At 39.8% G+C, this 142,874-nt stretch overlaps 5 protein-coding genes across 12 annotated transcripts; 4 read left to right on the forward strand and 1 right to left on the reverse strand.

Annotated features, from left to right (window-relative positions):
* The first annotated feature begins 5,646 nt into the window (after positions 1 to 5,646).
* Positions 5,647 to 37,115, forward strand: RAP1B (RAP1B, member of RAS oncogene family). Its single transcript, XM_068998745.1, has 8 exons — positions 5,647 to 5,803; positions 24,773 to 24,857; positions 26,193 to 26,261; positions 28,998 to 29,054; positions 30,330 to 30,470; positions 32,443 to 32,586; positions 34,330 to 34,445; positions 35,880 to 37,115. Exons 2-7 carry the CDS (start codon positions 24,801 to 24,803, stop codon positions 34,414 to 34,416), a joined length of 555 nt encoding a protein of 184 aa, XP_068854846.1. The 5' UTR covers positions 5,647 to 5,803; positions 24,773 to 24,800; the 3' UTR covers positions 34,417 to 34,445; positions 35,880 to 37,115.
* A 6,214-nt stretch (positions 37,116 to 43,329) lies between these two features.
* Positions 43,330 to 68,160, forward strand: NUP107 (nucleoporin 107). The gene is given in 29 exon segments (XM_068998737.1): positions 43,330 to 43,426; positions 43,429 to 43,447; positions 44,180 to 44,265; positions 45,268 to 45,357; positions 46,097 to 46,212; positions 48,126 to 48,261; positions 48,792 to 48,895; positions 50,739 to 50,866; positions 51,193 to 51,241; positions 52,442 to 52,513; positions 52,992 to 53,080; positions 53,833 to 53,911; positions 54,850 to 54,963; positions 55,882 to 55,972; positions 57,100 to 57,176; positions 57,699 to 57,758; positions 58,107 to 58,252; positions 58,354 to 58,402; positions 60,122 to 60,191; positions 60,625 to 60,743; positions 62,355 to 62,393; positions 62,829 to 62,979; positions 64,002 to 64,108; positions 65,046 to 65,148; positions 65,329 to 65,489; positions 65,677 to 65,802; positions 66,466 to 66,579; positions 66,865 to 67,032; positions 67,724 to 68,160. Coding segments are annotated over 29 exon segments (2,853 nt in total). The 5' UTR covers positions 43,330 to 43,344; the 3' UTR covers positions 67,832 to 68,160.
* A 695-nt stretch (positions 68,161 to 68,855) lies between these two features.
* On the forward strand, positions 68,856 to 75,167 carry SLC35E3 (solute carrier family 35 member E3). 2 transcript variants are annotated; one of them, XM_068998820.1, is made up of 5 exons: positions 68,856 to 69,305; positions 69,393 to 69,503; positions 71,032 to 71,190; positions 72,123 to 72,205; positions 72,666 to 75,167. In XM_068998820.1, exons 1-5 carry the CDS (start codon positions 68,916 to 68,918, stop codon positions 72,850 to 72,852), a joined length of 930 nt encoding a protein of 309 aa, XP_068854921.1. In that variant the 5' UTR covers positions 68,856 to 68,915; the 3' UTR covers positions 72,853 to 75,167. The 2 variants fall into 2 exon arrangements, with proteins under 2 accessions (XP_068854921.1, XP_068854927.1); XM_068998826.1 differs by lacking the exons at positions 72,123 to 72,205; positions 72,666 to 75,167 and adding an exon at positions 72,384 to 72,642.
* Positions 75,168 to 90,891: 15,724 nt separating this feature from the next.
* Positions 90,892 to 108,955, forward strand: MDM2 (MDM2 proto-oncogene). 5 transcript variants are annotated; one of them, XM_068998754.1, is made up of 11 exons: positions 90,892 to 90,993; positions 91,520 to 91,592; positions 94,195 to 94,269; positions 94,642 to 94,775; positions 94,935 to 94,984; positions 96,247 to 96,314; positions 96,460 to 96,556; positions 99,067 to 99,227; positions 100,222 to 100,377; positions 101,743 to 101,820; positions 103,347 to 108,955. In XM_068998754.1, exons 2-11 carry the CDS (start codon positions 91,524 to 91,526, stop codon positions 103,914 to 103,916), a joined length of 1,458 nt encoding a protein of 485 aa, XP_068854855.1. In that variant the 5' UTR covers positions 90,892 to 90,993; positions 91,520 to 91,523; the 3' UTR covers positions 103,917 to 108,955. The 5 variants fall into 5 exon arrangements, with proteins under 5 accessions (XP_068854855.1, XP_068854878.1, XP_068854871.1 ...); XM_068998777.1 differs by having other exon boundaries at positions 99,070 to 99,227; XM_068998770.1 differs by having other exon boundaries at positions 96,463 to 96,556.
* A 97-nt stretch (positions 108,956 to 109,052) lies between these two features.
* On the reverse strand, positions 109,053 to 140,121 carry CPM (carboxypeptidase M). Of its 3 annotated transcripts, none has more exons than XM_068998806.1 (9): positions 140,061 to 140,121; positions 138,534 to 138,640; positions 138,017 to 138,173; positions 115,675 to 115,847; positions 113,729 to 113,913; positions 113,313 to 113,483; positions 112,661 to 112,813; positions 111,523 to 111,671; positions 109,053 to 110,875 (listed from the first exon to the last, which is right to left on the reverse strand). In XM_068998806.1, the coding sequence occupies exons 3-9, from the start codon at positions 138,068 to 138,070 to the stop codon at positions 110,636 to 110,638; spliced, it is 1,125 nt and encodes a 374-aa protein (XP_068854907.1). In that variant the 5' UTR covers positions 138,071 to 138,173; positions 138,534 to 138,640; positions 140,061 to 140,121; the 3' UTR covers positions 109,053 to 110,635. The 3 variants fall into 3 exon arrangements, with proteins under 3 accessions (XP_068854907.1, XP_068854900.1, XP_068854893.1); XM_068998799.1 differs by lacking the exon at positions 140,061 to 140,121 and adding an exon at positions 139,849 to 139,930; XM_068998792.1 differs by lacking the exons at positions 138,534 to 138,640; positions 140,061 to 140,121 and adding exons at positions 123,066 to 123,163; positions 138,322 to 138,409.
* Between the last annotated feature and the right edge of the window lie 2,753 nt (positions 140,122 to 142,874).

The raw sequence follows: 142,874 nt of genomic DNA on the forward strand, positions 1-142,874 counted from the left end.
CCGGTTATTTAGAGGATACAAAATTTCACTAAAATATTTTCTTCTAAGTATAGTAAATACAGTTGGATTAGTGGTAAACACTTTAACGAAATGACTATTTCAAGTGTTTGCAATTTATGGACTTCTTAAGAAAGAAGTAAGAGAAAGAAATTTTTGTCAGCTAAAAAACCCGCAATGCACTCATTTTCCAAAAAAAGAAAAAGAAAAAAAGAAGGAAAAAATTAACCTGCTTTTTGGCTAGCTTTAAAAGGCAAGGAATATGTTGAATATGTTTATTTCTTGGTGTAGACTTTAACTATACTCATTAAGACCTTTCTCATGATTGTAGTTTCAGCAACAGCTTCCATGGCCAGAGGAAAGATATGGCAGAACAAGGCCACATCTACAGAGAAAGCTAAGAAGAAAATGATCTAGCAAAGTTATGAAAGAAATTTTCCTTTCTGTGCTGTATATTTTGTTGTTCTAACCAAACTGAATACCAAAACTAATGAACTGCTAATGTAAATAATTATTTTCCTGTGAATGCTTTTGGCCCATTGTGTTAATTAAGGCTTGATTCTGAAGTGGACAGAAACAAAAAAGAAGCAAGGAAAAGTCACTTCCACATCTATATGTCAGTGTAAATTGCTGTATTAACTGGGATATAATTCTGCTGCTAGGCAAAGCAGGAGAAAAATACTGAGTATTTTTAGGCCCGTTGTTCCAGTCTTAATATTGTCATGAACCAGAAGTGAATATATATATTTAAACGCACGTATAGCTAAATGTTGCACATCCCTCAAAGGCTGAATTTAGGTCCTAATATAAAGCTCATTAAAATCAACAGGAACCTTTCTTCTGCCTCCAGCAGAGCATAATGGGCATAAATGAGTATGCTAAAAACTAGTAACAATGAAAAAAAAAATCAAAGAACAAAAGAAGGGTACAATAGTTAAAATGTTGTTACTGACATTCAGTTATAATTGTAAATACGCTTTTACCAAGTAAAAATTCTGTACTCTTATGTTTCCATAAAGCAGAGTGAAAAGTACCCACTTTCTCTGTACTTGATAGCACTACCACTATGGACCTAGTGCTGTCTTTGATCAGGCTGTTCTATTTTGCTCAATGCATTATTCCAAAACAACTGGCAATGGAGTGAAGAAGGACATTCTCGAGAATAGTGAGGAATCATAAATGAGGAAATTGTTCGTTTACAACTTCATACTGACACATTGTGATCAGTCATCATCATCAGTTAACTGCCACTGCACCCAGCCCTTTTATGGAAAACTTTGAAGAACTATCCAGGTATCACAGCAGCTGGTGATTCAGAAAGTAGTAACCTCCTTTCTGCATCACGTGCTGCTGAAAGTGTCCGGGAAAAGCAGGGAAGGAAAACTTTTGAAGCTTTGAAACTGTAAAAATATGTGTGGCTTTCCAGTTTTTTTGAGAGAAACAGTCACCCATATCCTGGACAGATTTTCCTCCAGGTAATTACACTCCTTCTCTAGTTTCAAGCAGATACATTATTCTTCATTTACACTTTTAAAGCACTTACGTTGTTGTGACAATCCTTTTCCTTATCTGATGAGCTGGTTGTCCAAAGCAATTTGAAAGATCTTTTCCACAGAGGATAAAATAAAGTAGGCTTTTCCTTTTACCAAATGAATCCTAATTTTTAAGAGTTTAAATTCCAGAGCTCAGGACATTTTCTTGAACCCATCTGCAATTCAGAGTACTCTGCTTTCACAACAGGTATGTTGTGAAACAGCTATTCCTTGCTTTATCTGAAGTAATCACAGTGATATAAAAGTAGTCTCTCAAAGACAGAAGAAAATAGATTAAAACATTAGACCCCTGTAAATAAATGGTGACATTTACAATTTAAATAGTAGTAGTGTCCATTGCTGTTCTACCCCAGCTTAAAAAAAAAACAAAGGGAAATTTTGCTCCTCAAAGCAGTTATCACAGGGTAGGGAAGGAGACAAATCACAAGATAAAGGGAGGACTATATTGTATGAACAAATAGGATTTTGGCCAAAGATAAGGAAAAGGGTTAGTTCAGTAAGAGATTTTGGCAGATAAATTGAAGAGTCATGGAGCATCCCCTAGAGATAAGAAAAAGCATTAATTCAAGATAGTTTGGAGGAGGAAGAGGAGCAAAGTGACAGAATTCTCCTCAACAATGAGGTAAACATGGAAAGTGAAAAAAAAGTTGAGAAAAAAAATCTTCATGTTAAGTTTCAGTCAAGCTTGTGATTAAACCAATGTTTAAACATCTTTGATTAGCAAATAGCAATACATCAAGAAGATGCAGTGAAGAGACATTAAGAAGCAGAACTGCATAATGGAAGCTATGCCTGAAGATGACAAACGAGAAGAACTGATAATTATCAGGTGAAAAACCTCAGGCTGAAGCTGTATCAACAGATACGAAGACACAGAGAAATTGCACTGAATCTTGAGGGGAAGAGACATCCATGAAACATCTCAAGGTTCTGTCCAGACAGACAGGTATTCCCACTCTAAATCTGAGTATGGAGAAATAACAAATGAAAATCATGTTGAAGGATAAAGAATGATAAAAATACCTCACATACCTATGTCTCAAAAATAACAGACATTTTTCCTTAGTGTTGCAGAAGTTTTCTCTTTACTGCTCTCATGATCCAAAGCACATTCTCATCTAGTAACCATTCTCTTGCTGGAATAGCCGAGTTGTCGAGCTAAGAATTGATCCCTATCAGTCCATTCACCTAAAAAGATGAGAACTTCGCTTCCCCTCTGAAAGCGAAGCATCCTCTTAGGATTTACCACATGGCATTTCTTTTCCCTTCAAGACAAGTTTCTAGAACAGCTCACAGCTAGTTGGCATGCAGCCAGCACTGTATTCCCTGGCACCACATACCCATTTAACTTTAGAGTTTGCTGGCACAAGCCAGCTCTGCATTCTGTCCCAGAGATGGCTGTGTTTCAGCAGTAATGAAACTGCAATATACATAGTGCCACATTCTTCACCCCAACACCCATGCAGTCCCAGTGAAAACAATGCAGGCAAAGTTAGAAAAATTACATGGAGGTGACCAAAGGCTGCCCTGCCAAGCTTTTATTAAAGAATCATTTTTAAAATATTACTTTGTTTTCTCCAAATAATCTGTCAGCCCCCACCTTACTCCCCCACTAATTCCACAGAACTTTTCAACAAGATTCGTCAGTATTTTCCTCCTCATCTTCCATCAGAGGGGATCTTCTGTGTTCTCTGGTTCCTCACAAGAGCCATGAAATTATCAGATGGCTCACTGTGTTAGTGATGAGCAGACTGAACTACCTCCAGCTAAGCGCTGGTCATTGAAATAAAAGGGTTTTGAAGTACATGCAGGCAACTGGCAAATTGGGAGACAGAAATTACAGCTCAAAGGACATGTGCTACAGTGCTTTGGAAAGGTCTACTTGACATTAAGATTTATGTGCATAAGCAGGTCTCTTCTGCTTTTTGTTCAGTAAGCAGGCGGCTGAGTATTTGACCACCTTCTTTTAAAAATTCCAGAGCAATGCTGGGCACAGGCAGGCCCACTAAAGCAAGCTGATGTATCTGTGTTCCTATTCAACACAACAGCACTGTGGCCATATCCCCCTCATTTCACCCATATTCCTGGTTCTCTGGGGAGTTGCTCTATCATAGGGAAACCTCAGCACTTGTTCAGCTGCTTGAGTGACCGTCAGCGATTAGGCACCTATGAAACTCTGAGCAAGCTGGGTAGAACAAGCCCTGTGAAGTACCAGGTGAGTATGCTTAACAAGCACACCAATTGCTATTTGCCAGTCACACTGATATGAATAAAGCTGGTTTAAGAATTGTGCTGAGGATTAGCTAGATGATTCATAGGAAAATCCACAATTAAGGGCCCAATTTACATTCAACCTATGTGGCTGAGAGAGTTGGGAAAAGAGAACACTTGGTCTCTTGCTTAGGATGAATCCTAATTGCCTATTTCTTCTGGTTACAGTGATCAATCTCCAAACATGTCTATATTAAGCAAACCATATGTGTATATATGTGTATATACACGTCTTTTAAAATACTAAGTTCCAGATACCCCTGTATGAAACTCAAAACACCAGGATCTGCTCACAGAATTTTACTCAAGATTCCCAAAAGCCACCTCCCTTTTTTCTTATTGTATAGCAAAGAGGAGGATTTGCCCCATTGCCTATAAAACACAGAACAATTAAAGGCACACTGTAAAATACTCTTACATTAATGACACATATCTGTTCCTGGAACACTGCAAGGTACTTGTGATTAGCCTAGTTCACTGAAGAAAGTTGTGAGGGTTGAGGATATATATCTTTGTTTGTTCTTTTCCTCTGAATATTTCTGGGTGCTGATAATAATATCTAATGACATAAAAAATAAGAACACAAGTTATTTTTCTGTCTGGTGAGCAAACATGCTACACAGCTAATAATTGCATGAAATGCTCTTCTGATTTTCACTTGAAAGGCTGTATTTCACCTATTTTGACACCTCTCATTAATGATTTTTGTCCTGGATAGGATGCCTTGCTGAGAAAGGACTGGTTTCTATGGACTTGACTTCTCAAAACCAGAGCTCTCTTGCATTACCCATCATTTACAGGGACTCATTATCAAAGGACTGCACAAGGGTTTAAGCTGTAAAACACCAGGAGATTTGTCTGGACTTTGGAAGAGATTTTATGACGTTCAGGATTTGGGAGCAACAATGTAAAAGAAAAATATTTTTAAGTGCGGCGCTTTCTAGATGCCCTGTATCTCGATGAAGTTCATTTCACTGGTCATCCTTTGACCCTGCTCTGAGCTCTAGCATCTCTCACAGTGCTCGAAGTCATATGGTCTCTCTTTTCTATCTCTGCCCTACAAACAGACAGCCTCTGCTTCCTCCACACCCACTCGCCTCGCCAGAAGCCTCACTGCAACTTCCTGTCAGTTTTATACACTCTTGTGTAAGTGTGGAAGTGCCGTGGACTTCCTCAGAGCACAAGTTTTATCTGAAAGCACCACGTTAACCATTTGCTTACCAAGTGTTTCCTAGAAACATAAATGCTCATTTATTTTTAACTTTCATCAGCTAAACCCTTTGTAACTGGAAAGTATGAGTGACACTTGGGGGGAAAAAAAGGAGATTAACATATTTTAGGACTAAAATAACAGAAAAGCTAGAAAATATCGTAATTATTTGCAGGCTTTGGGAATCCTGCTTTGTATCAGCAAGACTAATGACAGACTGTTCACATCCAGAGGCATAATGATCCACATAAAACCAGTAGTATGTAGCATCTCTGAAACACCCTTCACCAGTGGATCTCAACACCCCATTAGAAACGCAAGAAATACTGCCCTGGCATTTACATTTCCAGCTCTTTATGGTCTTCATTAACTTTAAGCAACCATAGCGTGCCTTTGGCGCACCTCTGAGCAGTAACCAGGCCACGGCTCCCACGCGGAGCGTACAAGCACTCGGGGACAGGGCCGGCGCTACCGCAGGGCGCTCTCGGCCCCCCGGCGTCCCCGCGCCGCCGCCACACGCCCAGGGGCGGGGCGGCCGCGCGCGTGCGCAGGGGGCGGTGCGGAGGGGTCACCCCTCCCTGCGCCCGCCCCTCCCTCCGCCCCCGCCGCGCCAGAGCGAGGCTGGGCGTGCGGCGTCACGGCGACGGCCCCGAGCCGCGCCCCGGCACAGGCGGCGAGCGGAGCCGAGCGGAGCGTAGCGGGCGCAGCGCAGCGGGATCGGCCGGCGAGGCGGCGGCGGCGCGCGGTCGGCGGGGAGCGGAGGCGCTGTCCGGTGGGTAGCGGCCGGCAGCGCGGGCCGGGCCGGGCCGGGCCGCCGTGGCGGGGAGCGGCGCGGCGTCTCTGGTACAGGTGGCGGGGCGGGGTGGGGGCGGCGGCGAGAGGGGGGGCGGCGGCGGCGGAGAGCGGCGGAGAGCGGCGCGCTCTGAGGGAAGGGGCACCAGCCTGGAACATGGCGGAAGAGGAACGGGGAGCCGCCGCCTCGTCCGGCCTCAGGCGTGGTGGGACCCCGAGGGGGTGGGGGGAGCGGGGCGCTGAGGGGCAGCCGTCGCGGTCGGGCCCAGGGCCCGGCCCTGCCCTTCGCCGCCGCCCCCCGCCCGCCGGTCCCCGGCGCAGAAGTTGGAGCGGAAGCGGAAAGTTGTAACCTCGCCGGTCGGGGCCGCGACGTGGGGCCCGGACGGCCGCGGGGAGGGGCGGGTGACGCCCGGCTCGGCCCCGCCGCGGGCGGGGAAGGCGATGGTGCCCGGCGGCCGCCGGCGTTGTCAGCGGGAAGTCCGAGCCGAGCCCCACCTAGTCCGGCCGCGGGAGAGGAGCCGCTCGCTCTTTCCGGCCGGTGTGTGGGGGCGAGGCGGGCGGGTCAGGCCGGGCGCGGCCGGCCGGGGCAGCCCGTCGGGGCTTGTGCCTGGGGTGGCCACGGAGTGGGACAAATAGACAGCTCCGTGGCCTGCGAGTTCCCGTCCTGCTTACCACAGAATGAAATGGAAATGACAGGGCTGTTCGTCTCGTCTAAACACCCCACCATCACCCGTGTCAAAGCAAATGGAAGAATTTGACTGACACTTCCTGCGCCAAACCCGTCTAATGAGTCTGAGATCCTTGTACCCTTCTGCGTGTGTTGATGAAGAAGCGGTTTAAGGAAAACAAAATTTGCAGAGGAGAAAATAAACCCAAATCTGACTGTTCTCGCATTGGCCCTAGATTACAAAAGAGAATGAGAAACCAAGGTTTTCTGCGAAAAAAGAATAACGTGCTTTTACTCCAATTTCCACCTTAAAAGCATGGGTTGTGTTGCTCAGGGTAAACGAAACAAAAAAGGAAAGTCTTTTTCTATACTGTTTTGGGGTATGAGAGTAAGGTAGTACAGTTCCAAGGGAGAGGGTACGTCAGAGATGCCCAGCTTGAAAATAATACAGGTTGTGTGTTCTTGCATTTACATGTTTTGATTAGTGTAATTGTAATTTTCCGCATACAACAGCTACATCTTACCCCAGGATGAGATGTGTAGACAGTGTATGACAAAGACTTTTCAGTACTCCTTCACAGTGAAGTATATATTGAAATTACTGTTATAAGAAAAGGAGACAAGAAACACTCTTCCATGAATTATAATTAAAAGGCAATGGAGCAATTACATTGCCTTAAAGAATAACCATTCAAAAACAAGTGTATTTCCCTCTGGAAAGAATCTCTTATCTCTATGAAAAACTTTGAACATTAACAAGTTACTACCTTTTGGATGACTTGCCTCTATATTAAAATCACAAGCTGTTGGGAGGAAAAAAAACCCAACCAAACTTGGTACAGTTGAGTATTTTCATGTTTTTAATTCATTGCATCTTTTTTTACTCTTGCTCAAAATCTATCCTGTAGACTTCATTCTAGGTAAAAATGAACTGAGTGAATAGTGGGGGATGCTTGGACTATTCACATTAAAGGCTTTGCAAAAATAAACTTTTAACTAAGTAGATGTGGTGTTTTATTCCTTTGGTACCTGTATGTTTTCAGGGATGCTTGTTGTAGTGATATGAACTACTTCAGGTTTGTCTTAGAGCTGTAGTCTAAAACTGTATTGTTATCTGTACCCAAGTAACTGAGTTTGGAATTACACTGTGCAATATAAGTGCTGTGTGTCTTTTTTGCAGCAGATATCTTACTTGGAGCACCCATCTGCCTGGGGGTGAAATAATCTGCAAAACAGAGCTGAAAGACAAAAAAAAAAAAAGTAAAATCAGAACTTTTATATGGGGGGGAAAAACCCAGTAGTCTTTTTACTGTCTGTACCTGTGCTTTTATTACTATATATGTGCACCAGATAAGTTTTCTGAGTGGAATTAAAATTGTGCTTTTTTGTTCCAAAGCTCTGCTGTAGGACAGTTCATCAGAAATAAATCTGAAGTGAGCCATGACAGTTCTTTTTGTGCTGTGCCAGTTTTTGCAGAGTAAAACTGACTGTCTTTTTAATTGAGAGTCTTTCTGGAACAGAGGCAAACAGATGGGAATCTAGGTGAGGGCCTACAAAAGGAGAGAGAAATTGCTTGTATAGCTGAGGAAGGAAGTGTGTTGAAGGCTACACTGTAGCTTGTGATCTCACAGTTAGTAAATGTGACAGGGAACTAAAATAAACAGTTGTCCACCTATCATCTGGGATGTGGGAAGTGCAAGAGTCACAGAAGTACTTGAGTACTTGATGCTTACTGCTGCAGTGCCAATCCTGTCATCCACAGAGCTCTGCTAGCTGCTCAGGGTTAGGTACAGAGAGGTGCTCTTAAGGACAAGAATATCTTGCCGATAAAAACAGGCACTCTTGTCCTTGGGTGTATGCTGAGAGGGTGGGCGGATCCTTTATGAATTGGCCTTTCTAAGTAATGCTTAGATGACTTTCGGATACTCAAGTGACATTTGAGAGTGTTCGTAAGGTTAGGTTCAAGTTGGGAGTTTTAATCAAAATTGCTCTCTTAGTAAAACAGATCGCTCAGCATACGCTGTGCGACAGAAGTTCGTGTTTAGCTTGTGGTTGCAAATGCTGCCACTCCTTTACCTCAGAACAAATCCAAAAGCAGACCAAAGTGCACTGTGTGGTGTCAGTGTGCTGAATCCCAGCTGAGTTGGGGCAGGCTTCTGCTGTGTTCTGTTGCATCTAGGTCAGGTAGAGGGATATTTTAGACAGCCTCCTTGTTCAGAGAGATGAAAGAAGTATCTACAGTAACTACACCTTCATATTTCAAGACAAACTTTGTTTTCCTGCTCAGACATGGTTAAGATGGTCTGTTTCTATTCTTCTTGCATAAAGCAGGGGAAGAAAGAAGTGGTTTTGTACTTGAATGCCATTAATAGACCTGTTTTCAAGTTGACTGAATTTTCAAAGTTGTTTAACAGTTGAGGGTAGTAGATCTTTAGTACCTTAGAGCACCTAATGTATGCCTTTTTCCTTAAGGGCTGTCATCCATGAGGCAACTGGGTGAGACAGACATAGTAGAAGTAATATTTTGATGAAGTTATGGCAGTTTGCTTGTAGTAGGCAAATGCTATTTGGAGAAAGTCAAACACCTTGTCTGCTGATACAAACTGTTTCTTCATGAAGCAGTTGAATGAGGTTACCTTCAAAAGCAGCAGTAGGTTTTGGCTTGAAACTCTCATCTCTCAAGCTTTAGAATGTGTAAAGAAACACTGGACAACTAAAAGTGAAAAAGTTTTTTATTTTTGTGTGTGCCTGTTCATGCATGCTGTTGTGAGCTCCTGACATACTGCATGTTCCTCTCTTCTAGCAGCAAGGAAAGGGTGGAAGGCTGTAAACAGCAGGTTGGAAATCTGCCTATTAGGCAACTTTTGAAATATAAAATGATTTGGGGGCCCTCTAGCTAGTCAGGATGCTTTTTTTTCAAGAACAGTGATTTTAATGGTGATTTTTACTACTAAAGCAGTAAAGGCACTATAAGACCGTAGGGGAATATGTGTTGTGGAATTACCAAAACTTTTTAGAAGTGAACCAGGAAGAAGAGGAGGCATTTGACAATATCTTGTACACTGTCCCAGTCAGCTCTCTATAGTTATTAATCAAAGGACTTGATGTAATTTGAAGTAAATCCCTGCTATGCAGCTATGAAAAGAGACTGCCAAGTAAGTCCACATGGTTAGTTCATTCCTGACCAAGGGAGGAAGGTTAGACCATAGTGCAGGAGTAGGACAGCCTAGCCCTTCTGATGGATTGGTGTTTGCATCCTGTGGCAGACAAGCAACATCTCATGTTTCTCCCCAGCTTGAAATTCTCTTCAGGAAATCTGTACTTTCTTAGATCACTTGGTATCATTCCTGCAGCTGTTGCAACACAGGAAGCTGGCCTAGATCTGAATGACTTGACCAGGTCTTCTGCAAAAAGGATATTGTGTGCCACTGTTACTCATCGATGAAATAATTTGCAATGTAACCCTAATTGTAGAGCTGTGAGAGACCTTACATCATTAATTTTTTGGGCACTATTGAAGACCTGAAACAGTTTATTTTCATAACTGAAGACAAAGCAAGGCTCTATCGTTAAAATTCTTTTTCACAGAAACTCAGGAAAATGTGTTCTTTGCATCAAGATTTGACATTGAAGTGACTCTTACTTGCATTAATTATAGTGGTTATTACTACCTAATTTCAGTAGGTAATCTGGATTAAAGGAAAATATGTACTTCAGCATGTCCATTAGTATGGCTTACTCATAACTTTGTGACATTAGATGATGAAAGTTTTTTCTTAAATTAACTTATCTATTGCCCAGATAACGTATGCCTGTCTAACCTCGTCTTCAGTTAATCTGAAATGATTTGTGAACACAGATAGTCCCTGCAACTTTCTTTTTCTCTGCATTAGTTAGCTTTTGAAGTCTTGTCCTATTTTTCCCACTCATAGTCTGAACACTCTGTTTCTGAAAGCTAACCAGTTGTGCCCTCGCTGTGTTTTATGTCTGCAGTGAAGAAAAGTTTCTTAAAAGCATGCTTCATATATCAGGAAGAAGCAAAAAACCAGTACCACTACGTCTCTGTCAAGGATGAGCTGCAGACATTTGTGTTATCTATGTGGAGTTCCAGAGAGGAGGTACAGGAGGACCTGCTACTAGGAGTGGCACTTCAGCACTACAGAAGTGAAAGTGGTTTTGGTAGTTGCAGAGTCAGACCAGCTACTCGATTTTTTTTTTTTTTTTTAATTTTCATGTATGGTCAGTATTTTTTTATTTGAGATTAAGCTATCATGCTGAGCAGTAGTTGGACTGCATCAGAACCCAGATAACGGTGATAGTTAAGTTGTGAAACTGTACAGTCCTTGCTTGCAGTTAATCAAACTTCTATAACATCTGGTCTAATACTTCCCCTAGATTTGTTAGAAGACTAGTGGAAAGTTGCTAAGTGTTTGAGAATGGTAAACTGGAATGTGAAGTGGAAGTAATCTCCATTGAAGTGGAAGTTACCTAAAAATCTTACTCTCTGCAGTACAGTGTTTAGGACTGGATTGATTTATTTATCAGGTGAGATTTACTGTTGATACTGAGTTGTGGATGTCTGATCACTGGAAATGTTCAAAGCCAGGCTGGATGGGGCCCTGAGCAATCTGATGTAGGGGATGGTATCCCTGTCTGTGTCTGGTGGAACTACATCATCTTCTAGGTCCCTTCCTACCCAAGCTGTTCTCTGTGTGTGACTGTGTGTCCAGGTGTTGGGGGGCAGCCCAACGACATACTGTGCAGGAACCTGTTTTATTAATCTTTTAAATGTGAAGCAGTTATGGGAGATTGTTAGAGGTTGTAAGATGTTGTCAATAACCCTCCTGTGATCTTTCATTCTGAAGGTACCTGCAAGGTAACATTTTGAAAGCTTGATGTACCAGTTGACCCATAAATGTAGCCTACTTGGCTTCCTGTGATTGCTTTTTGCATAAAATATTACTGAAAGGTTTTCTTTGGGTTGGGTAAGTGTATAAATTAACACAGCTTGCAAAATCTTGACTGTTGCACTTCTGGAGTTATATCATTAGTAAGAATAAGGATATATCATACTGTCTTTTTGTGGCTTCTGACTTGTTTAAAAATGGAGTTTTGATGGGCAGTAGATAGTCTGTGAGTGTGGTGGTTTTATTCCCATTCAGGGAATGGTCCTTTTGTTTATTATCTGTATTGGTAGAAGCATACAGAAGATGGAATGTGTTTTCATGGGTTTTATGATGAGGAGCATCAAAAATAAGTTTGTGGCAAGTGTGAACTCACCTTCAGAATTCTTAAAAATAAAATACCAATCCATAGATGAATTTCCAAGGTAGTTTTATATCAACAAGTATACAGTTCAAGATGCCTTGGACTTTAGTTCTTTGTGAGGTGTGAAATGTTACGTTCAAAAATCCAACCTCTACCAAGATAAGTTCTTGAATGTGCCATGCTTCTAGAAACTGATGCCAAATTGTCATCAAATTGTCACTTGGTGGAATCAAAGAGACTGTAGTAGTCCTGTGGCATCGAGGAGCACTGAAGAGGCAAGAATAGCTGACTGTCATGCTGGAGAGTATCAATCTTCTATTTTTCTGATACTTTTTTTTTTTTACTTAGTAGCAGGTTAGGCAGGATTTCACCAAAGAAGAGACACCCTGGCACTTAATCTCTGAGTAAGTTTGGAGACCAGTAGAGAGAAGTTGTAATACTATAATAAGCAGACACTCATAACTAGTTTATCTGGATGCTTGGTCTTCAAATGTTCTTACTTTTGGTGTACAATTTTCTACTTCCTTTTTATATCTGAATACTAGAGAAGAAAGCAAGCATTTCTGAATTATAGCTATGTATACCTCTACTTATTGTATGTTCTTATTTTATTGTTACCTTTTCACCTTTCTTTATATTTGAACTTAAATTTTTATATTTGCTTATATTTTTAATGATCCTCTGGGTTTTTTTCTGATCTCCCTAAATCTTTTATTTCAGGAATTGCCCAAAGCCAATTTGAGGTTCAGCCAGAGATCTTGCATAGAAAACTTAAATGTGGTAGCTGAAATTCTGCAAAGACTGAGGAGTTGAAAATGAGGTTTTACAATTAAGTGCTTTAGGCCACTGTGTGAGCTTGTGTTTGGCATCCTTTTGATCTGTGTAGTATTCTGAAGAAGAGTGCTGTATTACTGTGAGTATGAATTAGAGTGAGAAAATAAGAATATTTCATGTGAAGCTTGGAACAGAAAGATCTAGTAGGTTGTACAGTTTTATGCTTGAAGAAAAAAGAAGTCCTGAAGTCCAAAGAAGTCCTGAAGTCCTCCTTTTCTGCTAGAAATCTGGGTGCTGTTTAGCCAGGAAACCAGTGAAGAAGCAACATTAAGTGCGCATTAGTTTGAACATAGTTTAACTGCAGTGACCAATATTTTGAACAATGTGTGCAGTCTTGGTAACTAGTTCTGCTTCTAGACAGAGGCAAGATCTTAAGATGCAGTTTGCAAAAACTTTTCTTGAAGACAAATATATCAATTTGAAAATATTTGTATTTACAGGTAATGCAATTCTTTCATTACTTAATCTTATTGTGAGACTACTTTTTAAATGGAGTTTGGTGCTATAAGTTTCACAGAGGAAAGCTGAAGCCTCTTTTCTGAGCTGAATGCTGAATCTGCTGTGGTAGTAGAAGTGAAAATAAGGAACCGTTCACAGACTTGCCTACAAAAGGTTGAAGTCACAGATCACAAGAACCTAAACAAAGTAAGCATTTGGTAAACTGCAGGCACCCCAAGCAATGTAGAAATAAAAGACTGGTTTCCTGAAGGATAAACTTGCTTCACTGGGTCAGTCAGGGTAGACTGAAAAGTCATTATTTTGCTTGGGCTGTGCCTAAAATACAGATTGTTTTGAGATGCTTATATTTAATTTGCTGAAAGTAAAACTCTTCAGTGAAAGATTAAGGATGTAATGATAATGCTCATTTAAATGCTGTGGTGATTGTGATTGTCATAGCCTAAATAATAGATGACTCTTAGATTGTGGATTTTATTTAGAGAGGTCTTTCCAAGCAAACCCTTAGAGTCGATTTTAAATTTCAGTAACCTTTGGACATTTTCTGTTTCCTTATCAATGTGTTTGATCTGTTGTGGGTTGACCCTGGGTGGACATCAGGTGCCCACCAAAGCTGCTCTATCACTCCCCTCCTCGACTGTACGGGGTAGTGTATTGGGTTTGCATGGCCAAGCTTTGGTAGTGTGTAGGCTATAGGGGTGGCTTCTGTGAGAAACTGTTAGAAGCTTCTTCCATGTCTGGCAGAGCTAATCCTTGGTAGTTCCAAAGATGAACATGACACAGATCAGAGCTGGGCCGATTAGAAATGGTAGTAATGCCTCTGTGATAACAGATTTAGGAAGAAGAAGAAGGAAAAAAGAAGTTATTGCGCAGTCATAATTGCAGCCAGAGAAGAGCACGGTGAGAACGTGAGAGGAACAACCCTGCAGACACCAAGGTCAGTGGAGAAGAAGGGGCAGGAGGTGTTCCAGGTGCTGGAGCAGATTCCCCTGCAGCCCGTGGTGCAGACCATGGTGATGCAGCTGTGCCCCAGCAGCCCGTGGAGGACCATGAGGATGCAGAGATCCACCTGTAGCCTGTGGAGGAGACCCACACCAGAGCAGGTGGATGCCTGAGAGGAGGCTGTGACCCCGTGGGAGGCCTTCACAGGAGCAGGCTCCTGGCAGGGACTTGCAGATTGATGGAGAGAGGAGACCATGCTGGAGCGGTGTCCTTGTAGGACCTTTGACCCTGAGGGGGACCAATGCTGGAGCAGCTTGTCCTCGCAGGATTGAGGGGTTCTGTTGCCTGTGGGATGGACTCATATTGCAGCCATTCATGGAGAACTGTTGTTTGTGAAACGGACTGGGGAAGGACTCCTCTCCCCGAGCAATGGGAGAAACAGCATGTGATGAACTGACCATAACCCCCATTCCCTTCTCCCTGTGCTGCTGGAGAAGGAGGTAGAACTTGGGAAGGAGGGATAGGTGGGGGGAAGGTGTTTTTAAGGTCTTACTTTATTTCTCATTATCCTGCTCTGATTTTGTTAGTAATAAATTCAGTTAATATCTCTCATTCCAGCCTGTTTTGCCTCTGTTTGGATTTGGTGAGTGATCTCCCCCAGTCCTTACCTCAACTCATGAACCTTCCATTATATTTTCTTTCCCTTATCCTGCTGTGGAGGGGAGTGATAAAGAGTGTTTGATGGGTGCCTGGCATCCAGCCAGGGTTACTCACTACAGGTAGAAAATACACAGCACAAGGCTTATGGGTCAAGATAAGGATGGGGAAGAGCACTTGCCAGTTGTTGTCATGGGAATAAAATAGACTCCGTTTGGGGAAATCAGTTTAATTTATTGCAAGTCATATCCGAGTAAGATAATGAGAAATAAACCCAAATCTTAATAACATCTTCTTCCCAGGCTTAACTTTGCTCCTACATTCTCTACCACCTCTCCCTTAGCGGCACAGTGGGGTGGGGAATGGGGGCTACAGTCAGTAGCATGTACATGTTGTCTTGCTGCTCCTTCTTCCTCTGTAGTAGGACTCCACACACTCTTCCCCTGCTCCAGTGTGGGGTCTCTTCCATAGAGATAGTCCTTCACAAACTTCTCCAGTGTGAGTCCCTTCTGGGGGTGCAGTCCTTCAGGAACAAACTGCTCCAGCATGTCATTACTATAATGTTACAGCCTCCTTTGGGCATTTATCTACTCTGGCCTGGGGTCCTGCAAGGGCTACCAGTGGATCTCTGCTCCGCTGTGTGCCTCCATGGGCTGCAGTGGGACAGCCTGTCTCACCGTGGGCTGCAGGGGAATCTCTGCACTGGCACCTGCAGCACCTCCTCCCCCTCCTTCTTCACTCAAGTCAGTGTCTGCAGAGTTGTTGCTGTTGCATATTCTCACTCCTCTCTCTGCTGCTGTTGTTCCCCCAGCAGTTGACCCCTCTAACCCCCTTCTTAAATAACATTGTCCCAGAGGTGCTACTGTTGCTGATGGACTCAGCCTTGGCCTGCAGTGGGTCTGTCCTGGAGCCCATCTGGCAGGGGTTCTGTTGGACATGGGGGAAGCTTCTGCCAGCTTCTCACAGAAGCCACCTAGCTACCAAAATGTTGCCATGCAAACCCAATAAAATTTAACTTCTAGCAGAGTGAGTCTTGAGGTATGACAGGTTTCTCCAGAAAATGGCAAGCTTTGAAGATGCAGAGGAACCAAGAATTATGGTCTAAACATGAACTAGAGTGATCTTAAGAAGATTCAAATAGTATCTTGTGAAGACTTGATTAAACAAGTTTAACCCTCATTAATTTGATAAGTCTGTACTAAAGATCTAGTCCATATAATAGAAAGTGGTGTGGGGATGAGTGTAATTCAAATTCATTTGGTTAAAATTATTCAACTTTTTGTGTAGGTGTCCTCATGTCTATGAGCTCAGGCTTGCAAGTGTGAATTGCTTATCTTTGGAGTTATGTTCCTAACTCGTAGCTTTTTCACCTCTTGGAAATTTGTGACCCATTAAATGAGAGTTCTGTAGGGGCTAAGGTGCGACACCTGCTCACAGAATAGATGCAGAGCTATGGCAGTTCACAGCTTTGCATGCAAATACTAGCTAGAATTTGTTTTTATGGGGATTGTTGGTTTGGGTTTTGGGTTGGGGTTTTTTTGTTGGTTGTTTTTTTGGGGGGTGGGGACGTGGAGATGGAGAGCCATTTTAGTGGGTGGGATTTTTCTGTGAGGTTGAGTTTGTTTTGTGTTTGGGGTTTTCTTAAATACCATCTTCTGAAGCTTGTGGCAACTTAACAGTTTCCTAAGGAACAGCGAAGCTGTCTGTGCATCTCCATATGGGCAGAGCTGTGAAGGTCAACTCCTGCAGTTGTCATCTTCTGGTTGAGGTTTGCTTGTGGGTTGGATATTGTCTGTGGAGCAGCCATCCCTAGGTTCAAAGTGCTGCTGCCTTGCTGCCAGAAACAGAACAGGATGTTTTGCCCAAGTTTCACGCACTTCAGTTAAGCATGTCAGACCTTATAGAAACTCGTGTTTATCAGTGGATTCAGCTAATGAAGTTAACTGTGAAAAGAAGCAGTTAAGGTTGCACCTCCATTATTGCACAAGTAGCAAAACCAAGTGGCAGAAAATAGTAGTTGTTCCTGGGTGTTAGTGTATGCCTTTTTCAGCTGGCTCTCAGGACAGATGTCTGAAGCTGTAACAAAAGAACTGTTGGTGAAGTTAGGTAAAATTTGGGTGACTTTTAGTGAGGTTTATTGCTCATGTTCAAATACCATGTTTCTATTAGGGAAGTATCGATTGAGAGGTCAAAACAGACGTGAGTTACAATTACTTGGGACTTTGCTGGAGTGGTTCAGTTATCATGAAAGAGCTAATTTTATTCCTGTTAATAAATGCTAGTAGTGAGTATTCTATTGCATAGAATCAGTGTCTTTTCAACAGATAAAACTTCTAATCTTAATTAAAATGAGGTATGGGAATTTGTAAGACTTCTCTCTGGCTACCAACCTGATTTGTAATAGAATTACTGTAAATTGTACTGTGGAAGGATACTTTGTACATAAAGGGCCTACACTAGCTAGGTTTAAATGGCCAATAACAAAAAATCATATAATTATGAAGGAAGTCTTTCTATCTATGCCTTGGTGATGTGTTAATAATCTAAACTGTAATCTAAAGTAATCTAAAAGTAATCTAACCTGAATAAAACCCAAACTTCTTACAGTGAAGACAGTACAAGTAATGATACCTTGGCATGCAAGCTCTGGTGTTGCCAGGGGTGTATATGATGTGTAGGTTATGGAGAAAAATGGAGACACAAAAGGTGATCCTGGAATTGCAGTTGAACCCAGCATTGGCTTCTGTCTGTAGAAGGAAACCCAATACAAGGCTTTACCAGTTCAGCAGCCAGTGTCACAATCAAAGTAGAGCTAGGTTTGCCAGATATTAAGCAAATACCAGATGGAATTTGAGGCTAGGTCTTTCTTCTGAAAGAGAAATTAAGATGCCTTTTTCCAAAGAAGAGTGTCTTAAGCCAACTGGCAAGCTTGTTCTTAAACTTTCAAACTGCATGAGTGCATTTTACAGAAGGAGTATCTTAACTCAGAAAACTTCCATGCCTTACTTGTAGTCCTGGTGGGTTTTACCTTGTTTCATAGCTTGAAAGAGAAAATGTAGTGTAACAATTATGGGGACAAACAAATGCTTGCATCTGCTTTTAATCAGAAGGATGTGTATCAGGTAAAGCATGTTGTGTATACTATGATGTGGCAATCCATTAACTTTTAGAAGCTGTAGAGCTAAGTAGTGATCCTTCACTGCAATGACAATAGAGACAAATTCACAGCATCAAATTGCTGGCACAGTTCTCAAAAGTGGCTTTATGGTTGAATATCTAGCTTATGCATAGCAAGATATTGTAACACGGTAATTATGCATTCTCTGAATTTGATATACTAGTAATATTTTTTAAAATCTGTGTGTTTCTGTTTATTGCCTGCCTGGATTTTCTTTGCAAGCATAAAAACTATTTGTAATTCAGTTTCTTCAGGAATTCTGAGGTCATAATTTTAACTGTAAGTCTGACTCGTAGACATTCACAAACAACTTTCCTGGGCGATGGTGACTATTTAACAGAAATAATGCCAAATCATGGCAAACAGTCACCAAAAATAAGAATATATGTGATAAAGGTTACAAATTCCATTTGGAGCTAAAATAGATTCTATAGCATAGGCTTTATAAGGTACTCCACATTTGAATTGACACTTTAGACTTTTTGCACAAAGTTGAAACTTGAACTCAGTAAGTGTTGAAGCATAGCACATTCTTAGTAGCATAAGAATGTTCATTACATCACTTGCTTTGAAAATGCTTTTTATATTTTGTGTGAATCTACTGCACATGATAGTCTCTCACATCAGGAAGCTTTCATCTTGAGATATCAGTGACTTGAAGCAGGCAGTTTTTACCCTTACAACATCCACTAAATTTGTGTTCAAATATAAGATCTAGCTGGGAGTTAACTTTGACTTAAGAAAAAAAAAATCATATTTTATTCAGCTATACTAATTATAGACAGTAGAACTAGTCTCACAAGGTCAGATGCTGTTAGCTGCTTTGCAGAAATGGTCCCTGTGTGCAGTATTAATCAAGGAAGCTCCCTTCAATGGAAGGAAGAAAACTTGGTTACACTTTCTCTGTGTAAGTGTCCCGGTGGGCTGTTCAAGGAGCAGTTTAAACCTTGGTGCCATGTTTGTGCTGCAGTAGCTTGTTCTCAGGTTTCTGGCTGTTTCTCAGGTGGTTAGTATGATTTCATGTCACTGAATAAGCTTAACCACCCAGACAGCTTTTTGAAAATCCTCTGAAGATTGTCTGACATCAGTTAAAATATTTGAACATAATTGAAGAGCTATGTTTGTCCAAGAAAAATGACAGTATTAGTGCCCAGAAGAACTAGCTGTTCAACTGACAAAATACATGTTTGTCAAGACCAGAAACTATTAAAAGCAGGTAAAAACTAGAAATAAAAATAGCTTCTAGCTTTGTTTACTGAACAGTTGATTTGCTTTCAGAGAGTCTGCATTAGTAATGAAATAGCTGTACTTCCAGGAGTCCTGAGTATGAAAGTCTTTAATTAGACCCCAATCAGCTTTTCAGAATTTATTTCTGAATAATGTTTTTTATAAATTTTTATAAATGTGTGAAAGTCAGCTCTGGAGTATTTTAATTTCTCTTTTATAAGAGGTACACTTACCCTGTTGAGTAAGGGTTATTGGAATTGCTTTAGTTCCTAAAGCCTCTAAAAGTTGGTGAAAATGGATGGGCTTTCACTTTGGGCTGTGTTGTCAAAGTTCTGCTTATGCGCTGAAATTATTTGGAGGGGGGACCCTCCTTGGAGTTGAGAGATAAGAATTTAGGACTTTTCACATGTAAGGATTTGGGGAATATTAAGAACACATCATCTCCTAATTAGTTGTTTATCTAAAGAGGAGGTTCTAAACCAGGAGATTCCAAACTTAGTGGAGTCTGATGGTTTGGCCATCTGAGGCTGCTCCAGTATCAGAAATGGGAAACATCTCTGGAAAGACATAATCCTCTGAGCTTGGCTGGTCCCGTGACTGAACTAGTGCTAGTCTTCCAAATGTCTGACCATTGTCATCTTGTTTCGTCTCAGGGCTAGTATCCCCCTTCTGGGAAAAAAATTGGATTTTTTCCCTTGGCCTTTTTTCCCCTCCGCTGCTAATTGTAACCACGTAAACCAGTCAGTTCATTTGTTTTATCTGTCAATCTAGTGTTTGAATCTTTTTTTTCTCATGCAAATAGTTGAGATTAATTTAGGAGTGCTATTCTCAAGGTTGTTCTAACAAAGTCTCTCTTCCAGAGAGGTCAATGTTCTGAGGCAGAAGTGTTAGGAAAATTTTAGTGAATACAATGCAACCAAAATGCTAGGGTCTGGATAAGAATCATGGTGTCTATGAAGTACTAAATAATTATGATCCCTTCTGAAAATGATAAGGCTTCTGGGAGGGCCAGTTTATTTAATTCCATACCTGAACAACTAGTTCATATAAGCAAGCCTTGCATATACCTTCAAGTAAGTGACTTTACTTAGTTCATGTCTTTGGCCTGGGGCTGAGCTCCAGTTACAGCTTCATATGGCTTAATATCACTTGAAAAAATTGCATTATTACCTTTCCCATCCCTTACATAACAAAGTTCAATCAGAACCCAAAATTTGAAGCTGAAGGAATTGTAAGAAAACTAAATAAAAAAACCCCATCCCACTTTCACAACTATGACATCAAGCCAAATTACCAACGGTATATGAACTTCCTTGAATTCTGCATTGTATGGTTGCTTTTTAGAAAAGCTTTACAAGCAGTAAATGTGCAGTTTTTTCATTTACTTTCAAAGTAAGGTTACTTATTTCTCAACTTCCTTAGCATCATCTTTGGTTTGCATTTTTCTGGAGACATGCATTAAGAAACTATTGAAGAAAATGTCCAGGAAGCACGTTTTCTTGATTCATCTGAGGACAGAAGCAGAAAGCAAGTTCCATGTTCACAGTCCTTGTCAGATATGAAGCTTTTGAAATGCTGCGTTTTCAGTGACTTGTCCTGGTTAACCTTTCTTTTTTCTGGTCAAGTGGGTTTATTCAAAGATGTGCTGCTCATCCTTCAGAGAGAATCTTTATTGGGAAAAGTGTCTGTGTGCATATAAAGTGTGTACATGTGCTCTTCTAGTTTATCAAGTACTTAAATTTTAAAATTTAAGTGTGCCATGAAGTAGAATTAGCAGTTAGATTAATACACGACACTAATGCACTAAGTACAAAAAGTAATATGAACACATGAGAGAGAGAGGCTGCACAGACACGGTGGTTTTATGGACAGTTGCATCTCGGGAAGCATGCAAGGCAGTTCCTGGGGCGTTGCTGGCAGTTGATGGAAGCAATCTGGAATTGAGCTCTGTACTTTTGAGAGACTTGAGACTGCATTAGAATCAAGTGATAGTGCTGTTTCTTGAAGAGTAGCTTCCCTCATTTTTTCTAGCAAAATAATCTTACATTAGGCATCTTCACAGTTCAGTTATGTCAGATATATCTGTGCATATAAATACTCAACTCAGCTGTTCAAAGGCAGTACCTGCTCCAATTAAATGGAAAAAAAAAATTTGCATGCTTCCTATCTTCCTGCTCTTTAGCTCCTGCATAGGGGCCATAGTTGACCCCATAGTATTTTCCTGCCTAAAGTTAGGGGAATGGAAAAATGAGAAACCAAAGGAAAGTTGGCATTGCCCTCATTTCTTGCAAGTCAGTCACCTTATAGATAGCCAGCCCTTAAAGCAAAATTTCTCCCTTAAAATTAACTCCATTAAATGAAGAGGGGGATTCAAACAATTTACTTGGTATATTTGCTAGGAATAAGTTTAAACTTGTATCTAATCGTTGTGTGGTTAGGTAGATATTTCTGAAGTGTTTAGGGAGGTCTTGTTTATCTTTTGCTCACATATCTTAGTATCTTTATTTCTGTTGTGCCTCTCTGAGTATATTCATTTTGCATCCCAGAGGTGATCTGGGGTCTACCGACAGATGTTGTTGTTGGACTTGACCCTAACTTATTCTAGAAATGCCAGCCAGATATGGTGTTTTGTGGCTTAAACCTTCTCTTTTAGACTTTGTCTTCTTCCTTTTCCCCCACTCATTTGTCACTAATGAGTCAAAAGGAAATCCTGTTGGCACTAGATGAATCTGAATACATTTAGTTCCAGAGTCAAGCATTGTGTCAACTGAAAAATAAAGTAAGAGCATGATTGAGATTTAGGATGCCAGCAGTTTGTACAAGATCTCATCCAGAAAAATGGGTTTGATCAAGAGCAGAGCCAGGTCAGGTTAGCTGGGAATCACTGGAAAGTCAAGTTCAGGAAGGATTTGAGCTCAAGCTTAGTCTTGGGCATGCTTGCAGCCATCAGGCATAGTGGTCAGTGAAAAAGTTTGTGCTAGGCTTTAACAACATCAAATAGTGTGGCAGACTGCAGTGTCCTACATGAGTCAGTGGTTTCTTGGATGAGGAGGCAAAGACCTTCAAGCAGGAAAGTTTTCTTAGGAAAGCTCTTTTAGCCAGGAGTTGAGGTTTTATTTTCTGTTAGAAAACATAAGGAGAAAGGTGAAGTGACATCAGTACTGTTGCTCAAAGGCAGTGGGGTGGTAGATGTAAGTGGCAGCGGCCTATAGATGGTGCTTCTGCTTTATGCTGTGTTAGGGATGTCCAGGGTAGCTTTCTTAAAGTGTTTTAGAGGATACATTTGTTTGTGTTCCATTCCAAGGTATATGGCCAGATGATAACACCAGTGCAGAGATACCAGGCTGCATCTGTGCTTATGTGGGTGTGTGCATATATAAAGCGTTACTATGTACTCTCAATGAGTTAAAGAGTAACTGTACAAATTTCAAAAAAGTTGTCATGGTGAAAGAAGTGAGAACTTGTATTGTCGATTGCCTGAGTTTGGAGGGAAGGTCAGAGAAATGTTTAACCTCTACTGCAGTCTGGCTTTGTCCTCAAAGATCTTAAAAAGCTTCTTGCTTAGGTGTTCATTGATTAAGAAGATTGCCTAACCAAGCTGTAATACTGTATATATATGCTTTAATTATGTGCCACCACTTAAAGTAGGGAAATCAGCTCCAGAATGTTGTACAGTGATTGGATATTTAGAGTTGAACTTTCAAATCTGGATGCTGAAAGAAGCTTCAGCTTGCATTTAATTCCTGAATTGCTGTTTTGGAGCCAAAAATGAAATTGGCAGTCTCTCACTAAAACCAAGCTAGTTTATTTCAGCATTTGGAATTTTCTTTGGAATTATAGATCATTGAGTAAGAAAAAGTCAGAAATAACTTAAAACAGATACGTGATACCTGTTGCTTAAGTTCTGTTACTCTAAAACTACTGTCAGCCTTCATTACTGATATCTCCATATTTAGTTGCTAACTTCAGGCTGAAGACTGAAAAATTCAGCTTAAACTTTTCTTTTAAAGACAGTGAAATTGCTTGCAGTTCACCCAGATTACTGTTCTGGGATTTCCACTACACCCACTGTGTTTGTCATTCTAGTGACACCCTTGTAAAAAGAAAGGGATAACTGAATGTTTGTTTTAAAGAAATGACAGGTATTGTAGTTGTAAGCTTAACTTGTCATGAATTTGAGAGGTGCCTTTCGGTACAGTTAGAAACAATCCTGTTTATAGAAAGGCTGGACAATTGATAGACTTGTAGATCTAACAGCCTTTACCGTGGTGCCAAAGAGATGAAACTTGTGGTGTGAATGGTTCTCATGGTCTGTGTTTGCAAAAAATTACGTAGGGAGGGAAACAGTTTTTTAAATCAGGAGTGAAAAGATGTCCTGTTAGGTATGAAAATCACCAAAGAGTCACAAAATGTATTGGTAATGGAAGCCTATGGAGACACCTCCTTTGTTGGACATCAGGTCAATTATTTCCTCAAGGCTTTCTCCTTGTGTTCCTTTTGCGAATGACAGCTTAGATAAATTGAAAGATTATGCATTTGCAAGAAGAAATAGGACCTGGTCTCTTGATTTCTCAGTCTTCTGACAATCAGTAGATTTAATCAGTGATGGTAGAGGCAGGACTCTACCATGGTGGTTTAATTTCCGTGTAAATCATCTTAGCATTTTGTGCTAAACACCTAACAGATGGTGTGATTTCAGTGATACTGTCAAATTACTGCTGATGAGAAGGGTCTTTTTTACCTTACTTTCCTCCCTGCTTACCTTTTGCACACACCTGTGTTGGATCCCTGCACTTTCCCTTTTCCCCAGCCCACAGATTATTCATTGCTTGGGGAGGGTTTCATCTTTCTTCGGCGGCGGAGAGGGGAGAAAATGGGTAACTCAATCTGATAAGTGCTAGAGTCCCTGCAGGAAAGGAACTGAGACCTTCCTCTCGGGGAAGCAGTAACAGTCCTGCTAGCTCAGTTGCCAGCAGGACTGTAAGAGGTGGTCTGGGTTTTTGAGCAGTATGACCCAAAGACATGTCCCAAAATCTGTGGCCTTGTTTTGGTTTGATGGGTTAGTTTCCAACAAAGATGAGCAAGCAGATCTCATAGTTTGCTGTAGATAGCCACACCAGCTAGTGTGGAACATGGTAGCAGATCTAGCTTGTAGAAGAGGTAGAGTCTCAAAATACTATTTTAGTTGCTTCCACTTACTCATGAAATGAGTCATTATAATTGCAGTTAGAGATCTAGTGGAACATTAAATGGTTTTCAGACTAGGGAAGGGATTTTTTTTTTTAAAAATGATTTCTGGGATCCTGCTGTTCTTTTTAAGAAGTGTTCGTTTGCTGGGAAGGGGAGGTTTTAATTTTCTTGTACAAGTCTTTGTGATTCTTTGTTTAGTGCTTAAGTGTTTCAGAATGATAAAATTAATGCTATCTCCTCTTCGATAATTATTTCTTACAAATAGTAACTGTTAGCTTTAGTATCATAGGGTTTATTTGATATTCATGGGAGAACCAGCAATGAGGTAGAGGAAATACTATATCTGATGGTTTGCAGCATTTTATTGTAGCTGCATTGAGTGTTGATAGTTTGAAAATATCTGCTGTATTAAAGAAGTTAACTAAGGAATTTTTATCAAACCTTGCTTAGTGAACTGGATTGTGGTGTCATGATTGTACTTCCTGCATATAGATTAAGTTTTAATCAGACTGGTGATTTGTGTGTTCTAGGTACTGAAGGTGATTTATCTCTTGCATCATGCGTGAATACAAGCTAGTGGTTCTTGGTTCTGGAGGCGTTGGAAAGTCTGCTCTGGTAAGTGCGAGGTAGTTCAAGTATGGTTTTTTAGGCTTATTATATTTTTTCTCTGATACGCTCTCTACTAAAGTATATTTCTTTATGTAAGTTTGCACAAATAAATATAAGTGTTAGTAATGATGCATCATGGATAGAATAGGTAGATCCTTTACTGGGTGCATCTGCATCCATTGGTGCATTCTCACATGCTGCTGTTTCTGAATGGGTTTGGTTGATGGTGCTTGATCAGTCTCGTGCAGTGAGGTGCTGAGCCACAGCATTATGAGGGTGTCTGGCTTCAACAGATAAACCAGCCATCAGTCTGTGGGAAATCAAGCTCCTTTGTGAATCTCTCAAGGGATATGAACTAGCTTGCCCCTGTAAGTCCTGTCTCTAGAAAGGTCTTCAGGGTGCTGTTTGCTTAATGTTCAATAGCAGTCTCTTCAGCACTAATATTTTTAATGCAGATAGAAATATAGATTTGCATGTTGGTAGGAAGTTTAATGTGTTTCTTGCATCCTTTCTGTGCAAGTAGGTATATAGCTGTGGCAGGTAGATGATTAAAATTCATGAGCTCCTCTCTGACTTAGACCAGAATTGAAAAAGTTCACAAAATATGATACTCTCAGCCTACCTAAGAACTTTGCATCTTTCCATTTAATTGTGCACCTTATCATAAAGTAGGTTCCAGAGCTTACTCACTTTCCTTGGATAAGAAGTATTCTCTTATGCAGCAGTTCATAAAAAAAGCTTCAATGACAGTGTTAATTGTGAAAGAACATTTTCGTTCACCTCTGAATTCTTTATCTCACTGCAGCATTTCTGGATTTGAATGTGCCTGCTCTGACTTGGCCACTGAGTCTTAAGTTCCATTTGACTTGTCCTAAAAACATCCTTTGGTACACAGAAACAGCCTACTGATTCTAGTTAAGACTAGTAAAAGCTGGCAGTTGTTTTTTGACTAAGTCTTGTGCTGGCAGACAAGTAGCAGAAGATGAAGTAGTTCTAAATGCAAACGTAAAAGCTGCGCAGCTGTATAGTATCCTGGTCAGCTAGAAACTAGTACTGATTCTAAGAGTCAGGCAAACCTTAAATCAATGCATGCTTTAATTCTTACCTTCCAAGTGACGGTGGATAAAGGAAAGTGCAGCATTGCTTCATCTAACGGTTAAATAGTTAAATAGGCATACACATCTAACTTTCTGTTGTTTCTTAAAATTGTAGTTATGACAATAATTTAATTTGCTTTAAAAATGTTATGGATACGAGTATACACCTAGAACAGTGATTTGTGTACAATGTTTACAAACTGTCACTAAGCAAGAGAATCTTACAAGAACTTTTGTGTTGCAGACTGTACAGTTTGTTCAAGGAATATTTGTCGAAAAATACGATCCTACGATAGAAGACTCCTACAGAAAGGTATGTGCAAAAGACCTCTCTAGTGTTACAGAAAATTAAAGCTGTAGTACATATTGTCAAATATTTTAGTCACTGCTTGAAAATGGGTATGCCTCATAATGCAGTATTAAACCAGATAACAAGTTTGAAATATCAGTGTTCTCCTAAAGTTTGTTTAAAAGGAATAATTGAAGACTAGCTTTTTAATGTTTAAGCAAATACCCTGCTGGCTAGTCAGTAAGAATGGTTATTTCATTGTCCGAGTTGGGAACATGGATTGAAAAAAAAATGTAAAAACACTACCACTTTTCAGTTTTATAATATTTATTACTAGTTTGTTTTTGCATTAGTATTTGCAGGTAGATTAGGACTTGGAGTTACTAAGCTCCTTTGCTACTAGAAAAATAGTTAAAAACATTCATACCCTTAGAACACTGGAGGCATCTATCATACTGTACTCATAACAATTTAAATGATAGCTAGATATGCTTCCATTAGATGGGTTGTTGTTTTATTAATAAGTTAACACAAACCTATCATAAATGAACAAGCATTTACAACAAGTGGCCTGTTAGTTTCTCTCTTCCTATCTTCAGCATGACAGGCTGAAAGGTCTAATTCTGCTTGCATCATCTTGAATCTCCATATTGCTCACTCTTCAGTTTCACCTAAGACCACAATTAAGATTCCAGACCACGATAATTTATATTCGACCTGCTACCATTAACCATTTGGTGCAAGAGAGAAGTTTTTGGCTGTGTCAGTTTATCTATCTGTCTTTTTTAGCTGAATTACTTTTCATATGCATTGATACCCTTATCACATGGCCACAAAAATGTTGGTATCTGTACAAGCAAGGCAAGATGCAAAAACCCTATCTGGGAATGGGCAAACTGCAAGACCTTCTTTTTCAGCACTGAACTACATTTATATTGGAACAAAGGTGATGCATTAAGAACTGTTACAGCCTACAGTCACCAGAATCTCTTCTGACTAGAAGAGGAATTAGTGAGAGCAAAATAATAACTTCATACCTCTTTTCTTTGACCTCATATAAACTGTATGTTGGAAAAACTCGAGTCTGTCTTAAGTACATGGGCTTCCAGCCAAAGTTAGAACTCTTACTAAAGAGGCAATAGCAGAACCAAATTCTGTGTTGACACTTTTCCTGTATTAGAGAAGCAGGAATTTTTAACCATATACCAGTGTTTGGTGCAGGACTTTGCTGGGTCGGGCCCAGTAGATGATTCCAAAAAACATTCACAGGCTGATCTTAAGTGAAATGTTTCCTTTGTTACATATTTACGTTCTTTAGGTCATACTAGAATCATGATGTTTGCTGGGTCAGTTTTTTCCAAAGACTGTTTCCATGGAGCCTAAAAAAGTCAAGCCATCTTAAGGAATTTTGCCTTTTGCTAACTACATTTTTTTGTTGTTGCTGCTAATAGAGATCTTACAATATTCCTTTCAGGTTTGTTCCTGAAATAACTAGTAATAACTCCGGGTATTCTTCTTTTCAAATCAGCCAGATTGTTGAGTCTTGCTGAAGTCACTTTATGTAGTCGTTTTCACCTTCTCACTGTTAGTTGCAATTCTAACTTGCTTCTTGACTTCAAAATGTATTGGTTTGGCAGTTGAAATTCTATGTTATTTATTTTAAATGTAATTTTATAATATTTAAAGTTGAAAGGATGTGACTTGTTTGTCTAAATAATTGAGCTTGAAGTCTTGAAACTTTATGGTCTTGGTTTACTCCCCAAATATTTCTTCATAAAGTGAATAAATCCTGCTTAGTTAGCTGAATAACTTCGACAAGAATACCTGTTAAAACAGTGATTATTTTTAAGGAATCGCAATCCATAGGAGACATGGGGGAGGTGTAAGAGGAGGGGAAATACTCCCCTGTCCGAAGCTCAAATCTAGTTACAGAAGAAAAGCTGCAAATTAAACAAGTGACAGTGCATAAATGGGGAAGAGGTGACACAAAGTTCTTTGAGTGCTGATTTGTTAACTAGGAACTTTACATGCAAAAGGAAACAAGGGAAGTTTACCAGTAGCTTGAACGGAAAAAAATTTTTTTTTAAATGTGGGTAGTCTGCTTGAACCAGCTTGAGGGTACTTCCATGTCCTTTGCTTCCCTCAGGGCCATTTCTTTGAGGTATTTGCACTAGATAAAGGAACTCTGGAATAGATACAGAAATTGTTCTGTCTTCTTAAACCTGCTATTTTTTGCAAACTTTTCTAAGCTGGATAAATTTTCTAATTAGTGTTCCTAAAGGTTTTTTTTTGGGGACACCACTTCTAATGGTGGTTGTTTAATTGTTTGCTGTGTATCACTTACTCTCTTGTTGATGTACATTACAATTAAATGAGCCTTAGTATGCCAATCCAGTTTTCTGGCTTTACTTGCACTTTTCTTTCAGTCTCTGATGATCCCTGAAACAAGGGAAAATTAGTTGTGCTAGTTGCTGATAACCATCATTACAAATTTAGCAGCCTCCTTTTAAATAATCAAAAATCCCTAATCACTTTGCAAAGTGGTACTTGGCTGCTGACACTGCATTTGAAAATGTCACTCGGGCTCTTTGAAAGGCTTCTTCCTGCTGTTTTCAAAGTGTATATCCATACAAACTTCTTAAGCCATTATGTTGCTTTATGCATTATGAATTTGCTTATAAAAATCACACAATTTGTGATGCCTTTGGAGGAGAGAGTTGCAAGGGGAAAAGTTATAACCACATCTTTCTCTCTTGACAGCAAGTCGAAGTAGATGCACAACAGTGTATGCTTGAAATCTTAGATACTGCAGGAACGGTACGTAAAAAACAACTTTCCTAAATACTGATGTACAATGTATTTAAAAAAAACTTGAGTATTGCAGCAGTAAATTAATTGCAGGTTTCCCATGAGCTCGTATTCTGTAACAGGGGAAAGAAACAGAACATTTGAAAAGAGATTGTGCTCTTGTTTTAAGTTTGTTGCCCAGAAAGAAATTAAGGCCCACTGGCTACTGAGATTTGATTTCTGTTGCTGTAGAGAATGGGCTTTCTTCTGATGTCCTTTTTCTTTTGTGTGTGAGGTGTACTGTGACATTGCGGTAAAAATAGTATTGCTTCAGTCAGCTTATAGGAGCTCAAAGCACAAGGGTTATGCTGACCCTTTGCGTATTGGTCAGGTTTTTCTCTGACTAGTTCCAAAATTATTGAAACCAGTAATTTCCTTTATTGATTCCAGTGAGTTTAAGCTCAAGACTCTTGGAGTTTAACATGTGTTCTCTGAACTGTGGTAGTAATCTGGTCCAATAATAACTTATTTAAATTCCCTATTAGATTAAAACTCTATAAATATGCAGTAAGATGGAGTAGCTGTTCTCTAGAAATAAATTGCACTTTTCATCTGACATACAGCAAGGGACAGGGAGTGATTGATCAGGCACCAGATAGCCAAGTCACCAATGTGAAAGAGGCAAATGCCGTTCTACAGTCATACTGGTAAGAGTGCACCAGCAAGTCTTTATATGCAATATCATAGTTGTCACTGAAGTCAAGGAAATGTGACAAGTCTATTGAGTGTCTTCATCCTCTAGTCCATCTCCTTGAAAATTAATGTAGAATTTAACATAGGAAATTGCCTAGACTACAAAATTGAATCTGAAAAGGGATGCATTTACTTCATGATCCATTTAAAGGAACTATCAAGATATGGAGAAAATGATGGTATGTTAGGAGAGATTCAGGAGGAGTTTTAACTTCTGTAATCTACAGATTACAGTGTACCTTCTGCTGTACTTCTCTCCAGTGAAATTACTCTAGTTTCTCTCACTCTTTTTCCCCAGGATTTGTGGCTGTTGGCAATATCTAGATGTTGCTCAGCCACCCCAGATAATGTTCCAAACTTGAGATTTCTTTATTAGCAGGTCTGTTTGCTGTAGTGCTTATAGTCAAACAATAAAATACTAGTCAGTTTAACAGGAAAGGGAGGCAATACAAATGCATTGTACTTGTGATCCATTTGTGACCTGAAGTTTACAGCAGTTTGTGCAAGGAAAATGCAAATTGAATGCAAATCTGTTTCATTTTTTAATTACAGGAACAGTTTACAGCGATGAGAGATCTATACATGAAAAATGGACAAGGTTTTGCATTAGTATATTCCATCACAGCTCAGTCCACATTTAATGATTTACAGGATCTAAGAGAACAGATTCTTCGAGTCAAAGACACTGATGATGTAAGATCTCTAAAAATTCTTAATACTTAGAGTTTTCATTAGCATGTTGCAGTGTACACACTGTGGTCACGTGGTCTCCAAGTTTTAAGTTGAAACGTATAAACCAGAAGATGCATAGTACAGAAATGCAACTCTTAAGGTAAACTGGAGAAATTGTAACTTGTCATGTGTTACATAGAGAATTCTCTTTCTTGAAAATACTTTAATTGATACTGGAAATAACTTTATTCATTAGACTGCAGCAAACGTTTCTAAAGCAACTATTGTTGCCTTAATCACTATCAGTGAAGTTTTAAAATCACTTAGAGTTTAATTTTCTCCTCAATATCCCTACTGTTTATGGCATTTTAAAAGCATAAAATTCTAAGTTGTAACCTTTAAACTTTGTGTTACGTAGCTTTTATATTTTGTCTTGTCTGCTTGCAGTTAAGTTCGGTCATCCTATTTCCACACAATTTCTATTATTATGCGTCTCTTAGCATTATTAAAGCCATAAAGTAAGGCTAAAACATTGTATTTTATAAATGATGAAAAAACCTTACAAGAGTTGGAGGAAGTGAATGCTTGGTCCCCTAATAAAGGAAAGAGGTATTTCAACTGTGAAAATAGCAGTAAGAGTGAGTTTTTAACAGAAACACCTTGTAGCCTTCAGGCAGGAAAAGCTCCCTTCTTGAAGAACAAAATAAGTTATGAACAGTTTTTAAGCGTGATCATCTCATTTAAACTGCTTGTGCAAACTTTGATACCTTCCTTACTGCTTGTATATATATATGTGCTTCTGCTGTCAGCGGACACAGAGTATATTAACCATTTCAGTTTCAGGGAAGTGCATTAAGATTTTTTTAAAACAAACCACCTTGACCATAAGCATTTGCAAGTCTTGCCTATGTTCAGCAGATTTCTTCTTGAAACAATTTATTGCCCATTATCACAAAGGTATCTCAAAAGGTTAGTATTTAAGTTGCGTGGACCTTTCCCATCCACAACCTACCAAGTTATAGCCTTGTTTACTATGAAATTAGTTTTGTACAATAAAATCAAGGTAAATTTGATGATATTTAAAATCTTACTTTATGTGGTCTATTTATGCTGATTAGTATCACTTTGGTAGTATTTCCTTATAATGTTATTTTTTTAGAAGACACCCCTCAGCCTTGAAAGGCATTTCATAGTATCAGGAAAAAGATAAGCTTCCAGTTGAAACTTTAGTTTCCATCAGAATTCACAGAAAAAGTTTCTCTTATGCCAAAGCTTAGGCATGACTTGCTTTCTTGGTGGGGGAAAATTAAATGGTCTAAATATTGTAAGCCTTTTTTCAACACTTGAATACATGAAGAGTTTAGCTATGTCCTTATATTAATAAAAGAAAAGAAGGGGAAAAAAGAATCGATGATGGCATTTTCTTGCTGCAAAGGTCAATTCAGTGTTTTCTGTAGTTGGGAATGCTGGTAAGGTAGCATGTTTCTTTTCTCTGTGTGCTGTAGCTTGCTAATAAGAAGTGTGTGCACTGAATGCTCTTGAAAGGTGTACTGATACGCTGAGAGTAGAGGAATGGTGAGAGGAGCTTTAGCATCCTTCATCATGCTACCCAGTACAGGACACTGTTTCCAGGATTTCGGAATTTGTAAGAATCATTTGGTAGACTCTTCAGTAGACTTCTTGATGCCTTAAGCATATAAAAATGAAATCTCATTAAGTCATCTAAAAAAACATGAAATTTGCTCAATTGGCAGCATACTGAATCCTCAAACCATTCCCCCCTATTGCCCTGCCAAAAGCTGGCCAAAATGCAGTCACTTTCATTTGAAGATTGAAATATCACAGAGCTGTAAACTTAAATTAGTTATACTAGAGCTTGATTATTCTGAAAATCAGGATCCTCTAAGGATTCAGATGGCTTTTAGGTGTGCATTTACATTGTGCCATTCTAAAATGTTAATTGTTTCTTTGCTGTCATTGAATTGTTTTTTAGGTGCCTATGATTCTGGTTGGCAATAAGTGTGACTTGGAAGATGAAAGAGTTGTGGGAAAGGAACAAGGTCAGAACCTAGCAAGGCAATGGAATAACTGTGCATTCTTAGAGTCTTCTGCAAAATCAAAGATAAATGTTAACGAGGTAAGGCATCTTACCTGTGGTGGGGAGAGGTGTCAGGGGGAGAAAAAAGAGACACTGTTCTGATAACCAAACATTTACTGTTTGTCAAGGAAAAAACTAACCATGAATAATATTCACTATAATGGGCAAAACTGTACCCTGCTGTTGTGAGATGGTTATGTTAAGGGATGTATTTAGCTTTGATGTGGGATTTTTTCCAAGTTATACTGATTTTATTGCAATTAATGTAATTTTCAAATTATCTTCGTATGAATTTGGGATAAATATTTCTCTTATGGTCCATTCCCTAGTTGATACAATCTCTATCAATTGAGACTGTACTGCTAGACTTACTTTTTTAAAGACCTTTAAGAAAGTTAAGTCATTAAAACTATTTGATTTATTTGGTGTTAACACTATTTGAGATGGTAAGTTAAAAAACTATTGCTAAAATTACTGTAAAGTAAAAGGGATGCAAAAGCCTCTCTACTATGTATCTACTTGTTTATTTAACAGGAGCTAGACAATTGATCAAATGCATGCATTTTGGGGACTTGCCATAATGCATGCCTTTTTATCCAGTGGGGGGTGCCAGCATAAAGAAAGGGATACAAAAATTTTAGAAAAAGAAGCTGTGTTAGTATTTACATTTCTGGAACAGCTTGAATTTTATGATAAATCCTACAGTTCATTAGGTCATCTGGAAAACATTGTTGGCAACACAGTCAAGTTGAAAGGGCCTCTGTGCAAGACTTGCAAGTAATGAAAACCGTATGGGGGTTTTAGCACAGCTGATTTTTAAAATAAGTAATATGTGTTTAATTAGTTGGGAATTTCTGGAAGCCATTGACTTTTTTTAAAATTCAAATTAATCACCATAACTGTATAAAAGTCATATGTTCAATAAACTAGAACTTCCAGCAAATACTATAAGCCCTTGTTGGAACATTTGCTGCTTTGCAGCCAGTGCTTAGGAAGCTGCCAGGGTGGCTCTGGTATGAGGGCTTCCTTAGTTTAGGAGATGCAGAAGTAATTGGAGCAATGTCAATTATGAATGAAACAGATGCTGTTGAACTGTAGTATGTTGATTTGTTTTAAATTAGCCTTTCAAAAAAATCATGTTCTCTTTAGAATTCTACGAGACTTAAAGTGTGAGAGTGTCATAAATGAGTTACTTTCTGGGAAATTTTAAGCTTCTGTCAGGCTGTAGGTTGAGAGGCAGAATTAATTCTTTATACTTCAGTATTTTGAAAGTATCTGGAAAAGCATGATCTCACTCAAATACAAGAGACTATTACTGAGTATGTAGTGTATGTGAGTTACCATGAAAAATGTGTAGTAAAAACTTACTAGAACTTTCTTTAAAAGAACATCCTAAGAGTGATTTGAGTTAGAAGAAAGCTGTGACCTGTTTCTTGACCTCAGTGCTAAACTGCAAAGTAATACCATAGAGTAGTTGATCACTGTGGCATTTTTCATGTGAGTTCAGATGAGTTTGACCCAGAGATTAAATAGCTGTGGGTTATAGATGCCTTTCCAGTTTGCTTCACTGAAAGTGTAGAACTCTTGGCAGACAATTATCTTAAGTAAGAAAAAAAACCCCAGTTATTAACTAAGTATACAATTTAACTTAATAGCTTTGTGGTAACTAAATATTTTCAGGGGTTCTTGAGTATGTGAGTGCATTATGTGTGAAGATTCAAGGCTTAAGGTTATAAGAGAAGCCTCCTAAAATCCATAATCAACTGATTTTTATCTTTTCAGATCTTTTATGACCTTGTGCGACAAATTAACAGAAAAACTCCGGTGCCTGGAAAAGCACGCAAAAAGTCATCATGTCAGCTACTTTAATGCATAGCTGTACTGTAGCTCTGAGCCAGGTAAACATTTTAAATTTTTCTGTGCATTATGGCTTTGAAAAACAAACAAAACAACAACTAAAAAAACCCTAAACAGCTGTGGTAGCTGTTGATGCAGAACAGCATTGAAAGTTATTGATTTACATTATCATATAAATGTTTTTGGTCTTTATTTTGCTGTTTCAAAGTCAGAACTACAAACATGTGCAAGATACACTGTTAACACTAATCTGGAGGTTTTTTTCAAGCTTTAAGGTGTTGATAGAGCTCAAATTAACAGTGTTTCCTCCTATACTTCAAAGCTTTTGGAAACACGGTTTTGTCTTTTAAAGCCTGATAGAATATACTGCAAGAGCTCAGTTATCTGGAATGCACACAGTACAATATTGTAGTTCGCATGCTGGTGTCTCTGCTTTGAACTCCTGCATATGCTTTTGTGATGTCATAGGAATTTAGCTTCTGTCCTTGAGACTGTGTGGATATTTTGAATTGAATTGTGATTAGTATATTTGGATGAGAAAGGCAAAGTGATCATTGTAACACTCCAAATATTTGACCTGGAGCTATTGGTCACTAGATCAATTTCTTACTCGTTTGCAGTTGGCTAAATTTCTACATGACTTAATCTGTGCTCAAAGAATGCAGCTGAAAGATCAAGCAAGCTCCAGCCTGCTCTTAAAGCAAGCCTTTCCAGAAGTTAGTCAGGAGGCATGGATTTTTTTCTGCCTTTTTTTTTTTTTCTGAGTAGGTTGTTTCCCTCTTTCCATCTCCAAGCCTTAGTATGGGCAGAGGTCTGTCATGATTGACCTGACGTCATCAAAGTTGCCTGTTACCTCCCTTTCCTTCAGTTTTACTGAACATACAGTGGTGCAGTTACTTCAGTACTATGATCCATTATTTTGCTATCCAGTAGACCTATCTGATGTACTGAAGGGTCCTAGTAGGACATCTCACTGTCAGAAATCATAAGCTTTTATTAATAATCAGGTAGCACCGTATGTAACTCTTTTTTTGGTATATTCAAACTTTCTCAAATTGAACAACTTAGATCAGTTAAAAGTAAAACTAAGATGGTTCCAAAAGCATTAGCTGAGGGTGGCAGAAATGGTTGCTCCGTTTCCTTAACAGGACTTTTGATTCAGGAGCTTTGATCCTTCAACTGTGTTTGTTTTTAAAGCCATGGGAACTGTCATGCTGTAAGCAAAACTAGTCCCACCAATCAAATACTACTTCCACAGTGCAGCCTGGATTCCTCTATGTATCCTAATCCAGTTAGGATAATAATTGAGATAGACTGTTATTTGTATGTACACGGTAAAAAGTGTATTATTAGAGAAATGTTAAGGTTGTTTTCTGTTTGTCAAGAACTTTGCTAGTTCCTGCTGTAGCTGTTTTAAGTAAAGAGCAAGCACAAATAGTTGTTACTAATACTAGCCCCTTGTTTTGTTGTTACAGGTCTGAAGAACTGTTGCCCAATTCAACAGTGCCAGCATTCCAACTTTATTAAACCTACCAACATCTTAAATGGACTTTCCTGTGGTGGTACCCTTTAAGAAATGGATGAAAGCTACATCAGTTTGCACATTCTATCACTTTCCAGTGTCATGAGAGATTTTTACTTCTAAATATTCTGTGTATGCAACTGGTAAAACCAGAGCCTACATCCAGTATTACTGATAAGAGACATTGTTCATCCACCAATGTTGTACATGTATGAAAACTGTGTACTGTATACTTCAACAATCCCCACTTTCTATTGGAGAGTACAATAATGTAAATCCTAAAAGCACCACTATTTTAGCATAATAAAAGAAAGTCCAAAGAGCTCCTATATAGACTACTCCAGATAACTTTGCTTCATCGGTATTTGTAGCTTATTGTAACTTTTTTAAAGAAATACAGGATCATCATCATCATCGTATTGTACAAAAGCGCTTTGATTAACACGACGGCTATATAGTTTTTTAATTTTAGGAAAAACCTGTGGAGACAGTGAACTAGTCTTTAAGAGTCCTTTCAGTATAACGTCTGACTAAAGACATGGCCTTTAATATCTGTTGGGAAGGAAATGTCCAGACTTTTCAACCTTTTATTGTATGTTTCCTTTTCCTTGTTTACATAGGGAACAATGTTTATAGTTGTGTGTACAGTGGGGGTCTACAACAAGAAGTGTATATTTTAAAACAATTTTTTAATGATTTAACAATTTTTTGTAAATCATTTTCGGGCTTCTGCAGCTGTAGATTCTCACTGTGAATTCCCTTGCTTGCTCATGCATAAGTGTATTTGCAATACCAAATATACAGGTTTAGTACTTTTGCCTGTTAGTGATTGTTTTACATGTGTAACGTTTTGGTTGAGATGTTAAATGGTGGAAGAGTACTGTGGATGTGAATGTGGGAAGTAATTTTAATCATGTGTAATTGGTCACAGGGCCTAAGTTGCAGTAATTAACTTTCGCTGATTTATTTAACAATGCCTTGTTGCTTTGTATGCATTAACGTTTGGGTGTAAAGATTGTGTGTATATCCAACAGGGAGCCACAGTATTTAAATTGACCAACCTAATGTTACAACTGCTTTGAGGTGGCCAAATGTAAACTAAAAGCCTTAATTAAAGTGGTGCAATTTTGTATGACTTAGCATCAGTAGTTCAATAAATTTGGATTGCCATGCAAGGGCTTGCATTACAGTTATACTACTTGAATGTTTTGTGTTTTAGTAGTGCTAGTAAATATTGATTTTTAAATCTCTTGCACAGTGCAGATTCATACATCTTAGGATGAAGAGGAACACTTATGACTTTGTTTTCTGACAAATACATGCCACAGATATTTTTTCTAATAGTATACCATGTGTTAGTGTGAATGAATTTCTGACTGAATGAAATTCCACTTATTTCTGGACTTGAAATATTCCAAGATCTAACAAAACGAAAAGTCTAACAGAAAAATACCTGTCTTCAAAGGTTAGACTATCAGTGGCTGTTTTGGAAACTTGAAAATATGTTGCCTGCTATTTTCTTTCTTTCCAGGGAGAATTAATTGTTAAAATTTACTTAGTCTAGCAAAAAAAAATTATCTTGGGAGACAATATGATTTTTCTGCATGATTTCTGCATGACCAAACCTTATTTGGTTGGTTTAAAGGAAATCTGCAGAAAAGCATTCTTGCAGTATTGAGTGTAGAGTTTTGCAGACTTGAAATACCTGTTAATAGTGGACTGAGAAGTGGAATGCATGGACTGTAGATGATTTTCTGATCGTGGCTGTGCTGCTGAAAATTAATGTCACACCCAAATACTTGGTACCTCCCGTTTCTCTGGCACAGAGTTATCAGAGAGCTTGTTCTAATTCATTCTCACAAGTTCAATCAGGCTAGGTTAGCTAATACTGGTAAGCTTTGAAATAGTTTATGTTGCACAGTGAAGTAAGATCCTTCCTGCTGGTAGTTTCATCAGTCAACACAGTTGTTTAATGGAGGTAGTATACTTCTACTGTGCAGAGCTAGATTTAAGACTGAAATTCCTTTTCATTTATCATTAGAAACCATAAGATACGATGATCCCCATCCTGCTTGGTCCCCAGAGTAGAGGAGACTGGAGCACTAGATGTCCTAGTTCTTTTTTCACTAGGTACCTGCCTTCTTTGGTGAGCTAATCAGAATTTTTCTTCCCTTCATTTCCAGCCTCTCCTTATTCAGGTCTTGTAACACATTTATGTCCTGGTTGTCCTTTTACTGTTTTTTTTTAATATGTTTCTTTTCCAGGCAGCTGTACAGATGGCATTGGGTGGGAGTGAGAGAAAATTCTTGGAGAACATCAGAGAAGGGGCCTTGGTCTGGGGTCTTGGTGTCCAGCCAAAGAGTACTATTGACAGGGAAGGTCAGGCTTTGTCCTGAAAAGCTCTGTACTGAAGCATTCTTGACTGTTCTGTTCCTCAGCATTAGAGGTACTCAGTTGGATCAAACCCTGAGGAAGTAAAATTTTCAGAATCTCTAGGCTTTAGCATATGAAGATTATTCTAAAGAAGGGAAGTATGTTTCCCCCTCCCCCATATTTAGAACTAATGTCAGAATTGTAAAGCCAGCACATTGTAACCCAGGTAACACTTAAACCCCAGTATTCTTGAAAATTTAGGCAAGCTTCAAGGGAGCAGTGTCCCAGTTGTAAAGGGAAGATGCTTGACAAAATGTTGCTAATTAAATGATGAAGTGCAAAGAAAAACACATAAGAATTCGTGTCTAAATAATTGTGGCGTAAAAAGCTGTTATCACTGAGGAACTGAACATCCAGTTCCCCATGGGAATTGGAATTATGTAAGCAGTTACCAATTCTAGAAAAGATTCCTGTCTGCTGAGATTTTTGAACAAACTTTTACGTATCTTCAAGACAATTTCGTTATGTACCAATGCTTAAGAAGTTCACGCTTGAACTACTTGTACAGAAACAGAACACTTCTCCTAAAGCTTTGGATGAAAACATGCATAACTCACATTTTGAGAATTAATACAGGCATTTTTGCAAATTTGGTGTTAATGCACATGTATTACTGCTTGTAAAGTTAGCTTATGCTTGCAGTGCACACTGCTTTATTTCCTCTCTAATCTGAAACTGGTATATGTCAGTATTTAAAGTCTGAGCCTTCTATGGAAAAAGTAGTATTTATATTCTGAAATACACAAGTATTATTTAATGGAATTGCACTCTTCATATTAGGACTCTTTCCTTGCAGTATAAATTTGTCTTATACCTTACCTTATCCTAGTGCTCTTCTTCCTTCTCAAATTATTCTGTGAAATGAATGTTAATTGCCTAACTTGGAAGACTATTTTGAGACATTGCAAGATGTTTTCAGATGTCCAAATGAACTAAGTGTACGCTCAAACTATTACTGCTCTCCTGCATAAGAGACTTAAATTCTGGAAAAGTATCATGGAGTTAGATATTACATTTCTTTCATAAGATGTACTGATTCTGTGATGCTAGAAATGAAAGGTGGCAGGAGTTTGAAATTGGGATTAAACTGTTGTAAGTAGAATTGCAGTTTTCTTACAGGTGAACAGTAAAGATGAGAATTTTTCTTCTTTTAAAATGCTGTAAACAAACTGGATGAATCAAACTTCATGAGGTTTTTTTCCTGAGTTTTCCAATCTTTGCCAGCTTTGAAAATAGCTTAGTTGGGGAGAAATTTGGCCACAATACTGTACTAGTTCTAGATAGACTTCAGTTTAAGACATATCAACAGTAGAAAGTTATACTAGATGTGAATGGTCAAAAATAGTCTATGTACAGCTATGTAGCACTTTTTAAACTGTAATCTGATGATGCAGCCAAGTGTAGACAGAAAGCTTTTTGTTCAATTTTCAACTGCTGTCCCAACAGCATTAGGATATATTTCAATTTACTGCTTTTATTTTGCCTGTGTGTGGGGACGAGAATAAAGACAAATAAAAAGTTGATTAAATATATAGCAAAATGCAGTTGTAAGTTGTTCTCTAAGGTAGCATTAGAGTACCAGAGTTATTAAATTAGTTATTAAATTTTTTTTCTGGATCTCAAGTACATTATGCTTTTCTTTCAAAGGCTTATGAACAACTTGAAGACTCCTAAAACCTCATCTACCTTTTCCATTTTATAAAGTAAACTTGGAATGATACTTACATTTGTGGAAAACTTTACATTCTGAGTCTCGAACTACAAGCAAAGTCATTTCATAGTCTTGATTTTGTTCACAGTGTTTCAATATCCAGGCTTCAAACAACATCTAAATGTGGATTTTGCTGTGTTTTCTGTGTTTGGGGTTTTTGGGGGGGTTGTTTGTTTGTTTGTTTGTTTGTTTTAAATAACCTCCAAAGCCATTTATTTTCAGAAGTTTGAATCATCAAGCAGAGTGGCTTCCTGTTTTCAAAGAGCTGTTCTTTAGGAAGAGATTTGTGAATGGATAAAAGAATGTCTTTGTAATTCCATCGTACTCACTTCAGTCTCAAGAGATCCTAGTTCTGCCAAACAACAGGCTCTACAGCTTCATTGTTTTAAGAAAGTTTACTACCACCAGGATTTTTTTTCTTTGAAGTTGTGACTGGGGTGAACTTCATTTGAGAATCATTGTCATTTCTAATTAATTCATGTAATACCTTTTGTTTAGCATAAACTTGGAGGCATGGGGCATTTCTGCAATCTTGAATACTGAGTGAAATCATAGTGGATGTTACAGTTCCTTCTTTTGTCAGTATACTTTACCTTTGTGGCATTTTAGCCTTCCCAATCTAGTAGGGAGGACTCAGTAGCTTCACTCCCATTCTAAGTACAAAAAATCTCTACATGTGAAATCCCAGCTCTCATCAAGTGGGTTTACTGCTTGTAATGCACCCAATAGCAACAAAGACCCTTGGCAGTACTGTCATGATTTTCAGACACAAATAAAATGAGTTACAAATTTGTCTCTTTCTTTTTCCTATTTAATAATAAAAACTGGTTTTAGCTGAGCTGCCTCAGTAGAAATAGCATGAGAATCAATTTGTTCTGGTAAGAACCTGAGCAAACATTTTGAGAGTCAACATTTATTTAAATACTAAGCAATCACGTGAACACTTTACTTAAATTCTTGAGATTGGTTTTTTAAAAGTTTCCATGTAGTTAAATGAAAAAGTAAAAATTTACACACTTCCAGGAATGTGTTTCAGCTAAGAAATGATGTGCTAAAAAACTTTTTTGCTTCTCTTACAAAAAGGCAAGATATAGTGTAGTTTCCTATTTTCTTTGTACTAAATGCAGCTGTGCTGCTGTCACACATTGCACATGAACTTTGTTGAGCTCCTGCTTTTGGTAATTCTGAATTAAAAGTAACAATTTTGTATATGCAGATGGCATGTATGCAGCTTAGCAGGGCATTAAGGAAATTTATTTAATTCATGAGCTGTCTTAAAATGTATTTTGTAAAGGGTAATTGGAGTTGTGAGTTAGTTTACTTGTTTAAAGTTCAGGATATACTAGATTAAAATTAACATAGTACATCCTGTAGGTCCTGTTACCTTTGCAGAAAGGTAGTAGGGAGCAGAGGCACCTTAGGCATTGGCAATAAACATGCCAGGTTTCTGTGTTAGTTGTGCTGGCTGCAGGGTCATTTTTGGGTGTCCTGCCTCTAAGTAAGGAGCATTGCTACCTCCCCTGATATTCTGGTAACAACTGGAGTTAAGACCAGTGTATCTGATGCAAATATGTGAAACTCAAGATGGATTTAGAAATTTTAATTGTAAATTTGAACTTAGAGTCCTTTATATAACTGACTTGGAAAAAAAAATTGTGTTCCCTTCTGCTTCTTGCTTTCATGAGATTTTCAGTTATTTTTTCATTTTTTCCCCTATTTCCGTCTCAGTAGATAAAAGTAGATATGAAATGGGATGCCAGTCAAAAAGTACTGAAACACACTTCCAGGTTTTTACCCAGTTCCCCCTGCTTTGCCCCCTTACTGGAGCCTCTAAGGTGTTTCCCCAGTCGGCACTTAAGAGAGGCTGTACATACTAAGACAAGTTCTCTCAAAAGCCTCAATCTTTCGTATACTTTTACAGGTTTGTTGGGTTTGGGTTTTTTTAAAAGCATGCATCCTGCCCTCTTAATTTCTCCTCAGACTTACTTCCTTTGCTTTGTTCTCATCTGTCATTGCTTTGAATGAATTTGAGACAGCACACAAAGGAAGCATCTTCTCTGTCATCCTTACATTTCTCACTTGTTTACTCTCTGCCCTGAGGCAGGGCTAGCCTGAGGGTGTGAGCTGTTAGCAAATAATTGAACCAGACACTAATTTGTGCATTACTCTGAATTTCCCAATGCACTAGAGACGATAATGCTACACTGTTTCAGGAGGATCTGTTGAGAGGTAAATTCTATTAAATGTGTAGTACTAAACTAGAATGTAGTAATTCCTTTAGCACTCTTTTGGTTTTCTGTCATCAAGAAGGTTGTTGCCTTTACTTGTGCTTTCTTGATAGTCTACAAGATAGGACAACTTTTTTTTTTTTAAATCCAGAATTACTAAGTGACTAATCTACTCTCTATAGGTCCTCTGCTTGCTCGTGTTTCTGCAAGCCCAGTCTTCTCAGCTTTCTTCTTGTGGAGCCTTCTGTTAGGCTGAAGTTAGGCTCCCTGGTAGCTTCTGTGAGACCCTATGCTTGGGAACTGTGGCATTTTATCAGTATCCTGAACAAGCTGGAGGACTTCAGACCATGTCTTGCACTTGTGCTGCCTTTTGCAGCTGTTGTCAGGTGTATCCTTCTGATGAATGTGAACGTCTAATTTGCTTGAAGTACCCCATTCTAGCTGTAGCCCTAAAAATACCCAAGTACTTAGAAGTGTTTTTCAGAACTTGCCGGTCTACATGAAAAGATTCGGTTTCGACAGTTTTCCTTGTCCTAGAGCGCAACTAAACGAAACGCGGTCAGTTGCGCAGTCGTTTGTACTTATAAAGTAGTAACAATGTTTTTTCTCTAGTTAAAGAGTAGGCTAAGTTCATTTGGGGAAGGAAAGGGAGAGATAATTTCATAATTCTGTTAAGTTTGTCCAGCCTTGTAGGGATTGAGTGATCCTGCCCGTTGCTTACCCTTTGCCGTTGGTGCCAGTAGTGTGAGTTACACTGGGAGAAACGCGAAAGAAACAGACGCGCGTTTGTAACTCGGTGAGAACAAAACTCCTCATTGCAAAGGCCGGTACGGAGGCCGCTCCAGCTGAACGTGTGAAACACTTTGCGCGTCCGATTAGCCTTTCTCTGTGAGGCGGGATAACCCCAACAGCACCTGACACTTTTAAACTACGGGGTTTTTTTTAAGCTGTGACCCTCAACGCGGGGTCCCGGGCACCAGCAGAGGAGAGCAGCCTTGAGCCGAGCCCCAGCGCGGCCTCCCCGGGGCCCGGGGCGGGCGGGGCGCATGGGCGGCGCGGGCGGAAGGCGCCCGTGTCCTTCCGGGCCGCGGGCCGGCGCTGGCGGCGGCGGGAAGGCTGAGCCTGGGCCGGGGCCACCGCCATGGACAGGTGAGGGATGGCGGCGGCCGGAGCCCCCGAGCCGGGGCCGCGCCTGCTGTGAGACGCGCCCGGCGGCGGGGAGCGGGTGCGCACGGTGCGGGCTGCGGAACGCAGCGGGCCTGCAGCGGCTTCTGAGCGTACCGGAGATTTTTTGTCTCCCGGGAGATTTAAGTCTGGCTGTTGCTTCTTGAATATGTCTTTGGATTAACCGGGAGCTGTGAGTTGCTCGGGGGTCGCGGGGCCGGGCCTTTGCCAGGCCTGCTGAGGCCGTGCTGCCTCCACAGCCCACCGGGAGCGGGTCCTCTGCTCGGAGTAACTGGGAATGGGTACTTTCCCTTTGCAAGACACGCGAACTTTCCCAATATGCGGTGATTGCGTGTGTCCGACGGAAAAAATCATGTAGTGAAATCATGCCATTCTTTCAATTTAATTTTTCAGTTCAAAATAGAATTTCCTACTGTTGTATCTTTTAGTAGCTTTTTTTTTTTTTTTTTTCCTAAATAATAGAAGGTTAGTTATGGTGTAGGAGGAACGAAGTCTGGGGTTTCAGGCAAGCTCGTTTCCCTGAGCTAATAAGCAATGCCAATTTCCACAGAGGAAGCTGCACATCAGTAGTAAGATTGGTGATGACTTAACACTTCAAGTTCCGTGGTTGTGGAGTTACTTTGGCACGACAATAAGATCTTGGATGTCCTGCTTGAATTAACTTGCTTCTTTTCTGTCTGTGTTGCTGTTTTGTAGAAATGGTTTTGAAGACATGCCGTCCCCCCATGATGCAGAGATGGCCAGACCTGGACGGAAGCAAGGCTCTCAGAAAAGGGTTTCTAGTATCCTTTTTCTGTAAAGAATTTTTGTCTTTAACTGCTGTGTTCACCAGGTGTGTATATTTTTAATACTGCTTTGATTTTCCTGGGTTATGAACTCAGGTGTTTGTCTACCCAGAGAACTACATGAGCTATAGCTGGCTCCATTTCTGAGCTTTTGGAAAAGAAAAATAAGTTTTCTTCATTATATCTTAATTTTATGGTTTTATGCTTATTTGTAGGTATTGTAGTATCAGAGTATTATGATGATCTAGTGTATCTTAACTTTCCATCCACTGTAACAGCAAGAGTAGTGCACAGATTTAAATTTCCAAAGAAATTTTCCCCCCTGCTTTTTTACAATAAGGAAACCACCCCCCATGTAGTTTGACATGTAAAATAATGGTATTTTCATGGTTATGATAGCAAAGGAATGCAGTACATTTGCTTGTTCTTCTGGGTTTTGCATTTAAAATAAAGCTAGTGAGATATTTGCCCTGATGATATTGTGAATCAAGATGTTTCTGAGCACTAATAACACAAGCTACTGAAACTTTTATACAACTACTTCTTAGTAAACCATACCTAGAGCACTGAACGTGGTTGCTGACAGGAGGGAGGACAGTAGAGCAACAGACCACCTGGAACCAAGAGTGAGAACGTTTTTAAAAATGCATCCAGACTCAGCTTTTCTTGTTATGGTTAATGTAGCATAAAGCAGCTCCTTGTGGGGCAGAAGGATTCTCTTCGATCTGAGCCATTGTGAGGAGTCCTAGGCCTGTTGTGTTCTGTATTTCTGAACTTCACTTTGTGGTGTCCCTTTTAACCCTCCAGCTTTTAAGGTTCTGATGAAACATTTTATGACCTAACTCAGGCTTATGAACAGGACTTGAAAAGACAAGATGTGTAATTTTCATAACATCTGAGTTATGGCAAAATACTTTTCCTTTCCACCCAGTCACAGTCATTTAGAAAAGATCCAAAAGTATGTTTAGGAGAGTGTTTCTTAACTTGTTTATTAACCAGTTCTTACATCCCTGGATGACACTATTGGAAACATGACGCCCAAAAGCCAGTTTCTCCCCCGAACTCCTAATTCATTGCTTCACCAGCCAGGTAAGACTGCGTGCTTGCTTACTATTTAGTAAAAGGATTTATGTGCTTGGACTTAATAATTAATAACAATCCATAAGAAGGACATGGATGTGCTGTAATCCAGTGAAGGCCCACAAAGTTGATTAGTGGGTTAAGTGTCTGACGTACAAGGAAAAATTGAGAAGAGCTGGGATTGTTTATCCTGGGAAAGAGGTTGGGGGATCTTGTAAATATATATGAATACTTGATGGGAGGGAGTAAAAAGAGAGCCAAGTTTTTCTCAGTGCGCAGTGAAAAGTCAAGAGGCAATAGGCACAGCAACATATACAAGGAACTCTGTTTAAACATTAAAAAACACCCCCTTTTTTATTGTAATGGTGGTTGAATGCTAGAACTGGTTGCCCAGATGGTCTATGGAGTCTCTATCCTTGGACATAACTAAAGCTGGACAAGGTCCTGAGCAACCTTTTCGAAAGATGTTAACACACCTTTGGGCTGCCTTTTGCTTTAAGGGTTTGGGGACCTATTTCCAAGAAAGAGTGAGTGGAGATGTACTGCTCTTTATGCTCGTGTTTAAACACAATGACCTCTAGTAACTGAGGATATGTTGCCTATTTGGTGTATATATACAACCTGCTTTCAGGCTTCTCTCTGCACTTCATAAGTATTTCAGTCTGTTAAAAAATTCTTTTGGAGTCTCTGGATAGAGCACAGTATGTTAAATACTTTTTCTTTTCAGAAAAGCCTCCTTCTCTTTCAGGTGCTGCATTACATCGGAGCTCCGTGAAGCCATCAGATATGTCTGCTATCCTGGGAACAGGAGGGAAATTTCCTCTGATTCTACCAACTTCTGGACTTTTTGGCAATCTGTCAATGGTAAGATGGTTAGAGAATCTTTTTATCTTTCGTCCCTGTGAAACATAACAAAGTTTAGTGTTTCTCTGTTGTTTGCTCCAAAGACAAACTGTGGGTGCTACAAGCTTGCTAGTACTGCTGTTGCTGTTTACTGATGGTGTTATTTATTACTGTGCTGTTCTTTGAGATGATGCAGTGAGGAATAATAGAGGTTTTTAAGGACTTTCCAAATACACCATGTGTGTTAAGCTAGTGTTCATAACATCGGCTTGTGACTACAAAAATCCTGACTTTGCTTGTTTACAAATTCTTCAAAGATAATTTTTTTATGTCAGCAAGTTAAAACTTCAGGTTTTCTCTTATTTTAGCATTCTGCAGTATTAGGCTTCACTAGGGTGTTGAACTTTAGACTTCAAAGAACAAGCTCTTCTGATGACTTCTTAGACAACATTGATTATCTTCTACTGCAATGTCTTTGGAAAAACACTGATTGGAGAAGTTATCAGTAGGATCGTCTGAAGTATTTTATCTCCATTTGTTTTTAAGCTAACTGAAAAGAAGTTTTTCTGTATGTGGATTTTAATTCATTCTCCTTTTTAGTTGTTTCTGTGGTTTGATACAGGTCATTTGTTTCTTTATAAATTATCAGCTGCTGGGGCCTAGTTGATCAGCATGTATACAGAGCTCTTAGTATTGGTAACTTTTTCTCTCTTTAGAGCCTCCTGTAACTAATGTTTTGTGAGTGGACTGCATTTTAGGTTGGAGTTTAGTGTTCTGCCTTGAATCCAGTTTAGATTAGCAGGGGAAACCTGTGACTAGACACAGGCTTTCAGAGGTGTGTGACAGAATAAAGGACTTTTGCTTGTGGAAATTTGCTTGCTTGTTGATAGGAACACACATCGGCCCTTTTTGTGCTTCCCACAGAGACTCAATGTGATTGTGCTGAAACTGTGGTATTTTTGCTCTGCAGTGGGAGGGCTATGGCATTGGGTTCTGGTTGGCTAAAGGGCAGTAATGGCAGAGGCAAGAGGAATACTCTGAGTAGAAACTGGGCCATAAAAGGAAGAACAACAGGTATATGTGTACAGTTTTTAGATATGCTTAAGAGACTACTAGTGCAATGTCATCTGGTTCTGTGTTTTTGTACTTGTATGGGTGGGATTATTTTAAGAATCCAGAAAAAAGAATCAGCCAATGGCACATCTGTAAGTCTTTGTATAGTATTAACTGCTGCTGAGAAGGCAATTGCTGGCATGGAAACACATCTAGGAAGCTGTCCTGTCAGTGCAGTATATGTACAGTCAGTCTCCTCTTTTGGTCATTCTGCTGCTCTGTTGTTGGATATGTTATCAAATACCTCCTCTGAAATGCTCCCCACAAAATAGAGGTTTTGTCTTTATTTCCTGCTTTAATATTCTTATACTTCCTATTACTTTAAGCATATTGCTGCATTTGTCAAATGGTTTTGAGCAATTCACCAAGAAGGTTGATGACACCTAATGGTTGATTTATATTTTAGGCATTTTGCTTAACTTTTCACAGTTGTTTACAACTTGGTCAATTTTATTATCCTTTTACTTTGAAAGATAAGCATATAGCATAATAGAATATGAAAATTTAGAGAGATTTATTTGTTTTAAGATAAAAAGTGATGCGTGTTCTAAAGTAAATGGTTTTACTCCTATTTGTTTTAGCTTCTGTTTTAGTTATTTTCAGAAAAAAATGGGAATTTTCTTTTTCCAGATTAAAATTTAACTTCTCAGAGCTGTTTGTTAAAGGCATAGCTGTACTTTATCTAAAGGCAGTTATTTCACTATTAATTTTTTAGGATTCTCTGTTTATATACCATTCATATAGAAGGAAAAAAGGCATAGCTAGGCTTGTAATGTCTGAGATAACAATTTACTTCCTTTATGTTCTTGTTGTGGTTTTAGTTGGATGAAAGTAGCTGGACAATGGCACTCTCACCTCAGCAGACAGGAATGTTTGTAAACGCAGACATGTCCAATATGACAGAAGATGTCACTATGAGTGCTGTATTGTTGCGTGAGGATGATCCTGGGGAAGCTGGTGAGACAATCTGAAGTTTTACTAACAATTGACCCCAGTTCTGATTTGCAGGGTATAAATACATGTTTCCTTTTTTTTGTGTATTTTCTGAATTATTTTGCTGGTATTTCTCAGTGAAAAGCAGTCTAGTTTAAAAAGTTTAGAAAATTATGCTGTTCCAGTTTATTGGAGTTTGGTGAGTTGGTGCTTTCTCTGGAACCTGTTCTGATGGAACAAATGGGATGCTCTAGTGATGTGCATCGCAAACTGGATTAGTTTTGTGGAGATACACAAAGGAGTTTGCTGTTGAAACTCTTGCAGATGGCATTTTAACCCCAAAAGTTGTATAACTGACATAGCTCAGAGCTTCTGTATATCTTACTATCTTAGCTGATAAATTCTTCTGACTTCTTGAGATAGTTCATATCATCATTTAAATTTGCAAAAATGAGATGTCTTGTCATCAGAAGGATGTTTTTGTAGTCCGGTGGGGACTTTTTTGCTGAGTTGTGGCTGACTAATATGGCTGTTTCTTCTTATATCTGTCCTAGCTACTATGAGCATGTACTCAGACTTTCTGCATTCTTTCCTGAAGCATACATCAACTACCATTTTTGGTCTTGTGGATGAGTATGAAAATATTTGTAACAATCAGGTAAGTAATTTACTTGGGTTTTTATTTACTATGTTTTGCATTCTCTTCCCAAAGCAGCATTGCTGCCAAGTCACAGTGCTTAACATACATACTTTAAATCTTCCATCTTACAAGTCATTGAACACTAGCATTGAGTAGCATCTCGCTTTCCTCAAACACTACTTTGGCACAGCAATACCCATGGTGTAGTTTGCTGAATACGAAAATTGTCATCTGGCTGCCATGCCACTGACAATGTCAAGTGGCAATAAACACTAGCAGATGTATAAATGTTTTTGCTAATGTTAATAAGATGGATTAAAATGTACTTATTTCTCTCAGATATAAATAAATGAAATCATTGTATTCTGATGCTTTAAGCTTTCTGATACATTGCTAACAAGCTGGGAGTAGAGGGCTCAGCATTAGCTTTAAGATGTCTGCTTTTAGACACTTTTTGAGTTCTTTATATGACTGGTTGTTGACTAACAGTTCAGGATTAGCAGGATTGATAGTTTGAAAGTAAGAAATTATGATTCTTCTGTCAATAAGTGTTGATCACGAGATGTACAGATAAGTTTTCTAAGAGATTTCTTACCTGTGTCTATGTTAAGAAAATGTCTTCTTGGTAGAAGGTTGCTAGCCCTCTTTTGTGCAAATTTATTGTGGGGGCTGAGTTGGAAAATGCTGAGATCTTTAATGAGGTTGTACCACATCATGTGCAGACAAGAGAAAGAAAATAAATGTGAACTTAATTTTTATGAGATGATGGAACCCCTGTTTGAGAACATGGATACCATCTACAAGGTCAGGGCAGAACTGAGTGTTTGTTTTAAGCAACGAGGGCAGTATGTTACCAAGGAGGTACAAGAGTACAGTGGAGGATGCTGCTCTAAGGTGTGGCTTGGATGCTGCTGCTGGGGTTTGGGGTGGAGGGACAGCCCTGAGCTATCATGCAGTCCCTCAGCTGTACCCTGAGATTCTGCCCGGAGATTCCTAGCAGCCGTAAACTCGTCATGTTTTCTGAGGGGTAACAAAGGAACAGAAGACTGTGCTCCTCTCTTGCATCATGATGGTACACCTCTTTCTTTTCTCCAAATCTGTTGTTCACCTCCCATTTGAAAATGGATGAATATATTGATGCCTGACAAATTGGGTACACCTAAAATGTAAGAGTTTGGGGCTCTTTTTGGAAGTAGTAACAGCTCTAGAACTAGTTACCAATGGAAAATACTTTATTGTCTAAGTTTTCTTCATAATAAATAAAGGAAAAGATAGTAGAATTTCTTTGGGGTGCTACTGTAAATTATGTGGTAATCAGCAGATTGGGTTCCCTCATTTAACAGAGCTAGAAAGAAGGAAGTGTCTTTCAGGCATGAATAAATGCATAAATGCTATCACAAATACCAGCAGGGCTAACTTTGTGTTTGATATTGATGTATGTAGGAAAAAAAGTTGGGGATTTTGGCGGCTTGTTAGTGGGTTTGTGTGGTTTGGGGGGGCGGGGGGAGAAGGGAGCTTCCCCACAATGGTTGCCCTCTCCCTACCAGTCTTTTGGTGCTTTTCAATTGTGCAATGTAAGCTGTTTTTATCCTGGGTTTGTACAATGTGTTACAAAACAAAGCCAGTCTGTTTGTTTATATCTTCTAGTTTATGTTAATATTATTTTTATTACTAATTCAGGAGATTTATGATAGGGAGTATTGTCTACCTATTTGAAGAGATGGTAATCAAACCCATTTGTTGGAAACATTCAGGATAATGAAAAGATTGCTGTAATGGCTTAGGAAAAAAAATACACTGGGCATATCAATTCTGTATAAATTATGGCCTATATTAACTCTGTATAAATTATTTCCCTCAGGTGAATATATTAGGGAAAATAGTTTATCGGGCAACTCCTGGACAGCAGAAGTTTTCCAAAACTGCCAGTGTCTTGTGGCTTCTCAAGCAGGAGATGGTAACTTGGAGACTGCTGTCCTCACTTTATAGGTAATTCCTTTGAAAAGCACACTACTGCATTTTTGTAGTGAGATGACTTTCTTGGATATATTTTTTTATGAGTTTATAAATAGGAAGTTAAGAAAATAAGTACCTATTAATAAGATGTTTATAGAACTAGGTTCTAATATATATGTCTATTCATTATCTATTTACAAAAAAGAAAGTTGTAAATAGGACTATTCTTATTACCTTTGCAACTTCTAGTATTTTTAAGAACATTTTTGTAGAGTTTTTTTAAGCATTTTTACTTAGGCATTTTGCTAAATTTTCTCAGCTTTGTTTTAATCTTTAACATTTTGCACTTTTATTTCTAGAGACAGAATACAGTCTGCACTGGAAGATGAAACTGCATTTGATGTCACAGTAAGCATGAACTCTTCTGAGGTTTTTTATAAGTGATATAAGAAGCTAAATAAGTAAAATATAGGTTAAATGCTTGTATTTTACTTTTACAGTCTCAAAGTGGCAACCACTCAAAATTCAAAAGTGAAAAATGAGACTGATTTTTATCAAGACAGTTATTATTTCATCTATTGTGAAGAGTAAATAAATATTCAGTTCTAAAGAGAGAATGCTAGTGTAAAAATTATTGTAAACTATTCTTTGTTGTATTTCTTCAAATATCCTGAGGTGGAAGGGATGCACAAGGATCGTTGAGTCCTACTCCTGGCTCTGCACAAGACAACCCTAATTTCACTAGAAATAACTATATATTTATTTTTAAAAGCTGCATCAATATCTATGATGTTTCCATAGGTCAGAGATAATTTTGCTTTGCATAAAAGAAGTACATGTGGTCTCAAGCTGTCTAGCCTTTGGAATCCTGATTCCAATTTATCTCAAGAGAAAGCCAAATTTTTTATCATTCCTGTTCAAGCTGTAGTCATCTTGGCTATGTCAATAGTGTGTTTCCAACCTTTGCTGCCAGAATATGCTCAGGAAGACGAAACAATAAGTAAAGTAACTCTGCCATTGTAAAATTTATGACTGCAGCTCCTCTAGGATTCCCACTGCTAAGTTGTCAGTGTTAAACACTGTTGTGCCAAAAATACCCAGTTTCCTCCTACCTGTGTTTTTTAGGAAAATGCATCTTCTGTTCTCTTTTTATTGCAAGTCTAATGAAAGCTAAATTAATGCAGGAGAGCAGATAGAAGGATCAGGGCTCTGGGGTTGGTATTTTGTTTGTTTGTTTTTTACACTTTTTAATGTTAAATGCATGTATGACCTCGAAAAATGTCACCTTTTTAATTTAAAGTAACAAATGGATTTAGGCTAATATGCAGGCAGTCAAGGAATCAATTAATCTACTGTGTAGAATCTTTCTGTGGTCATATACTGGTAAATTATATTCCAAGTCTTATTTTTACAGTTTTTAGTGTTAACTGGATGTAAAAGATCAAATAAAACAATGTATAAGGCATTTATTTTTTAAAAATAGGGAGGGGAGAGATAGCATAGCACACTTGTAGCAGGTTTCTGAATTAGTATGTGTTTGGTTTGGTATTTCTGGGTTTGTGGTAGTTTTCTTTTCCATGAAGTAATAATCAGCTTTTTCTTCAATAGGTTTTAACTGCTAGTGAAAAAACGACTGTAGACAACTTGTTTCAGAAAGATTCACTTGTTCGACAAAGTCAGGTATGATAGAAAGTTTATAATAGAATGAAAATAGATTAAATGTTTATAACAGTAATGCTCTATGCACTTTTTGGGGTTTTTTCTAATACTTTTTTTTAAATATCCACTCAAGCGTGTATTAATTGTGTGTATAAAAATGATGCTCTTTAGTTGCTAAAGATCAGAAAGGTTTTTCAGGCTGTTTCGGAGAGGATGAAAGGCTGACAGCTGTTCCCATTTGCAGCATCTGTTACTGTTGATGGTGATTGATAAGCTGTTAAGTAGCACTGTAGTAAACTGCAGTATCCAGTGAGAAATAGAGATCAAGTGCCAACCACATTCATATTGGATACTTAAAATGCAAGTGGAATAGTCTTCTGGATCTGTCAGCTTTTTGGTTGCCACGTCGATAACGAGTGGATCCAGAGATGAGAGGAAGGCAGTAAAAGTATTATTTGTTACATGGTTGTTTTAAAAATGCAATTTAATTTTATTCCAGCTGGTGGTAGATTGGCTAGAGAGCATTGCTAAGGATGAAATTGGGGACTTCTCCGATAATATTGAGTTTTATGCAAAAACAGTATATTGGTGAGTTCAGACTTTCTTTGATTATATACATTTTCCCATCAAGTGTAAGATTCACAGTCACAGAATCACTCTTGAAGTGGTTTTTTAAGTTGTTCATTCACTTCTTTTCTTTAAATTCATACATGTAAAAATTGAGATTTCTTACCCATCCACTGAAGTAAATCTCAGAAATCAGTTAGTGCCTTTTGGGAGGCAAGGATGAAAGGAAAAACCATCAAACCAACTTAATTTAATCTTTGTCTGGCTTTAATTTTTGCCTGTTTAAGTTCTTATCACTTTGTGTCATTCACCAGAAGCCATTATTGTCACCTTTATTATCACTGATGGGATTTATAGGAGAAAGGACCAAAGACTACCTTTCATGCTAGATGCCTAGAATAAACCTGCTTTTAATGGCTTTTGGAATTATATGTTTATTCTAAGTTAAAGTTCTATCCTAGACTGACTTTATAGTGAATGCTAATGGGAAAATTTGCTTATGCAGAAATCAGTTCATAGTTGAATACATGAATGATTGAAATAACAGATGCTTTTAAAAAAAATCAAATACATGTGCATTAATTCTACTATTGTACTTGTTGTGAAATGTTGCATTTTCACAATACTAGCAGAGTCCATTGCTATATCAACCAAAGCAACTGTCTTTTCTTTAAACATATTCCATGTAACAAAATATATCTTTCAATATTTGTCTTATTAAAAGGTGCTTGCTAAAAAAGCCATTTTTCTGTAAAACATTTCACTGCTTTCAGGGATAACACACTGCACACCCTGAAGCAGCGACGGTCAAGTACATACATAGGAAGTTCTCGTCCTCTGGTAACAGAGTTGGTAAGTATTATATAAAAATAAGGCTTGGCTTCAGAATGGGCTAGAGAGAGTATATATGCTATCCTCACAGATTCCCACCAAATCTTAGATAGTTATGCTATTTAAAAGTAGTTGTAGTACTTAAAAATTGGTACAGAAATTGTGAGACAGAGCACCTCAAAAATTCTTTTCAGGATCACTCTGGACTTGTGTTTTCTTTCAGCGATTGCTTCCATACTCCTATGACCCCTCACAAGTACTTGTGATCTATTTGGTGAAGTAAATGGCTTTATTATGCCTTTTTATATCTGAAACAAACTCATGTTCCTAACCAGAAAAGCTTATAAAAGTATTAGGGTGTCCTTAGAGATAAAGGAATGCTGTCTTTATGCAGTAACTAGTACAATGAAACCAAGTCCTGATGCAATACTTTGGGAGCTCTATAATGAAAGCTAATAGGAGAGAAGTCAAGGAAAGAAAGGACTGTCCATTAGAAGAAGGTGATGAGCTGCCTCAGCGACAGCAAAGCACCCGCACAAGATTAATTCAACTGGGGAGTGATCTGAGGTATTGATTGGCTTTAGAAAATCACTTAGGATTAAATGGAAGCAAGTGCAGTTGTTGTGAAAAACCTTCTCAGATAGAAGGTGGAGGAGGAGAAAGTCTGGTAGGCAGATAGATGGAATGGTTGAGAAGAGCTGGAAGATGAGAAGTTTGGGGCAAATAACAAGGCAGTGGAGTAAATGAATTGCCATGAGTCCTTCTGATAGGGGCAGTGACAGAAGAGGAATAAAAGAAATGAGAGGAAAAACAGAGAAGTATCATGCTCAATATTACATGGGTTGTACAGATTGTTGTGCCAACAGGAAAAAGTGACTCCAAATTATAAAACGGGGAAGGACGTTAATGGAAGAGACGTACAGGCATTGTGTAGATGAGTGATGACTTTTTCCTTGCAGGATCCTGATGCTCCTATTCGACAGAAACTGCCACTTGATGATTTGGACCAAGAAGACGATGCAAGGTTGTTGAAGTATCTCTTCACACTCATCAGAGCGGGAATGACAGATGAGGTAGTGTAACTTTTAATTAAGCATAAGTATCTTACTGTTAAAGCCAGTGAAAAGCTGTATACTAAAATGTCTGTTTAAATTTGGCTTGTAGTGATACAGTTTTCAATTTGTTGTCAATACTGACTGCCAAATTAGCATTTTAACAAAACTTGCTTTTAGTTAAGTAATTTTGGGTGTACAATAGATTTTATGGAAAAAATGTAGTTTTGGGGGTTTGGGTTGTTTGACAATATTTTTTCACTGTTGTGGTTTGATACTAAGTACTGCCAGAAAAACACACAGAATGCTTTAAAGAGCTTCCTAATTGTGTCTCTAATCATCAGTGGATTATCCAACATGTATATATAATGACATTTGAGTAATGGGGAGGAAAGGGGATTTGAGATTCTCGTGCTGAAGACTTTAACTGAGGAGTATGGTTACTCGCTCATACTCTGTTCCAATATGGTGCACATCTGTTCATTTTCTGATGATATGGGAACATGAGCATGAGCATATTGCTGCAGGACAATGTGAGTACAAATTTGCAGCTTCAGTTGGGGTTGGGAAGGCTAAGTGAACTGGGAAAGTCGATGACTGCATGAAGACATGGATTAAACATCTAAGCAAAAGGACTACACTTTACACTAAACTTACCAGAATGATGCATAACAGCTGTTTAGGTAACAAAGATGAGGCTGTAGCACATTTCTCATGTTGCTGTAAATACTGACTGAGAAACTAAAAATTTCAGTGAAAAAAATTTGATGACATTTACTTTGAAGTCTTCGAGGTGTTTTAAGATCCTCTGTGCTTATTTTTCACATAGCAGAATCTCTGCATAAATTAACTATTTTAATAATATTCACATTATTAAAGAAGAAGCTGGAGGTTTTCCTACCTTGAAGTGTGTTGCTGAGAAAATGCATTATTTTTCAGGCACAGCGCTTATGCAAACGATGTGGTCAGGCCTGGAGGGCTGCAACTTTGGAAGGCTGGAAATTGTATCATGATCCTAACATAAATGGAGGTATCTTCTCCAAAGTGCATTTGAGACTCATATAAAAATACTAAGATCTCATAGTATCTGTTTGTGGCAAAGAGAAATAGCTCTTTCTTTTCACCTTATGAGCCTTTTTTTGGTATCTAAAATATTTTATCGTGTCTGTTGAACGTGTAAAAACTAACATGAAATTTTAGTTGAAGGTATGAGTTCATTGAATCCATCTAAACATACTAAAGCCACTTTCTTTTTTAGTTATACATAATCATTAGGAAATAGATGTCTCAAAGTTCTGTACAGGTCTTCTTCACCTCCATATAGTACTTGGGTCTTTATTTTCTTAACATCTGACTTATGCCACCTAGCACACATTTTGTTGCTTACAAACTCAAACTGGGCTATATATCCAGCTTCAGAAAGGTGTACTAGGACTTGACTTCAGCAAATGTAAATGCAGGAAAAATAGATGCTTTTAAAATACTTGAAAATTGTTAAACTGTCTTTCTTCTTGGTTCCTTGCACACAGTTCCCCATTTATAACACAGTATCTCACTTTTCTCTATGTTCAGCACATGGCAAGATTTAGCAAGGACAAGTCTAAGTGTTTATAGCTGGGTGTGGAAGGCTTAATGCTTTCCTTCTTTCAAATGCTGATAGCCTGTCGATTTTATCTGCATGCCACACCACTGTCATAGCTTTTTTTGAGTCTACATACCTAACCTGTTACAAAGATTTGAATGCCCATGCAGATGCATGCAAAATGGCAGCACTGAAGAAGTGACATTTTTAAGAAGCCTTGATTAAGATATAATTTTTTTTCCCTTAACTTTGTTTTTTATCCAAATGTAGACACTGTAGATATGTTACAGTCTAAAGAACTATTTTTTTAAAAGCTAGATAGCAGCCAAGTTTTTAAATTACTGTAACTTAGAGATGCAAATTCACCAAACTAGCAGAAAAGCCACTTTGCAGTCCAGTCAAAAGCATCAAAATGCTTTAGGAAGAGTTCCAAAGGGATTGAAATTGGGTTATGGAAAGTGGAAAGAAAATTGGCTTTACCTGTTACTGCATTCTCTTTTCTTTATAATACTTTTTTCTCTTTTTCCTTTCCTCCCTCTTTTTTTTTTTTTTTTTTAATTATTCTTTGCACGTAGGAAAAGAGCTGGAGCCTGTTGAAGGCAATCCATACAGGTGTATTTGGAAAATAAGTTGTTGGCGCATGGCTGAAGAGGTAAGATAATGCTGGTTTGCTTTATTTTAATACATAAATTTGAACTTTTCTGAACTCTGAAGTGGGATTTTAAGTTAACATACTCACTCTGTGTTTGCTGCTTAGAGGATTTGCAATTAATGTTTCTAAGAGGACTTCTGAAATACCATATTTATGTATTGTGAGAAATCTACATAATCAGCACCACTTTTTCAGGAAATATCTGCCTTCTTTTTCTGTTTGAAAGTAAAACCACTGACACTGACTTTCATCTTGACTTAATTGAATGGGAAAGAGAAAACATTGCTTTCTTTCCAGGTCAGTGTAAATTTTTCAGATAAATTACAAGGGGATGCTAATGAAGGGAAAGTCACTTGCTATTCTTATTTTGACTCCCTATGTATCCTGTGATTTTCCAGCTTTTCTTGGAATCTCTTAGATGGAACATTTTGCGATGAATTAATCTCTAATAAAATGTAAAGTGACTAGAAAACTTAAATGCTTTGCAATTAAAAGTTTGGCTGTTTTTACTGTTTATTTTAGGAGCAGTTTAATAGATATGAAAGAGCAATCTATGCAGCCCTGAGTGGAAACCTCAAACAGGTAAGTCAAACCCCCTAGGTAAGCAGTGTTCAGTAGCTGTGCATTCCATTCTCATACGTGACAATGATATCATCAGAAATATTGCAGTTACTGGTTAGTGTACTTTTAAAGATCTAGTAAACAGAACAGTACCAAACATTGCTGCTTTAGTAGACATGCTCTTTGTAGTACTGACATGACTTAATTAAAGATACAATAGAATTTTCGGTCAAGGAAAGGCTGCTGTTTAAGGCAGTGACTACTCTGCTTTGGTGCCTGAAAATCTAATCCGAAATTATAGTTGTTCTGTTTGGGTTCTGATGTTTCTTCATCTCTTGATAATTTTTGCTCTGTTTTTTTGATATGTAGCTTCTTCCAGTTTGTGATACCTGGGAAGATACTGTTTGGGCATATTTCAGGGTCATGGTGGACACTCTAGTTGAGCAGGAAATACGAACCTCAGTAGTAACTGCAGAGGAGATGGAAGAGCTCCCTAGAGATTATTTAGAAACAAAGTAAGTTTCAAGTAAAATTATGCTCCTACACTCTACAGAGCATCCTGTATGATCTGTCTGGAATATTCAACGTTTTTTGTCTTTTCTTTCCTGCTTTGAAGCTGGACTTCAGAAAAAGTTTTTGAAGAACTTCAGGCAACAGACAAAAGGGTACGTAATAATCACAGTGTTTCTCCTCACTGCTTACCATTTTTAATTAAGGTTCTGCTTTTTACTGCACTATTTAATGAAATGCTCAAATATGCACAGTGACTAATTTGTTTCATATTTTCTACCTCTGTGATGTGTGACTTCTCAATTTGAATAGGTTTTTCTATATGCTGCTACCTCTTAACAGTGAAAGTGATACAGGTTTTGTGTTGCCCTGTATCTGCCAAACTAGCTGGGTGTGCTAAAGAAACAGATGACTGATAAAGTCTCAGTTTGAGACAAATTTAGGAAGAAGATGCTCTGGAATGAACATCCCCTCTAGAAGCTAGATTTTGGCACTCCCTCCCCCGCCGATACAAAAGGAGTTTCTTGGAGGAAAGTGAAAAAAACTAACAAAGTGCTGGCAGGGCACAGGAAAAATGAGTAACTGTTAAAGTAATAAACCTTCCCGATGAAGAGAAAGCTGGTGGATTTAGAGTCCCCTCTGTAGCTGGCTCAGCTCCAATGTCGAAGGCCGGGATGCCATGTCCCCACAGCCTCCCTGCAAGTCCACGGGGTCCAGTGACCTGGTTCTCGGATCACAGCTAGGGCAAACAGTTCCAGAAGTAGTAGTAGTAGTTCTGGAGGATTTTGGTATGCTGGTATGGGAAAATTTCTTGCCTCAGCTAACAGGCTGGCTAAAAGCAGGAAGGTGCTCCCTCAGCTCTGCAGCGGTGAGAACGCGGGGGAGTGTGTGGGAGTCCTCAAACACAAACTGCGCTGAAGAATATGCCTGGCTTCTCTCCCCCTCTCCTGGACCCAGCTTAAAGCTGCAGGACCCATTTCTGGGCATAAACAGACAATAGGGAAATACAGTATTATCATAAAATCACCCCAAGACAGAAATGTTGTCAGACATACAAAGCAGACAGAGTAAATCAACTATTTAATAGTTCAATAAAATGTTCAAGATCAATTACATTCCATTTTCTTCATAGGAGGTTTGTGTGCATATTTCACAACAAGCCTTTCAAAATTTAAAAGCATATTTGCTTAGACTGTAATTCTTTGTTACTTTTAGTACCCAAAATACTCAGTTCATGTAAGATGGGGATATATAACTTACAGGTTAATTTTGCAGTGATTAAATTGAAACTACACTTAACTTCTATTTGATGGAATGGACACGTAGCATTTATCATATTGCTAAGACAAAGACATGCTGTCAGCCACAGATACACCCAGCTGCATTTGCCATTGCAGCATAGTGCAATCCACACCATAAAGCAAATTTACAGGTGTGTTTGGATTGCATTTCATGCATTAATGCATTCATTCCTGTGGGGAGACAGTGGAATTTCTTCCTGAAGCAACTTTCATGGGCCTTTTCTTTAAGGATTTATACACATTGTTGCTTCTTCTGTGATTTTGTAAATCTTACCTGTACCATCATTGTTTATTCTCCCCTTCAGAGCAAAAAGCCCTTAGTTTTGGATGTCTTCCATGACAGTTTAACTGTACAGGTCTATATTTCAGTTCTTTCTTTCAGTTTGTCAGTGTTCTTGTAATTTTACATGGAGATAGCAAGTGCCTTTTCTCTTGCTCTTTATGAAGAATACCCTTTGAAATAGGATAGCTTTCTTCACCTGAGGAGCCTTTGCTTTATTTATAAGTTTGTTTTCTTCATACATTATGCTTGAAGATTTATTCAGAGTTTGAATTTTCTTTTTTTGTCTCCAGAGGGTTATAGAGGAGAATCAAGAACACTATCATGTGATTCAGAAATACATTATACTTGGAGATGTAGATGGTAAGCATTTCTCTAAGTGATTTTTTTGTTGTCAGCTGACTACATTATTTTGAGTGACCTTTCCAGAAACTTCTGTATGAATGGATTTTTAGAAGCACACAGTAGGAGAACTGAGTTAAACCTATGCTCTAGTCAAGAACTGGAGGGACAGTTTGGCCTACAAGGTAGTTTTCAAAGAAGTAATGAAATCATGTAAATATGTCAGGATACATGCCAGACTATAGCTATAACTTCTTCTGAGAAATGATAGAATACATACAGTACATTTTTAAGCCAGACATCTACATCTTTCCAAAATTGTTGCTGTTCTGTTTTGTTGGACTTCAGAGGCTAAATTACATTTATTGAATAGATGCATAATTTTGAAATATTTCTTAGGGTTTTTTTTCTCTCCATGCTATGGCTAATGCAGACACTTCCTTGGTGGTTATAGGTTTGATGGAAGAAGTCAGCAGGTGGCTTTCCAAAGACAGAAGTGTGCTCCCAGGACACCTCCTTCGTTTCATGACACATCTTATTCTGTTTTTCCGCACTTTGGGTATGCAGACTAAGGTCAGTTCACTTGTCCTAGATTTGTTGTCATAGCAGTAGCCAGTCTTTGAAGTAGAAATGCTTGCGTGCAAATACATAGACAACATAGAGCGATGGTAAATTACTACCAGGCTGATGAGGAGCTGCATGCTTAAATAGAGTATTTGTTGATCTTGGAGCCTAAAGGAGAAAGGAGCATCCTTCTCCCTCCCAGCTGAGCTTAAAAATTGGAGTTTGAGGATGGTGGATTCTACTCAGAAGCCCTGTGGTGAGAAGGTCCTGAATCAAACTTCAGCGTTAGGCTGAGTCATGGTAGCCAAGATGTTTTGAATATAACCTATTCTTACAGACAGTTATTGGAACTGTGCCTATTGCTGCTGTAAGCTTATGAATGCTTTTGCTTGAGGCAATCAGTACCAGCTGAAATTTTCTTGTTATCTCCAAGTATAAACTAAGTATAGCCTACTACCTACCTGGCCTATTTATGCTAAATATGCAGATGTGTCACATAGCTGTAATTAACTCGTTTCTGACAATATCACAAGTAATTTGGGGCTCTCCTTTTCTACTGTTTTAAAATTTAGAAGACCTTATGTATGAGATAAGTTTTTGAATGTAACCTCTTTTGGCAAAAGATAAATGCATGTTTTCATTAGATGATTTAAATACAGCTCTGAGTTATTGTTTATTCAGACTTCCAATCACTGCTTGATTCCCTTGCGGAAATTTGTTTTGAAGTTAGTTTACATTTAGCTAAATAAGAGGAACGTGTGTGTGTGTGTATATGTATGCATACTAATTTTTTAGCCAGATAGAGTAGGTCTTTATGCTAAAGTGCAGTAGAACTAGCCATTAGCATATGTTTGACAGAGGGGACAAAAAATGTGCAATTTCCTACATGAATTCCCTTGTGGGAATTTAACTGTTGATTCTGCCTTTACAGTTTTGGAGTAGGTGAATTTATTGTATGATTACTCAAGCAACCCTAAGTAGACTTCAGGGGAAAGAGGCTGATATGCAAGCTTTTATGATGTTTATTATTTGTTGATTGTATAGAGTTCATATAGGTATATGCTTAGATGAAGGTCTTCAATTTACACATATAAAACTAAAATGATAATTCTTGACAGCAACAAACACTTGAGTCTTGGCTAAAGCAGTTTCAGGTGCTCAGGCTATACTGGTTGTTTAGCATAGGCTATTACAGATGAGTCAGATGATATTTATACCCTGTTACATTATCATTTTCTATAATAAAACAGGGCATGTAGTACACTGCAGTAGTAATCTATGTGCCTGACATTTTGTTTATTAATTAAAAAAATACGGTAAAATGGAAAGTTTTAAAAATCACGTAAAAAGTAGCATTCCGGTTAGACCAAAGACTATTATATCCAGTTGCTGAAAAAGAAAATCCTTGGAACACTAAAGCTTTGAAACAGAAGACATGCTTTTTTAATCATGCTCCAAGAGAAACAGTTCTTCCACTTGAGTCTGTTTGTGTAAATTACTGAAGCAGGAATAAGCAAATAACCTTGTGTCTGTTTTAATAGTGATACCCTGTAAAGTATCTTTTATTTTATTTTCCACATTATCTGACTTTAAATTGATTTTGTATTTGTTTGCAATAAGGAGGAAGTTTCTGTTGAAGTCCTAAAGACGTACATTCAGGTAAGCTTTCAGAAATATGGTTTGTTTTCTCTAATGTAATTTATATGTCAAGGAGGAAAAAAAGGAGACCTAAGGTTTCAGGATGAAAAGAGCTGTGATGCAGCTAATGCTCTCTTCTCAAGAGATACATGGAAGCTTGCATAATGCGCAAAGTGTCTGTCAGCAGTTCTTAAATAAGAGACAGTTTTATTGATCCTTGTTTAGAAGCTGAGCGGAATCTTCTTGTATCAGAATAAATTAATCAGAAATTCGTTACACATTTTTGGGTTTACTTAGTGTATGTTTTTACTTAAGTGTAAACACACTTAGGTGTTTACACTAAGGAATACAGTATGCATATCTATTATATATATTTATATATTAGTGGATATCTTCTATATATTTGCTTCTTAAATATTTGCTTCCCATTCTGTATGTTTGCTTCCTACTGTGCAGCGGTTGGTGTCTGAGAAGCACACAGATTTAATAGCATTTTATGTCAGCCACCTGCCCCCAGAGCTTGCTGTTGCTCAGTACGCTTTATTTCTTGAAGATGTCACTGAGAGCGATCAACGCCACCACTGCCTTGAATTAGCAAAAGAAGCAGGTGAGAGACCCTGATAGTCCAATTACCATTTTATATCCTGGGTTATTTTGTCTTTCAGTAGTTTTTGCTCCAAAACCTAGCTATGAATACAGTATTCTTTCCTTCCTGTGTCTCTCTACTTTGCGGGTAAATAAAATTAATTTGCTGATCACTTCTTCAAGTAGGTATATTAGGTGTGTTTTCATTAACCTGGAATTGATTAAACTAAATATCGCTGCTTCTGGGTTATGTCCAAACACACCAGGAAGTAAATGCCAGCTGCCTGTCTCAAATATATATTCTGAAGCTTGACATGACCATATTATTTCAGATAACTACTTATAAAAATACATACCTCTTTGTGGATTTAGGAAGGTTATGAGAATCTTAAATTTCATGGTGGGTTGCTTGCATTAATTGTAAACTTCCTTCCAGGCCTGTACATGAAACTAGAAAGGATTACAATGAAGCAAAGGATTACAATGAAGCAGCACACTGTCCATTGCTTGACAACGCCTCTGTGCCACTCAGAATACACAAAGAAATAGATTTCCTGCAGATTTCAATGTGTCTTAACTTCTCTTCAGTCATTTTTAAGTCATTTTCTTTTAAACTGGGCTAAGGTTTCAAAAATAAAACATCCTGCTTAAGCATCTGTAAAAGAACTATTCTGAGCTTTTCCTGGTACATTCCTGTCAAATCATAGTCTTGCTGTCAGAATTGTAGGAATCAGTGATCTTAGCAGATATATCTGTATGCTATCTTCAGCACAGACTGAAAAACTTGTTGGTTGTCTTATTCTCATATTTGATGTTTTCTGTTATACCAAATTTCATTCTTGTAGAATACCTGCAAAAGCTTACAAGCTTTATAAGCTTATAAGCACAAAAGCTTATAATTTATTCTGGCAATGTGTATGTGAACAGACTGATAAGAACCACCAGCAGTAAGCAATAAGATCAACAACTGGAGTCTGAAATTCGATTTGTGTCAAGTTTGAATTCATGATAGTTCTTACACTAGATAGTTCTCTTTTAACCCAGGTCTGGACGTTGCCACCATAACAAAAACTGTTGTTGAAAACATCCGCAAGAAGGATGCTGGGGAATTCAGTCACCATGACCACGTGCTGGACACAGGCACAACAGAGGTGAGTGCTTCACAGAGCAGATACTCCAGTTTGCAATCAGCTACGGAGTCTTTGACCATGTATGAGCCATATTTTTCTTCCAGCAGTGATGAAAATTGCTTTGAAAAAGCCTGTGAGGGAAATGTGCTTTTCATGTGACCAAGTGAGGACATTGCACTAATCTGTAACTCTGTTTCTACTTCTCCCTGCTCTTTGGGTGTGTGCTTATCAGCAGCCATGCGTGTATACAAACACTGAGTGACGATAAGGCCCATGAAATGACTGCAGCACCCTGTGTTGTAGCTGGGAGTAGGATGTTGTTGTAGCCAGTACGATTTATGAGGATTAGTACTTTAGATCTCAGATGTACCTTTTAAGATGCTGAAGTGGCATTTCTAGCTGCAGCAGACACTGCTTTTGCTGACAGTTTCCTTGTCACTGCTATTGAGCATTGTTTGGAGCCAACTCCGGTGCTTTAGGGACAGCAAGGTAATGTTAATAGCCTCTGTTCAAAGTAGTGTTTAGAAAGCAACTGATCATTTGCAAATTTGTGGCAGTGTTTTTGCTGTTCAGTACAGTTTAAGCTCCCTAAGATAAAAAGGTAGTTTATCTAACACAAGAGTTGGAAAGCTGTGGTTGCAGGCTGATGGCACCCCTGAAGATTATAGCAAGAGCTCCATAAAACATGTTGGTACAGTGTATTCATATTAAAATTTGAGGAAAATGCATCATAATACATAAACAGTTTTGAGAGGTGATGCTCTGAATATCTTGGGAACACTTAGAAATTAATTTTTTTTTCCAGATGGCAGAGATTTTATAAGCTTTTGAATAAAGCAATCCTTGTTACTATGTTGTAATGCTTTCCAAACTTGTGTATTTCCCTGACCAGATTTAATGTATGTTGCATCAGCTGTGTGCTTGAAATGGTGGTGAGTCTCTGTGTTGGTTTTTACAGGTGGATCAGCTGAAAATAGATGTAATTGACTGGCTCGTATTCGATCCTGCACAGAGGGCAGAAGCACTTAAGCAAAGCAATGCAATCATGAGGAAGTTCTTGGGTACTAAGCTTCACAAATATTGTAGACTTATTTTTAAATGTTGGTTTTGTTCTCATTAACTCTTGGCACGACATTTGATATAACTTTGAATCTAGTCTATTAAAAAGCATGGGTTTGCCAACTTAAGAAGATATGATATGGAAATTGCAAAGCTCTGATACCCGATTCACGTTCTCATAGCATCCAAGAAACATGAAGCTGCAAAAGATGTGTTTGTGAAGATTCCCCAAGACTCTATAGCAGAAATATATAACCAGTGGGAAGAGCAGGGAATGGATACTCCGCTTCCAGCTGAAGATGACAATGCTATCCGGGAACATTTATGTATTCGTGCATATTTGGTGAGTTTCAAAGATGCAATATTCCAAGTTATTGTTTAGAAATACTGGTGGCTTTGCCTTGGTGGTGAAAGCTTTGTCCATTTGATTTAACGTCTGATTCTTTGATGCATTAAAGCTGTATGTATAATGACATTGTGGTTACTAGATGAATCAAAAATATCCAAACACTGTTTCCAATGCAATCCAGGAAGCCCACGAAACCTTTAATGAATGGTTTAAACACATGAACTCAGCTCCACAGAAGCCTTCTTTGTTACCCCAAGCAAGTTTCACTGAAACAGTGGCCCATGAACATAAAGAAAAGAAGTATGAGGTAGGTAGAAGTCCATCTTACTGACTGTAAACTTCTATATTCTTGCTTTAGACACAGTCTAGTTTAATGAAACAGAGTAGAAGACGGTATCTCATATTATTTAAGGACTCTTGTAAATTATTTATAGGTTGAGAGAGTATGAGAGAGTAGAATAATAAGGCCACTGCACAATAAATTCTGGCTTTTTAATGACTCAGCTTTACATGAAATATTGTAGTAGTAAATATTCATTATAATGTGTTGTCAGTGTTATTAATAAATCTGAGCACTTCATTTTGCTATTAACTCTTTATTCTTGTATTATCACCTTTTGTTTTCTAAAAGATGCTGCAGTTTTGTTTTGACTGAAGTTCTTTTTGCATGTCTGGCCAGTACAAATATACCGTAATCAGTTAATACAAACATTTGTTTTCTAAGCATGGCGGAATAAGTTGTTTAGAATTATCTTCCTCTAGTGGCTTTGCTTCTGAACAACCTGTCTGATTCTCTGGACAGGGCATTAAGGAAAGGTAGAAACAGCTGTTAGCAGCAGGCTTTTAAGTTTCAGCCACTGGCTGAAGACTCTAATTTGAATTGGAGCTGCGTTGTCTGTTGCAGTCTGTTTTAAAATAGCCTTGGAAATTATCCTGTTCTGCAGTAGTTTATTTTTTGTTTCTTTGCCAGATGGATTATGGCATTTGGAAAGGCCTCTTGGATGCTCTTACAGCTGATGTTAAGGAGAAAATGTACAATGTGTTGCTGTTTGTTGATGGAGGATGGATGGTTGATGTTAGAGAGGTAAAATGAATTTTTGTATCACAATGCAGACCACAAAGCACAGATCAGATGCAGTTGTATCTTTGTGACATTTAGTTTGATGTGTTCCTGTTTAATTGGTTCTGGCCTTGCTGTGAGCATTTAGAGCTTGCTCCCCTTAGTTACCATACAGATCATGTCTGACAGTCCACTCCAGGCTGCTTAGGCCAGTTTTCTGCCTTTGACAGTACTAATTATGTGGTTATGCTGAGTTGCCTGTTAAAGGTAGATTTTCTTAACACTAGTATGTTATTTTTCTCTGGTAAGGATGCTGAGGACGACCCGGAGCGAACACACCAGATGATCTTGCTGCGAAAGCTGTGTCTGCCAATGATGTGCTTTTTGCTGCACACGGTGCTCCACAGCACGGGGCAGCACCAGGAGTGCCTGCGCCTCGCTGACATGGTCGCCTCGGAGCGCCACAAGCTGTACACGGTGAGTTAGGGAGGGCTGCAGGCAGCCTAGCTTACATTAAAAGCTCTGTGGGTTGGCTGTGGAAAAAGCTTCTATATAGAGAGGAAGACACCATATGTTCCTTAGCATTGTAAGTTTCTTTATTGCTTCCCATTCACTGCAGTAGTAAAAGGTTTCCTTGTGTTATGACTTAAGGAATCAAAGAGTTAACTTTGAAACACTGAGGATGATGAGCAGTGTTATGACAAGCAGTTCTTCTGATTACTGCAGTTACTAGTTTTTGGATGGGGGCTGTTGAATTTTAACTTCTTGATCTTAAAGGTCTCTTCTATGATTCTAAGTTTAGCTGTTTAATTGTAATTGATTTCTTTACTTCCATTACATTGCAAACACCGTATAAGCAGATTTTGTTTTAGAGCATTTGGTTTACCCCTAATCATCTTTGCCTCCAAAAGCCTGAGAAACACATCCCCAAAATGAGACAGAGCTATCTTGAGCCTACCTTCAGGTTTTGGATGCTGCTGCTAACTTCCTGTGCCTTACTAAATGTCCTTCTGAAATGCCTGATGATCACACTATCTTAAATAGAAATAAATAATCAAACAGAAAATTAGTAACTTAATTAACCACCACTTACTTTTTTATATCAGTGCTATTCATTTGCAAATAAATGTAACTTTATTATGTTTGGGTTTTTATTATTTATTCTTAGGTATTTTCAAAAGAAGAACTCCGAAAGCTTCTACAGAAGCTGAGGGAATCTTCTCTGATACTTCTGGACCAGGATCTTGATCCTTTGGGATATGAAATTCAGTCATAAGTTTTCATGTAGATAATTGCAGAAACTTCTGAGCATGGACATTCTGGTTATTAACAAAACAAAAGACCCCAGCAAAATCATTACTTGGACAAAGCATTCTCTTTGTGTGAGGTAAAAACCCCAAACCTTCAGATTTCAGTTTAAACTTGAAAAAGTATGACCAACTTCAGAGATGTTATTTGTTATACAACCTTTTTCATATTTTTTTCCTAATAAAAGTGCTTGAAAAAGAGAAAATGTCATTGTATAAATTTGGTGATTATGTGAATCTCCTAAAGCTGTTTGCTACATGCCAAAAAGAGCTACCCATAGACTGGAAACATTAGTTGGTAGTAAAATGTGCATTAATACAGCGGGGAGAAAGTGAGACTGCTGGAAGGTGTATGGAGAAAGTAGAGGAGAAGAAAACACACACTGGAGGAAAGGAAAACCAAAAAGCAAAAGTGAGGGGTTACTTCCAGCCCTTCAGAAGAGAAGGCAGCCTTGTTACATGGCTTTGTGCTCTTCTCCTGTACATTAAGAAGTTGCTAAAATGCTGATGAAATCCTGAACCACAGGAACGATGATCATACTTTGAAACCCCCGTTTGAGATTTTGTAGTTTATGTTGAAAGCTTGTCCTTTACACGTGTAAACACACGTTTAGCTGCCTCTCCCTTAACAAGACGGAGTGCAGAGGACACGTAGTGCAGTTAGGCAAGGACCTTGGCTCCTTTGCCCAAGTCGGTGTCTTTTGACACCCGACAGAGAATGTACTTCGTGCTGTACATCTGTACATGCAGTTACGTGCTTGTGTTTACGAAAATGCCCTGTCGTAAAAATGTTTGTGGAGAGGTACTTGTGGCTTGGAGCCGAGGTGCGTTTCTGCCCATCGGGGGCCGTTGGGCAGAAGCTGGGGGCACACACCCCGGCACACAGACACGCAGACACACGCCGTGCCCCCAGCGCTCGCTGCCGCCCGAGCCGGGCGGGCGGGCGGAGCCGTTCGGGGCGGGCGGCGCCACCGGAAGGCGCGAGCCCACGTGTCCCGGGGAGGCGGCGGCGGGCCCGGCGGGTGCGCGGGCGGCCGCCGGGCTGCCTCAGCCATGGGCTGGCTGCCGGCGCAGGGCCGGCTGGCGGCTGGGCTGCTGGTCAATCTGGCCGCCTCCATCTGCATCGTCTTCCTGAACAAGTGGCTGTACGTGCGGCTGGGCTTCCCCAACCTCAGCCTCACCCTGGTGCACTTCGCCATCACCTGGCTCGGCCTCTACTTGTGCCAGGCACTCGGCGCCTTCTCCCCCAAGAGCCTCCAGCCCGCGCAGGTGCTGCCGCTGGCCCTCAGCTTCTGCGGCTTCGTCGTCTTCACCAACCTCTCCCTGCAGAGCAACACCATCGGTACCTACCAGCTGGCCAAGGCCATGACCACGCCGGTCATCGTGGTCATCCAGAGCGTGGCTTACGGCAAGACCTTCCCTCTGCGGATCAAGCTGACCCTGGTGAGGAGGCGGCGGGCTGTGGGGAGCGGGGAGGGGCGACGCTGAGGGCAACGACCGTGCCTAAAACGGCCGTGTCCACCTCCACAGGTCCCCATCACACTGGGTGTTTTCCTCAACTCCTACTACGACGTGAAGTTCAGCGTCCTGGGGATGGCGTTCGCCACCCTGGGCGTCCTGGTGACCTCCCTGTACCAAGTGGTAGGTATCGGCGCGGCAGCGTTGGGGTGGTTGGGCTTCAAGATGCTGCCCCTCGGTTTGATCGCCTTTAAGGAGCACCCAGCCTCCCAGGAAACGCTCCGTGCTCCGTTATTTGTTTTTTTAAAACCCCACCAAATTATAATAATCCACCATAACCCCTGATAGAATTAAGGAATTGATCGTCCTTGCTGCTAAAAATTGGGGTGTCATCTTTAACGTGAGCATTACTTTCAAGGGGTGAAGATTGCTTTAGCGGTAAAACTCCTTTTTTCCTAGAGGGACCAGATGTTCTCCTTGCTGAAGCAAGTGCCTTGCGTTTGAGCTTTTTCCCTAGAAAAGATGTTTTCTAGTCCTTCAATCCCATGGTTTATCCTTGAGCTATTTACATTTTATCAGTATCCTTCTTCAGTTTCGACTATACACGTTCTAAGGTGGTTTTGTAGAGGGTGGATTAATACATAAACACCATACAACCTTTCTGGATGATTATGGTTGAAAAAATTGTTATGTCCGAGGACTGCCTCAGCCCTTTCTGCTGTAACATTGTACTAATAGCTCACCCGATTTGTTATTGACCATGACTGTAAGAGCCTCCTAAATTAGAAACCCCTGTCATGTTGATGTGATAGATTTAAACGTGAATTTCTTTGTACGAGGTGTACTGTGCCTCCAAAAAAAGTGAGGCTCTTTGACCCGTAGGCTGTAAGATGATAAATAATGGTCTCTTGTCCTGTTTTGGGGCAGGGGGAGGAAAGGTGCTGCATAATAACATTAAGTGATGATGTGTGTACTGGAGAAATAATGGTACTTGGGCAAAATTATATAGATAAAAAAGCTGAACAAGTTTATATGTTGGAGTCCATGTCACCAGTTATTGTGATTTAAGAAGTATTAAACGTCATTCTTCAGCACAACATAAAGATGCGTCTTTTTGGCTGTAACATCTATCTTCATAGCCATAGATAAGTAATATTTGTGAAAGCATGCAACCTTGAAAATTGAAGTGAGAGTCAATTATAATCAATATTGAAATGAAATCCATTAAATCTGGAATAAACTGATAAAAGAAAGATAAATGTGTACCAATTTTGTTAGCTTGTATGTACAGGAAAACAAGAAGAAAGGAACAGAATCCAGCCCCTGCTTAGGCAAGGATACTCAGCTCCAACACAGACAGGGTCTGCAATTTGTGTTGAGAAGAAAGGGGAGCTGGTATTTTCTTCCCAGCTCTGCTACCTTTTTGTTCTTCCTCTAGTACAATGCTTTACCCCAGGCTATGGGAATAGGAAAGTTTAGGCACTCTTTTCACTGCCCCTGCATACGATTTTCTCCTCTCATGGCTTTTTCACTTGAAAGAGACAAACACATGGGACCTCCAGTGAGGCAAAGTTGAGGCTCAACACCCTGTTTAAATAGTATTGTCCACATGAGACTCCTTCTGTGTTAGTAGCCAGTTTGCTTTTGCTGAGATTTTTCAATTTATGGGGTTTTTTTCCTCATGTTTAACAGTTTTCTCTTTTGGTTTTAGTGGGTAGGTGCTAAGCAGCATGAGTTGCAGGTAAACTCTATGCAGTTGTTGTACTATCAGGCACCAATGTCCTCAGCTATGTTGTTGTTCATCATACCCTTCTTCGAGCCAGTCTTTGGAGAAGGGGGAATATTTGGGCCCTGGACGCTTTCTGCTGTGGTAAGGCTTTTGACTTTATTTAACTAACTATCACTGAGGTAGTTAAATTTGATAGTAAGATCTGTTTCTTTGTGAAACAGATTTTTGTACAGCTGTTGGCTATGGTGAGATGACAGGGGCATGTGCAGGACAAATAGCCCCTTGTTGAGTCTGCCCCACTTTCTCTGAGAGGAATGAGTCTGTCAATTGATTTATCTCCTTATTCTTGTTTCTATTTAAAGGGCATCTGAACAACAGGAAAATCTATCAAAATCCAGAAGCTTCCCCTCGTGTATTAAGTTCTCTAGTTCTAGCTCTGACTGTCCACTCAGAGAAAGACAGTCACAGCTTCTCTTCTGTGCAAGGATGGAAACATTGTTTGTTGTTGGTTGAACCACTGAATTGGTTGTTCTCTAGAATTAGTAGTTCATTTTCACCAAGACTGTAACTTCTCTCCGTATCTTTCTGTCCGAAAAAGAGCCAGTGGCATATTCTTACTACTGCTGATTGTGCCCCTGAGTGATGGGTCATTTCTTGTAGCACTGCAGTTTATGAATGGGATAGCAAGTATTGACAGTAATAAAATCAGATATTTTGCTAAAATAGTTTTTATTGTGACCATAAATAAGACTTTATCTCAAAGTTGAAGAGTACAACCTCTATGTGAATGAGTATCCAGATTTTCCAAATCACTCTTAAATGTTCACCAAGAGTAAAGGAGAAAAGGCCTGTGGCTCTGTCAGTGTAGATTTATGGACACCATACCCTGAACCGCTTATACACATCACCAGGGTCTGTACTGATTTGAATCTCTTTCTATTTTTGTTCTCCATATGTTTTTCCTGCCTGATATTTTGCATTTGAAAGTAAATGAAACTAAATAAACAACTTGGAATGTATCTACAAATAGCCAAAAGTGAGTCAGATTACTGACTGTGTCCATTAATCCACAGATAATGGTACTGCTGTCTGGAATAATAGCCTTTATGGTAAACTTGTCCATTTACTGGATCATTGGAAATACGTCACCTGTCACGTATCCTTTGTAACATTAGTTATTTCTCCTGTTGCCAGATTAATTATGTTGGAATTCATTTGGGCTGATTTATGTGGGAAAATTGTTCGATAACCTTCCTGGTTTATTTTAAATGAAGAAGCTGGAAAAGCATGTTCATGTTTAGTGTATTTTTTTTCTTTGTTTGGGGTTTGTATAGGTAATGGTTGTTAACTTGCTGACCTTCATACCTGCAAGGAATATTATCTCACGCTTCGGCTGCCTTGAGGAAGTGTTGGCATATCCATCAGACTGGAGTATACAGTGAGTGAAAGGCTTTAGGTGGAGGTTAATACAGCCACAGAGATCGGGGAAAACCGTATGAGTTGGAGTCAGCACTGTGTACCATTGCATGCTTTGTGTGGAACTAAAGAAAATTCCAAGTGTTTCTTTTTACAAAAAATAATACTGGTGTTGGCTGTTATCCTTAACAGATGTCTAGGTATAACATGTTTGGACATTTCAAGTTCTGCATCACCCTCCTGGGAGGGTGCCTCTTATTTAAGGATCCGTTGTCTGTTAACCAAGGCCTTGGGATTTTGTGCACACTGTTTGGCATTTTAGCCTACACCCACTTCAAGCTTAGTGAGCAGGAAAGCAATAAGAGTAAATTGGTCCAGCGTCCATAGAGCAAGAGTTTCTGAAGACTGTTGTGAAGGAAAATAAGTATTTAAATATGCATTGATTTTAGAATGCACAAAATTGCCTCATCCATTTAGATCTATGGTTTTAGTTTAACTGCCAGGATTGTTTTTCTGTAACTAAACCAAACGAACTGAAGGATGTAAAATACTGGGGTTTTGCCATCTCAGTCTGTCCTATCGTTTTCATTAAATTAAAACAGTAACTTAAAAGAGAAAGAGGCACACTTCAAATTGCTGTGGAAATTGTACTGAAGTAATTATATTTTTTTGCATACCAAATGAGATCATGATGGCTACAGTTACAATACAGAGAGAGAGAAAGAAAAAGAATCCTGTCTCTGTGATCAAGCCAGTATTGCTGTTGTGAAGAAACTTGGAGGCACTTTTATGCAGATATTCTGGTATGTAGTGGTGCTTCCTCATTTTTGTCTGATGAACAATGAAGAGGGAAACATACTTTGTCCAGTCATTTTAAAAAAAGGCTGCCAGACTCATTTCTATTTCTTGTATATGCTTTCTTACCTATGTTTGGCTTCAGCAGAGGGATAGATCTTTAGATGGATAAAGTAGATAAAATTACAGGTGAAGAGGAAAGGAGAAAACTTGAAGCCACAGGCCAAGCTGTGGAAAAGTAAGAAATCTGATGTAAACAGCTCATCTTAATTTTTACTTTTAATTTTTCAGGACATTAATGAAGTAATTAACGCTTTGAAAAATTTTGTTACTGTTTTATAATTTTCTCTGTGCCAAAACCAAGACTTTACACAAGATCTTGTAAATACTTGTAAGCCTAATAAAATCTCTGGCTTTGTGGTAGTAACCTAATGTTTTGCAGCTCTTGCACACAGACACCCATGCTAAAAACATATTTCAGAGAAGGCTTCAGAAAAGTCACCATCTTTAATGGGAGTGAAGGTTGCCCAGTTCTCTCTCTTGCCTTCAGCACCACCTCCCTTGCTCCCACGCCTTTCCCCAAGAGTTACCTTGGGTGGGATCTGCAGGTTTGTCTGTTTTCATTGTTTTAGGGGAGAGGCCATGGGGCTGTCTGGACAATGCTGAGTGTGAGGCAGCATTTCCTCAACAGACAGTCATGGGCAATGTATCTGAATGACTAAAGAGTGCAAGGTGGGACCTGCTTCTGCTCTAATTTAAAAAATGCTTTGAAATTATTTTATGACAGTATCAGGCACTTATTTTGACAATGTGGATGGAAGAAGTTCAGTGCTGTTCTAGTTAAAAAAAGGAAAGAAAAAATAACTGCCTTCTGTAAATCTGGTGAGAACATATGTTCACTAGATTTGCAGGGTTAGAATTTAATTGCAGTATCTTAATCCTTACATGTTGGGGTTTGTTTTGTCTTCATCTACCTCTATCAGATTTAAAGAGGGGAATTCTGTGGACATAACCAAGTATTTTAAGTTTTGCAGCCACTGACAGAAATAATATTAGTTCCTCTAAGCTTTTTACAATAGAAGTAAGAAGTCTTTATGTTGGAAACAATGCAACTTTTCTCAAGTTTGTAAATTATTTATTCTGTTACAGAGTTCTTGATTTAAGAAAAAGTTATTCCTTTGTGTAACCTAAGTTTACACTGTAACACTCTATGTCATTTCAAAGTTACAAATACCTGAATAATTTTTCATCTTTACCAACAGTTTCTTGGACATTGTACTGGTCCAAGGATGATTTTTTTAATACATTTTTACAGATCTGTATAATTAGTTTAAAAATACAGCCTGGACTACTGGAAGATGTGTTCAGATGGTCAAGCTCTGGATGCATATCCTTCTGTATGTACACTGAGAAAGCCATTTGCATTAATTTGTGCTGTGCACAAGTCCTTTCGAGATGTAGATAGACTGCAGAAAACCAGCTAGAAAACAACTGAATTATATGCCTGTATGACAAAAATATTTGAGATGAGATGGATGTAAATATATATATATAAAGTGGTAGAATGAACTAAACAACCAAGTCTGGAAATACAAAAGACTCCTTAAGGAGAGGAGCAAATCTGCAAGAGAAAGTTAACAGCATCATTAAAAAAGTACATTATAAGTATCTGGTGCTGGAAGGTGTGTGTGTGGGAGTCACTTAAGTGATGTGATTTTTTTTCATGCATTCAAGAACTCTCTTTTGAGAATTACTTGTTGTATCTAATAAATAAAGTATCTTGAACTTTGTCATATGGTTCAAAATATTAAATCCAGGAGGCTTGTGTAATTGTGGGATAAATAGATCTTTTTATGTATTGTTTTTTTGGACACCACATGTAGGATGGGAATAAATTTTTAATTATTTGTCTGATGCCTGCTTATTGCAGAAGAGAGGAGTTGTTCTTGTCTTTTTTCATCTTCTGTTTGAATTGCATAACTTTGGGGGTCTAGGTGTGTATAAGACAAAATGGTACCACATGGATTTCTTCCATATGAATGTGGCAGGGCATTTGAACATTTTGGATTTGTGGCACAAATGAGGGAAACTTTAAATCCTGAGGTAAAACTGGAGTCATAAAAATTACTGATAATTACTTGCTTATTCTAGTTTTTGCTTTGTCACTTGAATGTGTTTTCCTGCTAACTATGTGTATTTCAATCAGTTTTGTCTTTCCTGAAAGAGAAATCAGAGACTTGCCGTCTTCAGCAATGTGTAGTCATCACCCTGTGTGAGCTGTTGCAATTGGAGCTGTACCATACATGCCCTGGTGTTTGCTTTCTGCTTTTCATTTTACTTTATATATGACTAAACTGTGGTAACAGGATAGGCTTTGGTCCTTTTCTGCCATGCAGTGCTTTGCTGCTATATTAGCATTCTTTACTTTAAAAAGCTACCATTGATGTAGTTCAAATGGAACTGTAGATATCAAGATGAATTTAAAAATGAGAGCAGATGATTCTGATGAAAATGTGAGTGACTGGCAGTAAATTATCTAGCCTTGTCCCCAAAAACGCTTTAGAACAACATGCATAAGATTTTCCCATTTTACCCAAAGCAATAGGAAGTATATCTTCATTTAAGAGATGTAAAGCTCTGTTACCTTTAACTTTGGTAACTCTGCGCTTGTTTGACAGCTTTTGCATCAGGTTTTGTACAACTTGTTAAGTTCTTGCAGGCTCTGGGGCAGAGTGCCAGAGGAGTTTTCCTGTTGATGGATGAACAGCTGCTCTCTCAGGCTTGAGGTTGGAGAGTGGTTTGCTGCTGTTACACGTATGAAAAGGAGGTTTGTCTTGCAGGAAGTCTACAACGTTCAGGACAGAACTGCAGTTCAGCAGGACTGTATCCTCTCTGTCTCATTAAATGAAATTAATGCACAGCAATGGCCTGGGGCTAAAGCAACATTAAAACTTTGTTTAGGCTACCCATATTTTTTAATAAACTTTTAAAAAAACTTTAGTGGTAGTTGATGCTGGTTAAATTTTAAGGTAAAAGTCTCATTTTTATGATGTCTTATTATATAAGAGTTTTAGAAAAGGGTTTTATAACATTTTGGAGTTCAGCTAATGTCTAACCCACGTCTGGTTTGTCAAATCTGCAAAATCTATCAAAAGATGCTGGGTTTCATAGCTGGCTGTATATATCGATACAGTTGGGCTGCTGAGGAGGGGCCTGCTCTTGAGCAATGCTGGACACTGGCACACTGTTAAGGTATTTAGCAGTGACTAAGAAACATCTGGCCTGAAATTCACCAACATTCTTGGGAAAGGAAAAAGGCTCACTGACTGGTGAGAGCTTTTTAACTTCCTGTTTTTAACCTTGCAGGGGAATTTGGAGAGCAGGCCTTAGTCCCTCATATCACCCTTCATATTTCTCCCAAGATGTCCATTTTGCTCCCAGTTACATAGTTACGTCTTACCTAGATTTTAAAAAGAAACAGAGTTTGGATTAAAGACTTGCAGGTGTTTGTGTTACAGGTTTTTTTCCCTCTTAAAATTTTATTTTAGCCTTTCAAAGCTCAACTTCCCTGTTTAATGAGAAAACAAATAATGGAGTATTATTTTTAATAAATGAAAGGCAACTATGTATATATAGTGAAGATACGTTTTGTTTAGCAAAGGAATTTCACTCTTCTAATTTTGAAGATGCAGTTCTTTGTTTTTCTACTGTTACAATCTGGCAGATGTAAAGAAGCACCAGCTTTTCTGCTTCATACAAATTCACTCTCTTCCTGCAGGTGCTCTCCCTCTGATCGAAGTCTCAGCCTTCCATTTGACAGCTTAGTTGTTGGAAACATGATTGGGATGTCAGCTGCAGAGGGTTAAGAACACAAAGAAAGAAACTATCAGCAGGAGCTGATACAATCTTGGGTAATGAGAAATCCTACTGTAAGACATAGAGACATCTTACCAAACAGGCCTGTGCTAAGCAGTAGGGAGATGTGTGGGTTCATCTCTAGGCAGGTATTGCAAAGAATGCAAGAGCTAAATTGTTTGCATTCTTACTGTGCTGTAGTAGTTGACAAATGTAGTATAAAGTAGTTTTTAATAATATAAAATTTAAAATACAAATGCCATGCAAAAAAAATTAGCTGGATCCAGAGAGTATAAAATCTTTGCCAGGCTTGTTCCACAGCAGTGATTAACCTTCCTTGAGAGAAGGGAGCTATTGTTGTTCCTCCCCTGCTCCAATGATACTGGGCCTGGTGAAGGAGGGTTTGTGTTCCAGAAAGCTGCTCTGCTTTTTTTCAGCTGTATCAGTTGGTCCAATGAAAACATATCAGCTCTCCCTATGAGGCTTCTCTCACTGACGTAGCTGTTTCTGCTTTCATCTGACTGGCTTGCATCATTCTCCTGTCTTCCTTGTGTGTGTAAAACAACCTGAAAGGTCTAATGGAGCTAATGATTCTGTTCTGTGATGCTGTGACCCTGGGGAGTAGAACATACTCCATTGCCTTGTGTATCTGCAGTGTCCAGTTAGCAGTAGGGAATCCAGCCCAGCCCAAGAGGTCATGGTTAAAATCTGCAGTACAAGGACTAAAGAAAGGGGAAATGTGATCCCTTTTCATTGGTTTAGCTGCCACGTAGATTCTAATACTTTGCAATTTTAGTTTTGTCATTTCCCTTTAGTAGGTGCATAAGAAAGCTACCTTTCCTGTTCCAGTCTGTCCTTTCTGTATAATTATGACATAGTTTATGGAATTCTAGAATTGAGATAGAAATTGTATCACTGCTCACATAAATACATTGACCTCACCCACTGCTGCTGGTTTTTTTCACATAGGGGCCCTTGTCTGCCTTCCAATCCAGAAAAAATTATTTGCTCAAAATACAGGAGGAGTCAGGTTAACCTGAATTAAGAGGTAATTAGTCAGCTTGGGAGTTGCACGTGCCTTCCCAGCTGTACTTGCTCAGTATCTAATAGGAACAATGTGCTGCCTTTATAATGGATAGGCAGGAACAGACATGGGCAGATTAAAAATAACGTAATTAAAGTAAGTTACGTATTTAGAAGCAAGTAGTGGGAATAACCCAAAGGCTGCTTGGAGGATTGGCATTGCAAAGATACTTTCTGATCTGTTTGTGGCTTCACTGGAACATGAATACAAGCCATTCATTTGAAGGCACATGTTTGTATTCAAGGAGCTCCAAGAAGTCCAGCATGGCTGTGTGGGTAACACACACATGCACGATGCACATGCAGGCTAAGCAGTGTGTCAGAGCAGGATTATTTTTAGAATCATAGATGGCTGTGTCTCATCCAGGAAGTGCAGGGAGGAGATCTCTGGTTGAAGAAGAGCATAAGAATGTAATTTTTAATGACCTTGGCAGAAAAAATTGTTGTGTTTTTTTACTTTCTTACTAAGCAGAGACCGAGAAGCAAACTTGTTTAAAAGAACTGTGTTCTGAAGCACAGGGAATATTCATGGTTACTGAGACCATAGAATAGAAGTGGTTGTGACTAAAGAAAAAAAAAAGTGAGACAATGGATTAAGAAACAACTGAGAAGAGTAAACAGCACATACACATCTAGGCAGGTTTTTAAACATAAGGTCTAAATTTAGATGCTTAACTCCACCATTAGGCAGCTCAATAACAGGGACAGATTTGTCAGTGTGAATTTCTTCTCTTTCAATAGAACTTAATAGAGAATGGCATTGGTTCAGCATTTCCAGAAAGGAAGCTGCAAAATTGACAAGTTTGACATTTTTGTCTCCAACTTAATTAGGTGTGCTACTCAACCAAGAAACTGATTCCTTGTTCTGTTTCCTTACTCTGCCCATAATGTTTTTAATCCTCCTTACTCTCTGGGGAACAGAAACCATTTGTGCACTTTATTTTCTAACTAGAGTGACTGAATCAGTTTTGTTTTGCAATATAACTAAGTTGTGTATTAAAAACTTGGATTAAGATCTTCTTAATCGGGTTTCTGTCTTTGAGCTGAATGGAAAAAGCCTCTCCAGCTCCTATTATACAGCATCAACTGTTGTGAAAGAGATGCTTCTCTCCAGGGAGTCCAAAGTAATGTTAAGGTCTTCTGGGATCCAAGGTGGTTTACTTGTTAAGCGCATTTCTTGTGGTGGTTAGTCAGAAAATGTTTTTTTATTTGTTAATGCAGTTGAGACAAGAAACTGACAGTGGTGATCACACACCCTCCAGGAAATTATGATACATTTCTGAAAACACAGTCTTGCTTTTCTGAGTGTTAAGGTGGTTCTTCTGATCAGGACTAACAATGTACCAATGGTTTTCAGCTAGTATTCCCCAGAGACCCACTTCTTCAACTTTTCTTCAGGCACAGTTTGCATATGACTTTAGTGTATAAGTAAAAAAAATATATATATATATAGATGTAGTAGATTTTTTCCCAAACAAAGCCTGAGCAAAACTTTTCCACAAAACATGTTCCAGTTCATCTCTCCTGGGATGGACACGTAAACCTTAATTCTATAGCCCTAAACCTAGAGTTTCAAAGAGTTCCAGCTGACAGCAGTGTGAATGGACCACATGGGAGTTTGGCACTGAGCTGGGATTGCTGAGCACCTGAACCTAGCTGGTTTTACAGAAATAGATGCAAGGTTACAGAACCAGCTGTATTTGGGTGTCATTCAGACCTTATCTTGGATGCAAGACAGAAATTTAAATTCAGAAACTTTGGGCAGTTAGCAGATGTAGTTGAAGACATGCTCCTAGCACACATCATATGAGATGGCAGCATCACTGGGATGTCGTGTTCCTGCTTAAAGGCACAAGTCCCGTTTCTCCCATGGACCCAGCCTGGGCATTTGCTTGTCTCCCTTGATCTTGTCTGAACTGGGAAGTTTATATGGCCCGCTGCTAGGCAGAGCAGCCACGACTGGCTACAGAGCAAGTCGATGCCTTCTTGCGCAGGCAGGCAAGTTTCCGTGCTGGGACAAGGGGGAAGAGTGACACCCCACGGCTGGAAACAGGATCGAGGGAAGCGGGGCAGGGCGGGAGGCGCCTCGTTCCATGGTCCGGATGTAACGTCAACACGCCCAGACTCAGAAGGCAGGTTTTGAAGGAGAAAGTGTCCCACCTAAACGAAGTGGTGAGAAAACACTGTTTTCATATACAGGTACCAGCCTCTCAGACAGAAGCCCTCAAAGAGTTTCTTGTAAGCACTCAACATTTTTATGAGCCTATAAGTGGTCTTGGGTTTGGGAGACTGGCCCTGAGCCTCAGTGGCTTGCTTCCTGCCTCTGCAGCCTCCTGTGGACTGGCAGTTCTCTATTCCCTTTGTTCCCTGTATAAAGGGAAGATCTTTGGAACGTAAATTGTATGTTGATCCTATTTTTCAGTGTGCTTTATTTAGCTGAACCAGTCTGTGCTACATCATCTGTTTCTGCTTCTTTGATAGCCTATAGTAATTCACTGGGTGTCACACAAATCACAAATCACTGGGATATTATTTTTAGAGGCTGGTTAATTTTCTAGTCAGTTACTTGTCCCTAAGCAAGCCAGGATTTAAATGCCTTCAAGTTAAGTATTCTCAATGTTTTCATTGAGTGTAAAAGTAAGATAAGCAAGTCCCCCTGTCTTCGGAGTTTCCTTTTAAAAATTAATGTAAATCAGCATATGCAAAGATGTCTGAGGAAATTATTTTATGATGTGATGTCCTTATTGTCTAGTGAGATTTAAATTCGGGATGCTAAGGAATGATCGAGATGAAGAAAAACTTATGTAAAAACTTCCGTACAAAAGTGTTTTGGCAGGATTGGATTGTAGTAGAGGAAGCCAGAGACACTGGGCTCAAAAGAGGGATTGCTTGCATTGGAAACTGGAACCAGGATCTAGTAAAAATGGAGAGCTGATATACATATAAAATGTAGATAAAGCCATACAGTTGTCTTAGTTTTAGTCCAGTCATCATTTTGGTCATGCATGAAATAACTGTATGGCTGCATGAACCAAAAGGACTTAGTCTGTGTGCAGAGGTGGTGTGTGACAGTACTGCTCCCCAGCTACTTCAGGCTTCTGCTTTTCCAGAGACGATTGCCCTTTTCCTGTCTGTGTCAGCAAAGAGGAATGTGTGCCCATGCTGTGGTCTCCCTTGGATACAATCCTTTGAGTATCAGTTTAACATGCCAGACTGAGAACTGAGATGTGGGTAGTGATCCTGTCACCGAGGCTGTGGGAAAAACACAAATTCCCCAACAACATCTTTTCATTGTTAGAGAATCAAGGCAGTACTTTATTCTGGCAACAATGTTATTTCGGCCTGGATGTCCAATAGAAATTATTTCGTCCACACATGCCCGGGTTGTGCAGTGAAAATCATTCCATCCAAAATGGTTCTTCACCAGACTTTTCACATATTTATACAGACAAATCCCAAAGAAATTCACGTTCATTGGTCTTAAATTACACAATTCTTAGTATTCGATTTCCTATTGGTTATTGATCCCTTTGCCTTCAATGCTAATTTGGTCCTCATTCTTCGGTTCTCTTAGCGATCTTTTCTCTGACCAGGTGTCTCCGACGGCACCGGGGGAGGGAGGGGAAAGGGGGGTAATGTTCGTTAATGTTCGCTCCTCTCCTGTGTATCTTCTGGCTACTCCCAGTCTGTAGAGGTTAAGCTCATCAGACCTCACCCGGTGAACAGCATCTTTTGAAGAGAAGCTTCAATTCCCCTCCCCCTGGGCAAAGGCGAACAACCCCCTGACGAAAGTTACATAAAAAATGTTAGAAGTTGTATCATTTCCAACAATCCCTCCAACTTAAGTTGTGTTGCAAAGGCAGTAACTTTTGCTCACAAAGTCCCAACAACAGCAGAAGGGAGTGATGTCTTGAGCTGGAGCAACTTGCTAGAGCTGCTTGATATCTGTCCAAATGGAATGCAAAATACGCAGCTGAGACATGCTTTCTACAGATTTCAAGATGTATATTTTCAAATCAGCTTTCACAGTAAAGAACACGTTCAGTTTGAAGTACAGAGCAAATGAGTTATAAAGCACAACGGCCTGCAAATTACCATCAGAAGTGTCTTCTTTCGTAGTATCAACACAACCCATCCTGCAGCCTTTGGGCTCCTTTGCAACACAGGAAAAGCTGGCTTGGAGTAGCTAAAGTGATTATCAGTGCTAACATGCACACTTTGCTTCTCCCTAAGTAACTGGGAATATGGTCCCAGTTCTAACTGGTTTATCAACCCAGGTGACTGATACAGGAGATAACATTCAAGGTGTGGTTAGATGATAAGGAAAAGACCACTGAATGGCTCCCTGCCTTCAGAAGGAGTTATTTCCCCATTTCCATCTCCAGTTCTCTGCTTCCAGCTGTGTGTTCCTGCTGCTTTCTTTACGATGTCTTATGTAGTCTTGATAAAGCAAGTTGACATACTAGCAGCAAATACAAGTAAATATCCTGCTGTTGAATCAGCTAAATCTGTGGTCAAAGGAGCCAAAGCCAGTTCAAAGAAATACTTGGCTGCAAATGCACAGCTCCTGGCAAGGCCATTGTTTCACCAGGGCATTAGATGAGCTCAGGACATTCTATAGGTGAGCCCATTCAAATGATGGGCTCAGCTGCATCATCAAACACTACAAGGAGGCTGAGGCAATCCAACACCACACTTCTTCCAAAAAAGTTCTCACCATCAGCTTGCAACCATAAGTGAGGAGAATGGAACATCCCTCTCGAAGTGGTGTGCTCTGAAATCAGCCAAGCTTAATGTAATCTTCCTCTGAAGTAGTGCTGCTGTCTAAGATAGCTGAAGCAGATCCCACCTTTTTCCTGCCTGTCTGCTGCCATTCCAGTGGTGTCCTGGGCCAGCTGCTCTGTAGCTGTTTGGGACTATCTCAGGGAACTGATCTACAGAAAAAAAAAGCATTATTTCTCAGGTGTGCCAGGTCACTTTATACCATAAGTGCATAAATAACAGAGGGGGCAGCAAGAGGATGGAAGAAATGGATGGGAACTGATCTCTCTGAAGTAACATGCCACCAAACCCTTTACAAAGGGATGCATGCTGAGTCTTCATTATCTTGCCATTAAACACAACCATTTTAGTGTGGCCATGCAGCTGAGTAAGCCCCACAACTGCTACATTTCTTGAGCAGAGAAGGTAATGTGGCTGATGAAGGATCAGAGAGAGGGTAAGACAGACCCAAGTCAATGACTCTCTGCAGGTCTACCTATACCCCATCCAATAAGAAAGAGGAAATTAGATACTGTGGTATTCCCTGCATTGAATGAGTTAAAGATCAGGATTGGCAGTTATCTGCCAAAAAGGATGGTCTGTATTCTAAAAGACTCTCTTCTCTAGATATGGAGGAAAACAAGTGTTTTTGAGAATCTTTTTGAAACTGTATTTTGGCATGAAAACCATATCTGTGCTCTCAAATGTCTCACTGCAGTGCATTTCAGGGTCTGTTTGTCTGAGGTTTGTTTTGCTTATGTGAGGAAACTGCAGCCTGTCCTCTGACAGCAAAGGCACGATGCAGCAATATCTTACAGTCCCACAACACTGGATTTGGGATTTTTCCCTTGTGAGAGTCACACTACATGGTATATTTCTCTCAAGGTGTCCTACCCTCTGGCCTTGGCTCATGTTGTTACATGGACAACATGTTGTTAAGATAAATAAGGTAGGTCAGAAGTCAAAGCCCAGCGCCTGCATATCTCTCCAAGTACACAAACAAACACAGAAGGAATGGCCAAATTATTTTTAAATTACAAAGGTGATTTAAACTAAGATGCTAGGGTGGATATTGCAAAACCAGCTGAATGAAGGAATACCAAAAATCCGGCACTCGCTTTTTGTGGAGGCAAGAGATAACTGAAATACTAATGCTTCAACGGAACCAAACAAAGCACAGAACAGTATTTTGCATGGCTTCGTCATCTGCAGTCAGAGTTTAGTTTGTGTCCTGCTTTTCCAGTGGTATCAATGGGTTTGTGCGACTTTATGCATTAATTCCGAGAACCTTCTTCTGCGTGCTGTAGGTGGAAAAAAACCCCTTTTCTGCACCAGATGGCGCAACCACCAGTGAACCTCCCCTGACAAACCTCCTGCCGGGGTCAGGAGGGCGGAGGCTCTCAGTCCCAAGGCTCCGAAACTGCACTGGTGACTGTAAGGAAACTGCATTGGTGACTGTAAGACCGGCTAATGGAATCAGGGCATGTGGCAGAAAAACAAGTTCAGTGGCACACACAGCCTTCAAAATTAATATTTGGCTTATTACTTCCTCTCCCTCTCGTCAAATACTGCCTTCCTGATAAAGGCTCTGGATGTTATCCCAATCTGTACTGCCTACTGGTACTTAGAAAGAGGTTTCAATTTGTAAGGCAGCTGGGGTGGGAGATTTCCCTTAATTTTCCTGTTTCATATTTAGTTAAAAAAAAAAATTATTCTGGTAACAAAACCAAGTCATGGACTTGGACAAGAACTACCTGTTACTTTTTCAAATGTCTCTAGTGCAGCTAGCCCCATCACAGTCCTCCTTGGGCTAATGCAGGCCACATATTGGAAACCACTACCAGCTGGCTTTCAGGTGGAAGTTATGAAGAATTAAAACTCTACGATAAAAGAAGAAAAGCAGAGTGTGAAATATATGGATATTAAAACACTTTTTAAAAGGAGCAAACCCTCTTGCTATATGCTTCTTTATTGATTAAATGCTACAAACATTTTCACCTATAACTACCAAAAGTCAGGACACATAAGAGTAATTGCAGAATAGTTTGTGAGCTCTTTGTATGAAACTACTTTTTATATCTCTAGAGAGTGTATGTGTATATATATAAAATATACTGTGGAAATAATAACAAAATCTGAAAAGCGGAAACAACATGGCAGACAGAAAGAGACACAGAATATGCAAGTACTGGGAAGAAAACACTGTTGAAGGTGTTCAGGAAATTCAGAGGTGAATGTGAAAAAGAAGCTCAAGACAGTGCTGGTCATCCCAACAGTGTCTGGCACCTGAACTGCAGGATGCCCAAGTTCTACTTTCTTAGTGTTTCTTACTGCAGATGTGAGAATGTAAAACACGTGTGACAGCTTTTTCTTTGACCCGGGGGGAAAACATGGCATTTTCCCTTGATTTCTGTGACTGTCACGTTCCAGGGCCTTGGAACCCAGCTTGGAACAAGCAGGTAAACCATCATTGCTGTTGCAGTCGAACTGTGCTGCATCTCTGTGGGTCACAAAACTCCTCCCAGGAACACCCAGTTCTACACCAGTTCTCTCCTGAGTGTGGTGCTGAGGTTGCTATTCCCTTGCTCCACAGAGAAACTGTTTCTGTTTCAGTGTCATGAATGTGCTCCTTACTTACATGCCATTGTTTCATGTTTGTGTTTAAACAAGTACTACCTCACAGGCAGGCAACTGGGCACTGTAAAAACTTCCCTTGCTTGGCAACAAGTTATTGCATAGCAGCTACTGGGTGCTGAGGTGACTTATGATCAGGATCCACCTGAATGAAGAGAGGGCATATGCACGAAAGAAAAAAGACAGACTGGGTAAGAAATGTGTTTTTTCAGAACGATGACTTAGCAAGACAAATCAGTTTATTTCAGGAGGTATATGGATCTATGCCTCATTTGAGGGGACATTTAACCTCAAGGAAACTCTTCTCAGCAAATCTTCTTCCAAAGTGGGCTTCAGAATATACATCCAAGGTTGATAATTTAGCCCTGTTTGTGATGGCAACAAACTCTTGGAAACTACTCAAATTAACCTTGAGGGTTTCATGTTGAGGCTACCCCAGACACTATTGCCTCTAGTAAATGCTCCAAACTACTTGTCCAGACACTTGCACTGTTGTTTAACTGCATGGGCTACAGGCTGTATGCTGAAAGTTGTACTGTCGAAGCTGTGCTCTCAAACATAGAGAGCCAGCAGAAAGGTGACTTTGTAATTCATCAGTAAATCAATTCTATTAGGAAAAGAAGAGGGCTGAGGCTGTTTTCAGGAGTGGATGGTTCATTCTGTGTCAAGTAAAATCATACACCAGTCAGTAAGACTGCATCAACCAAACATTAAATTGTGGAGTGGACCACAAGAAGGTCTGCAAGGAAGGATGTTACAGACCCTGTGATCCAAAGCAAAGCATATATTCTTTGTATAACAGGGAGCTAGAAGGCAAGTATGGAATCATGCAGAGGCAATGTGGGCAACTGGGTCAGCAAGACTGGGAGAATTCTGGGAGATAAATGACCAGGTACATAGAATGGGTCTGAGTTAAGAAGCTAGCTGTGTAATAAAATCCTTTCTGGGTTTTGTTGTTAGAAACAAACAGTTCAAGTAACAGCCGGACACTTAAAATAATTTATTGTCTTCTCCTCCTCTAACCTAGACTGCAGGCTGACTTGAATAGTACTTCAGGCCTGACCTCATCATCAGCTGTAGTTCTGTCCATGCATAGCATCCCAAACAGACTGGATTTGGATTGTATGCTGTATTTGCTCTCAGCTTCTCCTAGATCTAGGTTGTCCCTGAATACATTTCAGTTTCAGACTGAAAGATGCCTGAGTCTTTCACATGAGTCCTTTTAGCATGTGCACACCCCAGACACCCTTCTGGGCCACTCCCTTGAAAAGAAATGTGTTTTGTGCTGGACTGAACAGCACATTTGAATGACAAATGAGCACTGAATTAAAAGAACAATTCTAAACTGAACTGGCATAATCCTAGTTTGATTAAATAAGGCAGGTGAGCATGATTATCCTGGGGCTTTTCTGATCTAATTACAAACAATCAAGTATATCTAGGAAAGGAGAGATTACTGGATTGTTTAATTTTCACAGTTTAGTAAAGCAGGATATGGTGCCAACCTAGCCACATACTTCACCCTGCTTAAGAAGAAAAGCATGTTTCTTCACTCGGTGATGTGCCCATAACAAAAACTATTTGAGAGTAAAAAGAATCTTTTCCTGAGGTTTCTCCCTTTCAGTTCTTTAGAATTGTTCCATGAGCTTCTTTCAAAAGTGATGACTAAACAGAAAACTAGAGGGAGAAAAAAAACCACCCAACCCTTTCATTCTGTGTTAGATATTTAGCAGAAGTTCAAAATAATTGGTTTATATTTTTGCCAGTTGGCTTCCCTTCAGAAGGCATACACTATTGTTTTGTTTAGTTGTGCTTGTGGCTGACTGCACTGCTACTAAATAGGAATCTGATTTGGGCAGACAGATTACCAATGCCTCCCAGATGGATGAAGGAATAAATACACCAACTAAGCAAAAGAGCTGTTGTTTTCTGATGTGGGGTTATTCCACCTCCGGGTGGTTTTGAAGCAGCTGTAGTTAATGTGCTCAAGAGCAGACACACCTGAACTGAGTGCCTATGGGAGGGAGGTAAGAGCTCATGAACAGCTGCTAGAAAAACATTTTGTTTGAGACTCTCTTTTCCAGTACACCTGAAGTAATTTTACATTTTTCAAAATGTACATCAGAAGTTACAGAAATGTACAAAAGTGCCGATCTCATATCCAAAGTACCCACATGGCACATGGTGTGATTCTTGGAGATGTCCTGTGCAGGGCTAGGAGTTGGACTTTGATGATCCTTTTGGGTCCCTTCCAAATCAGAATATTCTGTGATTCTGTGGTAACACCACAGCCCAGGGTGTGCACCCAGGTGAAGGTGCAGAATGCCTACCGTGCCACCCAGCCTGCAGAGTAGCCAGGGTTGTTGGGAAGGGCAGTGCAGCCCTGGGCAGCTCAAAGACATGGCTCCTGCACACGAGGAAAACACAAGTTGAGTTCAGTGTTCCTCGTTAAACAGCTGCAATAGCATTGCATGTGGTATTTGGGTTCCCACTGCTGCTATGAGCCATGCTCTTGATTCCTGCCTGTCTGTTCAAACTTGCTCCCAGGAAGGCTGCATCTGCTTTTCACTTAGTAGAATCTGAGTGTCATTTCTAGTAAGAAGTTTCTGGTGGAGGTGCTGACAGACCTCTCCATTGGTATAGGTGTTAAATTATGAAATATAAGTTCCCGGAGTCAAATATTCTATTACTGGCATGAGGATTTCTTATCACTGTGCTTTTTCTTACACAACAGGAGTGTCAAGAAAACAACAAAATTCTTTCCCCTGTATTTGTACAGGATTGAATTGACCCACTGTCTGGCACATGGGGTCACAGCTGCAGCAGGGAGGCCTGACAGAAAGCCACATTAAGCAACACATGCCCCAGCTGCTTTTCAGCATCCTTCTTCCTTTGTCCTTTTACCTTGAGGTGCCTGACAATCTTTAGCACACAACAGATCCCAGCTTTATGTCACAGTAATAGAGATGCAGTCTAAGGCTTCAGAAAGGATACATCAGCACAGTGCAAAGCCCTGGAGGCTTGCTTTGAATTTATTTGGTTTTTGTCTGGGAGCAGTTCATAGACAGTACATGAGATTAATCTATCTGATTAGGAGCAGCAAATGGCTTGGAGATGAGACCGGACAAACCCTGGCCACCTATGCCTCTGATCAGCATCTGGCAAGGACCATTTTGTGTATGTGCTGGATGCTGAATAGGCAGTTGCCAGGAAAGGGTAGGCAGGATATGTTCAGGGAAAAAAAAATTACAGTGAGGAACAAAAATCAGAAATTGAAGTGTTTAATGCTCCATCCATTCACTTCAGTTGGGCACTCCTGCAGCACAGGGGCCCACCTTTCCTCTGACACAGTATGCCTATAGGTAGACCAGATCCATCTCAGGAAATAATTTAGTGTGTAAGCATTAAACAGTGAAATGTCTACAGTTAGAATCTGAATTGATATTAAAAAGGGTCTCATATCATGTTAGTTAACCACAATGTAAAGTGAGTATCTCCCGTTAAGGCAGCTGGGCCTTAACTGCTCCAGATATTTTCTGTAGCATTATAAGTAAAACACACAGCTGTAGTGAGGTCTCCTTTTCTATTTACAACCCTCAAATAGTGGAGAAGTCAGCTCTCATAACTATACAAGCTTATTACTCACCCTTCAAGTAAAACTTTTTAATTATACTTGTCCTGAATTGTTAAGCACAAGAAAATAATTATGTATGTTGATGACATAGCAATACTGTTACTAGTGACAAACAAATGTTGCAGCACTGCATATCAGAAAATATCCCCCTCTTTCCCTAAGCTAGCACAGACAGCGTATTTTACCTACTTACAACCTCCCTTAACTCAAGATTAGTCTGTTGGCAAAAAGAGATAAGATTGTCCTTTAAGACTGATAAAAATTCTAGACAGAAACTGTTGGGGGGTTTTTTATCCATAGCAGTTAATGAATCAGTAAGGGAAATTATTATTTAAATAATCTCAGTCTGAGTCATTGGTCACAAGATGCTTATTGGTAGAGAAGTGGAAAAAGAAAGTCATAGTTACAAGTTTGGTAAATCTTGGACTGCAGAAAATTTATTGCTAATTTAAAAAAGCTCTTTAATTTCCACACATCCATAGCAAAATGATACTGTTCTTAAGAGGAGGATCAATAATGTGATACCTTGGGGAGAACTACGTAAACAGTTTGGTTTGGTTTCAGTTCAGTAAAATACATTTTGCATTGGAATTAAATAGTTTTCATGTTGTCCACATAAGGACAAGATTGAGCATCAGTAGTACAGCTATTCAGTAGCTATTTGCTTCCATCCTCTTGCATTTTTGTGTAGATGGAGTTTTCTCCTAACAATGATATTAGCTAGCTGAGGATCTCAGGAATTGGGGTGCTGTGTGGAAAAGAGCAGATATCTGACTTTGCCTGCTGCAGGACATTCTTTACTCCACTTGAAAACAGATTTCTCTTTGCCTTGAAATCCCAGAACTAAAAGGAGGTGAGCAGGCTTTGCAAAATTCTGGTAGCTTCTCACTTGTCCCTCACTAGACCTTGAGCTTTATGCTTCTAGGGAGATAACAAGGTCATCTTGAAAATCCATCATCACACAAATATCTAGATTTAAACCGTTGCTGGAATTTTTACAAGGTGCCATGGTTGCTGAGGAGCTGTATTTGGCCAACAGACAAGTCCAGGCAGTTATCCACTGCTTGTTTGGACAAGTTAGTTGTCATGGAAAATTACCATTATGCTCCCTCTGCTCTAGCCTATCTTTAACTGTCTGCAGCACTCATGTTCTCTGCCAAAGCTTTTCATCATTCAAAAATAATTTTTAAATGTCACCATGGGCAAAGAAAAAAACCTGAGAATTAGAAAAGGCAGGCAGACTAAAACCTAACCAGTTCGAGTTGAAGTGTAGCAACTAATAAGTACCTATGAAAGTAACATACTTCCAAATGCCCTCCATTTAAAAGACACAGAAAATTACAGAATGGGAGTTGACAAGAACATAGGACGACAACATCCAATTCTCTTTGGATGTAAAGTTTTCTCCTAGTTCCATCTCTTAAATATCAGTGAAAAAATCAACTTAGAAGGCACGAACGACGGCTGGAAGTGCAACTGGCATCCCGAGGCGCTGTTCCGGCTCGGCGGGCAGCCGAGCAGCCGTCGCGCTGCGGATCCGCGCCTGGGCGCGGGCGGGCCCGGGAGCCGCGGTCCCTGCGGCCCCCCCCGCCAGGGCCCTGCGCCCGCCCCGCCCCTCGGCGCGCCAGGGGGCGCTGCGGGCACCAACATGGCGGCGGGCGGAGCGCGCGGCGCGGCGGGGCCGCGGTAGAGGGTCCGGGCAGAGCTCCGGCGGTCCCGGCGCCCCGCCCGCCGCGGGCCGGGCAGCGGAGCGGGCGCGGTTGGCGGTGCGTGGGGATCGATCGTGGCTCGTTCGGGGGCTGGGGTGGCGCCGGGGGTCTCGCTTGTCGCTCGTGCGGCCCTCGGTGCTGGGGGAGGGCCTCCCGCTAGGGGAGCGGGGCCGGGCCGCGCCGCGCCGGGCGGGCGGGAGGGTGGGGGTGCGTGGACGCCGCTGTTCCTCCACGTCGCCGTCCTTCCACACCGCCGGACCCCCCCGCGTTCGGCGGCCGCGGTGAGTCAGCGCCGGCTCGTCGCGCCCGCCCGCCCCCCGCGGTGACTCGGCGGCGGCGCTGCGGGTCATGCTCAGGCATGTCGGGCCGGGCCGGCGCGGGAGCTAAGCCCTGACTTGCCTCCTGGCAGCGCTATATAAGGCCCGGCCCGGCCCGACTCGGCCCAGACACCGCCGCTGGAGTCCGGCGTGTGGGCTGGACGAGGCACCGAGGTGAGTGGGCTCCGCCGGCGTGGCGGCTGCCGCCCGCCCGCGTTGTGTCGCTTGAGTGCCGCGTTCTGAGGTTGTTCTCCCCTTAACTGCAGGCAAATGTGCAATACCAAGATGTCCTCCCTTACGGATGCCTCCTCTGTCACCTCTTCGGAGCAAGAGGCGCTGGTCAGTAACTCTGTTGGACGCGGGGGTTTTTTGCATGCTTTTTGCGGAGTTTTTAGCGGCTAATTCAGAAGAATCACTGTGCTTAGAGAGCGATGGTTGGAGAAAAGCCAGGAAGTCCAGCTAGTGAAGGTGGTCTCTCTTTGGTTCTGTAGTAAGCGAATCTTATTCATAGTTGAGAGTAGAGGGTGATGGTTTAGATCTAGACTGTTTCCTTCTGAAAACATCCTTTGATGTTTTTTGCTTTCTTTTAATAAAGAGGATCCTATGAGCCGATTTGATCGTGGTAAGTATTTTGTGGTGAAAATTGTTAACAGATCATAATTGAAGAGCTGTGGAAAATCTCCATTGTACAAACCATACTGTTGGTGAAATAATCTGAAGGTTTTCGACCTTCTCCTGTGTTGGGATTCCTAAGCAGGTTGTAAGAGGAGTCTACGTTTGTGTTTATGGCTTTGCATTTCCAGGCTTTCCATGATACGGTGACAGTTCTGCTGTTTTGTGCTTAAGTTTTCCTGAGGATAGAAGCCTTTTACTCCTGAAAAGCGAGTTAAAAATGGCATATGTACGATGATGGTTGAACTGGATTAGTTTGTGTAGAAGGGTAAAGCTTAAAAGTGTACAATTGACAGTAGAACTTCAAAAAAGTGAAATAGCAGAACAGCAGACTGTTGGAAATTTATTTTTTTCATTTGTGTCTTTTTTTTTTACGTCATCAAATTGTGATATTACTGTCTGCTGTCAGATCTGCAAGGCTGAAGAACTTCATACTTGGAGGAGTCAGGAAGAGAGGGCTGGGACAGAAAAGTGGGCTTAGTTGTGGATTCACAGTTCTGAAACTGTGCCTTCCTACTGTCAGCTGTCAGTAGTACTTGAATAAGTTATTGTCTGCTTCCTTTATGAAGCTCTAATATATGGTGCATGTTCTAAACAGTTCAGTTCTTAGGAAGAGGTGAATAGACAGCTAATGTTGTCCACAAATTTATCTTTTTTTTTGATTATCTGTAATTCTTGCAACTAATCTCTTGTTAACTCACTAAAACTTAACGTTGGTTTTAGCAGATCTTTGGAATGGAATGTAGGGAAGTTCCCCTCCTCCACCCTTCCTTTAAACATTTATTCCTTGTCTCATGATATTTTATTCACACTTCTCTGTTTTTTTCGGGGTTTTTTTCCCCTTCTGTGTTTATTTTTTACATTTTATTTTATGTAATATATCACGATAGCTAAATATTAGCTTGGGTTTAGAATGGTTATGCTAGTGTTAAAGAGGCGGCAGTAGAATACACTGCGCTGGGAGCTCCACAGGCTTTGCTGTCGTGGCAGCCCCTGCAGCTTGTTCTCATCTGCTGCACTGGTGGTGTAAGGGGGAAGTGATTTTTCTTTTTTAACTTTTCCTTCCTCTATCTCGGAAATTGTCATAGACTGGCTGTAGGTTAAACTGCTGGCATGGTGAGTGGGTGGGAGGCCATTGCAGAGGTAGGAGTGAGTGAAGTACAACTGAAAAGGCAGCGTGTGCTTGTCCCAGCTAAGAATAGTCTTCAGAGGTAAAGCAGCCCAGCTGGCAAATGCAAAACCAAAACCCCAGAAACTGTCACAGAAAGAGAATAAGAAAGAGGTGGACCAGTGTTTTTCTTTATGACTTGCACTCTGGACCTGACAGTCACAGAAGTCTGTTTCCATCCTCCCTCCCCTTTGGGAGTCGTCTTAATGGTTAAAGGAGTGAAGTGAAATTCCCCAGGATGCAGCCCTAGACTCGGAACTAATAAACAAATCCTGTAGCTCCAGTTCAGGAATCTGTATTTCCCAGTGTGTTGAGGTTTAACCCCAGCTGGCACCTAAGTAGTATGGAGCCGCTTGTTCCCCGGCCCCCACCCCCCACTGTGGTGGGATGGGGGAAGTAGAAAAAAAGGTAAAACCTGTGGGTTTAGTAACTGAAATGGAGTATAATAATAATAATAGTAAAGAAAAGGGAGAGCAGTGAAATCCAAGGAAGACAAGTGTTGCACAGTGCAATTGCTTACCACCTGCTGATGGATGCCCAACCCATCCCCAAGCATCAATCAGCACCTCCTGGCCAGCTCCCCTGTTTTTAACTAGGCCTGACGTTCTGTGGTATGGAATATCCCTTTGGCCAGTTTGAGTCAGCTGTACTGGCCATGCTCCCTCTTGGTTTGTACACCTCCTCACTGGCAGAGCATAGGACACTGAAAAGTCCTTGATTTAGTGTAGCTGCTTAGCAACAACAAAACCATCAGTGTGTTGTCAACATTATTCTCCTGCTAAATCGAAAACAAAGCACTGTACCAGCTACTAGGAAGAAAATTTAACTATCCCAGCTGAAGCCAGGGGACAATAAAAGACTGGGATTTGAGCTAAGATGTACAGTGTATGAGAAGTTTAGTATGGTTGGTTCGTATTTGCTTTTAGTTAGTATTTGCTTTTGAATTTTAACTTTGCAAAATGAAAAACTTGAATGTAGCTAGGTTTAAATGCAGTTGTATGTTTGCATATCAGATTAATACAGAAGGAGGAAAGCAACCTGTAAAAATAACTTTTTTTGGTGAATAATTAGTACATACTGTTTTTCTACTTCCACACACAGGTTAAACCAAAGCCACTATTGTTGAAGTTGTTAAAGTTAGCTGGTGCTGAAAAGGACACTTTTACTATGAAGGAGGTGAGAACTTTTAACCCCTAAAGGTAGACTACAGTGAGTACAGATAAATTGTTCTGTTTTGGGTGAATGGGGGGTCAGTGTTGTTCATAGCCTCTCTAGAAATTATTGAGGTTAGATACTGTATTTATTCTGCTGCTGACTTGTAACTGGGTATTTGTCAAGTTTCTCATAAATCTGAGCAAAAGTTCCTGGTGGTCAGTAGGATAGCAGCATTCTTCTGGAGTAATACATGAAAATCTGTCAGCTCAGAGATAGTTTTGGGTGTTTAGAGTTTGAAGAGCAAATTTCAGTGTAGTTAATGTACTTTGTCTTTTACACTTAAACTTGAAGCAACAACCAATGTTTAATATCTGTATTTTATTTATTTCACAGGTAATATTCTATATTGGACAATATATTATGTCTAAACAATTATATGATGAAAAACAACAGCATATTGTACACTGTGCAAATGATCTCCTGGGGGATTTATTTGGAGTTACAAGCTTTTCAGTAAAAGAACACAGGTAAAATGGGATTCCTTTCTGAGAGTCTGGTTGGGAAATAAGGAAGAACGTAATGCATATGTCCCTTTTTTAACTCTTTGCGTCTTCAAAGATGGTAAGCTCTCTTTTATGATTACATGTAGCTAACTTGTATCATCTCTTTCTTTATCCCTGTTTAAGGAGACTATATTCAATGATTTCCAGAAATCTGATAGCAATCAATCAACAAGGTAAGCTAGTTCAGGAGGATGATTTGTTTTGAGAAACAGCAGTAGGGAAAACATAATTTATATAATGCATCTTGCAGGTAGTGATCAGATAACAGTGAGTTCTCCATTATTAGCTATTTGGCTTTACTCACTATGGTCCAGAACAATCACAAATAGTGAATCAGAGCAAACAGTTTCTTCAGGAGAAGAAAAAAATTCTGAACAGAGCATTTGGGTAATTTTATTGCACTAGAACCAGAAGAGACAGCTGAACAAAATGAGTACTAAAAAACTTAAGTCATTTGCTTGTATTTGGTATGGATAAAGCCCTCAACAACATAAAAATTTTTACTATGAAAAATTAGCTTCTTGAACTTAGGCCAGCAGTGAAATAAGGGCAGATGGTCTTTTTTTTTTTTTTTCTGTTAAAGTTCTATTTTAATTTTCACAACTGAATGTGAAGTACCTTTAGAATTGATCATTCTTAGCTACACTCAGCCCTGTTTTAAAAGGTCTGTATACCTTAAAAAAGTAGCTTTGTGGTGAGTGTGGGTAGCCACTCCTTGAATGGAGAATTGTTACATGCAGTCCTGCAGTATAAAAATGCTCAATATAGCTGTAATTTTTGCCTAATACAGGGTACAAAACAGAAATTAAACAATGGAAGCCATTTTGTAAATTTGCCTCTAAATCTGTATAAAGACATCCTTTGTTTCTAATTTTTCCCAAAGGCAAGTGTTCAGCTGCTGAAGATGGGAAACTTGCTCTCTTTGTCATCCTCATTGTTAAGCTTGCAAACTTAAATTTATCTTTCAATTCTTTTTTCATGAAAGAGTCTTTAGTAATTCAGGATCTGTCTGTTAGTAAGCATATATCATTAACAACAGCTAATTTTTCTTCTATTTTATGTCTTTTTAACTCAGTGTTCCCATAAGATGATAAGTAGTAAAAAGCAGTTTGGAGAGGAGGAAGTAATTATGCTTTGTGCATATATTCTTTCATATCTGCAGAATCACAGCTTATGTACAGCCTTCATTTGAAGCCATTTATAATAAAATTCTGAGCTGCATTCAATTGACATTTATTCTTTCTCCCCACATTCCCACTTCAGTAATGTTACAGGAAATGTGCTGCACACAGCTGAGAAGCAAAGGAGTAGTGTGGTTTTTTCCATTGTTGCGAGATGTCTGGATTTTAAGTTTTATTTAGAATTTACCCTTTGAGCCTGAAATGGACTTTTTCTGCTATGTTGTATTATGGGGTTTATTTTGGTTTGGTTTCAGACTCTGCCCTTCGTGACACACCTGAGGATGATGCCACATCTCAGCTTGAAGAAGGAAATGTTATTAAGGTGCTATTTTTATTTTATTTGAATAAATTTCTGAGTTGTAAATTCTATTCAGTTTTGCATGATAGTGTCAATGGCTTAATGCAGTAAGTTGATTCTAGTACTTTACCTCATATTCATGCTCAGGCTTACTCAGTGTTTCTGTTAGCAGGAGTCTGTGCAAGAGTTAGAAGAGAAGCAGACTTCATCAAATGTGACTTCCCAACCAACTACGTCTTCTAGGAGGAGGACACACAGTGAATCTGGTATCTGCAGATTTATGATGCAGAGCTTTCAGTAGCATAGCCACTTAAGGGGAAAAGCCACATTCTCTTGCCTTGCTGACAAATATTACTCATGTTTCTCTGCTTATCTAAAACAAAATGTTCAGTCTGAAAGAAAAACACAATTCCTTGCATTGCTCCAGTGTCACGTTACAGTTTGGATCTCTAGAATTGTTAGTAAGATGATGGATAACTTGCTCCACAGCTCTGTTAAACTTGTTCACATCAGCAGGACTTTATCAGTTATCTTCATGATGAGAGCACTTTTGTTTGTAATCGACTGATACCATCAAATTCATTTCAATTCCCTCTGTAGACAGCCACAAAATTTGACATTTTGTTTGTGTCTAAAGCCAGTTTTCTTTGGATTTCAATTGGTGGGAGGCAGCAAAGGTGTGGTAGTAACACAGGATGATTTTGGATATATTCAGGTATCTCACCATTCATTAAGCACTTTTTAAAACATCTGGTGACCTAAGCATCATATTTGCCTCCCCTTTGTCTTTACGGTGGTTATTCAATAATCACTGGCAAATACATTTTCAGAATACAAATTGTTTCTTCTGTTAAGTAGCAATAACAAGCTGGTCAGCATAAACCTGAAAAAGTTTCTTAATGGAAGTGTTCTCTATAGTTCTACTTAAATACTATTCTGTGGAAGTTCTTATGTTAGTTTGTTCCATCACTTACTTTCTTACTTCATGGCTAGGTGGTTGTAATTACCTGGGCAGTGATAACCTTCTGTTGCTGGGTAGAACTTCTTTTCTTCACTTGCTCAGGAACATTTTTCAGTTCCTCAGCTTTCAAGTAGTACTTTTTGTGTCCCTCGTAGTCCCTGTTACGTTAAGTCCGTCCAAAACCAGTGCTGCGTTGCTGAGCGGTTTGCACTACATTAAAAGAATGTTTTAATGTTGTAACTAAAACTGATGAAAGGATGGAAAGTCTTGGTTAAATATCACAACCTGTAATACTTAGGCACAACCCAGAGCACATAAGGTCCTGTGTTGTGCTTACTTATTGTAGGTTTGATTATTAACTCTTGTCTTTGCATCCATTTATTAGTTTGTTACAACCTTAAAAGTTCTTTTAATATAGTGTTTTTATATACACTTTTTTTCTAATTTATAGGAAATCTTCCCTTTAAACCACTATTCTTGTTAAATTGGGATGGTAGCGGCTCCTTTGGAGCCACTTAAATAGTGTATAGAGACCTTGTGGTGATACAGTATCAGTACGGCATGGAGCCATGACAACTAAATGAGGACAACGATGGACAGGAGCAGCCCTTGGGCCTGGGGGCACCAAGTTTGGTGGGGCTCTCAGGGCGGAAAAAAGAAAAGAGAGGGGCTGAGCCAAGAAGCACCAAGGGAAAATAAGAGAAGTCTCAAAGTATGTACAAGTGTTTTGTTCTCTTTTTTTTTTTTTTTTTTTACAATGAAAGATTCAAGACTTGAAGACTTGTGGATTGTCACAGTGTGTTTTGCAAGGCGAGGGAGAAGCTGGGCAACAGAGGGTGGGTGCAGAAGGCACCTGTGGGGGGGGCAGCAGACTCGTCCTGAGGTCTGTTGAACCAAAACTTGTCATCTTGGGAGGTTTTCGCTCGCTGCACTGACATTCTGAATTTACAACACGTTTTTTACCAAACGCTCTAAAAGTCAATGGAGCTGAATTTTGACTTACCTACCCCTAAAATGCTGTACCCTTACTCCTTTCACTGCTGTAGGTGGTTGTTCCAAAACACAGTGTACTTAAAAAGCATTGTCTTTTTGCCTTCAAACAAAGCATGCTTAGTAAGCAGAGCTTAAAGCAATGCTTTCAGAGTTCAGCTTTTGCATAGTATGTCTTGAAGATTTTCTTGCTAGGGTGTGATGAAAGTTCTAATGGTTTGTTACAAAAATCTTGTTGAGTAAATACAATTACATATAGTGCAACTATTTACTGATAAATTTGTTGAGGTGTCTGAAACTTGAACCTGAACTTACCTTGTTTAGCACAAGGTGTTCTGTATGCGTGTGACCTGGGGGCTAATTGCTCTGTCTCCTGGCGAACTCCGGGATGAACTCAGAAGCCCTCTGAAAGTGCCTTTCTCTCTATTGCCTGTAGAGGGAGTGAGGACAAGTAAAATTCTAATGGTATTTCTTAAAATTAGGAAGAGTTTAACGTGTCATTTGTGGGAATAAAAATTCTTTCAAGTTTGCAATTGTTTTGCATGTGGATACTGCCATTCATAAGCTGTACTGATGGGACAAATGGGGAAAGCCAGCCCCTGAAATCCTGGTTTCAGAAATTTTTCACACTATATGGGTTTAAGTGTTATTATGTCTTTTAAAATAAGTCTCAGTGCCTTTTTGCTGCATTAAAAAATACTGAAATATTTTATTTTATTAGATTTCTTTATAGTAAATTATATGTTAAGCTTCTGTTTAGAATATTCATAACTGCACAGTGCATAGATGTTTTTTGAGTAATAAAAAATTCTTGACTGTGCCCAGAAGAAAATTCATCAGATGAACTGCATAGTGACAGAAGAAAGCGACACAAGTCAGACAGCATTTCGTTGACGTTTGATGAAAGCCTCTCATGGTGTGTAGTCAGTGGTCTGTGCCGTGAAAGAAGCAACAGCAGTGATTCAACAGATTCTCTTTCCATTCCTGTAAGTCAAAATAGAAATGTAAAATATTTTTGCGGTACGAATTTTGCAGATGCCACAAGTGCAAGCATGCATCTGAAAACATAATGTTCTTAATTAAAAGCAGCAGTGCCTTCAGTGGTGTCTGAGGAAGGAAAAGAGGTTGAAAGAAAAGTTGGTGTGTGGGTGGAGTAAGGTCTTGCACAGATCTGCTGGCAAAGCTGAAGTGAAATTTTTTAAAATATTAACGTGGAATATTCTTAAAAAACCAAGATCCTCACTGCTTGGCACAGCATGGAAAAATGTCAGATGTATTTTGTGTTTTAAAATAAGTATTTCTTAGAATGGTAAGAAACGAAAAGAGTCGTAGACATTCCGTAATTCAGAATTAGTTTGTAGTTGTGGTACAGCTTTGGTAACTGTATCCAGTAGAATGTATGCTGATAGCCCATCGTATTCATTTACCATGCTACTACTTGGAAGTTTTGGATTGTTTTTAGCAAACACCAAGGCAAATTACTTGTGGTTAGATTAAGTCATGAAGAGCTAAACTAACAGAATTCCTAGTCACATACTGTGTTCTAAATTGACAGAACTAACACTGTATCTTCACTTTTCCTATTTTGTAATTGTTTAGCCACAGTCTCAGATTAAGCAAAGTTGATGAGAGTAGAGAATTTAATGACACACAGCCAAAAGATACCATCTTCTTGCATCTGTTCTTCCACTTCTTAGGAGGGACTTTCTGAAATAATAATGGCAGCCTTTCAGCTGGCCGTAGGCTGAGTGCAGTTTCTTATTACAGAGCCAACAAAAGGCTTTCAGACCTAGCTTTGTTTTTACCAACCTGTACTTTGTTTATCTCATAAAAAGTACTCTATCAGCAGCTGGACCTTTTTCTTCCATAGCTAATTACACTGAGTAGTGCAGTTTTATTCTAAGAGTTGTTTTAAAAGTAATGTTATGTATATGGACTGGTGAGGTTGAATGTGTGCTTTATTTTTTCGGTTCTTTTTAGGATCTTGACGCTAGTTCATTAAGTGAAAACTCTGACTGGTTTGACCACAGTTCTGTATCAGACCAGTTCAGTGTCGAGTTTGAAGTTGAGTCTATTTATTCAGAAGATTATAGCCATAATGAAGAAGGGCAGGAGCTCACAGATGAAGATGATGAGGTACTATCTGCTTTCCTTGTTTGACCCTGGGGGGAGGGGATGAGGAGGAAAAGGCATCTCAGCCTGAAATATTCCTGTAAGTTTCCAAGGAGAACTCTTCAGGTATATTTTCTAACTGCATGGGCTGTATCAAAATCTGCACCCAGTTGTTCATTAAATCAAATCACATGTCAGTGCAGTTGGGTCACCCTTATACACCCACCAGGCAGTGACTGAAACAGTGCTGAGGCTTTCTGCAGGCTCTGAAATGGGCTGGATAGGAAAGTCTGGGTGCTTAACTTCACTCATCAGCTGTTGGAGTCTGTGGCAGCATGTGTACTTTAGTTTTTCTGCATTTAGTTCTAGGAGTATGTGTTGAGCTTTGACAACACTTGATACCAAAGGAAACATTTCTGAATAACTTTTTACAAAGGGGTATTTCCAAGTTTTTTGCCTCTGTGAATGTAAATGTTTCATAGAGATGCTGAACCAAAGTTTTAGAAATTTTTATTAGTAGGCAAGAAGACAGAAAAATTGTGATTACCATAATTTTCAAGAGATTTCTGGAATGTCAGGAATGAAGTGAGAATGTATATGGGGTTTTCTTTCTGGGTTAGTTTTCTGTTACTTCAAAGAGGTTGATCAGCTCATGGCAAGATTGGGTAAGTACTGGAGGCAGAATTCACCAGGGACATACATGATGGTGGTATTTGAGAGGCTGAGTGGGACTGACTGTACTGATGAACACCAAGCTGTAGCGTAGTGCAGAGCTGCACCCTGAGATAGGATGGTAATTTGGAGGAACAAAGGATTGAGGTGTGCCCCTGCTCCAGACAATAGTTTTGAGAATTGCAGAATAACTGGTGTTGGAAGGGGCCTTTGGAGGTCATCTTATCCATCTGCCCTGGCTCAGGTAGAGCTGATTGCCCAGGTCCATGTCCAGATGTCTTTTGAATATCTTCAAGGATGGAGGCTTCATACGTGCTCAGGGCAACCTGTGCCAGTGCTCCTTCACCCTCACAGTACAGAGTCTCCTGACAGTCAGAGGGAACCTCCTGTGTTTAATTTGTGCTAGTTGCCTCTTGTCCTGCCACTGGACACCACTGAAAAGAGCATGGCACTGTGTTCTTGGTGCCATGCTTTCAGGTATTTATCCACATTGATCAGGCACCTCCTGCCCTGAGTCTTCTCCAGGCTTAACGGTCCCAGCTCTTTCAGCCTTTCCTCATGTGAGAGCTCCTCTAATCCATTAATAATCTTAATAGCCCATCCCTGGAGGCTCTCCAGTAGCTCCCTATCTGAAAATCCTATCAGGTTTAAAATATCTTGGGTTTTTAATGAAATGCCAAAATCCAGTTATATATATATATATACTTTTTTAATCAGGTTTATCAGCTGACTATTTACCAGGATGAAGACAGTGATGCTGATTCATTTGATGAAGATCCAGAGATTTCTCTAGCTGTGAGTAAAAACTTGTCTAGTTGAAGCATCATAAGCTGGGTAAACTGACAGAGTAGATCAAGAAGTATAGATGAATTCTATTGCTACCAGTGATTTTTTTAAGAATTAAATTGACTTTTTCTTCTACACGTGAAGGTTCCAATACAATATTTTAATCATTGAACATGTGATTATTAAGGAATCTTGATTTTTTTTTTAAAGTAATTAATAAGCTTCCTAATCCATTTAAAAAACCCCAATCCCGCACTAATTTACCATTTCATTGACTTAATGGAAGGAAATTATTTGGAGCATAAATCTGACTTTCTGCACAAAATGGAAAAAAATTAAAATCTTAGTAATGCACATTTTAAAAACGCTCACTGTAAGTCAGAAAACCTAGTTTTATTTTCCAACTTGAATTAAGGCATCTGTAAGATACAGATGTGAAGGCAAGCCTTTTTTCAGAACAGTACTGTAAAATTAAAAGATGTTTTTACGACATTCTATGAGAACATTCTTGAAGAGTGGGAAGAAATTTACAGTCTTGAGGCAAAGTGTGGAGATTTATGTGAAAAAACACTGCATTTTAGTGTGTGCTCTTTCCTTATTTGCTTCTCACAACTGAAGCTTGAATTAAAGCTGTTTTGTGGAACTGTCTGAAGTGTTCCAGTCCTTGATAGTCTGTAGGACTGAGGGACTTTGTGTGTGAAAGACAGGGCTGAACACCTTCTGAAAACGTAGTAGTGCTTATGTTTGGAAAAAGAGGGCTGCCTGTACATTATTTTTAGGATTTAAAATTGGTCTTTTAAGCTTTTGATGTTACTGATGTTATTCAGGACTCGTGTAAATAAGTTGTGGATTGTTTTTTTTTTTTGTTTTGATTCCCCCCACAGCTTGCATTATTTCTAAGAAGGGTCTCTCTCCTTAAAAAAGAAATGTATTTTTAACAAAGTAGTGGTTGATTTTCATTGTAGTGTATGGAGTAACCTCTGAGAGGCTGAAAAACCACGGGTTTTTTCCCCTTTTATTTTTTTTTCTTTTCCCTCCTTCTTCCCGTCTCTTTTTCCATTGGCCGAGGTTTTCTCTCATGCGGCTGTGTTGGAGTGCCCTCCCCCGGCCGTTTTGTGCACCAACAGCTCAGCAAACCGCAGGGGAAAGGCCCTCAGGCTTGAATAGTTCCCATTGCAGAAGTCCATAGTCGAAAAGAAGGGAAATTATGACCTTTTTAACAAGTTTTCCGTGAGGTCCCCTGAAGAGTTTTGTGGTCTGGTTTCTTCAGTTTTGCATAAGAAGTAATAAATTGTTCTATTCGCAAACCTATTGCAAAAAGAAGGAGAGCCAGAGTCATTTTAAAATACGAACCATTTTAATCTAGAACTGTGAAATGGGGCCAAAGCCACTGAATGGAATTTTAAAATTATAAACAAGTTGATAGCTCAACATAATAATTATTTTGGTGGTAATAAATTGTTTATAATCTCTGAATACTTCAGTTGTAAGTGTTCCAAGTAGCTTAAGCTGTTCCAACCTTTGATTCACTAAAGGATTATTGGAAGTGTCCCGAATGTAATGAAATGAATCCTCCGCTTCCACGACATTGCCACAGATGCTGGGCCCTTCGTGAGGATTGGCTTCCAGATGAAAAGAATGTGAAATTGGAAAAGAGCAAATTAGAAGGCTCCTTCCTTTCAGAGTCTGGAGAAGGTTTTGATGTTCCTGACTGCAAGAAAACAAAAATGACTGAAGATAAAGAACCAGCTGTGGATGAGAATGAGGATAAAGCAGTACAGATTTCTGAGTCCCAGGAAAGTGAAGGTTATTCCCAGCCATCAACGTCAAGCAGCATGTTTTGTAGCAGTCAGGAGGACTTCAAGGAACCTGAGAAGAGAGAAACGCAAGACAAAGAGGAAAGCATGGAATCCAGTCTGCCTGTTACCAGCATAGAGCCATGTGTCATATGTCAGAGCAGACCTAAAAATGGCTGCATAGTACACGGCAAAACAGGACACCTCATGTCGTGTTTTACGTGTGCAAAAAAGCTGAAGAAGAGGAACAAACCCTGCCCGGTGTGCAGGCAGCCCATACAAATGATTGTATTAACTTATTTTAGTTAGACACACATGACTGGAAAGCTGCAAAAGAAACTTCATAAACTGGTTAAGAGAGTAAGAAATTATTTTTGTATGCATATTGGAAAATTAATATTTTGTGTCCCTTGGCATTCTATGTGAAAAATAATTGCTGACATAAATGCACTGGAGTTATTAAGAGGTTTGCCTAATACTCATAAGTCAACTTGGAGATTTTAAATCCCTCTCAGTAGAAATAACCAGGTTCTCTAAACCACCTGCCTCTCTAAGTGTTTAATGTTCCATGCAAGTTAGTGATATTTGTTTTATTGAATTAAATACACGCGTTAGAACTCCAAATTCAGTGACTGTTGGAGAAGAGACATGTTGAAGTGTTTATTTCTGCAAGTTCCTCTTTTTAAGAAAATAGGTGATGATTCAGGTTCCAGTTTGTGTTGCCTGGTGAAGACATAAAGCTCAATCAGACCCTTCTGAATAAGTCAATAAAATGAATAAATAGAATCTTGTATTAAATTCCTCCAAGTAACCAAAATCTTCCTTCTACCAGGAAGTGGGGAAAGATGTGATAGAAAATAATTATTACTTTAGAAACAGAAAAGGGTATTGTGTGTCTTATGTTTTTATAGTGTACATTGTAAACTTAAGGGCTGCATGTCTCCTGAGAAGTCATTGATCCAAGCTCAGTCATACAGTTCTCTCTCAAACGTCCTGAGAAACTGACATTTGTGGGTTTGGAGGTCTGTACTGGTTATGGTGATGATTATTACTAATTTAGCAGCCTGAAAACAGTCTCAGGCAGACAAGATGAATGAAGGATATGCTATGAACTGTCATGTCAGGCAGTATTAGGGGACAGTTGTTTTCTTTTTCTGCACTCGTTTCTGACTTCAGCAGAATAAATGCAGCTGCATTGCTACATTCACTGGAATAAAAATAGAAGAAAGTCCACAAGTAAGCTGTGCAGTTCTAGGTCACATTCTTCAAGTGCAGTATTCTTTCCCACTCACTGTTCTTACCTGTATCACAAGAATTCTGAAAATCTGTTGCAAGGTGTTTGGCCACCTCAAAATTGGTCGTGTTGGACCTCTCTTTTACTGCTTTAAGCTCTTGCCTCCTTACTGTACTTTGTCAAAAACTTTGTGAAACTTACCAGTTCTGTGCCCAGGGAGTCTGCTGCCTGCCTCAGTTCCAGGGGCCTTCAGGCAAGGTGGTAGAAGTAGGGAAACCAGGATGCAGTCAAGATCACTCAGCTGCTTTTCACATGGCCGAGTTTCTGTACTAGCGAGTGATATTTTACAAGAAGAGTTGTATATTTTTAGCACCTTTTATTTTTACAGGTAGTTGCTGACTATCTGCCCAATAGGGAATGGCAAATAAACAGACAGGGGAGTGCCAAGAGTGGAGATGTAGTCTTAAGTGCAGGAATTGTGCTTTGTTACCCTCTTACAGGCCAAGGTTCAACAGCTTCCCTAACACCAGCAGTATAAAATTCCTGATGTCTGTGTGCTGGCACAGTGACTTTTACTGCTCTCCTTAACTCCAGGGCTATAAATACTTGGAAGTACCTAGGAAAAAGACATGAAGAGCTACAGGAGAGACTCAGTGAATCCTTGGTTGTGACTTGCTTGAAAAGTAGTAAAGACTGAATTATTTGGATCATTCACATTCTGTTCATACATTTGAGCTATTTCTTTAAAGAAAGATGCTGGTGTACCTGAAGTTTTAATATAGTTCATTTTGACTTAACAAAATATAAACCCCAGTTGTATACATTCAAGTTCTTCCTTGCAAGTTTCTTGCCTCCTGCAGTTTGTAGAGTGACAGCAGGTAGCTGGAACTTCTTGGAAGTTTTTTGATCAGCAGAAACCTTTCATGGGTTTTATAGGATTTGATAATCCTTCAGTTTGAGATTGGGAAGGCCTTTGGGCAGATAAATAATTTTTTCAAGTAAGGATACTAATAGAGACCTACCTGCCTTAATTTGCACTTCCTCTAATTTTTTTTAATTTTTGATTTGATAAACTTAGGTGCACTGAGGCTTGCAGAGGTTCTTCATTGCACCTGCAGGTGAGAGAGAACTGTAGATGTGTATATGCAGAAGCATCAGTAACATGGGGACGGTACTTAAAAGGCTTCATCTCTAAGAAGCTTTGTCCATTGCATTGTCGCCCATGTCTTCCCCTCTTTTAGCGTAATACCTTCTCTGCAGTCACTGCCCTGGCTGTGTAACTGCAGTGCTGGGGGAGCAGCTGTCCTTACCGAGTTCCTGTTGGGACAAAATTGTACCATCCCACTCTTGGCATTCTTTTCCAGTCACATGCCTTCTGTTGCAGAGAATAGCCCTGGAACTACCCTCCACTCTCTGCAAGTGAGGAAATGGGGAATTTTGATTTCTACATCTACAAATCACTCTCAAAATGTTTGAGTTACATTTTATGGCTTAATATTCTTAATGAATCCTTTAGTTTGTTTGGTGTGGGTGCATGCCTTCTGAATGGAAGTGATGGGTGTTGATGCCTGTGCCTGTTCCTGTTGGGGACACTGGCAGGTGAGTGCAAGTGCAGGCCTGGTGCCCGGGGGCTGTGTCCTAGTGACTCCCGTGGTGACTCCCAGCTGTGACCCGGAGCCCTTGGCTGTGCCTCCACCCTATCTCCCAGCCTGACTGTGCTCCATGTGTGGGCAAGAGCAGTGAGCACCCTGCTTATTCTGGCCCTTAAACATTTCTGGCCTTGGGTAGTGGCACAGAAGTCAGTAAAGTTTTGGTACAAAAGTTGTTCCTCCTTGGTGATGTGTTTGAGATCCTTATTTAATGTCACACACATTTTAGTCTTTAATTTATTGCTGTTTGTAAATATCCGTGTGCTCACAGTTGAATATTTTGAGCTCTAATTTATTGAATTAGTTTACTGGTACATGTGTAGTTATATAAATATGCTTATTTAGTAAATCACAGGCACAAGAAAAATATTTTAAGAAATGTAGCATTAAAACACAGAGAAATACTCATATTCAGATTAAGAAGGGCAGAGGAAGATTTATGGCTATGTTTCCTTTTTTCCTTCCCTTAAAACAACTTCTGCATTGAACCTGAACAGGATTTATTAAATGGAGATGGTGCTGGTGCAGCATTAGCATAGTGGAAATATTTTGGTGGTGTTTTGCTTTGCTTTGGAATGCTTTTGTATCCCTGAGTGCAGTCAAGAAGCTGACTGACTGCTTCCAGGTGCTGGTAGCATTGGGAATGATGGTCTAGGAGATGCAGGACAGTGATGAGAGGCTTAAGGTTAATTTGCAAAGGTGGTAATGGCTTTTGCCTTTGGACACGTGACCAAGAAGGTTGCAGGGGAGGCCAGATGCCAACAGGATGCGATTGTACATGATTTTCAGTAATTTTCTTAGTCTCTTCCTTCTTGCACATCAGGCAGATGTTACGTACAATAGTCATGTACAAATGGTGCAAGAACTTGCATTTATTCTTTTTCATAAAATACAATAAACCTACTTGCTATTTAAATACAACTCTAACTATTTACCTATTAGTTGATACTGAATATATATTAGTATTGAAATTCACCCCACACTGGCAGGGTCGTGGGCTGTGCTGTCCTGTCCTGTGCTGTTCCTGTTAGCAGGTGATTTAGAAGGGGTAAAAGTGCTTCAGAATGCTCACTGGTGAAAAGCTTACATCTCTTCTAAGAGCATGGTACTATTTTTATCACTGAGTTCTGTTTGCCATAAATTTGTTCAAATGTTGTTGTCTCTGAAGTGTCTGGGGGTATGAAGATGCTTGCAGGACTTCAGGCAGATTTTTTTTCTCTTTTATGACTAATATGAGGAAAAGAAAATGCCTTGTTCTTACATGAAGTGTCAACAAGAATAATTGTTCAGAAAATTGTGTCTTACAAAAGAGAAATTAGAAAATTATTAGGAGCCCAATGAAACTGAATACACCAAACAAACAGGACGAATACAGGGGTGAAGATTTTTTTCTTCCCCATCTTAATCTAAAGCTGCTGTTGTGTTAGGGTGTAACTTTAGGTAGAGTTTATAATTTTAAAGCGGGTAATTTATTCAGCATATATTAACTTGCCACACACACAGTGGAGCAGCAGCTATCCCTTATCCCAGGAAGATACAGCATTTTGTTGTGCAACATTTGGCCTGAAAAGGGGCATTTGCTGTTGTGGGGCTTCCCTGTGGGAGGGAGCATTGGACACATTCAGGGCACTTGTGGACCAGCAGCGTGGTTGTGGAGGGGCTGTAGGCTGGCCTTGGTTCCACAGCAGAGCAGAGCCTTGCTAGAGCGTCAGTCCTCTGGCTCTTTGGGGGATTACCTGCCCTGCCTTTCCAGCTCCTCCATACTGGAGTCCAAGGTGTGCTGTGCTGTTTAAAGGTTGCACAAGCAAAGCACAAAACCCAGCTTAAGGTTTTAACAATGGATTGCACTTACTGAACATGAAAAATTGTTGCTTTTAACTAAAGTGTGGGGGTTTTGTTGGTGGTTTTTTAGCACAGATGCACTGAAAGCTTCAAGTGAATGCTTCTCTAGTTTACCTGTAGCTACATTATACATGTGCAATTTGTCAGTGATAGTTAAAAAGATGGTGGCTCCCCTTTAGCGTAGATGTTGTTTCAGCTTAACAGCCCACTTTTAAAGGACAGTTCTTGGTCTTGAGCCACAGTAGTGCCTGTCAGGATGATGATTACTTAACACCTAAAGTACCAATAGCTTTTCTAAAACCAGAATCTTTGTTGTCTGACTACACATAGCTGGGATGACTATAAACAGAGTAGTTCACAGTGAATTTAAATAACTATGCAACACGCTTTCAAGAGCTTGACCCTGGTGCATTACTTTCCAGCTACCCAGTGCATGTATGACCACAGTCAGTAACCATTAAAATGCAAGTATCCACTCCAATTGCACACAGTATAGAGCCATTTATGAGAAGTTTCACGTGTGTTGCGGTTACCTTTCAGTTTTCAGTTTTTCCTTTTCTGAGGGAAATTGAGTACTGTGCTCCATTTAAAAGCTTTAAATAAAGATTTGTTTATATACTCCATGGTGCTGTTCTTTTCATGTCAGTTACTTGTTAGAAGTTCTGGTACTTTGTTTTTACACAGATTCTTACTTTTGTGAGCGAGCACACAGGCTCTTTCTGCCCCCACTCAGCTGCTGGACTGCTGACTTCTGTCAGATTTCTTCGGTCTGGGAGATTTTAACTCAAGGAATCTCTCGTTCTTCTTGCTACAAGCGGCAGGATCAGTAATGGGATTTAGTGGATAATTAATTCTCTGTGTGCTAAACAACTCACAGCAGATCAGAGGGTGAGAAAAGGTAGAAAATGCAAATCAACATGAGGAAGACATTAAAAAACCAGTATCTTGCACACAATGCTATCGGCATTGCTGTTTCAAGTTCTGAAGTGTATTTGTACACTGATTGTGGCCATCTGGCAGACAAGTGGCTGATGCCCAAGCTCCACAGCCCAGCTGGTAGGGCTTGGTGTGACAGGCCAGCAGTGCCTCAGGAAAGATTTTAAAAGGCATTAAAGGATTAACTTGCATTCCTGCATTTTTTATTTACTGTATACAGAAAAAGATTGATGTTTCCAAAGATAATCTTTGCTGGTTTACTTTTGAAATTGCTTAAGAAAATTACTGGCAGAAAAAGCTTTAAAATAAACACAGGAGATGGTACTAACTGGCTGTTCTTGATAAATTCTGTGTTTATTGGGCAGCTTCAAAGGCCCCTGAAAATGACTAGCAGCTGGCCAAGCAAAAGGAATCTGCTAATCCTGCCTGCAGTACAGCCCAGGCAGGGAACACTGAAACAACCCTCTGTCACTGGAGCTGGCTTGTGCCTTGCTGAGTGTGCCTGCCAGCTCCTGCCATGGGCATTAAACAGTCCCAACAGTGTAGTAGCAGGGCTGTGAAGTCGTTTAAACAGTATAAAGCCATTGCCAAAACTATTCAAAGAATTCTGAATTGTATGGGGTTCTGTCCCACAACAAATTCAGTTAAAAATGGCTGTCAGTGCCTCTTTCCACATTGTTTTCAGCAGCTCTGCCGTAAGAGAACAAAGTTTTCAGAGCTACAAATTCCTCCCTTTTCCCTGTTGGTGCAGATTATCATCCAGCTTCAGCAGATACTCACATTTCATTTTCATCTTCTTACCTTAAAACATGTCTGTGTTACTGGTCTTCACCTCATTTGAGCCCTGAGCAGTCTCATCTATCCAGGTAAGAAAGAGCATACATAAAAATGCCGTTCCTCATTTATAGCAGTGGCTTTATTATGAGAAATTAATATTGAGCTGATCACTTACAGTTGTGTAAGCACCTGAGCTGTTGGCTCAGTGAGGAACCTGAGCTTGCAGGAAACATTGCAGTACAATCCTCAAATGTTTTTGAATTTGGGAAAAGTCTTCAAAACGCATTTGTACTTTCTGCATCAAAATTCTACAGTTATCGCCAGAGGCTGTACAAAATTTATTCAGACTAAAATACTTACGTAGAAAAATATGATAGTCTGTTACAATTAAAAATATGTCTGGTATAACTAAAGTAAAACATTCAATTGTCAAGCCAGTATTTTACAAAATCCAGTAAACATGATCGTGAATCTGAGAATTTGGTTCATAAAAACATACATTCTTTTGCATATACAATTCCTTCTCTGAAAAGCCACATTTGTGCAGGAAGATTTTGTCTTTGCCTTTGTCATTCTTTATTTGTCTGACTTTATTTGAAAATTACAAGCATTACAGTCATTAAAACCAAGATGTGTATGGTTGGTTTCACTGCAGCTGAAGCCCGTGTGAGCTCTTGGTAGAGGGGAGTTTTGGGACATGAAGTAAGTCTTGATCTGATCTGATCTGAGACCTCTGGGAAAGAGAAGTCCTGTTTCAAAGCACTGAAGTTACCAGTGTTGTCAGGTATTTCCACTGTCTTCAGCATCGATTTAAATCCTGGTACAGTAGCCTAGGAGCAAATACAAAAGTGTTCTTCCTTGGTTTGAAACCTTGAGTTCAACTGTGAAACAATCACTGTTTACACTTTAAATGTACAAGAAAAACTGTTCTAAAGATACATTTGAGAACACAGAATGAGAAAAGAGTATAGTTTTCACGTTATAGCAATTCCCTCTCTTGCTGTACAAGAGAGGGAATCCTGCAGTGATGCTCAAGCATAAGCCCTTGGCAGCAGGCAGAGCCTACAGGGCATGGATGTTCTCTGGTAGTTCCACAGAGAAACCATTTTGACACAAGGAAATGACAGTCACCGGGGGTGGTGTCAGCCCGGTGCTGCCCAGATCCCAGCCTCCCCTCACCCTGCAAGAGCTCTGTGGTTTGTTTCAAACACCTCAAGCTCCTGCTGCTGTGCTCCAGCTGCTCATCCCATCTGGCTCTACAGAGGATTGTTATCTCTGGACATTGAGGACTGTATCAAAAAATTTCCCTTCTGATAATATTTAAATATATAGCTTTTAAAAAATCTGTTAAAGAGTCTTCACACCTCCTATCTATGACTCGAGCAGTTCAGCTCACCCACCTCTAAGGATGCTGTCTCACTGTGCTCAGGAACTCAATGCAATTAGAAGCAATACTTCAGTAAGGCTGCATACTCACATTGATCACATATGTCCCAGGCAAAAGGAGGAGAAAGTACTCCCCTTGTTCATTTGTTCTGTAGGGGCAGACGTGTGGCCTTCCTTTGGCTTCCACGATGGCATTGGGAATAGGATTCCCATTCTTATCAGTAACTTGGCCTTTGACACCTATGAAAAAGGGAGAGAGGAGAAAAATCATGAGCTGTAACTGGTAAGCCTCCTTCTCTGAGAAAGTCAGACTGTTCTGTTGCACTCAAAGGCTCTTTGACCACATTTCAGCACATCTAATAATATCACTGGTCACTTTGGTCTCACTGAAGGGAATTAAACCAGAAAATTCTTGGCTGTTGTTAATAGTTTACCCTCATGTTAAGTTAGAAAACAGTATTGTAATCTCCTAAATCTCATTTGCTGAAGGCATCATACACACTGTATGCTTTTACTGAAGGGCTTCAATCTTCAATACAGGTTTGGCAGGTTTTGCATACAAAACACACACACACCCCCCCTTCTTTTTGTAATTTAAAATAAGTCAGCCTCTTGTCTAGTACTTCCCAAAGGCAGAATACCAACAATGTCTGCTTATGAAGTAGTTTCCCTTAATTCCCACACAACATCTTCAAGGCAGCACAGGCATTAAGCAGAGATAAAATAGCAGTCAGATATTTAAGGCAACAAAATGCAAGATAAGCAACGGATTTGTGCCAACCCTTCAACTCATTGAAAAGCACCACAGCTTCACTAAGCAGCAGTTCTCTTGCAAATGTGAAGTCAGATCACACCTAGAGAAGCCTTTCAAATTTACAAAATCCAAGCAGCAAAGACCCTGTGCTGAGGCACACATACACTTAGAGACGTCTGAAATAAATGATTGTCCCAAGGCTGCTCAGGAAAGTGAGGGGAGGGGTGGAGTGCATGGTCAGACATGCCCCAGGGCCTGTCCCCAGCACATTTTAAGCCCCTTGCACACCTGTAGCAGCACCCATTGCCCCTCACTTGACACACTTGTAAGTTCTCCTGCCTTACCCATCCCCTGGCCTTGTAGCACTTCAGAAGCTCCCAGATCTCTTCCCTGTGAGCTGTGACACTGAGAGGCTGCTGAGGAGTTCCCCCTAAGCTGGCCTCAGTTTTCACTCCACCCCCATTTGCATACCCACCTAGGTGTACTTGTTTGATATATTCGATCAGAGCAACTTTGTTGTCTCTCCAGAACTTTTCCAGCTGGTCTGCTGGAGGATATTTACAGCATGACAGCTCCAATGTAATTTCAAAACACTGTCCCCAGACATAGTTGTAATCTTGCATTCCACCTTAAAAGTGAAATAAAAGGGTGTTCAGCTGCAAAGAAACACTAAGGTCAAACTAAAAGACAAATAGGAAAGTTAAAATATTGGTACTTGCATCATACCTGTAAGAAAAGTAAATCAGATAAATTATTCCTCAATGCCACACTTGTATTTACTGCCTCTTGTGGAAAACCAATTTAGTTATTTACTCTAGTTACTCATAGAGTGTTGTTTTCTAAAGCATGCTTCATTTTGGAAATGATGATGATTGTGGCTGAGAAAGGGTGGATCTTTGACTTAAATTCATTCAAGCTTTCCCAACTAAAAAGGGACAGATAGGCTGGCATAGGATTTGCCACTGCCAAAGCCATTCCAAGAGCCTTTTAAGTCTTTGAAATCACACAATGAAAACAACATACACAGTACAGAAGCCCCATTTTCGATTTGGCTACACATAAACAGTAATGAAAAGTGAGAACATCTTACCAGAAGCAGCTGAATGAAATATCAGTGACGTTCTTACCTTCCAGCTGGTACCAAGAGTACCCGTTGGTGATGCCATCTGGGAAGGTTTGCCTGTTGTCACACCCCGTCCCTTTGTACATGCTGGCATGGTTGGAAGAATAGGTTTTTGCCAGGTGAATAAAGACATCATCATCTGGAGATCTGCTATAGCCTTTCAAAGAGCCAGTAACTGCAGAATGAAGATAGCCATTGTCTCATTACTGGTTAAAACATACAGTGCTGGCTTACGAGCAGGATAAACATCTCCCAAATGGCCATATTAGGCAGGGAATTTTGATGGGGTTTATCAAATTTTGCCCATCCCAGCTCAAAAGCTAGAAGAACCTTGCAGGAATCCTTGTAAATTTTGCTTTGGTGTAGACAACATTCCTAAACCCAGTCAGTTGTGGAGAACAGAGTTTGTTACCAGCTTACCTGGGTTACCATTATCAAAGGTGTAACTGGCAACCAGGGCACCCCCATGCAAGTTTGCTGAAAGAACAAATGTTTCATTTTTTATCCAGTCCATTACTGCTCGAGTCTCTGGCTGAATGCTAGCACTGTTATTTTCAAAGGCATCAGGAAAATTTCTGTTCAGATCTTCTCCATTCCTGTTGTATCTTAGAAAGAGAGAAGACATTACCATTACTGTTTTGCCTGTGGATACTTCCACATCACCAGCCTCCCAGTACTCCAGATCTGTGGTGTGCTAGTGTCTTCAGGGAACAGGCAAGATGACCATTTTTTATTTCTCAAGCATTAAGGTGATGGACTTCAGTTTGCTTTCTGGCAGCACTGGAATTTTCATAGGACACAATAAAACAATTCCAAGTGGAAACACAGAATATTTAACATGCACATAGCAGGCACACCTACACGTAAGTGAATTAGAAAAACCAGAGGCAGATCAGAAGGACTTTGTCCTCCTCCTATATGTGTTTTTCCTGCATGTATAGAGGACCAAGGTAACTACTGAATGGCTGTATCCCTTGGACTGTTGTCACTCTAAACAGACAGAAAAAATTTGAGTCAAACACAGGTACATCTTCTCTCTAAACCTTAAGGTCCAGCCTGTGCAAATGCTCTCTTGCTTTTTCACTCAGGTCAGTACAGGAGTAAAGAGGGTATTCACCATTGACTGCATTAATTTTTGAACTCAGTCAGTTAAACTCTGTCTATTTGACAGTGAGGGGATAAAAAATACCCCCCTCCATACAAGTCCCATCTATTTGCTGAGGAATGCATTTTTTCCTAATAAAAAGGATGGCCCACACTGGTCACCTAAAGAACTAAACTACCTGAACTCTCTTGGCGGGGTCCCTTCCCCTCCTGCCATGTGGTCCTGGGAGAGGGGCCCTGAGGGCACAGACACACCGGGTTTCCCTGCCCCTGGTCAGCCTCGTTCCCCATGGGTTGTTTTGTGTTCCCCTGTGCGGGCAAAGCAGCTCGGGTCCTGTGACTGAGCAGTTCCTGAGCAGAGCCCGGCCATGCGGCTGGAGAAATAAACATCTCTGAAACATCTAGCAAGGATCTGTCCATAGATATTTCTTTTCCACGGGCCTCGTTGTCTGATACAAGTGTTGCAGTATCTGCACTGTAACACTCTCTTTTGACTTGTTTCTGATGTTGCCAAGGCCAGTGATCCAAGAGAACTTCTAGCTCATGGGTTTGCTTTTTTTGCACATTCCAACTTTGTCCTTTGGGCATTTCTTGCCATTCTCTCACTCTCTCTTTCCTTCTTCTAGCTTGTTAAGCTTTTCATCCCCTTTTTGTTCTCTGCAATAGTCACATTAAACAATGCAAAAGTAACACAGGATGCAATGCCAAGTTATATTTTCTTCTGTGTAGGTTTTTTTCCTACCGCTACTATTAGCACAGAACCTATTACAGCCAGCTCTGCTTGTGTAACTCCTCCTTCTTACTGAATCCACATTCAACATGATTTTAAACACACTGCTAGAAGTCCATTCAACAAGCTTAGACACACCTTTTCTCGTTAAGAAGGGTTATAGAATTCTCCAATTGAAATAGATCCCTGTGGGTGGAATTTTCCTTCTTTTCTTGTAGCACTCTAAAGTTGCTACAAAATAGGGAATTGTGCTTGTATTAGCAATCTGTGTCTCCTGCTTAAAAGGTGAAGTCATTACACCATTCTGACCAATTTTTTCTGGCCACACCACATATAAACACTGGTCTGACTCAGTCTTCCAGAAACTCTATGCCATAACAACACGTCTTCAGAAGAGCACAGGCAAAAATTAGCCCTATCACATCCTGTAGACTCTGCTCTCCCCCAAGTATGATTCAGTCTTCTGGCTATCTGCGATTATTACTCCCCACCCATCTCTTTTACCTCTCCCACCCTCCTAAGCCACCCTTACCTTCCTCGTGTGTAATAACAATCAGGCACTTTTGTAGCTTCAAATCCATCGGGATTCATCGTAGGCATGATATGAATCCGGGTATTATTGAGTAACCGGGTAATAACTGGGTCACGTCCATAGCTGTTCACCAGGAAATCTATCAAATGGAGCAGAATTTCTCTCCCAACAGTCTGTGTAAAGAAGCACAGATTTTACTTTAAGTCTGATATGGAAGAAAAAGAAGAAGAAAATAAATAAAGACCCACCACCTTGCACTTCCAGGTTTTTCTTATGGACTACACATACACACAATGTATATGCATATGAGAGCACTCTGATCAACACTGCTTTGTTTTATGCTCTCCCCTAAATATATTTAAAGCAATTGAATAGATTAAAGGAATCACTGGAGGGTTTTCACAAGGGTTTTAAACCCAGACCAGCCAGACCTTTTTGTATAATGGGAAACTGACTGTGTCAGATGCACTGCTTAAATCTTGCATGGATAAGGAACAGCTATAACAAAAACTAAAGCTGCCTGATAAACATCATGTGGGCTTGGGAACACCCCACTGCATTTTCTCAGTCCCACAGGAGGGTCCCAGCTCTGTGTTGGTGCCTGAGTGACCCTGCACACAAGCTCCTGTGCTGTGCGGCACCACTTGGCAGTGGTGGTTCAGAAGGAAGGGAGGACAAGTCTGCCATGTTTTCCAGGATGCTACAGAGCAGGATTTTTTCTTGTTGATCCTCTTTTATGGAAAGCCAATATTAATACAAGATAAAATTAATACAAGATCAAAGAGGCCACATAGATATTTCTGTCACATTATTTTAATGTCATGAACATGTGCATTGGGGAAACCAAATAAATCCTTAGAAAAAGACATGGAAAGACATTTGGATACAGACTTTAGGTCAAGGAGAGGCAGTGGCAGGGAAAAAGCTAAACACGTATTTTTGTTCATGTAAGTTTGTATAAGTCATGAAAGCTGACATCTCCCTTTAGTCTATCTGATTTTAGGCAAAATAGTGTCAAGTACCAGATCCAGAGTTAAGGACAATCCTATTCTACCCCAGAAACCACTGCTAGTGTTCACTGGACCATACTTTCCAGGGGCACTGTGACCCATGCCTCAAGGGTGCTTTAGGGTTCCTAAGCCCTGTCTGGAAAGGGAACAAACCAAGACTTGCAAGCAGATGAGTTCTAGGGATAACTTATCTCTACTTTATTTCAAAGAACAAAGCCTGGTATATCACAACAGGATCTAAACCAGCACCGGAGTATGTGAAAACAGACTGCTCTGCAGGTTTGATAAATACACTCCGTGAAATGTAAGAAAGGATGCAACAGAACCATCTTGTACAGGCAGCTCTTGAAAAGGGTGATAGACATCTTGGGAAGCATGTAAGGGTGGGGGAAGAAAGGAGAGGAGGAGAGAAATCAGCCAAATCATGGCCCTGGGCATGAGAGATGAAGGTACCAGACTCAGAATCAGCAAGAATGGCTCTACCACAGAGACAGCTAAACTACAGACAAGACTGGACTACTGTCTGGAGAAACTGGGAAAGTGCTCCTCTCCTACTGTACTTCTCTTCAGTGCCTGACCAAAAGAAATCCCAGAAAGAAAGGGTAGAGAAGCAGGAACAGAAAGAGGGAAAAAAAGAAAAGTAACACAAGAATGTGGTAGGAAAGGACAGCGTTTACAAAGAAAGAAAGATGACCAGATTTTCACAGATGACATTCTTTGCACATAAAAGTTAATCCCAGGCTTACTTACATGTACAGTATTTTACAAACTATTTTATAGGATTCCTGGTATATAGCTATTGTTGTACTCAGGACATTAAGCGATTCAGGTCATCATAAGAGTGTTGGCACCTGGATGATTGCACAGTGAGAGAAGAATACACTCATTACCACTATTTTGGCACGGTAACAGAGGGGTGGTTTTGTTTTGGTCCAGAGCACCCTGCATTGCTTGAGAAAGCACATCTGGAAGTATCTGAGGAAAACTTTTTGTTTCTGGGAAAGTTCAAGATCAAGTTTTGATCTTTGCCCTTGGAAGGGCAGCATCTGCTGCTCAGTCAAGCTTTACCCTGTTACTACAGAGGTCAGGTGTACCTGTGGATAAGAGTTATGAGTCACTTAGTTTTACTTTAGAGCTTCAAATAAAGTATCTAGGCAGACTGAAGGTAGGCTGCTGACAGTAAAGTCGAGGACAGACACCTTAAATTGCCTCAAGTTTAACATGAAGATAGAGAGAAGAGCATGTATGTGTTCTGGGGCTTTGAGAGGACATGAACACTTAGTTTTGATTGCAGTATCCCAAGGGAGATGCCAAGGTGTGTTGTTTTACTGTATTCACATGAAGTGTGAAGGAAAGCAAAGGAAATCCCTTTCCCCCACCTCTAGGGATACAATTAGACATTAAGTTTCTCTGTTCACTTTCAGATGTCAGCTTCTTCCCGTGCCCCAAAGGGAGAGAGTCAGCAGGAAAGGCTTTCAGTGATTCTCAGGGGAAAGCCTTGAATGAAGAAGCGTGCATGTGTCAGGGTGTGGATCAACGCTGTAGAAAAGGGCATGACTGCTGCTTCTGCACACAAATCCTTTAAACTTCTGACTCTGGCTGCTGGCAGGGCTGTGTCAGCACCCTGCTCAGCTACCACAGGGATTACTCAAGAAGCCCGAGCAGCAGCCAGTTAGGAGATTAGGGTTAGCTCCAATTGCACCTGCACTGTAACACTTTACTGCATCAGCCCTGGGTTTAGAACACTGTTGTTACCACATGATAGAGACCTAATACCAGGGGACTATGGGTGGATGGACTCTGCCCATTTTTATTATTAAAATTCTTTCCTTAATCATGGCCTGGTTTTTAAGTTGAACGATGTTGAAAGAAAGATCCAAACCATCAGGTAGGACCTGTTTCAGGGCAACACAGTCTTGCCAGTCTCCCTGCTCCAGCCCCGGCTGCTCCACAGGCCAGGTTCAGCATACCAGGCACAACCCCACCTAAGGAAGTGGAGTTAGAGCAGAGAAACCAGTAGACCATCCTGGTTTCCCACTGAAATGCCATCACACTTGCAAGGTGTTATTTTTAACACTTGTACAGTGCAAATTATTATGCACCGCTAGGACACACCCCACTGGGGCTGTCCTGCTTTGCTAAAACACACCAATGTTAAAGTGACTGTTTATGCAAATAGTTTGGCACACATCCCTTTACTTCTCCAGCAGCAGTCACTATGGACATCTGAGAACTACCACGTGTAAGATGGGGAAGTGCAGTTCTCTGGCTTATGACTGAAGGAAATGGCAACACAAAGCCTGCTTTTGAGCTAGTAACTGGCATTAGTCTTTACCACCTGGAAAAATTCCACAGGCTTCAGACTTTACCCGGCTGAGACATGGATAGCTTTTTCTTTTCCCACTCAGAAGAGTGTGAGGAAAGACAAGGAAAAAAGCAACTGCAGCAAGGCAGTGTTAAAATGTTTTGAAACAGACCTCAGCAACATCCAGCTTTTTTTAAACTCTGTTGTTAGCATTGAGATTTGATTGCTTTGAATTTTGAAATCTCTGGTGCTTCTGACCTTCTAATTCTAAGCTAGGTGGAAAATAGTTCACTATGCAATAAATATTTTTTACAAATATATTTTTTTCCTAGAGCAAATACTGTTTCGCTGCATATCACTTCAATAATATATCACACAGGACTGACGACATAGGAATATGGGCTTACAGTTCCTTATAGCAAGTTGTGCAGTATGTGCAGTATTCTTTTTGTGCAACTGGATGATAAAAAACCAGCCGTATTTTCTGCAGTGGTATTTTGATAGTGTAAATGCAGCTTCCATTAATTTTCTGGACATAAGAGTGAGAAATTCTACACAAAACTTATCAGTTTATTGTCTCGTCATTTTTAAAGACCCCATTATATTGATCACAAATAAATCTACTCCAGTCCTTACTCACCTAAGCCCTAATATTTCAGGAGAGCCTACTGTGGATATGACTATGTCTATGATGACATGGAAAATAGGGCATAGTTTCTTTAACTTATTTCACAAGATAAGTCAGCAGATAAATACATCCTTTCACGTAGGCAAGTTCAGACCTATCAGTACAGGCTCAGTTTCACAAAATGAAAGAGGAAAAATACTACTATTTTTAATAATATTTTATACTACTGTATAATTCTACTATTTATATTAGTGCTTTATTTATATTATTATAAATAAATTATTTATTATAAATAAAATATTGTACTATTTAAGATTATTTGCATTGCTGTTATTTTATACTATACAATGAGAAAATAAAGCGCAGAAGTGGATACTGTAGGAGAAAAGGACTGATATCAGCATTGCCACCGTGAGAAAGAGTTTATCTTGTGATGGTCCAGTTACACTATAGCTGCAGAAGGTTAAAGCCATATACTCAATACATTAAAGGGAAAAAGCAGAAACACACAGGTAGTTTACAGTTTGTTCAGACGTGCTTTTCCTTAAAGGGTTTCCCTGCAGTGATATACATGGTTTAGGAACAGCCTTCCAATTAGATCCTATTTGTTCAGTTGTGTAGAATGGAGTCAAGTCCCTGGCACAGAGGTTCCAAAGGTAATAGTTCTGCTCCATTTATGACCTAGGAGTATTTAAGTGTTTGGGTGTGGTCAGTGTTAAGGAGGAGGAGTACTTCCCCAGGGAGGAATATGTGACTTAGAAAGAAAAGATCTTTCAAGTAAGAATACAAGGCTGGGACAAGAGAAGCTGTGCCTAATTCAGAATGGGAGTTGCCCCAGAAGATCAGGCAACCTCTCCCTCACCTTCCCCCGCAGACTTTATTAACATTTCACAGGCTTATGCATTTTGTGCAGCCAATTACTGCCATTTTGATTAAAGTCAGTTTAAATCAGTTTTAATTTGGCTCGGGTTAAACAAAAAGTACTGCTAAAAATGGTGTCCAGCTACACACAGCCAACACAAAGAATGGGGGAAGTCTTTTGTTGCCTCTCAGTGGATCTGGGGCAAAAGTTCACTCTATTTGGCAACAGTGAACACAAATGAAAATCCTTTAAATCTCGGCTGGTTATGTCTTACAGTATTAAGAAAAGTGAACTTACTTAAAAAAATAAATCTTTCCAGTTCTGAAAAAAAATACTCCTTTCCTACTATTGTGTACTCACTTTATTAGAACTTCCCTGTTGGGCAGCTTTCCAAACAACGTAGATTTTCTTCCAGCAGCATGTGCGAACAGCCCACACACATGTAATTAGGTTCCAGCCCAACTTTTATGTTTTTGGAGCAGCTGGCCAGCTGAGTCAAAGTTAAGCCTCATTTGTGTGATCACAACAGGTTAGAAGGGCAGCATCACCAAACAATACTTGAGAACTTCTCATTTTGTATCATTTGTGGAAAGCTTCATTGAAGCACAAAAGACCTGAGTGGATCAATGAAGTCATAATCTCTTTATGAAAGACTCTGACACACAAGTTGAAGCTTGTTGTATAATTAGTGCAAAACTTATCTGCTTAATATATTGCAGGGATAGTTGTATCTGTCCCCAGGGACTAGCAGAAGCTTAGATTATGTAAAAAAAATATTCAAGTTCTCCAATGCTTCTCTATATGAGGAATTAATTTCCTGCCGTCTGAAATACATTTATGATCAGATAAAAAAACCCCAAACACTAACTGTGAGTTAGCTGTATGTACCAAAAAAACCCATACAGCAAAAATCATCATGAATGCCTAAAAAGGAGGAATAGCTCTATTTCCAGAATGTTCCCTAGGTGTGAGCTTAGTCTGACAAGCAACTGGAATGTAGCATGCCTTAGCTAGGCAGCTCAAGGATCAACCCTGCTCAGATTGCCTGGCACTGTGTCTGACTTTAAAAGAAAATCATGTCTCATTTCCTCATGAAGTCAACAAAAAACTTAGATCCCAGGCAGTGATCCAAGTTGCCAATCCCCAGCAACTCCCAGCCCTGTGGATGTGCAAACAGTGTGTATTTCTATGGTCAAAGCTCCTCCTGAGTATCCAGCTGGGCAGTGATAATGAAGGGGGTGCTTCCTTGTGGAGACTTCAGTATGTGTGGCCCACTGCAGTCCAGCAATATTGGATTTGCAAGCCAGGCCATTCTGGATGAGATCATACCCTGCCCTCCACCTCCTTCCCATCAAAGCTGGGTGATTTATAGTCTCAGGTTTGCAATCCCCTTCAGCAGTCTGCAGGGACTGCAGTATGGAGCCTCAGTTCCTGGATGCCTTGGTGATACACACCAGGTTTCAGGAGCTGCAAACCCTATCTTGGGCATCCAGTAACAAATGTACCTATTTGAAAACATGAATCAGCTTCCTCCCACACAGAGTTAAATTCCCAAGCAGTTAAGCTCCCAGCAGCACTTTGAGCAAGGCCAGTGTCAAACAAGGTGAAACTAGTCTAACTTGGGGAAATTCTTGGCACAAAATGTCACGAGTGCCTGTAGGCGTGCAAGTGCTCACACACAGTATTGTTAACAGCAATAACTCGTGACATGTTACCCTTTTCACAGGATACATTTCCACTATGTCTGTTTTTCTCGGTTTTGGGAATTCAGAGTCTAGCACATACATATACATACATATCTTGCTACTCCTGTTAAATTATTTAAGCTTCACATGAAAGACTGCATAAAAATATATTGTGTGGTTTAAATTTATCCTGAATATGACTAATATAACCAGGTAAAGCTAAAGAATAAAAGAAATAGAAAGCAAAGAAGTACTATAGAAGACAGTGAAGCTTTGATTCTTTCTGATTCAGATTCAAGTACCGCACCAGGTAGGCTCATAATCATCATTTCTTCTTTATCATTAATAAGTGGGCTTTCTTCCCAGAGCAAGTTTATTGTTCTGGAATTGCTTTTTGTTTTGTTCTCAGTGTTATCTCAGGTGAATCTAAGTGGTCCTAGCCTAAGGTTCCCAAGATAAATTTTCTTCCTAAAATAAATAATTTGATGCTTCACAGCAATAGCAATTATTATTTAATCTTAGGATGTGCTTGAAGAGTTCTATCAGTCATATTTCATGCCTAGGCAATAATAATGTGCAAGCAAACTACTGCATCTGACTCATTGCCAGGAAACTTAAAGCCTCTGGGTTTACTCACGTGGAGAAGACAAAGCTCTCCACTCAAGAGAGGTCTTGGGTGTAGGATTGTAAGACTCTTCACCATGATGTAAGGTCTCCTAAGGCCCTTCCACCAAAACAAGGGAACTTTATTCTGAAAATTCCTCAATAAATACATACATATTTTGTCTTCCTTGAGTTATGACATACCTCAATAATAAGAAGCACATGCCTGAGAAAAGTTCACTCTAAACCTCTGGTAAGTGTATTTGGTATAAATGACATTGCAAAAATTGAAACGTACCTCATCCCCATGCATATTAGCAACATACTTGAACTCTGGAATGCCAATCTTATGATGGGTTGGAAACTTTCCCAGAACAAGAACCCACAGGTCTCTACCTTTAAGAGGGGAAGGGGAAAAGACATTTTTAAAACAAGTGTAAAATCATACAAGCCTTAGAAGAATAAAAAGAGTTGGTCATTAAGACCATTGTACATTTCATTGGTGCCCACTCAGTCCTACATATAACATATCAAAGTAGACTGTGGGGTTCTTTTATTCTATGAATATTTGCAATATTAGTTATAGGAATGCTTTGCCTTCTAACCAAGTATGTCGTAAACCCTGCAATTTCTAAAGCATTTAACCAGGACTAGAAAAGAAGGCTTTTTTTTTTTTTTGTAATAAACATTTTTCAAGTTAAATTCAGCAAATAAGATCACTCTTCCTGCCCCCAAATTTTGAATCACAAGGCTTTTCTGAAATTTATACAGAAGTTTTCATTATCACAAAGAAAGAACATCTGGTTTTGTACTAAAGACAACACAAAAAAGCTAAACACATTCATGCATTACTGCTCAGAAAACAGGAGGTAACAGAAAGAGCTGCTCAGAGACATATTCCAAATATATCAGCAGGGAAAGAATTAATAGCTACAGAAAGAGTATTAGTTAGGACCACTAAAGCTGCACAAGAAGCTGAACTTTAAGCAACAAAATAAACAAACATACATACATTTTGGACGTCCTCACTTAAGCAGGGGGGAGACGGTGAGGGGAGGGCATTTTTTGTTACTATTTTTAGTGATACTGTGGCATTTCAGACCTCATCTACAAATCTGTGCTTCCCACTAGTCTGCTCACAGAGGTGGAAAACTCAAGTTTCAGCAGATGGCAGCAATGAAACTGGACCAGTTCCTTCATACAAGCAGTGACAGCCTATAGATTGCTAATGCCCAGACCTCATGAACATACTACCTGTCCCCAGCTCCACACAGGGCTTGTTGGGGCCCACAGCCTGTCTGAGAGGAGCCCAGCCATCACTGCTACTTGCAGGAAATAGCAACGTAGGAACTGCTATATGCAGTACTATAAAAAGCCTTAGTTCCTAAATCTCTGTGGATCATCAAATCTGCAGTAAACAAACTCTGGAGCATATCAGTTTCCCATTCCTGAAGCCATGACCCCTCTAGTCATGCATGTTCCACAGCATTTTTGTTTTCTTTTCTAGCTATGTGACTGACTCACAGCAGCTATACCACAAGGGTCATGACTTCAGGAATGGGAGAAAGACTTGAAGAGGACTGAAGCAACGCTGCAAGATGCACTGAAACAGTTGTAAGAGAGGTAAAACTGAAGACAGTGATTGCCAAACTAAATTCTCAGTTAACAGAATCAGAGTCTTAGGCCTAGGATCAAGAAGCACCAAGACAGTGCTGAGACCTGACAGACTCAACAAGGAGTGATCTCAGTATCCCCTGGTTTTACAGTTACTCTGGAAGACATTGGTGTTCAACCCTTGTAACCATGCTATGCACAAAGCTGTGAGATGCTGCTACTGACTCTTTCATTAAAGGACAATGTGAGCAAGCAATCCGTGCTTTTAAAAATAATTTTGTGGCAACTGATTTGGTAAGAAAGATAGTTATTTGGCCTTGTTGTATGGAGAGCCACTGTTTCATAAAAAAAGAAAAAACTTGATTTCTGTAGGCCTAGACAAGCTGTAGATGGAGAACCCAAATATACTAGCATTTAAGCACATTCTTCTTCAAAAGGAAAGAAAGAGAACACCCAAATCATCTCACCCTAGCTCTTCTCCCCTCCAAAACCTCCAGAGGTCCCCTCTAACCTCAACCATCCTGCAGCTCTGTGATAATAGATGACAAGACTTGCTGCAATAGCCTATGGTTGGAACTAAAAACAATTCTAGTAGTGAAAAAAGTATGCTACTGTTATTCATAATCAAGTGTGGACAACAACCTCAACTTATTTTCCATCTCTGCAATGTGTCATTCTCTCTACAGTTGTATCCTGGGGCAACTTGCAATGAATTACCAAGGAAGTCCTTCCAGAATGCTCCTATGATTCTCTGTCCTTATGCCCTCTAAGCCCTGGTTCCCAGCTCTCATTCCCTCTACTGGAAGGCAAGTTCAGACATCCCTCCTTGGTCTTAGTTGCCATGTGGACTTCTGCATCAAGAGGAACACACCTACCTACAGCTGCAATTGCAGCCTTTCCACCCAAATGTAAAGGTGGCTACTGCAAACCTACAACATGCAGCTCATTGTATATACCCAAGCAAAGAGTACAAGTAGAGCTAAAGTGCTCTAGATGTTTCCATCATTTAAGATTTTCTACCAGTAATATTGTATTCTGATTTCAAATTTCAAAAAAATACTTCCAGTGTCTTGCCATCAGCAGTACTCATTCCTGCAGCTCTCACTGGGAATTGCACTCATGGGAAACACAAGGAAGAGCTAAGTATAGACTAACATTAAGTACTGATGTAAATTGGTCTTTCCAGCATTAGTGTTTAGACTGCTTAGAGTTTGTGTGAGGGCTATCTACATGCTAAACGCTCCCATGAACTGAGATACCAATTATTTCCTGGCATTTCCAGCTTGTAAGAAGTATTAAACCTTCCATTAACAATTAAAATACATTCCTGGGTCTGTTCAGCCTGCAGTACTGGATAGTGTACCTGTGAGGGATGATGTAAGATTTCTTTCCATATGGCAGTAATTAACTGCATATGAAAAGATTCAGCATATGGATGGTTTCCTTTAATCAGAAAAGCCTAGATAACTCTGGTTTGGTACCTGAAGGGAACAGCTAAGCTTCCTCTCATGCTTTGAAAAGCCATTTCTCACTGCCAAATTGCCAAACCAAAACTGATGTCAACTAATTAGTGAACTACATTTCAAGTGATGAAGACAAACTTGCGTTTCTAACTGTGTGTCTCAGGACAAGTAACAAGACTTGTATTGGAGCAGAGTCAGACCCCACAGCTTGTAGTAGAATAAGAAGTCTTTCTAACTTTAAAAAAAGTTTTCTAGCATTTCCACTAGTTCGTGACATAGTGTCAGTATTCTAAACAGGTCTACACAAACTGGTAATTAAAATGAAGAATTGAAACTGATCTCCAGATCTAGTGGGAAAGAAACCAAATCAATTTGTAGATGTGGGAGTCTGGATCATGCTCCCTATTTTTGTTCTCAATTTTATTTCTGCTTTTCTTCACTTTGTTCTTTACAGCTTCATTTATGAAAAACTTGTCATTTCAAAGAAAGTTATGGCTAGGAAATGAAGTGACTGGGGAATGGCTCAGACCCACTGTCAGTATCAGTCAGGGTAGGGTACTGATTCAAGAGCTTGCAACTGCAAATTCAAAGCAATAGACTGACTACAGTCCTCCTGGGTTGGCCATGTGTTGCACACTGGCTTCATGGGTAGGAACTGCAGTAATGCAGATCCGTTTTGAGGCAGTCCCTACCTAGAAAAATGGAGGACAGAGAGGAGAAGAGAGATAAACTCTCATTAGCATGCAAGGTCTCAGAGCAATTCAATCATAGAACCAATCTCAGAATCATTGAACAGCTCAGGTTAGAAGGAACCTCAAGAGATCATCTGGTCCAACCCTACATGGGAAAGAAAACCTAGATAAGATTATTTAGCACTTTGTTCAATTGCATCTTTAAAACCTCCAGTGAAGAGGACTCGGCCTCATTTCTGGGGAAGTTGTTCCAGTGAATGATTCCCACTGTAAAAAATGTTCTTATACTGAGATGAAACCTCTCAAAGTGCAACTTGTACCCATTGTCCCTTGCTTTTTTCTGTGTGGCTCCTTGTAAAGAGAGAGGCATCCTCTTTGTAGCCACCCTTCAAGTACTAGAATTCTGTGATAAGATTCCCCCCCAAGCATTCTCTTCTCCAGGGAGATAAGCCTCCTTGGGGCAACATTGTCTTCCAGCAAAACACTACCATAGCTAATGAAGGACTTCAAGAGTGATACCTTTCACTAAACTAGCACCAGCAGCACCCTTGCCCTGAGGTACTCTGATTTGTCATCACCAGTTCAAGCTGGAAAATCTAAAGCCATTTTAGAACTTTTCTTCTGCCTAACAGCACACATGGCTTGATTCAGATTCTAACAGAACTTGAAGTACCAGTGCATTATTTGTATAACCAGAAATGGTTAATCAGAATGACTGATGTGGCAGTACTACAGAAGTAGAACAAAGGTGAACAAATATGTGATTTTAACCTAGCCAGACTGAGTAAAGCACCCCCAAAAGAGGCTACATACTTGAAGCTGAGATCAGACAAACATCTGTATGAACAACTGTACATCAAATTCTTTTGTGAGCATTTAGCCTCACTTTCAAGTATACCATGGTCCACTGAGACAGAATGGATTATCTAAAGACTTGGCCTGTAGTAGCATTGGCATTAGTAATGAACAAAGCTGATATGCCAAGGAGGGCTAGGACACTTCAAATATAAGAAAGTCTTCAAGGTATTTTAAAAAAATAAAGAGATACAGATCAATCCCATACATCAACCAGGCATATCTGGCAATATTCAGTATGGTGCTTAGGTAAGCAGAAAAAAAAAGCGAGAAGAACCCAAGGTAGCATTCAGCTGCAGGTCTATCATAGCCACTGACAGCACTGAGTCACTATGTGGGGGCCACTGCTAAACTTAACATTCTGGCCCCTTCCCACGGATCCCTTATTACAGACATAAGGCGCTCTCTCTCGGCAAAAAGTAAATAGAAGTATCCATTTCCCACTATTTAATCAGTTCCTGTCTATTCCAAGAGATTATACCAGTCACTCCAATTTAGAGTCAGCATCATATAAGCAGAACTGTCAGAATAAACAAGGACTCTAAAAAACATTAGATACTGTTTATTTGTATCCAAAGCACTTGAGAAAGGGAGCCAAAACAATTCATGGTTCACACGCTTGCTTATCTTCCTAAAGGTTTACAAATCTTTGGTTGACTGGGACATCCTAGCTGCTTTGGACACTTTCACAAGACTTGTATCTTATGAGAACAGCAACCCTTTCTTTCCTATGTACATGTGAGTCATCACTGTACCATTTCCAGTTGTCATAATCAAGCTGAATACACTCTTTATACACAAAACCAAGAAAAACTGCCAGTGCAGAGCACAGTCTCTACAGTAATAACTTACAGGTTATTTGAACAAAAATCAAGAAATAAAAATAAAATTGTAAAGGCCAAACAAAAACAACCCAGAGGGAATACTGGTTTTAAATAAAGATATACTAACCTTATTCAATTGCTCACTAAGAAGATGAGAACACCACAGACCCCTAGAATTAATCTGAGCAGGCTTTTTCTACTATTTACACTGACTGGTTTCATATTTACACCCAGAAACCAAATAGACTATTTTTCCTTTTCACCAACTCTTGTTTTATTACCACAGGGTTTTTAAACCTAGTTCTAAAAAGGTGTACTTTATTTTCTGAGAAAGCTGTGAAACTGGTATGCATCTAGTAATTTTCAGAAAAGCCATTGTATACATAAAAGTAATAAATATTACCCATTCACAGCAGTACCACTGGATCATAGTGAATAAAGTGATTGCTTGTAACACAAGCGGGCCATAAGGGAGAGGGTTGGTTTGTTTAAAGTGCAATTTATCCAGATTCAATGCTTTTGTTTAGCTTACGTTTTTAACCAGAGGCAGACGACATCAGAGCTATTTCTGACATTTGATGGTAACAGAGGGAGGACGCTACAGGTTGTGGTTCACATGTGGCTGTGAAGCTACTGGTGCACTATGAGGATTTCAGTTCACTGAAGTATCTCATCAAGAGACTTGCCACACCCATCCTGTAAAAATCCTTGTCAGATCTCAGACATTATATTTGCCTCAAGAATGGGAAGCTCAAAACCATACACACCTCAACACTGACAAGCAGACTCCAACAAATCGAGACAGTGAGTAGCTCCCCCGCCCCTATTTTTTCTTTCATTTTTTTTTTTCTTAACTCAATAAAGGGGGGAATAATAGAGGCTAGATTAACTTTTTAAAAATAATCCAGTCTCTGCCATGATCACCTGTTTCTGGTTTAGTTAACAAGATACATTAGCTTAACCAGCTGTTTACAGATTCTCTCCTAAAACAGGTAACAAAAGGTCTCTGTAGAAACATTAGCGACTGGCTTTCAGTAAAGGTAACAAAGACACAAGGCAACAACTGAGAATCAGGCACTGTTACTACCTAGGAATAGAGTAATTTGGTCCTTAGTCTACTGAACAAACACGTTCTGGTGGCCTTTGTTTATTCTTGGGGTTTTGAGATCAGCCTAATGCAATTGCGTATCAAAGCAAGTTTTGTACTTTAGGTACACCAGGATCAGGAAATATGCTTCATCAGAATCATCCTGGTGGCACATTGCTTGAAGTGCATACCAGGGAAGGCATCTGTCCCTACCTTATCCTATAACTTGCTATAGCTGTTCTTTGGAAAACAGAATAATGGACCAGAGTGAACTTTTGAACTGGCACAGCAGGACTATGCTTCTTAATGAGAACAGAGTTTGCTTTTATTTTAGCTTTAGGATAAGTGTTACTTTTTTAGATCTGCTCAAGCTCGGTTTAAATGCCCCAGGTAACTTGGAAGACCATGGATGTAGAACACACTGGCTAGGGACAAACAGGAAACGTAACTCAACTGTCCTAAATCCACTGTGAGCTCAGCATGTTACGTAGCAGCTACAGTAATTTAATTAAGTAACTCCGACTGCCATGGTCTGACCTTTCCCATAACAACAAGTAAATCCTAGATATCAAACTGCAGAATCATCTGCTTAGAAACATCCCCTAACTGCTTTCTCACATTTGAGCCACTTCATAACTGAGTGAACAGTTTACAGGAAGGGTATTCTCTCAGCTGTGAGGGTAAGAGATCTACAGCCAGTCCTACGCATTATTTTTTTCTATGTCCACTTCATAAAATAACTCTCCTAATTAATAAAAGGTTCCAAAAGCAGAATTTTCAGGAAGTTCAGAAATAACATGCACATTCCGATTTCATTTAAAGAAAAATCCCAGCCTTAAAAACAATCTAGATCTCTCTTCTACACAAAACCATGTACAGAACAACTGTCTAGTGAACAAATGCTTCAGTGTAAGAAGTCTTGCAAACAATTAATTAATGTATTATAAGTAGGTCTCCATGTACTTATGTGAACACAATATGCCATAGCTACACACAGCAAACCTTTAATTAGGTAGCCCTGAAAATAAGCAACACTGGTACCTTCAGGGATCTATAGCCAGAGGTCCCAGGCAGAAAGGCCGTGCAGAAGAGATGTGGGGCACACTGCTCTTCTTTTGTGGGAAGTGAATGGAAGCTTCTAGAAATACTTTTCTACTAAAATATCTCACTGTCTGAAGTGGGGTAGGAGGGATGTGTTACTAAATTCTCCTCAAGCCAGAAGGAGAATGCAGACAAATTGACGATCTGGGTAAAACTGAGGCATAAGATAAAAGTTTCATTTCTTTAACTAAGTTTGTGGTTAGGATCATATTTCATTTACAGGGCTAAAAATGTATGTACAATGCTCCAAAATGCAGAAACCTACAAGGAGTGAGGGGGAAAAAACATTCATTTATGTCCATTGTGCACCATTTTAACATCCTAAGCTCTGTGCTTTAGTTGGTTTTAAAACAAACAAAACCCCCAAACATAAAATCTCCTACATATTTATTTCCTCAACACCAGGAAAGGATATGGAGACTGCATCCACTAGCTGCAATTGCTGATTCTATGTTACACAGGCTCTAGAGTATTGCTAACTTCACTGGTGTGAATTACAATATCCAGTAGTCAAGTCTACCTACTTTTAAACAAACACAGAAAGCTGCAAGGTCTTGCTGAGGAAAAACAGGATGGCTGCAGGCTTAAGACCTTTACTGCTCTGAAAAAAAGCTTGACAAATATATGCTGCAACTAGACAACTACAAAGCAAAGGGTAGAGAGGAAGTAAGAGAACAGAGATTTTTCCCACAAGGCTGGTTCTAAACAAATGCTACTCACATGAACAGTGTACTATTTCTAAACAGATCAAGTCTTTCCATTTTGAAACTACAACATTAAAATTTCAATACTAGATAAAAGTTTATATATGAGAAATGTTTGATCTATGTTGCTAGGGTAGGTTCCCCTCACAGTTTCTTGAATTTATTTATTTATTTATTTAGAAATCTCTGATACAGCATGTTCCACAGGAAAAACAAACAAACTTTCCCACAAAATTTTCTGCAAGAAGTGTATTTAAGTAGGAGAGATCATAGAAGGCAAGACAAAACTGATTGACCAATTCACAGCAAGCAAAGAAGAGAAGACTTAAATAATTTTACTTTCACTGCAAGAGAATAGGAATGTGCTCCAAGTCAGTGACTGCATCTCCAAGAGTAATGTCTAAGTTTATCAATCTTTTAAACATCTCACACTGACCAAACTACATGTTTTTTATAAAAGATTTGCATAAAAAGCAGTTATACTGACAGGAAAGCAAAGTGAAGTCTTGTTATCATCAGATAAAATCTTAGTACTTGGCTATTGGAGGACTGATTGCACACAAACTACTTGTGTTGCATTACAGGAATCAAACTGCTAGAGGATGCAGTCAGATAATATATGAATCTATATTTCAATGTTTAAAGAATTTTTAGCTTATGTTAGGACAAACAGAATTAGAATTTAGAGCTAATATAATAATGGTGACTTCTATTTAAACACATTATTTAGAGCAAAGCTCAGTTGGGAGCTGAAGACTTAAGAATACAAGCTAATACTTCTTGTTTTTAAAGTCATGATTTAGCTTTCACTAGATAAACTCTGAAGGAGCCAGTCCTCCTTCACTGTTTTATTTCCCCTTTCCCATCATGGTGACTCACATAATGTGCTGCAAATGGAGTTTACAAGGCTAATAATATCAAACCCATCTGTGAAGCCAAACACCTTTTCAATAATAAAATGAGCATGTAAACCTACTTAGAATCCTGTTAATATACATTTATATGCCACACATGCTGTCAAAGACTAGAACAAAGATGGTTATGAGGAAAGACACAAAAAGAGCAAGTAACACATAACAGGAAAAAAATTTCTGAAGTGGGCAAGCATGGATAAGAATTTGACAATCCCAGTAAGTTTTAGAATGCCCATTTCTACATGGAACTCTGGACTGGAGCCAAGCAACTTCAGTATAATTTGCATTATGAGGCACTCAGAGTGGAAAATGTCTCATTCATTCTTGTTTCTAAAAACGAACTTTGAAAAACCTCAATGCTTATATTATCTATACACACCATACTTGCATGATGAGCCTGAAAGGAAATTTTTGGCATGGGGATAAGGAAGAGGGAAGGGAAGAAGAGACATTATCAAGGACTGGAGACAGGAGGAAAGTCATCTGCAGCAGTCAAATGGAACAAACATAAGGTAACAGTCTTCTACACAAATATACCTCACATAATGTAACCACAGAAAAAAATAACTGCAATACAGTCTTTAAAGACAACACATTCGCTGTGGATTTGCCTCTAGATAATTTGTTCATTTTTAAGACAAAAAGAATTTTCTCTATTACCTTTCCATTTTCTTCCTCCTTTTTAAAAACACTGGTACTAGCATTTAATAATGGGTAACACTGAGAAACTTACCTCAAAGTACAGTGGGCTGTATATAACCTTCTCATTCTATTTTTGTATAGTGCCAGAACCCCTGAAGCCAACTTGATAATAATTCCAGAATAAAAATATTTTATGGGTAATGTATTTCAGCTTTGTTTTCTCCAGCAGTAAAACTTGTTTTCTAGTACTTTAAACAAAGTAAAAACATCCAGAATAGAAATATCTGTAATGTAAAATCAATAAAATTTACAATGCACTTTACTATTGATGGTAGTAACTCTTCTAAGTAGGCTTCTTCCATATTGTGTCACAATAAATAACTTTTTGAGTTCCTATTTTTTCCCAGGTATATACACAGACTATTAATGTATAGATGAGACAAGTACAATACCTGGCCTTTTACTATTAAATATTTTCACTGAAGCATGGTGAACCTTAAATCAGTATTCCCCTGTTCAACAGCCACCCATAAATGCCTAAAGGTATCAATTGCACTGTATCAGAAGAGTCAGGAGATTTAAGTTGACCTCTGGCACACCTTGGGCATGCATTCCACTGATGTTGGTGAGGAATGATGGAAGCTGAATTGCCTAGGTTCTCTATTGACTGTATTACCAGGCACGTGTTTCATACAGCACTACCTGACTCCTAATCCCCAGCACGCCCTTTTGCTGAAGTCACAGCTGCTTATCAGATGGAAATCTGGGCATGCTCATTCCCTCCTGTTTTCCAAGGAGGAAAGCCCACGAGTGCAGGCAGGAAGGAGACATAATGTGCTCCAACAGGCACCTTGTCACTAAGAAAGCTGGCCTGCTGGGAGCCCTGCTGAACACACCTTCCCTGTAGTCCACAGCACAACCCACGCACACAGCCACGGGCGAGTCCTGCACGAACTTTAAAACCCACAGCAACCATACACACACCCCCTGCACATTTAAGCCTCTCTTGCTCACAGAGCAGGGATAGAAAAACGCTAATAAGCAAGACTCACTACTTAAAACCAGAACCCCCATACCCCCACCCCCAAAGTTAGCAAGGTGCTTAAGATTAATGGACAGAAGAGAGCAACTGAATACTAGTGCTCACTAAGCATCAGAATAGGGTGACTAAGACACATAGTTCTCACCCAAAGAAGCTTTCTGGACAGCTCTTTTGCAAGGTATTTCTGAGAATTTCTAGTGGAACCAGAACAAAATCTGGTCAGTTTGTTCTAGTTTTTGTCTCTCTAGTGATAAAATCTGCCAAAGGGATAAATATATATATTAAGTCAACTTTGAAACTTCACTAGGTAAAGACAGGGTTACTTCAACCATACACAACCTTTCCCTCAGTGAGCAGAATCTGGCCTGAGGATGTTTACAACTGCCCCAAGTTGACTAGAATTCTAAAAATGCAGACTGGCCTCCCAAAAATCTAGATCTAAACCAAGCTGTAATTAGCATGTTATCACTTTATCTCAATCCAGAGTGTATCTGAAAAGACTTTACAGAGTGTGGATCTACTATAAAAGTTACTCCACTCTTCCAATATCTGGCTGTCTGTCCTCCTAAGGAGGTCATCAGGTCTGTTAGAATCCTTAAGTCTGCTTCCCACCACCCTCATTTTCTTTTCAAAGAGTAACAACAGCACCGTATGTTGAACAATGAAAAACGACAGATCATAGACATACATTGAATATTTTCCTTTTGGTAATGCAATCTAAGGTTTGCTTGCTGAAGAGTCAGTCTGTCTTTCACTGGGGAGGGGAGGGGAAAGGGGGGGGGGCATTAGGCAGGATGGGTTAATATGATTACACCAGGTCCTATTCTCCAGACTGATGCAGCTCTGCAGCTTCCTCTATTATTACAGAGTGCACACACTGTTCTGAGGGTGGATATTGAATGTATTAGAAAACTGAACTCCTGACAAAGAGCTTTTATAACTTTATTCAACAACACACCTGAAACAATCTAAAAGAATTAAGGTATTTTCTGGGCCATCACACATCTCTGCCTACCTGCTGCTAAGACCATACCAGGTTTCTCACCGACAAATCACCTACAAATCTTGTGGGATTTGAGGATACCTACTAAGTTAGACCAAAAGGTAACACTCACTTTTGTCAGCCAATGGGCTACATCTTTTAAGCTCCTTTCTCCCCTCATTTAAGGCTAATAGTTCAGCAGATGAGATACATAAATATCACAGCTTCCAAATCAGATCTGGAGACTGAACAGGCCATTGCTAGAACACATTGTTCCCAGTAATTTGGCAGAGGTGCTCCCAATAATCTGGCAGGTATTTCTGTATGGTGATGTAAGCCACCACAAAATAAATTTGGCATCTTTTGTTTTCCATCGAGGATCTTGGTACATATTTTGCTGTGTACATTGCTATTCCAGTCTACAAACATCAAAGAAACACATTATGTAAACCTCATCTCAAATTTATCCACGACAAATCACACTTGACTGTTTAAGTTTTATGCAGAAATGACTGACTTAGTGAGAGGGAGCAAAGCATCCTATTTCTTTAGTCTTGACCTTAGCAAGGCTTTCAACAGAATCACAGAACCAAGAATTACATGGGACCTCTGGAGGTCACCTGGTCCAGCTCCCCTCCTTACGCAGGGCCACCTACAGCCAGCTGCCCATGACTGTGTTCAGACAGCTTTTGAATATCCCCAAGGATGCTCCCTGAGCAGCCTGTTCCAGCGTCCAGTCACAGTCATGGTATCTTTGTAAACAAGCTGGGAACATATGGATTAGAGGAATAGACTACAGTAAGGTCAAAAGCTGACTGGACTGAACAACTGGTGGTTCAAGAGACAGCAAATTATTAGCAGCATTCCTCAAGGGTCAGTACTGGGGCTGATGCTGTTTAATATCTTCATCAGGGCCAGGGCTGCCATTCAGAGGGCCCCTGGTAAGCAGAAGGAATTTCTTGACAACAAACTCATGGAGTTTGACCAGGAAAATGCAAAATCCTGCACCTGGAACAAAAGAGTCCCATATTTGGATTATCAACTCAAGAAAATAACCCCATGCAAGTACAGAATGCAGACTGGCTGGGTTGCTGCTGTGCAGCCTAAGGGCTGCAAGGTGGCTCAGGTACCCAGAGAACCTCCACCTTTGCAAATATTCAGAAGTAGAGTGGAGAGGGCCCTGAGCATCATAATTAACTTTCAAGTGAGCCTGGCTTTGAACAGGAATTCAGACTAGATAGCCTCCAGACCTAAATTACTTTATGATCTGCCTGAAGCAGGTGAGGCTTCTGACATGAAGAGTGTTTAGATAGCTCTCTTAAAGAACTACATGCAATCACTTTCTGAAGTGGTAATACACAGGTCCCTATCATCCTCCACAACTGGGCTTCTAAGAGTGGATTTTTATATCCCTGCAAAGCTCTGGGTCTACACACACCAACCAAAAGTCAAGCCTTTACTTCACATTCTTCATAATCCAAGTCTAGGTGGCAGTATAAAATACAGGATTATTAGATAAAATTGGAGTAAAACCTAGCTTAACAAATAACATAGGAACAACAGCCATTCATGAAAATAGTAAAATTATGTCTGTTAGCTTTATAGGCCTTACTTTCATCCATGGGATACTGTATTCATCATCAAGAATTTCCACATCAGGAATATCAACTTACTACATCACATTGATCTCAGTTTTATAGTATTTAAATTAATTTCTGTTTCTCATCATCAAGAAGTACATTTTGCTATCATGGTTTAGCTAATTGGCAGGAGAACAACACTAGTAAACCTGCATGAGCGAGTGCACGCACAGATAGACTTTGTGTCAGCTTAACTGAGAAAAGAGGAATAGAACTTCAGCCCATTGGCCAAAATTGAAACTACACTTCCACCAAAATTATATAACCACTGTTGTCATAAAACTTTCTTTTAATTTAGTATGAGCAAAAAAAACCCCAAATTAGACCCTAATTCAGTACCATCCCTTAGCATATTCCAGGTGAAGGAAGGCACATTTCTTAACATAGGTAGAAATCTCAATCCATTGCTCAATCACAACCAAGAGATGATGCTTTTCCAGTTTTTATACTGACAGAACTCAGACAAGTTGAACACCTCATGTTATCAGCTTTCAGGTATCTAGATATGTAAAAGCCAAATTTTCAATCTCTCATGTTGGATGAAAGGTTTTTGCCAACCTGCACAAAGATAAGCCAGCAGAGTTCCTGGCAGAAAAGTCAGAATCTAGTCCTATCATCAGAATGTTAGCCAAGTTCTCTAAAGGTATGAAAATGAGGATGTGGATAATTGCTAGTTTCTACTGGAGGGAACTGTACTTACAGGAACTAACCTCTTGCATGGATGAATAATATAATCCAATCTAATTCTGCCTTTGATGAAACCAAAACCAACACACTTTAAATAACTTTAAGATTCCTTGTCTGCTTTGCGATACACAGTAAAACAAGGGAGGAGAGGGATGACAATGTCTTCATGATCATCTATCAAGAAGAATAGAGATTTTTATTTTTCTTAAACACAAGTGTGGATTTGATAATAGATGCTACAAATTCTTCCAGTGGTATGAAATGGGATTAGAGGAACAAATGACATTTCTAAAAAATGGATTTTCTATCAGGTTTTACAGCTCTTCTCAAAGCAATTAAGTTTCCTGAAGTGAAACTTAACAAAACAGTTTGATTTTCGGTTTTTCTTGCTTAAAACTAAACAGATGTACATTAAAGTGCATATGCTAATAAACACTAATATTTTTAATCTCTTTTAAAAAATTAGCAATCCCCCCCCCGCCCAATTTACAGTAAGAAAGTACCAATCATAGAGAGATAAATTCAAATATCAATATAAGGTCAGAAAGGTGATTATTGATTTCATTTTCCTGTAAGGTTTGAGACTGAAATCCTATTCTTCATCTACAGCACAGGATCTTGTATCAGAAGGTATTTCTAAGACAGCCACAAGATAGAAAACACACGTCTTTGACTATAGTCCCACCTAGAACGGGGACTTGGCAAAGGGAGCCTCACATATTCTAAGCTCTGTAAAGACTGCCCTCTTTCTGAAATTGCCACGCAGGACGTTTCCAATTCTCAAAAACCCAGGTGTTGGGAGAACTTTTACCCTGATGACACGTATGATGCTTCAGCCAGAGTGTGTTATTCACGCTTAAGCAAGAGGAAGAGGAACGCCACAGAGGTTTGTTAGAGCAGCCCCGCCGCCAGCAAGCGCCCACGAAACGCCACCTTTACCCACACCCGCCCCGATTTAATTGGAACAAAAAGCCTTCTCCCCCCTCATCCCACCGCCCCTACCTTCCACCGATCGCCCGATGCTGTGCAAGTGTGTGAGGGAGGGGTACGCGGCATGAACCCCCTTCAGGTACTGCTCCAGCTCCTCGGCGTGGTGGTACTTGAAGTCCAGCGCGGCCGCCACAGAAACCAGGCAGAGGATGAGGATGCCCACCACGTCCTAGAAAGAAACAGATGAAGCTCCCTCCGCGGGCTTGCCGGCGTGCGGCGGCGGCAGCGGCCAGCCCGCGGAGAGCTCCCTCGCTCCCTCGCTCGCTCGCTCCCTCCCTCGCCCGCTCCGTGCCGGGAGCAGGTGCCGCCCGCCCTACCCCGGCCGCCGCCCGCATGCTGCCGCCGCTGCTCCGCCACTGCCGCCCGCGCCGGGCGGGGGCCGCCATCCCCCGGCCTCGCCCTGCCCCTGACTGACGCGGCCTCCATCCACTCAGCTCCCCGGCCCGCCCAGGGGTCGGGGCCGGGGGGAGACATCCCTCCCCTTGTCCCTTGTCCCCTCCCTCATTCCCGCCGCGCCGAGGGCTCTCACCTGCGCGCGGCACAGCTCCCGTGCGGCGCCGCCCTCACCGCTGCCCTCTTTTCACCGCTCCCTGCTGCTTTTCCCTCGTTTTTCTTACCGGAGGCGGTGAGCGGTGTCTGTAGGGATTAAAAAAAAACAAAAAACAAACTGGGGAGGGGAGCAAACGTTCACATTTTGACTTTTGGTGTTATTTTGATTCTCAAGAAGGGTTGGTAAATAAAAACGAAGCTCCTCCTTGGCACCTGTGTGGTCCTGGTGTGTGATCAGGACGGCAGCACCTGGGGCCCAGAGACAAAGCCTTCTGCATGGTCCGTGAGAGAATTTATCCGCAAATCCAAGAAAATCTCTACCTCGCGCTATTTTTGTTTTGGCTTGTTTTGTTTAAAGATGAGTTTTTAATAGGCTTGTATTTGCTTGCTAAAAGGACTGGCTTCTATCTACAGAATTAAGTGCTTCTCTTGGTTCTGCACTAACCACATTGCCTTGGGGATATATTGGTCTTGGGATTCACCACGAAGACTTTTTCATCACCTTTTGTTGTTTTGAAAATTGAAAAGAACGAGGAGAAAGTTAAGCTGGCCTCCAGCAACAAAAATTAGGATAATGTCTACATTTATTTAAAAATATGAATGTGGATCTAGCTGAGTGTTAGAATACAACTACTTGTAAATTCTGTATTATTTTACTGAGAAAAAAAGTTATAACCGCCACTGGGATTTCATCTGCTGCCTTCTGAAATTTACTGTGCTGGTTAATGTCAGAAATGGATGTTAAAGGAACTGAACCAATCCCAAACAACAAGTCCTGTATTCCAAATAGAAGACACTATACTTAACAAAAGTTCTTGTTAAACAAAAAGTTACTGTTAAATTTAAAAGTACCTTTTATTTTTTACCATGAAAATTTAAGAAAAATTGCTGAAACTATATTAATGCAACTATCTGTAGTATCCCAATGTACCAGAGGCATATATATCTAAAAATACAAGATATCCACATCCAGACCGCTCTTATTTCATGGGAGGGGCTTCTGTATCATAGATGACATACTGACAATGCAAATTACAAGGCTACTATATTAAAAGAGATATGTAATATTATATTTCTGTTGAATAGGGTTCCTTCTAGTATAGTATTCTGGGGGAGGGGACAGACCAGAGCCTTTCCCCCATATCTTGACTCCACCTTATTTTAACTCTTATAACTTGACAAGACCCTCTCTCTCTTATCATAAATTAAAATTCTTGCAAGACTTAAATATGGATGTATTTTGCATTCTGTATTAAAAAATAAAGAAGTTGATAGTTGATTTTCATTATAGTTACCTGCTATGTGAAATGGGAGAAAAACTGTGGGATTACACTGCAAACATGTCTCCAGAGAAGCAGGAGGAAGGAATCGACTATGTGAGCTTCATATTTGAATTTATTTGGCTTCAATATACATATTTATAGGCTCCTTGAAAGATGATCTGGAGATACCACTTGAGTAAGCAAGGAAGAAAATATACTCAGGTGATAAACCCACATAAACGTACCTGGAAACCTTCCCAAGATAATCACATGAAATCAGAGAACTCTGACTTTAAGACAGAGTAGAGTGTTGGCAACACGGTAAAAATCACAAGCAGCATAAAAACTTAATCTCAGTGAAATAACTAAAGTCACCTCGGATACTAGGTAATCACACAGCATTATCTCATTTGGAAATTACACCACCCTCTAATGTAGCCAGCATAGTCATGGTTAAATGAGAGTATTACTGCATAGGAGTGTTCAAAATGATAGATTGTTTCTGTGCCAGGTGCTCACAAGTTAAGACAAGCCAGCCTGTTTGGCAATATTTGAGTTACATGTGACAGAATCAAAACCCATTCACCCCCCCCCAGCCTGCACAAAACTCAAGATAAACTTGAATCGCTTTTCACGAGGTCAGTGTAAGCCAGCCTGGGCTATAATATTCTGGCAAACACAGTTGTGGGTAAAAGTCAGTACCAAAGATTAAATCCTACATTAAACTAAGTCAGCAGTAAATCTGCCATTAGCACCAGTAGTTCAAAATCAGGGACTACGTGTCTGAAACTGATGGCAGTTGTTTTCCGCACTGCAGTGGGCAGTGACCCTTATGAGAAAGTGACATAAACAGAGAAGCCAACTCCTTTTGCTGCAAGAAGCATCATTCCCCTCTCGGTGTCATTCCGGATCGTCCATTCAAAAGTATTCAACAAGTAATTATTTAAGTTAGCACCTGAGCATGGGATTTGCGGAGAAAAAACGCAAGTTTGTATGTGAGCTTCGCACCCGTGATGTCAGCAGGGAGCTGGCTGGCTGGGCTCGTCGGAGCGGTGTGATGCTGAGAGCAGCTGCCTTGCCCTCTAGTGACAGGCACAGAAATTCTTCCCACAAGAAACGGGTACGAAAAACTCCTCATGCAATAGTTAGGTACCATCCTACGACTGGCACTTCACAGACGCAGTTGAGATAGGTAACGGCAGCAAAAGGATCTTCTAGAAAATTTTGTGACTTTGGAGAGCCAGTCACAGAGGAGGCCTTGGAATCTGAAATCTTACTCAGCGTTTCAGCATCTTTCGTGTAGGATTCCTGCACTTTCCAAAGATCAGTAAGAAAAAATAGGTGCACCACATTATAACTGAACTGTCAAAATATTTTTGGTGAGAAATTCAAAAAGAGGTCACTAACAAAGATTAAGTTTTTTAAGAATCACCACTGCTATTAAAACCCTCTCATCTGAAATCATATGCTAGGCATACAGACTACAGCTACATGTTCTTTACATTGATGTAACATTAAGGACCAGACAATCAGTTTTCTCTGGAGAAAAACCACAAGATAAAGGCTTTCTCAAGTGAGATGGACCAGACAAGTGAGCTCAGTACAAGAGATGACACAGACACAAGAACTTTATAGGACAGCACAGTCCTGGATTTGCGTAAACCCAGATACAAATCACCTGAATAAACATCAATGAAGCCATTCTGGTGTATAATATCTGCACCGACAAGTTAACAGGCTGATGTTATTATGGCAGAAGAGAGATTCCCTGCAAGGAACAGCACAAAAGCATCAGAAATCTCTCAAACATTCGCCAACTGATTAGTTGTCTCTACCACACCGACAGTTCTCAGCTGAAGCCTGCATGTTTGGTTCATAAATCTCCTGCCCTCCATCCCAGCACAAGGATTACCCCTGGAGAAGAAAGGGACACCCAGCTGTGTCTGGTAATCTGCAATTAGAAAATGATCCCAAGGGAGACTATTAGCAGCTGGTATTGTTTAGAGCTGTCCAGACAACCACTGATTCAACTGGAGAATCTGGAACCACAACCAGCTGCCTGACAATCCTCTCACTCATCCCATCTTGCAAACAGCAAAATCTGCATACAGCAGAGATTTTGAGCTACTGTATGACAGCATGTTGTCACGTGCTATGGTAGAACAGGTCAGTTCTGCTCCACAGGAGGTTGAAAAATGGAAACATGATCTCATTCAAGACAAAGGTCTTGAGTGTTGTGTCTTGGGTATTGTAATACAATTGTAACATTTTTCAGCTTTACCTTTTTCCTCTTAAATTGGCTTATACTTGCCCTTTCAGCAGTCCACACAGAATTAGATGTAACTTGAAAATAAATTATCCTTGGAATGGCAGAACCTGATTTTGCACCTGAGGCATTGTATGTCCCTGGGTAGGTAAGAGCATAGGGAAAGACTGAAAACTTTGGTGGGAAGTTCAGTGGCATGTGGACAGATGCATTTCAGGGACGTAACCCAAAAGAAGGAAGATGAGGAATGTCCATAGAGGTCTTTAGGAGGTGAGAGGGGCCTGGAAGGTGGAAGGGTTATAGATACTGTGGTTGAGAAAAAGCAATTGAGAAGATTTGGCAGGTGAGTTCATATGGAAAAGGACTGAGAGCAGTCTTTCTGCTCACTAACATCTTGCTAATCTGACCTCAGGGTAAGAAAATTTGAGGGATTTAAGATGTTGACATAGCATCTTGTCAGGTCTGCTAATTTGTATATTAAATGCATTGCAGTTAATACCATGGAATTTACAGAGATTCTTCATAGCTGATTTCTTGTTGATATTAAGCAATACTTTTGAGCAATCTGAAAATTATCCCAAGAACAGGACTAATTTCAGCTTTAGCAATTTGGAAAATCTGTCAAGCTTTGTAATAGTGTTTTGCTATTTCTGCTAATTTCCTTCAAATCAAAATATCTTTTTAATTGCCATTGTCAAGAACAGAGCAACACTCTTACTCATAATGATGGCAAGTCTGTCTCCTGAAAACAAAATTCCTCCAGGCCACTTAGCATATCTGTTTCAAGTAAACA

This window comes from Aphelocoma coerulescens, chromosome 1A (genome assembly GCF_041296385.1).
Source record: "Aphelocoma coerulescens isolate FSJ_1873_10779 chromosome 1A, UR_Acoe_1.0, whole genome shotgun sequence".
Taxonomy (NCBI): Eukaryota; Metazoa; Chordata; class Aves; order Passeriformes; family Corvidae; genus Aphelocoma; species Aphelocoma coerulescens.

Bases quoted from the DNA above. Each gene is read 5' to 3' on its own strand.
- RAP1B (XM_068998745.1), top strand. From the start codon at position 24,801: ATGCGTGAATACAAGCTAGTGGTTCTTGGTTCTGGAGGCGTTGGAAAG. The intron at 24,858-26,192 runs GTAAGTGCGAGG...TTTGTGTTGCAG, and splicing joins GCGTTGGAAAGTCTGCTCTG to ACTGTACAGTTTGTTCAAGG. The intron at 30,471-32,442 runs GTAAGATCTCTA...ATTGTTTTTTAG, and splicing joins GAGTCAAAGACACTGATGAT to GTGCCTATGATTCTGGTTGG.
- SLC35E3 (XM_068998820.1), top strand. From the start codon at position 68,916: ATGGGCTGGCTGCCGGCGCAGGGCCGGCTGGCGGCTGGGCTGCTGGTC. The intron at 69,504-71,031 runs GTAGGTATCGGC...TTTTGGTTTTAG, and splicing joins TGACCTCCCTGTACCAAGTG to TGGGTAGGTGCTAAGCAGCA. The intron at 72,206-72,665 runs GTATCCTTTGTA...ACAGATGTCTAG, and splicing joins GGAAATACGTCACCTGTCAC to GTATAACATGTTTGGACATT.
- CPM (XM_068998792.1), bottom strand. From the start codon at position 138,390: ATGGCGGCCCCCGCCCGGCGCGGGCGGCAGTGGCGGAGCAGCGGCGGC. The intron at 138,174-138,321 runs GTAGGGCGGGCG...GTTTCTTTCTAG, and splicing joins GCATGCGGGCGGCGGCCGGG to GACGTGGTGGGCATCCTCAT. The intron at 123,164-138,016 runs GTAGGGGCGGTG...CCCCTCTTAAAG, and splicing joins CATCGGGCGATCGGTGGAAG to GTAGAGACCTGTGGGTTCTT.
- MDM2 (XM_068998754.1), top strand. From the start codon at position 91,524: ATGTGCAATACCAAGATGTCCTCCCTTACGGATGCCTCCTCTGTCACC. The intron at 94,270-94,641 runs GTGAGAACTTTT...TTTATTTCACAG, and splicing joins ACACTTTTACTATGAAGGAG to GTAATATTCTATATTGGACA. The intron at 94,776-94,934 runs GTAAAATGGGAT...TCCCTGTTTAAG, and splicing joins TTTTCAGTAAAAGAACACAG to GAGACTATATTCAATGATTT.